The sequence below is a fragment of the Haliotis rufescens genome, unplaced genomic scaffold (assembly GCF_023055435.1).
Source record: "Haliotis rufescens isolate VD_foot unplaced genomic scaffold, xgHalRufe1.0.p SCAF_2, whole genome shotgun sequence".
NCBI classification, from domain to species: Eukaryota; Metazoa; Mollusca; class Gastropoda; order Lepetellida; family Haliotidae; genus Haliotis; species Haliotis rufescens.
Window position 1 is genome coordinate 26,708,464 of NW_025963890.1, and position 144,179 is coordinate 26,852,642.

Consider the following 144,179-nt stretch of genomic DNA (forward strand, 5'->3'; position numbering starts at 1 on the left):
CGGTAGACGCGTGTACAAATATTCTTGTAGAAAGCTTCAATGTTACGATAGCGTTGTTTGCGGTTACTATTGTCTGTATTTTCTATATTATCGGTGTCGACACAACTCCATGAGTCGCATTTTAAACAGTTTCACCGATGATTGTACAATAAACGACGATATCGTACACTCATGGTATTGGAATAAAAAGATCTGATCAGTAACTGGGCAGGATCTGGCCAGTGGCTTTCAAATGATAATTATCCTCAGAATGGATAGAACAAAATGACCTGGTACTACTAAACGATAACCAACCAACTAGATACGATAAAATACACCATAAAATGTCGACTATCGACTTAACCATATACACATCCGACCTAGCCCAAAGCATACAATAGGAAGTCCATGAAGAACCACTAGGCAGCGACCACTTCCCCATAAACATAACAGTAGGAGATATTAACATCCAAAAAACAACCCAAAATCAGGAACCAAAATTCCTATACAACAAAGCCGACTGGAATAAATTCTGGGAAATCTGTAGCCAAACAAACCTAGCTGACCTAGAAAATAGCGACCCCGAAACTTACAACAAAAACCTTACAGATTACATAATTACCCTGCGGGTAGAAATTAGCCAATGAGAGGGCTGCAATATATGACGGGCAGAAATCAGCCAATGAGAGGGCTGCAATTAAAAAACGGGCATAAGTGCACTATATACTACTCACAATGTATACGATGTGTTGTAAACATCGAATTCAATTTGTTTTTCCTTTAATTGAAACTGTGATAATGGCACTATGATTGGTTTGCTGAAAAAGTATTTTCCGTGAGTCTAATGTACATGGTACATGCTGTGATTGTACAAAATAATTGATAGCCAGTCATGTATGTATGTATGTCATCACATACACATGGAAATATTGTCATAACACGACAGGTTCGTATTTCCAACATTCTGTCATTGATATCAGATCTAATTAATTTTAGATTTTAAAATCATTGATGTAGACTGTGCTCTCGATTAGCGTATAATAATCTATTGCAAGTCTTCAACTATTATTTGATATGTTATCTGAAATGTCAGCAATGAGTAAACGCTTTATTGTTTTCGTTCAATGACGTTACGTTTTGCAATTGTAATTGTGTAGACTAATAAACGCTCAGTGATTTCCCGCAGCTGTGAATTTATCGTCTGGTCAGGTGCGCGTGGTTTGACCACACGTGTTGTGACGTGGCTGACGTCACGTCAAACAGCTTATGTAATGTTGTGGTCGTATAATGATCGGCTACACGTGGTTTCAGTTTCCAAATCATAATATTTTTCTTTGACTGAACTAGAAAGTACATCTAGTACATCACGATTGGGAAGATATCTACGGCGACCGACGAGTAAATGAGACCTTTTATCACTTGACTAACACCTTTAGAGTGAGTGAGTTAATATTTAAAGTCACATCGGCAATATTTCAGCCATATCGTGACTTGAACAAGGTATAGCATATAAAAAAACTGTCGTCAAAGGACAGTACAACAACTAGCAATATATCACAGATTATAATTTAAAACTAGTTTTAGATCAATAAAATGATTGGATTACGACAGACGACACGTTATAAAAACAGGCTATTAATCACCAACAACTAAAGTTAGGCCACCATACTAGGGACCATGGGGACTTACAGTACCTTTGCTACCTACATGGTTCCCCAGCAGGATTTACACCATTCCTTTAGTCATTGGCGAATGTTGACGAGAGTAGCCGAAAATTAAAATATACAAATATTCTGCGTTTAAAAACAGGGATAGATAAATTACTTTGAATGAAATGGTCTGACATATCCTCTCAGGGGGACAATAATTTTACACTACTTTAACCCCCATCGAGGATATAGCCACTTACAATCTCAGTGAATTATTCATACTATCAATAGTAAAAGTTATTTATTTATTTACAATACATAGTCATCAAAATTTATCAATCGATTCAATTTCTTTTAAAAAAGCAAGTATAAAATGAGGACTTATCTGATTAAAAAGATCCTTAATGGATGATACTTTGAAGTACTTATCCCTTGTGATGGAAAAATCAATACAGTCAAGCAGGACATGCTTGACCGTGATTCTTTCATCACAAGGGATACAGAACGGAGGATCTTCACCTTTTAAAAGATACTCACGTGTATATCTCGAGTGGCCAATACGACATCGCCGCAAAATGACCTCTTCAAATCTGGACTGACAACCCAAGTAGGTGTAGCCAATAGTTGGTTTAATTTAATGCAATTTATTTACACCTGCTTGGGTGTCCCACTTCTTTTTCATGAGATCACTGATATAACATCTGATAACTGGCTTATAATCGCTGTATGGAATCAGAAGTGGTGTCTCAGATTTGTTGAGTGCTGCTTTAGCTGCAGAATCAGCCATTGAGTTACCAATAATACCAACATGGCTTGGTAACCAGCAAAAAACGATGTCGTATTGGCCAGTAGCAAGATCATTAAACAATTCAACAATTTTGATTAAAAGTGGATGTGTACAAGATAGATTTTTAATAGCTTGAAGGCAAGAAAGTGAATTTGGAAAATATAATAAATTGTTTATGTTTTGATTGGTTATTTATATTTTCCAATGCTGTTAATTGCCTTATCCTCGGCCGTAAAAATGGAACAGTTATCTGGTATTCGGTTTGATATAGTCCTGGATCCAATGACAGTGGCGCTGGCAACGGGGCCACCATCCTTGGATCCATCTGTAAATATAGATTTGTACGTATTGTATGAGGATCGTAACTGGTTGTATTCTTGTAGATAAATTAGTTGATTTGTGTCAGATTTTTTCAACTTAGTGAGAGAAAGGCCTACTTCAGGCCTGACTAATTGCCAAGGAGGAGTAGACAGAAGTGCATATGGAGATATGATGTCTAAAACAATATTAGTAGCTGCAATATGAGGTTTGATCCAAACCCCAAGTGGTGGGATAAGTTTGGGCTTGTTTTGAAACAGGTCCTCATTAAGTGGATCAAAGACGCAATTATAAGCTGGGTTTGATGGGTTCGAACGTAATTTAGTTACATATTGAAGAGATAATTTCAAGCGGCGTTGGGCAAGTGAAGGTTCATCCGCCTCCACATACAAACTATCTAGAGGAGAGGTTCTAAATGCTCCAAGACAGAGCCGCAGTCCCTGATGATGTATGCTATCTAATTTCTCTAAATTACTTTTAGCAGCTCCACCATAAACAATTGAACCATAATCTAGTTTAGATCTAATAAGGGATCTATACAGGTGAAGTAAGGTTGTCTGATCCCCACCCCACTTTGTATTTGCAACAACTTTTAGTAGATCAAGTGCCTTCAAGCATTTAGTTTTAAGATATTTTATATGGGGTAAAAACGTCAAGTGGCGATCAAATATAAGACCCAAGAACTTGGTCTCCTCAACAACCTTGATGGGGGCACCGTTTAACAACAGTTCCGGGTCTTTATGCGGTCTATAATTTCTACAAAAATGGATACAATTTGTCTTTGCTTTAGAAAATCTAAAACCATTTTCAAGTGACCACTTTTGGATTTTATTTAGGCAAAGCTGCAATTGCCTTTCTATTGTGTGCATGTTTTTGCCACGACAAGATATGTTAAAGTCATCTACAAAGAGTGACCCATCAATTGTGTCATTCAATACCTTGGAGAGACTGTTAATTTTAATGCTGAATAATGTGACAGACAAGATACTGCCTTGTGGAACACCCTGATCCTGATTATAATGGTCAGAGAGGGTTGAACCCACACAGACTTGAAATTGTCTGTCTGTTAAAAAACTGGATATAAACTGAGGCAAACGACCTCGCAATCCAAATTCATGAAGATCTTTTAAAATGCCATGCTTCCAAGTTGTATCATAAGCTTTTTCTAAATCGAAAAAGATGGATTCAGCATGTTGTTTATTTACAATGGAATTTTTTATGAACGATTCTAAACGCACAAGATGATCAATGATACTTCTATTTTTCCGGAAACCACATTGTATATCTGTAATGAGTGAGTGAGTGAGTTAAGATTTAACGTCACATCGGCAGTATTTCAGCCATATCGTGATGAGAAGTACATTAATAATACATATATATCTGTAATGAGATGATTGGTTTCCAAATACCAAACTAATCGATTATTCACCATACGTTCCATAGTTTTGCCAACGCAGCTAGTGAGAGATATCGGACGGTAATTTGATGGATCTGTATGATCCCGTCCTGGTTTTGGTATAGGGACTACAATCGCATCGCGCCACGAAGGAGGAAAAATCCCTGATGTCCAAATAGCATCAACTATAGTTAAAAGTGTTTGGAGACATGATTCAGGCAAGTGTTTTAAAAGATGATAATGAATATTATCTGCTCCAGTTGCAGTATCATGAGCTTGCCCAAGGGCGGTATTGAGCTCATGTAGTGAAAATACTTCATTATAGTCTTCACCATTATCAGAATTAAAATTAACCTTTTTCTTTTCCTGTTGTTGCTGAAATTTCTGAAATTTAGGATCATAGTTGGATGATGAAGAATGCTTGGCTAAAGTTTCACCTAATTTATTTGCGATGTCAGATTTATCTGTTAATATATCAGTACCATCTTTGAGATGTTTAATGCTTGATTTTGAACCCTTGCCTTTAATTCTTTGAATCATATTCCACACCTTTGATATAGGTGTGCGTGAGTTGATTCTGGATACATAATGTCTCCAAGACTGAAGCTTATTTTGTTTAAATGTTCGTCTAGCCTTTGCACTGTTTATTTTTAAAATATTCAAATTGTGGACCGTAGGGTGTCGGCGGAAAAACTTTTACGCCTTCTTCCTATGCTTTCTAGCCTGTTTGCAATCATCGCTAAACCATGGTTTGCGAATGTGCGGGTTCACAGAGGATTTAGGAATGGTTTCATCAGCTAAGTGTTGCAGTTGTCCTGAGAACAGCTGAATAGGATCTGGAATGTTTTGGAAAGTTTCTGGTTTTAGTGTTTCAAAACAACGAGTTTGAAATAAGGGCCAATTTGCTCTATTAAAATTCCACCTTGTGGAAGGTGGTTCATCAGTAGGCAGAACAGATTTTAATACTGTGGGGAAATGGTCACTTCCACTTCATCATGGACTGACCAGTCAAATTCGTTTAGTAAATTAGAATCTGTGAGTGACAGATCTAATGCTGAATAAGTTCCTGTTGCAGGATGTAAATATGTGTTTGCTCCATCATTAAATATACATAAATTATTGTTTGTAATAAAATCTTCAAGGACCGTACCCTTAGCGTTCGTATCGATACTTCCCCACAGAGGGTTATGGCCATTTAGGTCACCCATGATGACACAGGGTTGAGGGAGTTGGTCAAATAAAGACTGAAGATCGGCCTGCTGAAGAGGAGAAGATGGTGGAATATACAAAGAGCAAAGTGTGAAGGCGATGTGAAATGTTAGCCGGACTGCAACGGCTTGAAGATTGGTTTTAAGAGGAATAGCTCTATGAATTATGTCCCGTCTGACTAAGATAGAAGAACCTCCTGTGGCTTTTACTCCTGGAGGTGAGAAGAAATTATACATATTATAATTCCTTATATCACATTTATCTGTGTTTTTAAGATAGGTTTCTTGCAAACACATAGCTGATGGTTTAAAATCTTGTATTAAAAGTTGTAAATCATTAAAATTATTTCTAAATCCTCTACAATTCCATTGAATTATGTTGGACGATTGAGTCATGGTGGCTCAATCGGTGAACGCTCACGTACACGTGAGGAGGAAGGACTCCTACTACTGCTCTGTGATGATGGGGTTACATCCATGTCCAGAGCATCGAAGGAGTTATGGATAACTAGCTCTGAAGAAGAGGAGTTCCTGTTTGTCTGTTTTTTATTTAGTTTTTTTCTTTCTTTTCTTGTCAAAGTAACAACATCTGATTCAATAGTTGCAGGCTCTACAGTGGCCTCTGACTCTGTAGTAGCTGGCGCAACAGCATCAGAGTTAGCAATCAAGGGTTCGGAATGACTCACAGTTTGAGTCGAAGATGTATTTGAAGTGATCACAGAAGATAGGCTGATCGGTTTATCTGATGTGACCCATGTCAACTCTGTTTGAATAGAAATAGATACTGTTGGGGGACTTGGAGGAGCAGATATAGTGGCAGCAGCAGAATAGGTTCTGGTAAGTGGAATTGATGAAGACTGACTTTCAATAACCTTCTTTGCCTCATAAAACGAGATATTTTGTTCGTGTTTGAGCTTTATGATTTTGGATTGCTTTTGCCACACTGGACATAATCTAGATAATGCTAGATGTTGCCCTTTGCAGTTTGGACGTTTTATTTCAGATGTGCAGTTGATGCTGTCATGGTCGTCACCACAGCGCTGACAGATAACTGAGTGGTCACAAGATTTAGACCCATGCCCAAACTTTTTGAAACATCGGAGTGGATTGGGGACATACACCTCCACTCCGATGTTGAGATAACCAGTTTTAATGGATGTAGGAATTGCAGAAAGTGCAAAAGTAAGCAGATACGTATTGGACGGAATGATGTCACCGTCTCTAGATTTCATAGTGAAACGCTTCACTGCTGTCACTCCTTGAGTTTTTAGTTCGTCTGTAATGTCCTGCTCTGACATGTCGGACAGGCAACGAGCTCTGTCTCGAACAATGCCTGGGCAAGAATTCAGGGTTTTGTGCACGGACACAGCAACCTCAATATTTGCAAATGTAGTTAGAGATAGCAGATTGAGAGATTGCTGTCTCCGTGAACACTCAACAAGGAGCGAGCCTCTACGAAGACGCGTCACATTCTTGACTTCTCCACAAATACCAGATACAGCTCTGGAAATGGCAAAGGGGTTGAGTTTGAGTGGCTGTTTATCAGCTGCTTCTATGACAACAAATCGGGCCCATGAATCTAAAACAGGAGATTTGTTTTCGGTTTGAGCAGTTTCATCAAGATCCATATGTCGTCGTTTTGAGCGGGTTGAACCAGGGTATTGGTGAGACATGATGAAAGAAAATATTTCAACACCCCTGCTCCCCACCCACCATGGAGTGCCACAAAGAGCGATGTTTTAGTGCACCGGACCTCCAACATGCAAACATCAGGGATACAGAGGTGGTATACTCCAGTAAAAGCAACGTGAATAGCTGAATTTGTCTACCAAATATAATGCCAGGCTGGTTCGGCCCATGACAAAAAATTAGAGACAGACAGAACTCAGAGGTTGATTGTACCAGATTGGCCCATGAGCCACCGCCTTCTGGCATGGGACTCTAGGCAAGTTTACATCATACATTAATAACATACATACATACATACATACCCAACATTCACATAAATTGAAATATCATAATATGAACATCCTCACAGCCAACAGACAAGAACTGATCCAAGCCATCCAAGAAGAATGGCGACGTATCCAACTGACTTTTCCTCTATGTACATGTGACGTGTCATTGAACTTCAGCGATTTTTGATGTGTGTGCGCTTTAGCCATTGTTATTTGCTTCCCCACCTCAATTCGGTCAACTATCAATATCATATGTTGTATAATTGTCATCTTAAATGCTGATTTCGTTGAGATTTTGATCTTTTCAATACATTTTACTTCATGCATCTATCTTTCGTGGCTATTAAACTTAGTGATTTAAATCTATGGTAAAGTTTCTTTTGGCCGTCAGTATAATATCTATTTTGCTAAGAGATACTGCTTAGATAAGGATGGCTGTTGTTTATTTCGTAGTAAACAGTGGGTTATAAAGTTTTACATTGTTTCGTAAAAATGAAATTAAAAGTGTAAAAAGGTCTTAAACAATATCAACAACACCCTGTGTTGGTGATAGTCTTTCACAGTTATTTAGTGGTTTGGTTGTAAAGTCAGTTATATTGACATTCCGGCTTATTCTTCTATCTTATCAGTTGTGTTGTGTGTCACTCGTAGTTGAAATATATCTTAGATCTAGCATTGTGAAACCTGTTCTGATTTAGTAAAGCTAAATCTGGTTTGACACATTCTCGATAAGGTGTTAAAGCTGTTAATCATGTGACTATTTCATATACCTTCTGATTAGCCTCGTGACTTTGCACATTTTTCTAACCATGTCAGACCCGTAGTACATTATCGGAGCTATTTTGAGAATGACTTCACATGAGCTATATGTAGACAGTCAAATCCGCGTTACAACAGATAACCCCTACTACGGTTACCTCAGTCTGAAGATACACCCGTTCAACAAGACAACCGCTGCTCGATCTTAAATCGGTGTGTCAACCTCCGCGCGGGTTGCAATCGTAAGGCTGTATGACATGGCATGCTGAAAACCTTTCCTCGATAGACTGTTAAAAACACGATTGTTGGGGATACCTTTGCTCTTCTTTGCTTATTTCTTATACAATTTGTGAGTGCTGATTTTTAGACCCATTTACATAATCGTCAAATGTAATTTCTAAACATGAACGGTTACGAAACTATCTCTGACTTCCACCTCATTGCAAACTACCTTTCTTTATGCATGCCTACGTGTTGTTTATGATCCACATGTTAAAGATATATGTAGTTAATCCTGGGGTAAAATCATAGAGCACAACAAATTCTGGATAAACAAGTTAGAGCAGTTCCCCTCAACTACCCACAAATGAATCCAATCGCGGAAGGAATCTCAAGACCAAATGCATCGACAGATGTGAATGATCATCATTCATTTCTTGATAGTGTCACTTTTCTTTGTACATATAGAATATCAGGAAATGACACTTCTCAAACACGGGTAGAAATACCGGTTGTTACTACATGTACTACGTACGTTACTGGACCCGTGAAGAGCCGGGGTAGAATATATATAGGCATTCAGCAACCCAAACTTGCTGTGGAAGGCGACTATGCTTGTCGTAAGAGGAGACTAACGGGATCGGGTGGTCAGGCTCGCTGACATAGTTGATGCGTGCCATCGCATCAATTGTGTGGATCGATGATCATGCTGTCAATCACTAGACAGTCTGGTCCAGATTCGATTATTTACAGATAACCGTCATAAAGCTGGAATATTGCTCTGTGCGGCGTTAAACAACAAACAAACAAACAAACAAACAAACGTACGTCACTGAATATACATTCACAATGTACTACACATATCGACTCAATCACATCTTAATTATATTTCGTTACACCCTTATTTTATACTTCAATTGTTAATTCTAGTGAGATATTAGCAGTACATTCACTGGTATTAACACATGTTTAAGCTACAAACTTCGTTTTATGAATTAATGGATACCGTTATCATCAAAAGAAAGTATGTCGCATCACAGGCAGTTTAAAAAAAGAAAGATGTAAAGTTCAATTCTTAGAAAGAACTATTTTCCATTCAATGGGTCATGAATTGACTAATTTTTTATCATACACACGCCTCTGAAATAATGCACAGATGAATTATTAGAGTACTCAGGCCTTTCATAATTGATACTGAACACGTTTCGCGGGTGCGTCCTTTGGTGGCATTGTAGAGTCGTGTGCTCGAAGCAATATATTTCCTGATATAATGTGAAATTACATTATACAAATGAAGTTATGTAATATTATGTTATCTTCAACTTATATTCCATACATATATGTATATGTAGAACATATTGTATCTCGAAAGTCATGTGACACGCACGATGAAATAGGCAGGTTATATCTATATAATTTTTTAATTTGACGTTTACACGATTTACGGCTTTTCCATTGGACGAGAGGTCGGTCACATGATCGCGAAATTGACGTTCATAAGTGTATAAACGACACAATTTGACGTTCATACGTTTTTCCCGAGATCGTGTTCTTGAAATGACGTAAACACTGACGAACTAGTTCCACATTCCTGGGGAAACCCCTGGGAATTCCCTAGCACGAAAACATACATAAGCGTTCTGTGTGAGCTTATAAGAGCTTAACTGTACGATTGTTCACGAATATCCTCGCTACGGCCCATCCTAATGAGCAAACGAAGAAATGCACATCCAAACTATCGTAGTATCGACTCGATCCGTGTCTGGGCTGACAGTGACCATCTCCAGCAATCTACGAATTTACCGTTGTTTCTGTTTGACGCATCTTTAATCACCTTTCAATGATCGACCAGTTGATCATTGATGACTAACACATGTAACCTCAACAGGTTGATTAACAACTTCGGAAATCTCTCCCGTCACGTTTATCGTGTCGGCCATTTTGACATCTTGTACTTAACTGATGCAAGCTCGCCAGCTCCGACGTTCACACAGTTTGGCCCTCACTCTATGAAGGCTCATACTCCAATGAACTCACACAAAGTAAAGGTCAATTCTTAAGTTATCTATGTCTGAGATACGTCCGACATTTGTCACCTATCAACTGGCATACACGTCAAAATCTGACAGCAAGTCATGTTATTCGCGAGTTAGCTGTTACACATACACTGGAACTTAAATAGACAAGTTTTGCTCTGCACGTATTTTATTCCATTTTTGAAAGGCAACCATTTGTTTGATATATTATGACTTTCTGTTAGGTTATAATGCATTACATAAACGTTCTGGATGTCTTTTTAAGTTTGTATTAGTATGGAAATATTTCTTGTCAGTCTTTTTTAATTGGTTTATATAGATATAGATATTTATAGATATCTAAATATTTGTTTGCTCTCCGCGTTTTTCTCAGATTCATTGAACACGTCTTCAACTACGTGGGGTGTTGACATCGAATACTTACACACTCCGTGGCAAACGTGCTTCATTGCACTCAGGCAAGGAAGTCTCTGGTCCCTCCTCTATCAATAACTCCCTCGAACATCACGTGCACCAGTTTGCTGTACTCCTAATCTCTTGTACTTGCTGACACAATTATTTGTTCATCTTACACCTCATTATGATTATGGTCTCTGCTGATGTAAATGTAATTACTCACTTTATGTTTCTTAAAAGGCCCATGGTCGTCTTTTACAATACATAGTCTACCCTTTAATATGCTACTGATAAACAGTATTTGATCGTCTATAGCAATACATAGTCTACCCTTTAATATGCTACTGATAAACAGTATTTGATCGTCTATAGCAATACATAGTCTACCCTTTAATATGCTACTGATAAACAGTATTTGATCGTCTATAGCAATACATAGTCTACCCTTTAATATGCTACTGATAAACAGTATTTGATCGTCTATAGCAATACATAGTCTACCCTTTAATATGCTACTGATCAACAGGATTTGATCGTCTATAGCAATACATAGTCTACCCTTTAATATGCTACTGATAAACAGGATTTGATCGTCTATAGCAATACATAGTCTACCCTTTAATATGCTACTGATCAACAGTATTTGATCGTCTATAGCAATACATAGTCTACCCTATAATATGCTACTGATAAACAGTATTTGATCGTCTTTAGCACTAGATAGTCTACCCTATAATATGCTACTGATAAACAGTATTCGATCGTCTGCAGCAATACATAGTCTACCCTTTAATATGCTACTGATAAACAGTATTTGATCGTCTATAGCAATACATAGTCTATCCTATAATATGTTGCTGACAAACACACTGCTAAGTTTGTGAACATGGCCGGATGGACTACATTTTTCAATAATGTAGAATATAAGATATAAAAATGTAGGCTTTTTCCATGAACACAATAGGCGTTTACAATGTACGTTATTGGCGTATAATAAAAAGTATATCATTTACAGTATAAGCATCTATCGTGTACAGAACAGGCGTATACATGCACAACCTCGACGTATAGTATATGCAGTATAGGCGTATATCGCGTACAATAAAGGAGTATATCGTGTACAGTATAGGCGTATATCGTATACAGTATAGGCGTATACCGTTTGCAGTATAGGTGTATATCGTGTACAGTATAGACGTATATCGTGTACAGTATAGGCGTATATCGTGTACAGTATAGGCGTATATCGTGTACAGTATAGGCGTATATCGTGTACAGTATAGGCGTATATCGTGTACAGTATAGGCGTATATCGTGTACAGTATAGGCGTATATCGTGTACAGTATAGGCGTATATCGTGTACAGTATAGGCGTATATCGTGTACAGTATAGACGTATATCGTGTACAGTATAGACGTATATCGTGGACAGTATAAACGTATATACCGTGTACAGTATAGGAGTATATCGCGTACAGTATAGCGTATATCGTGTACAGTATAGGTGTATAAAATTTACACCGTACAAGGTATAGTAGGATATTCAGTACAAATATAGGCGTATGTCGTGTACAGTGTAGGCGTATATTATGTTTTGTTTCTGAGCTATTGTGTGGAGGTAGTCACATACAAACACTGCGGGAAAAGACAGATGCGTTGTCTGTCACGTGCTGTTCGACATTTGAGAGAAGACATCAGGTAAATAGATATGTCTTTGGGGTAACAGTTCAGACAGAGGTGAATCTGACCTACAGCCACACCCCTAGCTCCGATTGGATAACGGCAGGGGTGCGGTAAATGCTCACAAATCACGTGACATGTTTGACATGACATTTTTGTATAAATAGCGAAATGTGACGTTTCCTTGCTAAATGTTGACAGGAGTTGAGGAGTTGTAAGAGTTTAGTTGGCTTCCAACCTCGAGTGTAATCCGCCCCAACACTAGCACGCTGACCAGGGTAAGTAGTACAACGTCCACTCCTGCATAGTGCCTGTAACACACACAGCATATACGTTATAGTAACAGAACCACAAAAGAAAAGCAAAGATATTTTTTTCTAGATCATGTTTTTTTTATGAACTCGCAATGTTTTGAAAGAAAAATTATTTGCAACGTTCCCATTTCCTAGCTCCTCCAAAAAACATTGTGGTTGGACATTGTCTCAATATGTAAGTTGCAGATGAAACAGTTCGTTGTTACACAAGTGTGTTTGTCAGACGGCTGTCAACATAGAGTGTGTCCGCCGTTTAGCGTTGAGGACTGCGATACACCGTTGATTCATGGCGGTGAAAAAGACGGTTTATGGTGTTCCCGTTGATGTGTCTACATATATGATCTAGCTAATGGAAGTTCATGGTCATTCGCTGTTCTTGGTCCGGGACGCACTTCGTTCAAGCGTATTTGCATCTGATCCCATAGGTGCTCTATGGATGTTGAAGAAAAGCCTTCTCAGTCCTGCTGTCGAGCACTATCACGCTGAAACTGAACAATCGGATGTCCGACAAATTGAGTGCAGCCTCAAAATATGGTCAATGTAGCGTTGCACTGCACGTCATTACCACTACTAGCAAAATTTCAAAGATGACAGGAGCAGTTTTGTGGTTAAGACTGACGCCACGACATTCGGACATCCTTAAGCTTTGGGTTCCGATACCATTTACCACTCTCAGATGGTCATTAGAATGACCTACAAAAACAAGTGGGTTCGCCACTGACGATGTCTTCAATTAACCGAAGATAGGTCTGACGATGATGTGAGGTCCGGACGGATAGGTGACCATCTACAGCGTACACTTCTCGGTCGAAGTCGACGCCTAACCGTGGAGTCACTAATGACATTGGCAAGGGTTCCTGTCGTGTTCCATGGACATTTGGAACAGATGATGCATGTGGTTCCTGTGCATTCGACGGTCTTCATGTGTGGCAGTAACTCGAGACCTGCCACTACGAGGTCGATCTGGCATTGAATCTTGTCTGGAGCGACAGATATTTCAGACATGGACCTTCAATACAATCACATCATAAGCACTTTCCAAATTCAGAAATGTAAAAGTGTCCTTTTGAAAGCATTCTTGGACATGTACTTTGTGATGTCAAAAGTGCATCCTATCTGGCGTTGCACTTATGTGTTTGAAGACATTTTAAAAGAATCGTCATTACATCAGCTGTTTGAGCGACTGGAAACAACATATGACCGAGAGAAATCATGTTCTAAAATATTTGTACCATAATACATATCTCGTTTCTTTTGTCGTTCAGAATACATAAGATCAACTTATCCCCAAGCCGACAAACGTACGTTTATTCTTATGTCTTTCCCACACTTGAAGCATGTTTTTTTTAATAAATATCAATACCGTTGTGATTGATTGATTGATTGATTGATTGACCTTGCTGAACAAAGCATTGATACTATGAACTATGAACTATGGCCAGTCACGCAAGGCGTCTGTACCTTGCTTTTTCCCCTGACAACTCTTCGTTCCCAGCAGTCAGACAGTGAGATGCTTTACATTATGATGAATGGGAAAATCAATATTTTGTCACACAATTGGAATTAATTTGTCGTTACTGATCTTGCCGGAGCAATTTGCAAAAGTTAAGATGCTCAGTTAAGTGGAGGTAGGTAATACATCACAGTGATACCGCGGGAGATCCAACTGTTACTGTGAAGTAGAAGGCCATGACTAAGCAGGTAGGCTAGTTGGTGTGCGGGTCCGAGCGGAGCTGTAGCTGGTGGTATTGTGTACAACGTGCCCTTGGTGATTGTCGAGGATACTACGTGTACAAAAGTGGCAAGTGGGGGCAAACAGAGTTGTGGTATTTGTATTTCCGTGACACCCAAACAACAGTCGGCACACACAGGTCGTTTTATGGGACAGGAAGGAGAGCTGCTGCTGTCATAGTTTACAATATTAGTCACATGACGTTTTACACAGGTCAAAAGCTGGGTTTGTTATTTTCCTGATTATCTGCATCAAACATCCAGGTATGTATCTGTTTTAATGCGAATAAATGAACGGCTGTTCAAAGTTCAAGAGTTTATAACCATCTTTACCCCATTGGTGTTGCATTGCTGCAAAGGAAACAACTATTGGTGTATTTTGAGCTTCCCGATCAAAAACAAAGGAAATGTCCTCTATATCTCCCTAAATATTAAACCTTCTACCATGCACAGTATACACCAAGTAAGTGAATATGATTTTATGCTGCTTGTGGCTTAATTTTATTGCAGGGGGGACACGGGTGGCCCAATCGTGTAAGGCGCCGCAATTCGCTGTGCAGAGTTGCGTCCCTTGGGCAAGCCAGAAACCTATGATTGTGGGTTCGAATCCCGGTTCGCCCCAATTATGTTTCTAGGTTTGTCAGCACCATACCTGTGCTCGTGGGTTTCACCGAAGTGATAAACGTCTTAGACCTGCATCACTTCGGGCTTCCCTCCCACATTAAGCTGACACGCCGTGATATGACTGAAATAATGTTAAAAGCGGCGTTAAACGCAACTCACTCACTCACTAATTTTATTGCAAATTAGAGGCGATTTTCTTAAAGTTCCAAATGTTAGGCAATTCAAAAGATAATTAATTTTTGATACATTTGATTCAATGTATGTATGAACAAAACATTTCCTAGCTTTCATGAAATGCTTGACGCACAAATAGTTTGTGAAATTCATCTCTGACGTCATAAAGATCGCGTAGGTTACCGGCAGATGGTGGTTTGATGTACTGAGATTTAGGAAAGTTAGATTCTTGAAAATTTCCTTTCGAAGAATTGTTTATGTTTGCTATCCATGTTTGTTCATAGATATCTTTCAGTTCATAGATATCTTTCAACGAACAAGCATTTTTAACAGATATAATTCTTGGAAAGGTCTGTGATGTGTATATATATCTTTATCCTAATTGATCAAAAATACCTTTTTCCGTATTCTCCGTATGTGATTACAGTTTCCCCAAATCCTGTCATTATCAATAAACGTATACACTAAAGGGGATATTTTTTAGGCTTTTCCATAAACCAAAAGAAATGCTTTTAACTAAGTTGACAACTGTGTATCCACCAAGCTCTCGTAAATCATAAAAATATGAATAGTTTTCCTTATTAAACATAAATATTTAAGGAATCTTAAATGTATATTTTCAAATCAACCTAAGTTTTCAAAACCCTGTAAAGAAAAATAGGAGTAACTAAATTATCAAAAAATCTTAAAATAAATCAGCAGACAGATTTAGTTTTCTAACTTGGCTTAAATCGAAAAACACAGCTTCGGTTGCCTTTTCATTTAGGTTGGTTGGTTTGTTGTTTAACGCCGCACTCAGCAATATTACAGCTATATGACGGCGGTCTGTAAATAATCGAGTCTGGACCAGACAATCCAGTGATTAATATCATGAGCATCGATCTACACAACTGGGATCGATGACATACATCAACCAAGTCAGCGAGCCTGACCACCCGATCCCGTTAGTCGCCTTTTACGACAAGCATAGTCACCTTTTACGGCAAGCATGGGTTGCTGAAGACCTATTCTACCCCGGAATCTTCACGGGTCTTTTCATTTAGGATTTGCTTAGTCTTTGTAAATTTGTTAGTTTTCTGAAAAGTGACGCCAAGTTATTGATAAGAATCAACATTATCTATCATATAATTATCACTTTTGAAGGATTGCATTTACATTTTTGATTCGCCCTGACTAATATAATTATTTGCGGTTTCGAATGATTGATTTTAAACTTCCAACTAACACAATACCTCTGAAATGAATCTAACATTGTTTTGGAAATCAGTAGGATCGTAGGATGATAGAAAGTCAATCGATGCACATTCCTTTTTTTAATCTTCAATAATTCAGAGAGATTATGTTCAGTAAAAAGGTGATCGGTAGTTCAGTATTATTTTCAGAAACCTGCTTGATCTTCGGTGGTGAAGGTGAGGTGAAATGGGCTTAACGTCGCGTCCAAAAGTATTGCACTTATATAGTGACGTACATGCACGTGTGTGTGGCTGCATGTACTAGTCCGGTCTAATGCCGATTTTATAGTGCTAGCCCAGTGAGATACCATGCCGCAGTTTAACATGAATGCCCCAGTCAGACAGAGTTTTCCGACTCCGAGCGGAACAGTCCATGCTTTAGCCCCTTAATACCGAGCGCCAGGCATTATCAACAAGAAGTATCTTTTAACGCGTTTGACGCGGCCGGGGATCGAACCGCGGGTGGACGCTCTACCACTAGACCACGGGGGTGGTCCTTGATCATCGGATAGAATGTGGTTTGTTTCAGTATAATTGCTCAAACTGTTATTTAGTATAGAGGTGAATAACTTTCCAAATGAACGCAGCAATGTTATAGGTCTGTAATGTTCAGGATGTTTGGTATCTACTTTCTATGTATATAGTGGTTTAATTACACCATTAACCCAATCAACCAAATCACAGAATCTGACTACCCCAGCCATTATATTCGACCAGCTTAAAAAGTTGTTTAAAATGTAAGGTTTTCAGAAGGCATGTTTGACGTAAATCTAACGGTTGTTTATAACAACACATGACATTGTTAAACTTTATATTTATTTTTGCCGATGAAGGAATGGTGTTTAGTTATATGTGTCCATTTATCCTGGCAAGATGCTGAAAATATTTTATAATCGATGATGGCAGCAAGTATTAAGTGTATGTTGATAAGCTTACTTATCCAGGCGAGCCACAGTATCGTGGCACATGTTTTCATCGTAGAAGTATAATATCCACATGAACTGTATTAGGTACAGACTCATCTCAGTGAAGCGGGTGAAACAGCGAAAGATAAATTACATAATTTCAATTTACATAGGCAATGTCTGATTTGTCAAAGCGAATATTTAGGACATAAACCTACTGAGCTTTCCATTTACAGATTTTTAGTGCAGACTTGATATCTGTCAATTTCAGCGTGTGGTTTCGAATACGAAAATATTACAGGTTTCGAATAGGGAATTCTGCCTGGACAGTGGTATATATATATACTTTTATTCCTCCATAGGAGAGTTACAAGGTATAATATTAAAGATAATTACATGACAATAATTACATTGTCAGAGAATACCACCATATACCACTGTGGTAACGGATTTTCTTAGTAAGTTCCGTCCATATATTGAAAACGGTAGAGTCCTCGAATTACACTTCGTGAGTAAGAGCGACAGGTATCTGGATCAGTATCCAAAGGTGGCTTACAGGACAACAAACAAGCTACAAGATCATAGTCTGATTTGCTGTGGAGTTCAACGCTGATGTCAACGGGACCTATACACACAATGTCACACCATAGGTTCTCTCTTATTGTTTCCTTACTCACACAGTGGCACAGTACGTGAGTCAGTAAGTCATGGTAGTTAATACCACAATGTGTACAGGTACCATGTAATTTGCCCGGTCTCCACATCGCACACTTGTGGACAACAAAACAGGCAGCTGCCTTTAGCTCAGGATAGTCTCTAGCTATCCTCCACGCCACGTGTGGGGTCACATCCGGATGAATACTCTTAAAGTGCACAGTGTCAGGGTCTGATGAAAGTCTTTCCCGCCATGCTCGTACTTCAAAAGTATTCACGGCTTCTTTGACTGTTCTTTTCCATATATTCCGTTCCAGGAATGTACCGGAACTAAGAAATGCCTTCAGATGACAGTACAGTGAGTACTTGTGGAGGATGCGACATATGTCTGGGACAAAGCCCATACTTGTGGATGAACACTTATGCATATACATGAAGATACGAGTCATAAAAACCTTCTTAGAAAGCAGATGATTAGAACAGTTACAGAGGTGGCCAAGAAAGAGTAGCTTCCTGATGTTGATAAATGATTCTATGGGGAGCCAGCCGAGAAGAGCATTAACTATGTCAGACCTAGTATGACGTGGAAGTCCCTGTGCCATTTTGAGAATGGACCTCTGTGCTCTTTCTAAAGCCAGAATTTCTGCCTTGGAAATCATCGACCAGAGTTCACACCCAAACATAGCCTTTGGAATACAAACTGCCTTAATAAGTTTTGGCTTGTCATGGGGTTTAGAGCGCGTTCATGCAGTCCCGATTTGACGAGTGCCATGGCTGATGCTTTCATCTTCGAGCAGCTCTCCAGAGTTCTCTCCCATGAGTTAAATTCAGAGTTCAATATAATACCAACGTGCTTAAGCTCATTTGTCACTGGGATATCACGTCCACAGAGTTCAACACTAGAAGCAGCTGCTTTTCTGTCACTATATCTGACAATCTGGCTCTTGGAAGGAGAGAAGGTAAACCGCCAGTCTGAACTATATCTTTCACAGATGGTCACCATCTTCTGCAGATTTGCTGATACTGGACTAACAATTGCTATATCGTCCGCTTGAGTGGGTGCCATTTCATGGATATCCAAGATCACTGAACCAAGATTGCTGGTGGACAGTTTCTGTAACAGTTCATCTATGTATAGCAGGTAGAGTTTTGCCGACAGGACGCTTCCTTGCCGAACACCTCTTGATAACGGAAACCAGTATGATCTTGTGTTATTAACAAGGACGCTGCTCTCGAGGTACTTGTAGCTATTGTCAAATATCCTCCACAGTGCATCTGGGATTCCAAGATGATACAGCTTGTATAAAAGTCCTTGGTGCCATACTGTGTCAAACGCTTTTGAACTGTCTAGGAAGGCTACGTTGATGACGTCCGATCGCTCTTTATAATGAAGTATTGATTCTTGTACAATAAAGGAGGTGTCACTGGAGGAAAGGCCTTTCTGGAAACCACATTGTTGTATACATGGAAAGGATTTACTGTTGGTGAGCTGTGGGATTCTTCTGCTTACAATGACTTCAAATACCTTGTATATAACCGGCAATAGGGTTACCCCTCGATAGGAATCCGGTAACACGCGAGATTTGTTGCCTCCCTTGAATATCGGAATGATAGTGCCTCTTTTCCATTGGGCAGGAATGTATCCAGATGTAATAACGAGGTTAAAGAGTTCTGACAAGCACTTTGTAAGGTATTTTCCACCATATCGAAGATGTTCATAAAATATGTTGTCCATTCCAGCAGCCTTGTTGCGTTTTAGGGTTTTGCAAATTGATGTTATTTCTCCTGGACTTGTTAGAAGATCAACTGATGACTGATCAGTGCTCTGTATGTCTAAACGTATCCTTTTCACGTGAGCCCCAATGTGCTTCCTAAACTCTTGATCAAAGTGAAGCTCATCTTGGTCGCTTGATACCTGTTTCATGTGGTTTGCCATGGTGGTACAGATTTCTTGGGGATTTCTTGTTTGCACACCTTCTGCTTCAAGGCATGCAATCTGTTGTTTTCTGTTCCCACGTCGAATTAAAGTCCAAAACATCTTCTGATCTAGGTCACCACAATCATCTATCTGTTTAAAGTACTCATTTTCATACTGCGCTGCTGCCTCCAATAAAGCATATCTAAATTTATCTTTTGCTTCCTTATAGCATCTGAAAGTGCTGTGTTCCCTTCCTCGGGGTTGCCCAGCATTGATCCATTCAGTTCTACAGTTCCACATGAACTTATGAAGGTTATCAGCTTTACCTTTCCAATATGGCTTAAGATATTTCTTAAACTTTTTCTTATGTAAATACATTTCACTTGCTTCTGTTAGACACTGGACTGTCTGATCACTATAGGTGTCTATATCACCATGTGTACATCCAACCTTGGGGCAAGAAATAGGCCAGAGAAGATGTGAGACTGCATATGTATAGTCCTGGATAGATCCATCTTCTAGAGCTTTATCCCATGAATATTTTGTGTAGACATTTCCTTGGTCGTCATCTGTCGGAATCTTGTCATATGAAATTGTGCAGAGAACCGGATGGTGATCAGAGACGTTGAATGGATTATCATCTTTTACACAAGCAGTAGTTACTAGCCCTTTGAGGTCTTCTGAGATCATTATATAATCGACGGCAGAGACTGGACCTCCATTATAAGCTTGAAAGGTAAATATCGGACCAACACAATTAGATTGCATGTTTACTGGAGACAAATTTGAACTGGTCAGGAATTTCGACAGAATTCCATCACTCACAACTGCTCAGAGCAGGATTGTACCTAGGTCCACGGGCAGTGGCATTAAAATCTCCCATCACTATTACACTGCCTTTCAAGGAATATGCATCACAAATGTCTTTTAGATTATCCACATAAAAAGAATAAAGTTCTTCAGGGCGGTTTGATGGGGGCAGGTATACACAGAAGATGTACATGGAGTGATCCTGTTTAAAGGACAGTTCTATTCCAGAGATTCTATCACAGTCTAAGTTGATTTCGTTGATAAAAGTCTTCATGGATTTCTTACAAAGTAATGCTGTACCACCACTAGGAAGGCCTCGTCGAGTACAATGCTCTGGTTCTGAAGGTGCTTGGGCAATATAGAAGTAGTCATTGTTAATAGTATCCATAAAACACAGATTATATTCATGAAGCTGGTGATCAGCTATTGCACAGATATCCACACAGTTAGCATTTAGGCAATCATTTAAATAAGGAACGCTAGACATGATGCCTCTAGCATTCCAACACATTAATGAAAGACAGTTATGGTCCAAGGGCATTATCAACGTAGTCCGGGTGTTTCTGAGTCTGGGGAAGTGATCTGATTGTTCTTTCTTTCATTAATATGTTGCCAGAATTGCTCGCGGGATAGCCACGGCTTAATAAAAATATTTTCGGGCCAGAAGTCTTTGCTTTCAAGTTTATCTTTATCTTTGGCTAGGACATTTACCTGGGCTGATGCTGTCCTCTTCTCATCACGATTAAAAAATCTCACGTAGGTAACAGTAACAGCTTTCTTTTCCAAGCAACGCCTCACAGATTCTGCTGTGTTGTTCTTGTGTATTCCACCCACATAGAACCTTGCAGTCCTGACTTTGGCAGGAGCTGCACGGAACTCTTCCTGTATATCCATAGTTGCAGCACACTGATCTGTGCCAACATGAACTACAATTCTAGATGGAGTGTTTCCCGTTGGTTGAGATATGGACGATTGGTTACATCTGTTGACAATGGAACTAGTAACATAAGTCTTGCTCTCATTCCTGGAAGGATTATTTTCCTGAGATGTGGACACGTGGTTACACCCGTCACTAATGGGAGTAGTATAAGACGTCTCGCTGTGATTTCCCTGTACACACTGACTGTATGTTCGTTTTGATACATCCGTTCCATTAGTATGTTGAGTACTCATGTCCATCTGTGTTATGTTGGTGGCAATTCGCGAAGTGTCTGTAGAATCGTGTCCGCGTGTAACATCATCTTGTACATCATGTGAATTACTCACATTTGCATCTCTGCTTTCAATATGTTTCCTTTGAATTAAGGTATCATGATCACGATTGTTGCTATTGTCGTTAGAATTATTCTTCCCATTTTCTGTGTGTTCAATCACATTTACACATTGTGATACTGTAATTTCATCCATATGTGGTGACTTTTCTGAAGCTTTAAGCTTCTGTTTCTCCATAGACGCCATCTTCCGTTTAATATCAGTCGCTGTCCTTGTATTAGTGCGACACGTTTTATCAACCTCTGTGACGTCACTTTCCAATGCGTCAAGACTTTTGCTCAGGAGCGAGACTTTTGACCTCAGACTCGTTATTCCCATACTACGATCATCCGAGATCCGTGTTATTTCGAGGCACTTTTCATCCACTTTCAACTTTGAGTCATTTAAAGTTTTTCTCAGGTCCGTAACCTTTTTGTCCAACTTTACAGTTATGGCTGTCAGCTTATCTACATCAACTTTCTTCGTCACCAATTCAGCTTGCATAACAGCTTGGTTTTCACTCGCCTTTGTTACTTCCCCTTTCAGTGTACTGAGACTTGTCTTTATGCCTTCGACAACAGATTTACATTGATTCAGTTCATTCTGTATGTCTTTATTCTCGCTTCGTAACTGTTCTACAGCCTTGATCATATTCACTCTCAATTTCTCTGCTGTAGTTTTCACCTTGGCTGTTTCATTTTTAGCAGCTTCGTAATCAGTCTTAAGCTGTTTATTGTCTCTTTGCAATTGTGTAATCTTTTGGCTGAGGCAATCAACTTCTTGAATAAACTCTCCCTTCACTTCAGCCAGGTCTCTCTCGAACCTGGCCATTGTCTCGCTGATTGCAATGAATGACTGGGCTTGCTGGGCTTCACTCACACTGTCAACAGCCAGTCTGCGTCGTGGCCCACTAACAATTTCATATAGCTCTTCTCCAAAATCTCCCAGATAGGCTCTGAATGATATGAAATTATCCTTAGCTAGTTTCCTCTGTAAGGTTTCGCCCTGTTTTGATCTTCTATCCATACGACGTCTTAAACAACCCTCAGGATGTGGGAAATCCTCCCGTTGTTTGCATTGTTGTAATAATACATGCCGTATCACATCTAAGTTACCGGTATTTCCATTGCATTTGTTGATTATTTTTGACATAATCACTTCTTTTGCGCAGTTTCCCAGGTCTGTAAGAATAACATTTAGCAGGTCGGGACAAGTACCTTGGTTGCTGACGGACCCTGGTGACTCCTCCATATAGCCTCCATTGTCGATCTCACATGTTTGATTCCGAGTTACCTTTTCCATTCTAACTCCACCCATGGAGGTCATGATCATATCTGAACAATCAAACACATTGTATGATTGTGTAGCCTCATTTGCTTCCACTGAAGTCAAGCTTTGATTGGGATATCCATTCAGAACTTGATTTGACACAGCGAGCAGTGAGGGCACGTCCACCTCGGACGCCATCTTGATTACCTTGGGATAAGGGGGAATAACTAGGGTAACTTTACTCATTTTGACATGGAAGTGAAATTTCAGGGCTTAATGGAATCAACCAAAGGTAATTGTTTAGCTGCACTGCTACATTGATCTATGCAACCTTAAGGGTTAGCGAGAACGAGTAACTGTTGTTTGGCACCATTTTGTCAGCAGTGGCCAGACTAGATCGAGGCGGTAATCAAGAAAAAGTCGAAGTGCACAGCTTAAGAGATGGAAAAAAGAATGGAACTAGTTAAATATTCACCGTTGTGGTATTGGACAAGTACACAACATCGAGAAAGCGACAGCCTGGGTACCATGCCGTACAGTCTAACATGTCCAAATGTAGATCAGCAATATCTTGTTCATAAAAAAACGACATTACATTAAGGCCCGTGTCTAGTCTAGAAAGGATAGTGACAACAGGGTGGCTAATGGGATGTTTTACCAACCGTTGAATTTCATGTGATATGTGTGAGATGAAGTTAAACTGATCCAAAAGAGAAGTATGGATTGAGATCGTGATGGTTAAAACGTGTCCAGTGAAATGGAAACATTCCTTCTGACTGAACAGCTTACATGGAATGTATACATGACACATGGAGGCCGACATAGGCAGGTTGTTGTTTCTTTAATATCGGTATCATTGATTCTTTTAGTAGTGAATAAACTATCCATCAGCAAGACATATTACCTTTAATCAATATATACTGGACCGCAAAAGAAACGTCACCATGGATAGATATATTGGAAACCTTATTTGTCCAAACACTGTAAACGTACTTTGAAACACAACACTAGTCTCTGAGAAAATGACATCACAAGTCAGCATCTCGTGCGTCCGCCATTTGCATTGATGACTACCGTGCAACGTCGATACATGGAATGGGTGAGGCGGCACTTGAGCACACACCCTGAGGAACGCCTGACGCAGTTCAGCCTTCAGTTGTCGGCCTCGGTCGGACGTCATTCAGCCGTCTTTGAATCTCGCCCCACAGGTGCTCAATGGGATTTAAATCGGGACTGACGGCAGGTTCTGATGCCATTCTGTCTCTTGTTGCTCTCTCGCAGTGTGGGCACGGGCGTTATCATGCTGCAACTCGTGGTTGCGGCGACGTGGCAAATGAGGTATGGCGTGTGGTCTCAAGACTTGATCAATGTACCGAGCTGCTATGACATCATTCCCTCTCCCTGGACCGATGTTCTAGAAGACCACAGGGCCGACCCTCTGTGCAAAACCAATTCCACCCCACACCATGATGCTCGGACCGCCCCATGAGTCTCTCTCAACAACACCATCATTCGAATAAAGTTCCCCGCGACTCTCTCTCTGCCACCTGCTGTTGAGATACAGTAACGGCTCTCGTCTGAGAAGAGGACTCTTCTCTACTCCTGGTGGCGCCAATGCTGGTGCTGTGTTGCCCACTGAAGACGGTCCCGGTGATGACGTGGTGTCAGAATGGGACCTCGGTGTGGCCTGTAACAGTGGAGGTTTCTGCTCGTCAATCGTCGACGCACGGTGTCCGCACTAATGTGTCGCTGGTGTGTTTTCGCAGCAGTAACAAAGCGATCTGGAAGACAATCTGACGATCCTGACGTCGGGTGGTGACCCTTGGTCTTCCACTACGTGGTCGGTCATCTGTAGTGTTGGTGGTCTGGTACCGTTGCTGGAGCCTGTATAAGGTCCTTACGTGGACTTGAAATGCATTGGTTACTTGCCGGGCGGTTTGTCCAGCTTGCAATCATCCAAGGGCTTGGTGTCGCTGATTTCTTGTCAATCTTGGCATGTGGTAGCAATTCATTAACGAATGAATGTTATCCGATCTGGGTGATTTTTATAATGCAAGAACTGGGGGAACGCATTTGCATTTCAATTTGCACGGAACTCACGTTCATCGGGTTACCATGGCCCTTGCCGAGATGCGTTGGGGCGATCTGTTTTATTGTCATCTGCTTTGTTTTTTATCATCAAATTTCTTTTTTCCGGACAAGATGATGTTAAATTTTAGAAACTTTGACAAAAATTACCCAGATTATTTAAATGACAACTTTCCATGCAATATTACTTTGGGTGATGTTTCTTTGGCGGTTCAGTATAGTTTATTTTGTCTTGGTTTTATAGAGATTGCTACGAGGGTGTATCAAAAGGTTTTGAGTCTAACATATTTAGGACAGTGAGGATACCCAGCACTGCACTAGAACATTAGCACACCAACTGTATTACATGTAGTTTGCTTTTGGAAAAGATAAAAAAGGATACCCCTTGTGATAACAAAATGGGCAAAACTGTCTACAGAGAAGTTTCTGATCCTGGAGGGTCAGTCAGCAAAATGCGACTGGTCGCTGTTAATGGGAAGACCTCTCCATCATCTGCCACTATTAAACGATGGGTCAAGGAATTCCAATGCGGTAAAGAGAGACTAGAAAATCTAGTGATGAAAAACCGGCGAATAGTACTCCATCAGTAGGAGGAAAAAACATATCATATTGGATCCATAGAAACCATCATTCATGAACATCTCCTTGCTGTGTGCAAAATGGTCACCATCAGTAATGTCCTGTTAACCAGGTACAAAGACGAGTCAGATTATCTTCATTTTCGGTTAGTTACCTGTAATGAGACCTGGATCTATTACTATAACCCAGAGGGCAGAATAGAATTAATGGAGTGGAAACATGCCGTGTCTCCCAAAAACAAACACTATGAAGGGATATTCCCACGTGATCACTAGGATATAACATATATTCACCATGAACATAAACTACATTTGTATACTATACATTTTAATGTGCACCCTTCGAATATCGACCTGGAATGTCAGGGAAGTTATGAATGGAACACCACGGCTCATCTCGCTCCTTAATAACAACGATGTGGTTGTTATTACCGAACACTGGCTAAAAGCAGACAATCTCAACTATCTCCATTCATTGGATAATAAATTTAATGTAAGCGCAGTGATCTGTGATGATACCTGTGTCAGTAATCGTGGATCTGGAGGTATTGCTATGTTACTCAGGACATCAACAGAATACACAGCGAACCAAGTACCATCTGAAGATAATCACGTTGTGATAACAAGGATTGTTAAACCTACGTTTGAAGATTTATATGTACTTGGGACAAGGCTACCTTCAACTAATCGGAGCACTAGCCAGTATAGAGACGCATTGGATGCACTATGTAACACCTATGACAAATATTCTTGTGTCGGAACATGTGTAATAGCTGGCGACCTCAACGCTGATATTAACCACTATCCAACTAGCCAAAGGACAAAGCTTCTAACGGAACGCCTATTCAACGAAAGGAATATAATAACAACATCCTCTATCTGCCCTGAAGCGCCAAAAGCTACCTTTCGCTCCAAGGACAATACAAGGAAATCAACTGTGGACTACATATGCGTCCCTGAATATATGCGAGGCTACATAGATAGCTACAATGTCAATACTGACGTGTCATATGATGTATCTGATCACTATCCGGTATGCAGCATACTTCGTATACAACGTTGCTCGTCCTTCAACTATCGATCCTCTAAGATCTCAGTCAAATGGCCAAAAGCTGATGATACAGATATTAAATTGTACGGCAGCGAAGTTGATAAGCTCCTGAACTTCACAATGGACAGTAACCAGCAGACAGACATGGTATCTTTGATAGAGAGATATAACTCACGTGTAACAAACAGTCTCCTCACAGCCTCGGTAACAACAATCCCTAATGGTGTATATCGACATTACCTTCGACCTTACTGGAAGTCGGATAAACTGGATGCCTACCATTATGATATGAGATGTCACCGCAGGAATAAACGTCAAGCCGAATGTAGACTTGCAGAAGAGCTATACAGGGATATTGAACAGAGTTGTGATGTAGATGTTGGCTACTTTTACAGGAGAATCAAAAGTATCCGAAGGAAACAGTCAACAATAAACACTTTGAAGTACAACGACAAAGTAGCAAACGATCCTGTCAGTATTGTTAACACCTGGAGAGACTATTTCAGGGATTTAGCAACTCCTGACTATTCAAACAGAAATAATGAATTCAATATGTCTGATGATGAGATACAAGTATTGAACAGAGAGTCCCTTGGACAAGATAACACTATCCTGAAAGACCCATTCACATCAGAAGAGATTAGCTGTGTGGTAAAGACACTAAAATACCGAAAGTCCTCCGGTCCTGATGGTGTGACTAATGAACATATAAGGCATGCTGGAGATAGGTTACTACATCATCTTGTGATTCTCTTTAACCTAATAATAAAACACGAGTATTCTCCGTTACCTTACAGAACTGGATTCACAATTGCACTTTATAAACAAAATGGAAAAGACAAATGTGACCCCAAAAACTACCGCGGTATCACCATTACATCAGCTATCGGAAAACTGCTAGAGAAAGTAATCATGGAGAGAATACAGAGTTGGATCAACCGTAACATTATATTCCCCGATGACTTACAGTTTGGATTTCGGAAGAGTAGTGGGGCTCAGTTTGCAGCACTAACTCTGCAAGAATGTATTGCATATTTCAAACAATGCAAGTCAGTACTCTACTGCACTTTTCTCGATAACGAAAAAGCGTTTGATAAGATTTGGCACAATGGACTGCTGAAAAAACTATTCACTCTTGGAATTAATGGAAAGTGCTGGCGATTTATCAAACATTCTTATACCACAGCAAGATCTTATATTACATTTCAAGGTCAGCAATCAGAATACTTTGCAATACGTAGAGGTGTTGGACAAGGAAGAGTCCTATCAGCATGGCTTTTTCTGGTTTACGTTGATGAACTTATTAAAGAACTGAAACGTACAGGCACTGGCATCCAAATAGCAAACATGACAATTCCGACGTTACTACTTGCATATGATACCACCTTACTTAGCACTACGCTTAAAGGCATGCAGGACCTCATAGACACTGTAGACGCGTATGCCCTGAAATGGAGACTTACCTACAACCCGTCCAAAAGCTGTGTCATTGCTTTCAACACCAGCGTTAAAAGGCCATTGTCATTTAACCTCACCATAGGTGGAGAAACAAATAATAGAGTTGAGCAGACGAGATATGCAGGAGTTATCTTCTCCCATAACACTTTGACTAAACGACGAATTGAATCAGCATGTCACAAAGCATTGAAAACTCTAAACTCTCTATATACATCCGGATTAACCATGGGTTTAATCCTATCATTAGTGCAAAGATATGGCGAACTGTTATCTTGCCAAATGCTCTCTACTCATGTGAGTTGTTCACCAACATAACTGATGCTTCATACACAAAACTTGAAACTGGAAACCACCCAGAGAACGTCAGAAATTAAAAGTGTAAACAAGCAAAAAATCACACAAAAATGGCATAACCTATATCTAAACTCAAATAGCCAAATCAAAAAAGTGTTCAGCAAACCACTAACCAAACCAAAAATTCTCCATCGATCCAAAAAAATCGACAGAGTAATCACTAAACTCCAAACAGGACACACCAACCTAAATAACCACCTAAAAAAAATTTAAAAACACACTACAGGTAACCGCCCACACTGCAAACAACCAGAAACCCCAGAACACGCACTCATCCACTGCACACACTACCTAACACATCGAAACGCATTACAAACCACCCTCAATCTAAACAAGGCTCTAACTCTAGAAGCAATACTAAACCCACAAAATAAACTAGAAAACTTCAAGGCCTTAGGCGTATTCTTAATAAAAACGGAACTAATAAAACGCATCTAAAAACACAATAACCTACCAAATCAAAATCACATAAACAAACAAACATCCACCATACCCAGCTCCCTTAGTTCTCCTCCCCAATCCCATCAGCATCTATTCCAAATCTCAAAATTACCAAATTCTATATAAGCAACCCCTAAAACACCCCTCTTGGGTTGCACAGACCACTTTCGCCCCTTTCGGAAACACATTAAATGGCCTGGCCGGGCCCGTGTGCGAAATACGCATCAGTCGGAAAGCGCACGTTAAATCTCCAAAGTAAGTAAGTAAGAAAGTAAGTAAGAGAACGTTTGCCCGAGGTGCACAAGGATTCCCTTGTAGATCAGCATGCGAGCCCACCATAACAGCAGTTGGACTATGGTCAATGCACACATATATAGACAAATGTAAACTGTTATTCTTTGGTCGACTATGTAGACAGAATAATTCCTTTATATCGAAGAAACTTTTCTTATGGCTATTAGGCAAATGTATAGCAGGATTCAACATCAACAGCAGTTTTATACAAGAGACAGTTTTACTGTTTAGAAAATATAATATAAAAGAAATACTGCTTGCTTATCTTAAATATGGCACTTTTATGGACAAACAGAGATGGTGCTCTGTGGTCAAGAAGGTTCTTAATCAATATGAACAGTCATTAAACTCCAGCGTGCCTCACAACACACCAGGGCTACAAACCTTTTATGAAATTCACCCGACAGTGCGTATGCATCATTTGTGGAAAATAGCATACGTTCATCCAACACACAAACTCTACATATCATCGATGATATATCTGGCATCAGTAAAACCTGGTTATGTCACATGTACACTATGTCACACCATAGTACCGGACTGTACAAAACATGTCATCATTGACTGTGAAGCCTCATACATCAGAGAAATCAGATGTGCGATAAACTTTCTTCACTGCTGCATATAAACGATTTTATTAACTTTTGTGACCAGGATGACAATGCAATGTTGAACTGTTTGCTTGGAGGAGATCACAACACCTTATGTCGTGTTGATTTTAGCACTTGGATACGATTTGTGTTGGTTGTCTCAAAGTTTGTACATATTTGCAGGTTACACATCAAACAAAACATGTTATAACCGTTACTGTTCACAAGCTCCTACCTAGAAGGGCATTGTATTCATTTTTTTTTTGTTATCTGCGTTCTGTTCACTACAGGTCATATATGATTTGACCTAACTTACTGTCATATGTAATCTTCTATTATTGGAGGAAATAAAGAATGTCTGTCTGTCTGTGGACGTAAAACATTAACTGATTTTACAATAATGTGTTTGTTTGGTAGCAATGTGCGAGCGTCGTGTGCTTCACTGATTCGTAAACAGGCTTATTGTGTTCTATTATTCCTATTTTGGTTACTCCCAGCTTAAACCATCCTATTCACAGAATAAACGCCAACTTAATTGTTTAGGTTTGGTCTTACTCTTAGATACGTAGGTGAATGCACATGTTGTTAGAAATCGTTATATCATCATATGTTACTTATCCATATCTGGTTAGTTTGCAAAAGTCTTCCATTTTCATTTGTCCGAGATAAAAAATTGTTGCCTGACACAACCAGCACAGACAATTCTTTACCTCTCGGTGGACACCAAAGTCAATCTGCGAAATATAAACCCTTTCTGTCTGTTCCATTGTTGACTTCACACACTTCCAGTGAACGCAGGTTTGCCTCTCTACATTCATTGTGTGACGATATCCCTCCTTGAGGACTTGTGTGCTACCTCTCTGTGACGTTAAGAACTCAACATCTTTAATCCAGCCATGTTGATGCTTTACCATTTCAGTCAGTCTTATGGGGAATAACGACCAATTCAGATGAGCTCTGATTGGCAGTCAGGGACAGGTGTGGGATAGTTTTAATATTGAAAAAAGGACAATAAGGTATAAACACCTGACGCAAAATATGTAAGTTGTGGGATTTAAAAATGTTCAAGATAAGGATAAGGGTGGGTATGCTGTGGGAAATGAAATGAAATGAAATAAAAACTAAATCTTCTCAACATCTTTGTGTCATTCAAGATCACCCTGGGCAACATACATGTTCGTTACCGCCATGTACATACGATGCTTGTAAGTCAAACCCGTGTCATTTCTGATACATGCACTCGCACTATCTGTGGCAATAGATGAAGCGATTCGTCCTCAGCACAATGTTATGTAAACTGAACGGGCTGATGTCAGGTAATAATTGTGTTACAGTATATTTTGACTTAAATTACGGTACTCGATAGTGTCAAGTTGTTCATGCTCATTCATGCTTCAGAATTGGATATATTGATTTAATGGTCATTCAGTTGTAAGACATATTTATATGCTTCACTTTCTCCTTACTTGTCCTATTTATCGTCACGCTAGAAGCTCTATGAACTACTACCCAAATGGTTTTGATATGAAAACAGCATTGTAAGGTAACAGGAATTTAACAAGAGATGTCAACCGCAACAAGTCTGTCCATGATTCCATGGAAAATGGTGTTTTTTACACTGATTATAAATGTATAGTCTTATATGCATATGCTTGTAGTCTTGTTAACGTGAGTGGTCTTAAGGAGCGTCTTACTACATAATCTGTTTTGTTTCTTGGCCTCAAACATTTGGTCTCTACACTAATCTAATTATGTAACAGGGAGTGGTGTTAGGCCCGTTACGCCTGTTAAGCAACCCCTTTCAAGTTAAGTTAACCATATAAATATTTAACTGTATTGGTTTAACCTCACCGTGCAGGCAGTCTGTATGGGAGTAACATAAGCTATGCTGTTTTAAGTATGGGACAGTATCACCAGTGGCAAATGAAAAATGCCCCAAGCCCTCACTGGTCGTCCCCATCAACAACGACCTCAGGTGAAAACTGACCAAAATTGAAGAAATTCAACTCTGTAGTTCCATTCAACACTGTGATGCTTTAGTGAATATTGAATTTGTTCCAAATCCAGAAGTCGGCCGTAATCTTGTCTGTCTATTGTAGTGAATAAAGCAGACTGCTGTATGATCTCCGGCAACGACGAGTAGGAAATTCAGAGTATACAAACAGAATGAGTTGGGCTTAACGCCGCTTTGAACAAATACACATTTACATAATATCTCTTGATGACATGATGTGGGGATTTCAGCCACTCATTTTCAAAATTCTTTTACCAATAATTGTACTAATGCTTTACAAACGCCAATGACAAATTCGCTTTGACAAGTCCTCGGAAGAGTCGATCGCCATGACACTATCACATCTATCTGTTACATGTGGAACGATGACAAGCAACACCAACGTTTTCTGAACGTATGATATAAACATATTTTTATTCAATGAATCTGGATCGGTAAACAAGCGAAAAGGCTTATGTTAATACCTCTCCAGTACAAGTTATATTCATGAAGGTATTAAACAAAACAATACATGATGATAAACTAGATACGTTAACAAGAGCAAGTGATCATGGACAACAGTTTGGTGTAATGAGTAGAACAATTATATACGCGGGATTTACAGTCTCACGTTAGTTTAAACCCTTTGGAATGGAATATGTATGAATGTACTGATTTTAAGATGATTAGATTAGGAGTTTTTGTAAAATTAGCATTATCTTTCAATATAGTGTTAAGATCAACTCCTCAGAGTAGAAGAATGAATCATGTCTTACAACATTATAAAAGGGACAGGAAAAGAAATGGTGTGATACATTTTCATACCTGTATCCACAAGAGCAAGCTGCATTGTCAGAAAATTGTCTTTCATGTCAATGGGCATTTAGATTGTTACATCCAAGCCTGAGGCGAGAATGCACAATTTGACAAAATCCACTTCCAAAAGTTAGATCAATGTACAAATTGGTATTTTTAATCTCTTTAATTCACCAACAGTTCCTGCATTAATAATTATTGTATTAGTGTGCAAGTTGCTCCAGGTGTACTACATTAATGTGTGTGTTTTCTAGAAAACATGTAATTCAAATAGACATAGTTAGTTTTTTTGCTATTGTTGCATCATTAAAATGTAACATATCCTTTCCTTCATCAGTCAACCCTCATTATTGTAAAACCAATGTGTCAGGACAGCTTAACACAATGGTCAAGCCAGGCATGCAAGTTGAATGGTGACTAAGTGTTAAACAACAAACAAACAAAGTGTCACGGTCTTAATCCCTTAAGCAAATGGACGCCATAATGAGCATAGTCGACGGCTTAATTCCTCAACTTAGATTTGTTCAACCTAAATCACTTCCCTTTTGTGAGCATTGTTAAATCTAGGAACAACACGACCAAAGAAATTATAAATAAATTCGAACTTGAAGTTGCCCCCTAAAACTACTCCAGGCACTACTCAAAGTATACAATCTCATCTACCTAAACGGACAGGTTCCTACTCCCTGGAAACAGGCCCTAGTCATACAAATCCCTAAACCTAATAAACCAGCTAATCAAGCTAACTCATATAGACCAATATCCCTAACTTCAAACTTATGTAAAGTAATGGAATCAATGGCTAAAAATAGATTACAACATTACCTAACCCAAAATAACATCATAAACCCAGATCAAAGCGGTTTCACTCCTGGCTTAAATTTCTGGGCCGCGTCCCAATCAAACACTCTCATCCAAAACTTAAAGAACCAAAACATCAGCCCCAAAAACCAAGCTCTAGCACGTAAACACCCCTTACTTACCCCAATATCCCAAAGAATAACAAACTACCTAAATGAACACCCAAACAAATGGGGGGGGGGGGGGGGGGGGGGGGGGGGGGGGGGGGGGGGGGGGGGGGGGGGGGGGGGGGGGGGAGGTGTGACCGCTCTTGTTTAACTATGGGAGGGGAACCTTTCAAGGAAAACTATGGGACGATTTAGTACCCATACTCAAACTATTGGGGTGTCAGCAGAATGATTGCATCTATCCAAATGTCATTGAAGTTCACGTAACTTTGTTTTACTTGAAGGTAAGCCCTTGTTCTGTTGTTACCTGAACTGCATTTTAACCGTCATGGTAACTTGCATGTAATGTTGTAGTTTATTACTTGCCCGTGAAGAGATCACCCGTTTAATAAACATACAGCTGTATTACACATTGTGTAATACCAAAACGCGTGCTTATGTACTCTCGAAACACGTTTCACGAACAAATATTGAAAGCTCTCAACATCCCTTGGCTTATTCAACGACATTGCTTGTGGAGTTGATAGATCACTGAGCAACCGTGTTGCTAGGCTGACGTCACATGGCATTGTTTCGCCGATGGATCTTGCAACAAAATTCCACAAATTACGTCATCGGATATTGTGACGTTATTGTAAATCGCCGTTCCACAAGGCGATCGCAACGACAGTCGTTAGTCGGTTAAAGTATGTGAGTTGCGATAGTCTTAGCCCTACGATAATTTTGTGAATTCTAAAGGTGGACCGTTGTATGGTATTAAATTCATACGTTTAAACATTTGACGTGTTTGAAGTATTATTCTGTTAAACTCAATTGGACTATGCCGTGGATCGCGTAAGTGTCAGCCTATTCATACTCAACAGTATAATTCAAAAAACGTTAAAAATGGCATGTAATTAAAAAAAATACTAAACTCGCTCCCGTGTAAAACCAATTTTATGAAACGAGTGAATAGTTGTGGTAAAATTGGTATTACACGGGAGCTCGTTTAGTATTCTATATATATCTTATTCGTGTACGAAAGTGCATCATACTGTATCTCACATCATGTTTTGTTTTCAGTAAATATTGAAAATTGGATTGTCAACACGTACAATGCCTATCAACAATGCCTACAAACATAATTTGTATATAAGATATTGTAATGAACAATTCACAAGATACATTTGATGATAAACATTTAAACATCACATTCACATGTATCTAAATGTACAGAAATGTCTTATTGTGATTTATTTCAGACAATTTATTTATTTCAGTAGCACTCCACGATTTTTGGCCAAACGGAAATGGCAGAATTGTTCATTATGACGAGTGTAATTGTAACTGGGTCTGTGGAAATGTTCCAGTCATTTGAAATGATTGTGTTTCCAAACAATACAGTTAAAGATCGAAACCCTTTATATAAAAGAAACACTTTGTTCTTTAGTCGGTAATGTTTTACTTTAAAATGAGTGTCTTCGTAATAATACGAGTAGGATCATTTAAGATAAAACGCAGGAACATATGTCCATGTTGATCCCCACAACTGATTCGAAATCTACAGTGAATTATCTGGTTTGTTCTATTACCAAAACATTGTAATCAGTCATGTACAGATTGATAAGAATCTTTCCATTCGAACTGGGATAAAGATTAAGTAGGCAGAAAGGGGTCATTCAACATATTCCAGTCATGCACTACAGATAGCAGAAATGATCTTTTGCATATTTTAGTGCTTTGATTATATTGGATCGCCTGGTTTCTTATGTGCTAGTGGCTGATATATTTAGTGGAATTAGATGTGATAGATGTTTTACTACCACACGATGTATTATTAGTAAATTCTAAATTTTCTGTGTATTTTCTGCCATTTTGCATTTACCGGCCATCACTTTGAAAAACAAAGAAGGCTGCTGAATTGTTGGCGTTGAGCCGGCGGAAGGTCGCCTTCAGCCTTAGTAATTTCGGCTGACCTGTCTCTCTTTGGTGTGTGAGAGAAGGGTACACATATCTGTTAGTTTGGTATTCACTTAATTTCTCCTTTTGTATTGATATGATTTCTATTTTCTTATATTGATATAATTTCATTATATCTTTGGTTGCTCTGTTTATATACGTTCGAGTAGCTGTCCATCTCTCAGAAATAGAGTTAGTTTGGCCTTCGCTATTGCATCTCTTGGCTTTAGGAGATCTATGACAGATAGCGGATCTAACTGCAATTCTTGTTTTAACGCTGGGGCGTGGTCTTGACATTCAAGTAACAAGAGAGCAATGGATTCAGCCTGATTGCAAGATGAATAAACCTTGTCAAAGTGCTTTTTGTGACCGCGTCTGAGGCGTGAGATGGCAATTTCAACTTTCAGTTTCATTTGAGTATGAGTTTGGCTTTTGGTGGATCTTGGGTTGAATTTGTATCTGCCGATCTTACTTTCGTCCGACTGGGCTTGCCATCTTTGGGCTATTGAGGCTTTGATTTTGCTTTTTGTCTCCAGTTTACAGAAGGGAATAGGCTGTATCTCCGCTTTGTCTAGCGCCATCTTCGCCAGTGTGTCTGCCTTTTCATTTCCATGAATATCTATGTGAAAGGGGATCCAACACAGCTCGGTCTGTTGCCCTCGGTCCGATAGTTTTGTATATTCATATAGAATATTATTGACTGTTTGGCCTGGAGTTTCTGCCACTGATGGCTTGAAGTGTATTTAACGAGTCGACTAACGATAGGACGACTGTCTTTGCTTCCGGTAGTTCCTGTATGAGTGCATGATGAATTGCCTCCAATTTAGCAGTGAATACTGACTGACAATCAGGCAGGCGAACTGAATGTGCTTGGGGTTTGGAACTTAGGATATGGATCCCGTAACCAGCACTGATGTTGATAGGATTCTTGGATCCATCAGTGTATATATGGGCATAGCTGTCCAAGGTAGTTTGAAGTTTAGTGATAGCTACTGATCGTAGTAGCCTAGTAGGGATGGGTTTTCTTTTTTAGTGACTTCTGATGTTACAGCAGTGTCAACTTTGGTTTTTTTTAGCGTGGGTGTAAACTTTCTGGTGGCTGATTGCCACCACAATTGTGACTTCGGATGATCCCAGATGGCTTTAGTGGGGTATTTTTCTGAGCTAGGGATTCATCTCGGGTGTTTTTGTCTCGCCATGTCTTTTTCACCAAAGGGTTTGATGTTCGGCCCTAGAATACTATTGCCCGCTCTCTTCTTAGTTTCAATGGGAGTTCTCCTGTTTCTACTCGTAGAGCTTCTAGTGAAGTGCCTGTTGCTGCACCTGTGACCAGCATTAGGGTTTTGTATTGTATTCTGTCGAGGCGGCTCAAGACAGTATTTGATGCTGGCCTCACAACCACAGTCTATTTTTGATCTGATAAGTGATTTGTAGAGGACCAGCTGAGTGTCCCTCGATGTGCCCCAAGATTTGACATCTGTTTTCCACATATTCTATAAATTTGCGCCAAGTGAGGTGTTGATCAAGGATCGCCACAAGAAATATTGCGGATTGTTCGAATTTGATTGGTTTGCCTTTTATGGAGACACGGGTTATCATAACATCCCCCCCCCCCCCCCCCCCCCCCCCCTCCCCGCGTTTGAATAGCACCCCGACAGTTTTTTCACTTGAAAGGGTAAACCCCACTTAGAGCACCATTGATCTACTCCGTCCAGGGCTGACTACTCCGTCCAGGGCTGATATTTCGGATTTGTGAAATATCTGTGTGCTTTACCCATATTGCTCCGTCATCAGCTAATTTAGAAGTTTGGGTAGGAGAGTTGATATGATGAAAAAGATCATTGCTCATGATTGGGCTTATAATCCTTTGGTAGGGCTTCGTCTTTCCCTTGCTTTAGAAGCGGGATAACTGCAACATGTTTCCAAGCTTTTGGGACTTCTCCTTTGGACCATATCGTGTTATCCAACTCAGTGAGTAAGCTTTTGGATTGATCAGGTAGGTTTTTCCATATCTCGTAACTAGTTGTGTCAAGACGGGGTGCTGTGCCTTTTCTATGTTCTATGTCATCAAACTCCGTCACAGTGAATGACATTGTATACCAGATGCTTGCCTTGCGGCTGTTTTGATATCTTAAGCATAGCATTTTTTCCTGTTTGAATTGTTTGCTGCAAGTTTTGCAACAGCTGACGGTTGGGAAATGCTCGGCTAGAATGTTGGCCTTTTCTTTGGCTGTATGGATGTTGGCTAATTTGGGAATTTTTGGAGGTTTACGCTTACCCTTGATTGCGTGTATTCTTCTCCAGACTGTTTTATGATTTGTTTTATCCATGAGAGATTTGCAGAAGGTCTGCCATGACTCTTTTTTTAGATTCGTCTGTGAGCTGTCTTACTTTTGTCCTGGCTGCTCGGACTTGGGCAAAGGCTGATGTATCCCTTTTTTACCTATTTAGGACTTTCTTTCTCACTCTCCAAGCTTTTCCTATTTCCCTGTTCTACCATGGTACCGGAGTTTTGTCAGTTTTGTGTTCCTTTTAGGGGGGGGGGAATTGATTTTTCAGCTGCGGCAATAATTGCTGAGGTGAGATTTTGGCAAAAAAGATCAGATCAGCGTTTTGAGATTGTCGTCTTCACCCCATTTCTCTACCATTTTGCCCTATTTGCATATATCATTTCTGTCTTCCCATAAGGGACTGTTGGCATCAAGGTGACCAAGGATTATCCCATTTTTTCCTACTATTTGAGCAAGTCTCGTTAGCTCTTCCGTGTTTGTTTCATGGGTAACCTTGTGGTATATATTGGGTATGCGTAATTCATTGCCATTTGCCTGTTTTAGGAAGATTACTTGTGTTTCAAGGTTTGATTCCATATTTGTATTAGGTACAGCTGTCGTGTCTTCCTCCTTTGTTGCCAAGGCAGTTTTTCTGGTGACCATAGTGAAGGGGTTCCCTTCAATTGGGCTGGGCGGACTCTCAACAATTGTAATTTCTGGACATCTCCATTTCAAAGTTCATATTTGTCAGTCCCAGGGACCTGGGTGATTGACGACCGTGCAGTTTAAGCTGGTGAGCGAACCGAGCTTGGTGGGCGCGGAGGGTTGTGTACAGTACGAGACCTGTGACACAACTGAAGTTGCTACCACCGACTGCCGTATTTATACAACTCAGGGCTTCATTAAGTTACATAACTAAAGATCACAACTTCCAAGGTATCAGCGGTTGATCGGCTGTAACTATGGATGGTTGTGTCATTATTTAAGATTATGAGATTGAAGTCAACACACTTATCACTGGTTCCCTGAGAGAATGACCCTTTGTGTCAGCCTGGCTGGACAGACTTGCACAATGGGCTCACAGCTCGAGTGACCGTGTGTTTAGCCGCATATGTGAAACATAAAATATCTTGTATGCGGCGGTCAGTTAGTGCGTTATCTACATTGAATTTACTTTAGTCAGATTAGTTTACAGATATAAGTTGATTGATATATATTTTCTAATAGGAATTTGGTGTTATAAGATAACTATGACTTTACTAAGCCCGATAATGGTACAGGTGATGTGGATGTATTTCCCCACAACAAAGCAACAATACAAGTGATATCTGTATTATTCTCACACAAAACAGGTAAATTAATACTCTTAAAAAAAGATAATATATATTAATATCAATTCTATCCCTGAAGTCTTTACCTTATTCACAATGGAAAAAACAGTATCAACCCACATCGAAAATTATAAACAGTAGGGTGAGAATTGGTTGTTGTTTTTATCATACTGTACTTGACTTTGTTTGTATTTGTTTTGGTACCTACCACAGTGTTTTGAGATTCAAAGAAACCAAAAAATAATTAGCTTTCCGAGCAAAGGAAGAACTATGGAGGCAGATGTGTCAATGAAGTGACAAAACAACCTTGAGCAGTTAAGGCAATGGGTAGAAAGATAGATTATTCCGTATTATGAATGAATAGATAACTATAAAAAAACACACCAAAAAGGTAAAACAGGCTGTTGCTGTATCCCACCGAAAAGTACCCCATGTTTTATATATAAAACCCCTTTTACATGGAAAGCGATGTGCATGGCAATGACCAATTCAATAAAGGCAATGCCCTAATTATCTACCAGTGGGCGGTAAAACCGGCATGTTACCGATAGTAACAGAGTAAACAGAGGCACGCAGTTACGAAAATTAATACTCTTTCGTGGTCATGACAATTAATACTTTCACGAGGATAGATATTTACACAAATAGTGCGTTATTAACCATCACCGTCGGGGCTGTCAGCAAACTGACTGTTCTCTTGTGACTATCGGATTTACATTTTCAGTTTTAAGGAGTCCATGTCTCGACCAAACTGAGATTGTTTTGTGATAAGTGAGACAGCTTCCTCAAGTTTCTTTACAAAGATCACGCTGTCTCTCATCCATTTTCCGGCAAGTCTTTTAAAAGCTACACGTTTGCGAGCCTCGGCAACGATTCTGGCTGCAAAATATTAACATTGCTAAAATATTGTTGTTCATTACATGTAATTGTTTAAAGCACATGGACGTCGATTTTCTATAGTTGAAGACAAATGATTACAATTAATTCTCCAGTTTTGATGTGTGTTTTATCTCAAGGCTTGAGAAAAAAGTGCGATGTCAACACCTTCGGTTGTGTTACAGGTGAACGTCAGTGCTGAAGGATGATGACAAAAATACTGAACGGTGAACTGACCTTCACCTCACTGAAACCTCTGGATTTGTCGACCTGTTCTAAGGAGTGAGTTTTACATATCGATATGCCCCATATATACTTCTGTCAGCGAGGGGGATCTATATACCCTGGTGTGTGTAGATATATCATATTGGCGGTGTGTGCGTGTGTGTAGGTATGTAGGTGTGTATGGTAGTGTGAATTAGAGGGGCAGGCAATGTGTGTATGTATGCAATGTGTGTATGTAATTTAACATAGTATTTTAGATCTACTACATATGCAATGAGTATTATCATCTTAATGACGGGTACTACAATGTACTAACATCTATAACAGTCTCCGTGCCAGAAGCCAGTGTATGTTAGGGTATCCATATCCATTGTTTGTAATAATACATGTCACGCGCTGTCCCGTTGTACCCACGCCGGTTCATGCACGTGCATCTGTCACGGTCGTAGCACCTGATTTGTTACCAGTTAGATTGTCATAGTGAAGATCTGAATGTGTAAGGCGTCATAGTGAACATCCTAGTGTATGTAGATCTGTCATAGTGAAGATCTTAATGTGTAAGGCGTCATAGTGAACATCCTAGTGTATGTAGATCTGTCATAGTGAAGATCTGAATGTGCAAGGTGTCATAGTGAACATCCTAGTGTATGTAGATCTGTCATTGTGAAGATCTGAATGTGTAAGGTGTCATAGTGAACATCCTAGTGTATGTAGATCTGTCATAGTGAAGATCTGAATGTGTAAGGTGTCATAGTGAACATCCTAGTGTATGTAGATCTGTCATAGTGAAGATCTGAATGTGTAAGGTGTCATAGTGAACATCCTAGTGTGTGTAGATCTGTCATTGTGAAGATCTGAATGTGTAAGGTGTCATAGTGAACATCCTGGTGTATGTAGATCTGAGTGTGTAAGTATGGTTAAGAGAGTATCCTACTCTGTGTGAATCTGTCACAATGACGTTCTTAGTGTGTGTATGCGCGCGCGAGTATGTGTGTGTGAGAAGATATATCATTGTGTCTTAGTGTGTGTAAATCTTAACGAAATGAAGACCCTTTTGTGATCCGTGGTTTCACCCCAAGTATTTTATACTTTTAGAGAGATCAAGCTTTACTTCGAGAACAGCTATGACTTGAACGAAAGCCTCTTCACGGCACTCAAAGGTAACTATGCCAATTATAAAATTGTGACATGCACACATCACCAACTATCCTCAGAACTGTCATATGCATACACACACAACCACAACTCTCCTAACATTGTGACATATATACACAACACCAACTCTCCTAACATTGTGACATGCATACACAACACCAACTCTCCTAACATTGTGACATGCATACACAACACCAACTCTCCTAACATTGTGACATGCATACACAACACCAACTCTCCTCACATTGTGATATATATACACAACACCAACTCTCCTCACATTGTGACATACATTAATACACAACACCAACTCTCCTAACATTGTGACATGCATACACAACACCAACTCTCCTAACATTGTGACATGCATACACAACACCAACTCCTAACATTGTGACATGCATACACAACACCAACTCTCCTAACATTGTGACATGCATACACAACACCAACTCTCCTAACATTGTGACATGCATACACAACACCAACTCTCCTCACATTGTGACATGCATACACAACACCAACTCTCCTAACATTGTGACATACATCAATACACAACACCAACTCTCCTCACATTGTGACATGCTACACAACACCAACTCTCCTCACATTGTGACATGCATACACAACACCAACTCTCCTCACATTGTGACATGCATACACAACACCAACTCTCCTCACATTGTGACATGCATTAATACACAACACCAACTCTCCTAACATTGTGACATGCATACACAACACCAACTCTCCTAACATTGTGACATATATACACAACACCAACTCTCCTAACATTGTGACATGCATACACAACACCAACTCTCCTCACATTGTGACATGCATTAATACACAACACCAACTCTCCTAACATTGTGACATGCATACACAACACCAACTCTCCTAACATTGTGACATGCATTAATACACAACACCAACTCTCCTAACATTGTGACATGCATACACAACACCAACTCTCCTAACATTGTGACATGCATCAACACACAACACCAACTCTCCTAACATTGTGACATGCATACACAACACCAACTCTCCTAACATTGTGACATATATACACAACACCAACTCTCCTAACATTGTGACATATATACACAACACATACTCTCCTCACATTGTGACATGCATTAATACACAACACCAACTCTCCTCACATTGTGACATGCATACATAACACCAACTCTCCTAACATTGTGACATCCATTTATATACTACACCAACTCTCCTAACATTGTGACATGCATACACAACACCAACTCTCCTAACATTGTGACATGCATCAATACACAACACCAACTCTCCTAACATTGTGACATGCATCAATACACAACACCAACCCCCCTAACATTGTGACATACATCAATACACAACACCAACTCTCCTAACATTGTGACATGCATACACAACACCAACTCTCCTAACATTGTGACATGCATACACAACACCAACTCTCCTAACATTGTGACATGCATACACAACACCAACCCCCCTAACATTGTGACATACATACACAACACCAACTCTCCTAACATTGTGACATGCATCAATACACAACACCAACTCTCCAAATATTGTGACATACATCAATACACAACACCAACTCTCCTAACATTGTGACATGCATACACAACACCAACTCTCCTAACATTGTGACATGCATACACAACACCAACTCTCCTAACATTGTGACATGCATACACAACACCAACTCTCCTAACATTGTGACATGCATACACAACACCAACCCCCCTAACATTGTGACATACATACACAACACCAACTCTCCTAACATTGTGACATGCATCAATACACAACACCAACTCTCCTAACATTGTGACATGCATCAATACACAACACCAACTCTCCTAACATTGTGACATGCATACACAACACCAACTCTCCTAACATTGTAACATGCATACACAACACCAACTCTCCTAACATTGTGACATGCATACACAACACCAACTCTCCTAACATTGTGACATGCATACACAACACCAACTCTCCTAACATTGTGACATGCATACACAACACCAACTCTCCTAACATTGTGACATGCATCAATACACAACACCAACTCTCCTCACATTGTGACATGCATCAATACACAACACCAACTCTCCTAACATTGTGACATGCATACACAACACCAACTCTCCTAACATTGTGACATGCATACACAACACCAACCCCCCTAACATTGTGACATACATTAATACACAACACCAACTCTCCTCACATTGTGACATGCATCAATACACAACACCAACTCTCCTCACATTGTGACATGCATACACAACACCAACTCTCCTAACATTGTGACATGCATACACAACACCAACTCTCCTAACATCGTGACATGCATACACAACACCAACTCTCCTAACATTGTGACATACATTAATACACAACACCAACTCTCCTAACATTGTGACATGCATCAATACACAACACCAACTCTCCTCACATTGTGACATGCATACACAACACCAACTCTCCTAACATTGTGACATGCATACACAACACCAACTCTCCTAACATTGTGACATGCATACACAACACCAACTCTCCTAACATTGTGACATGCATCAATACACAACACCAACTCTCCTAACATTGTGACATGCATCAATACACAACACCAACTCTCCTAACATTGTGACATGCATACACAACACCAACTCTCCTAACATTGTGACATGCATACACAACACCAACCCCCCTAACATTGTGACATACATTAATACACAACACCAACTCTCCTAACATTGTGACATGCATCAATACACAACACCAACTCTCCTCACATTGTGACATGCATACACAACACCAACTCTCCTAACATTGTGACATGCATACACAACACCAACTCTCCTAACATCGTGACATGCATACACAACACCAACTCTCCTAACATTGTGACATACATTAATACACAACACCAACTCTCCTAACATTGTGACATGCATCAATACACAACACCAACTCTCCTCACATTGTGACATGCATACACAACACCAACTCTCCTAACATTGTGACATGCATACACAACACCAACTCTCCTAACATTGTGACATGCATACACAACACCAACTCTCCTAACATTGTGACATGCATACACAACACCAACTCTCCTCACATTGTGACATGCATACACAACACCAACTCTCCTAACATTGTGACATGCATACACAACACCAACTCTCCTAACATTGTGACATGCATACACAACACCAACTCTCCTAACATTGTGACATGCATCAATACACAACACCAACTCTCCTCACATTGTGACATGCATCAATACACAACACCAACTCTCCTAACATTGTGACATGCATACACAACACCAACTCTCCTAACATTGTGACATGCATACACAACACCAACCCCCCTAACATTGTGACATACATTAATACACAACACCAACTCTCCTCACATTGTGACATGCATCAATACACAACACCAACTCTCCTCACATTGTGACATGCATACACAACACCAACTCTCCTAACATTGTGACATGCATACACAACACCAACTCTCCTAACATCGTGACATGCATACACAACACCAACTCTCCTAACATTGTGACATACATTAATACACAACACCAACTCTCCTAACATTGTGACATGCATCAATACACAACACCAACTCTCATCACATTGTGACATGCATACACAACACCAACTCTCCTAACATTGTGACATGCATACACAACACCAACTCTCCTAACATTGTGACATGCATACACAACACCAACTCTCCTAACATTGTGACATGCATACACAACACCAACTCTCCTAACATTGTGACATGCATCAATACACAACACCAACTCTCCTAACATTGTGACATGCATCAATACACAACACCAACTCTCCTAACATTGTGACATGCATACACAACACCAACTCTCCTAACATTGTGACATGCATACACAACACCAACCCCCCTAACATTGTGACATACATTAATACACAACACCAACTCTCCTAACATTGTGACATGCATCAATACACAACACCAACTCTCCTCACATTGTGACATGCATACACAACACCAACTCTCCTAACATTGTGACATGCATACACAACACCAACTCTCCTAACATCGTGACATGCATACACAACACCAACTCTCCTAACATTGTGACATACATTAATACACAACACCAACTCTCCTAACATTGTGACATGCATCAATACACAACACCAACTCTCCTCACATTGTGACATGCATACACAACACCAACTCTCCTAACATTGTGACATGCATACACAACACCAACTCTCCTAACATTGTGACATGCATACACAACACCAACTCTCCTAACATTGTGACATGCATACACAACACCAACTCTCCTCACATTGTGACATGCATACACAACATCAACTCTCCTCACATTGTGACATGCATACACAACACCAACTCTCCTAACATTGTGACATGCATACACAACACCAACTCTCCTAACATTGTGACATACATTAATACACAACACCAACTCTCCTAACATTGTGACATGCATCAATACACAACACCAACTCTCCTCAAATTGTGACATGCATACACAACACCAACTCTCCTAACATTGTGACATGCATACACAACACCAACTCTCCTAACATTGTGACATGCATACACAACAACAACTCTCCTCACATTGTGACATACATACACAACACCAACTCTCCTAACATTGTGACATGCATACACAACATCAACTCTCCTAACATTGTGACATGCATACACAACACCAACTCTCCTAACATTGTGACATGCATACACAACACCAACTCTCCTAACATTGTGACATGCATACACAACACCAACTCTCCTCACATTGTGACATGCATACACAACACCAACTCTCCTAACGTTGTGACATGCATACACAACATCAACTCTCCTCACATTGTGACATGCATACACAACACCAACTCTCCTCACATTGTGACATGCATACACAACACCAACTCTCCTAACGTTGTGACATGCATACACAACACCAACTCTCCTAACATTGTGACATGCATACACAACACCAACTCTCCTAACATTGTGACATGCATACACAACACCAACTCTCCTCGCATTGTGACATATATACACAACACCAACTCTCCTAACATTGTGACATATATACACAACACCAACTCTCCTAACATTGTGACATGCATCAATACACAACACCAACTCTCCTAACATTGTGACATGCATACACAACACCAACCCCCCTAACATTGTGACATACATACACAACACCAACTCTCCTCACATTGTGACATGCATCAATACACAACACCAACTCTCCTCACATTGTGACATGCATACACAACACCAACTCTCCTAACGTTGTAACATGCATACAAAACACCAACTCTCCTAACATTGTGACATACATTAATACACAACACCAACTCTCCTAACATTGTGACATGCATCAATACACAACACCTACTCTCCTCACATTGTGACATGCATACACAACACCAACTCTCCTAACATTGTGACATGCATACACAACACCAACTCTCCTAACATCGTGACATGCATACACAACACCAACTCTCCTAACATTGTGACATACATTAATACACAACACCAACTCTCCTAACATTGTGACATACATCAATACACAACACCAACTCTCCTCACATTGTGACATACATATACAACACCAACTCTCCTAACATTGTGACATGCATACACAACACCAACTCTCCTAACATTGTGACATGCATACACAACACCAACTCTCCTCACATTTTGACATGCATACACAACACCAACTCTCCTCACATTGTGACATGCATACACAACATCAACTCTCCTAACATTGTGACATGCATACACAACACCAACTCTCCTAACATTGTGACATGCATACACAACACCAACTCTCCTCACATTGTGACATGCATACACAACACCAACTCTCCTAACGTTGTGACATGCATACACAACACCAACTCTCCTAACATTGTGACATGCATACACAACACCAACTCTCCTAACATTGTGACATGCATACACAACACCAACTCTCCTCGCATTGTGACATATATACACAACACCAACTCTCCTCACATTGTGACATGCATATACAACTTCAACTCTCCTCACATTGTGACATATATACACAACACCAACTCTCCTCACATTGTGACATGCATACACAACACCAACTCTCCTAACATTGTGACATGCATACACAACACCAACTCTCCTAACATTGTGACATGCATCAATACACAACACCAACTCTCCTAACATTGTGACATGCATCAATACACAACACCAACTCTCCTCACATTGTGACATACATCAATACACAACACCAACTCTCCTCACATTGTGACATATATACACAACACCAACTCTCCTCACATTGTGACATGCATATACAACTTCAACTCTCCTCACATTGTGACATATATACACAACACCAACACTCCTCACATTGTGACATGCATACACAACACCAACTCTCCTAACATTGTGACATACATCAATACACAACACCAACTCTCCTCACATTGTGACATGCATCAATACACAACACCAACTCACCTAACATTGTGACATGCATACACAACACCAACTCTCCTAACATTGTGACATACATCAATACACAACACCAACTCTCCTAACATTGTGACATGCATCAATACACAACACCAACTCTCCTAACATTGTGACATATATACACAACACCAATTCTCCTAACATTGTGACATATATACACAACACCAACTCTCCTAACATTGTGACATGCATACACAACACCAATTCTCCTAACATTGTGACATATATACACAACACCAACTCTCCTAACATTGTGACATGCATCAATACACAACACCAACTCTCCTAACATTGTGACATATATACACAACACCAACTCTCCTAACATTGTGATATACATCAATACACAACACCAACTCTCCTAACATTGTGACATGCATACACAACACCAACTCTTCTAACATTGTGACATGCATTAATGCACAAGAAGTGAATGTTTGTTAACATTGCAGTCAGCAATATTACAATTATACCATTTTAGCGTGTAAGTATAGAGTTTGGACCTTGTCACCTTAAGACCAGCAGATCCTGTTATGGGGTTGTTTATTTGCACTGATTGCCAGTGTCAGCATATGACTGAAGCGTTAGCCAAATGTTGAGGGCTGTCGTGGCCAGAACAAAGTGGTACTCAGCGGCAGTGATTTAGTCAGAATATCTGCCTTTGTTGTAAAACACAAACATGACAAGCTTGATTTCACGATTTTCTAGATATTCGTAAGTACACTGAAATATATTGTATGAGGTATACATGAGATTTACTTAGACAATGATTTGTAGATCTAACAACACAGGCACATTTAGGCAATCCAAGATGATCCTAATGTGAAAAAGGAGACTCTGTTTGAAAGGTGCTGCTTATAGAAGGAATTGTTGGTCAGAATATTCGTCATCATATGTTAGATGTAGCTATTGTCGCAAGCCAGGTCATTTGATTTCTGATTTTTCTGACTTTCGTTTGGGGCAGTGCGGCTCATTTCCCTGATGCGTGCGATGGATTTTGTAAGACTTGTCAGGTGGGAAGGAAACCTAATCCCCTCCCCACTTTGAAACTCATACCAGCATTTGAAGAACCCTTTTGACGGATCATTATTGAGTGTGTTTGTCCTTTGCCTAAGTCTGGTAATCAATATTTGTTGACAATTATGTGCGATTCAACCAGATTCCCTGAAGCCATTCCATTAAGGAAACTTAGTGCACCAGGATTGATCAGGTATTTAACCATTGTTGTCTTACCCAAGGTAGTTCAGTCTGATCAAGGGTCGAATTCATGTCAGGGTTGTTTCAGGAGGTCATTTATGAGTTGGGAGTTAGACAGGTCAAAACTAGTGCTAATCAGCCTGAGACACTGTGAACTGGAGGGCTTTCGCCAGACTTTTAAAAATATGATCACGATTTTATTGCTTTGAAACTGAGAAGTGGGATGAAGACATGCATATGTTGTTTAATTAGGTCTTAATGGTCAATCAGGCTTGAATTTTTTCAAGACTCTGTGGTTATTTTCTGAACTAAATTTCTGACGATTACTGGATGTATCACAGGACAAAATAAACGCCAATTATGACAAACATTCCAAAGTTTCAATCATGACTCAAGTTGGAGCATCTCTAGAAAGAAGTCAAGTGCATGTTGCAGAACGACATCATCGAACCAAATGAAAGTGAATGGAGTTCAAAATGCATCCTGCAACCTACCTGCCTGAAGCGAGTGAAGTCGCTATCTAAACCCGGCTCGTTCCCCATATCAATAATTGATGACTGTCTTGATAGTATTGGTCAAACCAAACCTTTGACTTTTTTTAAGGGGCATTATCAGATTCAACTTACTGAACGTGCAAAGGCGATTTCTACTTTTGCAACACTAGATGGACTTTATCAGTACCAAGTTATGCCATCTGGGTTAAAATAATGACGTCACTTTAGGACTACAAAGTAAAAAGACATTATCAGTCATTCAGTAAAGTGGAACGATGAACTCACTGTCGCCGAATTCCGCTAACATTTGGCCACGGGGCACTCGACATCTTACCAAGGCGTCAATTATTTCGCCACAACAAATATACTAACAACAGCTTCCTGACACGTAACAATCCTAATTTAGACTCACCTACCCGAGGTAAGGGAGAGGCTCATTAGAATTAAACCAAGTTACAACCAATACTGACAGAATAGGTCGGTAGGACCTTCTGATTAGAGTCAGCTGGTTACAATACGTTACCTAATTGTGTGACATCGTGACCTAACACCGTTGACCATTGCTCACCCTCATCAGGCACTATATTTTATATGCCTTGCTTGAGATAATGATTTAATATCATATGTATGTGCAACATACTGCCCTCTTTCCACTGCAGAGGAGTCTGTGTTTTACAAATGCCCCGACCGTCTCCGCCTCCCTCTCATCTTCTACTTCGCCCACACAGCGACCGTCTACGTCAATAAACTTCTTCTTGCCAGCTTTATCAAGGTAATATACTCTTGAAATCTTCTCACGTGCGAACAACGATTAAATCTAAAATCGAATATTTCAGATGGTATTGCTACCAGTACTATTTATCTTTGTTGATCATTGTACATTAACAGTGTTTCTTTCTTTCAGAGCAGAGTGAACTTTGAATTTGAAACTATGTTTGAAACTGGTGTTGATGAAATGTCATGGGATGACACGGTAAGTCACTGCACAACGATCACAGACAGCATCTAACAACAAGTAATTACTGTTTCAGGAGTGGACATGGTCAATGTACATTTGGTAGTTACATTTATCACATTCTCTGGTTTATAGTACTTTACACTCATATCATTTCTTTAATATCACATGATTTTGTTTGAGGATATATTTATTAAAAACATATCTAAAACCAAATGTCTCGAGTTGTTAAATCCTGTAACGTTATTTTCCCCTCTGAGAGAAATCATTTAAGATGACAATCTCTTCCATTGGACGGAATGACCTGGGCACAGACGTGACTATTATCTGATCCTTCTGTGCTGTCATGACATTGATTGTTAGTCATGGAGTAAACACTACCGAAATGACTTGACATCACGAACGCAATAAGTCCTGTGGTAGAATAAGTCGTTTTAAATCCTCGTAACTAACATTTATACATAGCCTACTTAATTTTGTTAAGATGTAAAAAGTAATGGGACAGGTCAGCGAGTAGGGTATTTTAACGCCGATTTGAACAGCCTAAGAACTTAACTCATCTCGCGTTCTGTCAGCTTGATGTGGGATGAAAGCCCCGAAGTGATGTTTACCCATGAACACATGTATGGTCCTGTCAGACCTGGAAACATTATCACGGCGAATCTTGGAGTAGAATCCAAGGTTATAGAGTGACGCCTAAGGGGCACACCATCGCACAGCGTCTTGGTCAAAAGTGCCCCTGGACCAGCTGTAGGATTAGCTGCCAAATATGTCGATTGATGGCTATATAGAGTACGGCAGATTGGTATTTTGTACGCCAAATAAATGTAGAGTACGTCAGGTACATCACGTTAGATACATGTAGACGATATAAGATGTATTCAGAATGACAGATGGATGGAGAGTATGGTACATAGTAAGCGAGTATTACAAATATGACAACAGTTTTCGGGGCAATACCGGGAGAATAGTTACCCATCAGTTTGCAGACCACCTTCAAAATTGTTATAAGAAATGGTGAATAGCCTATTTTTAAGATGCATAAATGTCCAGTACTCGAATTAATAAGGACATGGTGAATTTCCTACAAATGATTGTTGCAGGAGAACTACCGTATGGGTGGAGGCTTTGAGTGGCCTTCCCTGGACCAAGTAGTGAAATACAGACAAAGAGTGAGAAATCTGATTCTTGACCAGATAGACGACACCCCACTCACCCTACCTATTACAGCGGAAAGTTCCTGGGTGAGGCAAATAACGTTTTAGTTTCGCGTCTTTCGCGTCGGAATACCGTGACATAAACCAAGATGCGCTCTGTAATTAACAATGCGTATTCTGTTGGCTAACCACAGTGGGTTTAGCCATGTTGTGGAACTGTATTAATGCATAGATCAGATGTGTGTTTGTTAACAACAGTGGGGTCTTGTCATGGGGATGGAACATGAAAGGATTCACCTGGAGACATCGTCTGTTCTCATACGCCAGCTGCCCATACATTTGGTGTCCAAGCCCGAAGGATGGACATATGGACCTGTGAAAAGTGGTAGGCTATTTTTGAGTTTATTTTGAAGAATTTACGTCTTGGTAGCCTTATATATATTGGGATTAGCCAAGATCGCAAGATGTATTTACTTAAAAAATACATATCAGATATTAACGAAATGGCCACTATTAATAAGTAATATACCAGTAGTTGCTCATGAGACATGATTTAAAAACAATACACATGTAATTTCATGCATGTTGTTAATTTATAAGCATAACAAAAATACTCAATAACTTCTTACCGCGTGAATATATTTGAATGCATGTATGCAAAAAAAGGTGATTTCAGATGTTTATTTTATATATCATATAAATATCAATAGATGGTAATCGATTTTTTAAAAATTGGCACACACACATCATAGTCATTGACCAGGCTTCCATATGTAAGAACACAAATACTCCTTTGATAATATGCAACTGCTTTTTTAAAAAGAAAAGCAAAGGAAAGTGTTGACTGTTTGAACCTAAATTGCATTTCGTTTGTACAAAGAGCCCTCCGTCTGCAAGTACTGAATAATGTAAAGACCAATTATTCGTAATAGAATACACGTTTTCTCAGGAACAACATTGTAGAGCCATGGAACTTGTGTAAGTTCCAATAACCTCTCAACAACGACAACTTGGTCGTTATTTACAGGTTTTCTTTATGGGTCATTACTGACGTGTCATTTAGCCGATTTTGTTAAATCCTGGTACAAAGGTGTATCTAGGGACATATTACAATATGACTTTATTTACCTTGCTCCCATGGCAACGGAAAGCGGCATTTGCAGAGATATTCAGAGATTTCGATATTCAGAGATTTCGTTCAAATTTGGTATTTAGGTACAATGTATTTCAGGACTCAACCGAATAGGTATTTTTACCATCATGGTAATGTAATCGAGGCATCAAATTTAGTTGTTTGATTTCGTTAAAATATTTAGATATATTTAGACAATTAACCCTATTTAAGACTATTTTCCCATACTAATACGGGCTCTTTATGAAACTAGGTGTGAATGATAAGCACAACATCCACTGGTATAACCTTTCTTATTTACAAGCCTCAAACATCTACATATCTAGTAAATATCTATTTTTGAATTCCTTTTGAAAACCCTCGTGAATATCATTTTATTAGATTATTAGTTCCTTGTTCCCCCGTGTGTCCGCCTGTCTGTCGGTCTGTCGGCAGAAAATAACTTTCCGGACAAGTGCTAATTGACTGATTTCAATTCAACTTTGTACACGGGGCCACTTCAACATGTTGTTGGGCACATTACAATTAGTTGTTTTTTTCGGCAGAGTTATTGCCTTTTATTACCTCGTCATTTCAATTTGTCTGGACTACATACATCTACTACATCGATTTCTTTCAGATATGTACGTAGGTGTAGCTACGGACACTGTACGACATGCTATCATTTCCATTACCATTTTGGTGTCATGCCAATCGGCCTCTGATTGGTCGAAATTTAGAAATTGTCCGATTTCGTATATTGACATGTTATGGTACTTCGAACTCAACCACATAAGTTTTGTTTTTACATTGATCCTTTAAATGCTCGTTCCTATTTCGTATAATCTTAAAAAAACAGAGGTTGCGATTTTGTCGTCCAGTTTTATTGCAGAGGGGCGTTTGAATACTCATGTTTACATTATCATACGTGTGCGGGAGGTATTTAATTCCCCATAGGATAGTTCTAATCACCTTACTTTTTAGCCATACATGCAAGATGTCCGAAAGGCTTATGTGACGTATTGTCGTTCGTAATTTTTACATTAAGGGTAGTAACAAGGGTGAACCTGCAACCCTTAATGTAATTTGTTTTACATTAAGAGTATTTTTTACATTAAGGGTTGTAACAAGGGTTAACCCGCAACCCTTAATGTAATTTGTTTTACATTAAGAGTAATTTTTACATTAAGGGCTGTAAGAAGGGTTAACCCGCAAACCCTAGATGTAAAATATTTTTACATTAAGAGTAATTTTTACATTAAGGGTTGAAACAAGGGTGAACCCGCAACCCTTAATGTAATTTGTTTCACGTTAAGAGTAATTTTACATTAACCTTTAGCCTGCTGAATTATTTTCACACTTCTTACCCCTGCCTGCTGGATTAATTTTAGCATAAGGCGCTCTAAAGAGGGTGGGTGAATTCAAACAGTCGGTGCCTCATTAAACAATGGCCAATTGAAGAAATATTTTGCACATTTATTCCTGATAGAAAACTACACAATTCTATATAAAAATATCCTGGTGTTTTCAATCATACCAAGGTTAAGACCAAAGCGAACACAAAATTTGTAAATTTTCTTGAACTTACCTGAATTGCGTTATTGAAGGTGGTTTGCATTTCATGCTAGGAACCTTTTAATATCGTAACATTTTTGCAAATTGATTTCAATAATCATATCTCCGATATCTTAATTTTAATTGAGTAAAACTTCGGGTTTTATAATCGGCATATATCAGCGCGATGGTGAACCATTTCAGTGAATTTATTATCTAAACGTTAAACAGAAAAATAACTTAATTTTCGAGGTCATCATGTCGGTTGCAGAAATACGAATATTCGGGTTAATCTGACGTGTCATGTAATAAAATTTGCAGGAAACAATAAATGACTTATAAATATTCACTAATCCTAATTTCAAGGGTTTTGGTTGAATATTTACGATATACAAAAATAAACAACCCGTGTCATGATGCTAGCAGACTTCCTAAAATCAAACATGGCGCGCTTCGCCCGACCTCCGCATAACTTATTGCTATTTTAATATCAACAAAGTTTACATTGCCTTTATAAATATAACTTAGCGAAAGTTGACGATCTTCTCAATCGAAGAATGTTTTATTCGTCATATTCCAATAAATATGACGAGAGAAAAATGAAAATAAAGATCGTGAATTCTGACAGCACTATTTCAATAAGTGCAAAGGTCACCGGATGTGATGTCACAGACAGGGGTAGTCTGCTGATAAGCTTTCGAAACAAAACGGGGCGGTCGGGTAGCCTAGTGGTTAAAGCGTTCGCTCGTCACGCCGAAGACCCGGGTTCGATTCCCGACATGGGTACAATGTGTGAAATTTCTGGTGTCCCCCGCCGTGATATTGCTGGAATATTGCTAAAAGCGGCGTAAAACCATACTCACTCACTCACTCACTCGAAACAAAACAATTACAGTACATTTTGAAATAGTTCGCCTATCACATACAGCAAAAATATAAGTCGACACACAGTATCAGTAATCACCACTAACATGAAATAAAAATGTGACTTTGACGATATAATTCGCGTATTAGTTAATCCGTTTGACCTTGCATGCTCCCGTGACCCGGAAACGGTAGACGATAAATCAACATGCCACATGCAAGTTTCTCGGTATCTTTTATTTGAACTTCTGTTGATATTTAAGAATCACCATTCAATGTTGTGAATATAAATGGGACATGATTCATATTTCTGCGATGTACATACTGATAAGTTTCACTACAACAAGTGTATCCCACGCAATACGTCTATGGATATCGTCGATCAGCAAGATCACCCTCAACAACAGGTGTGCGAAAATGGGCTTGACAAAACGTGTTTCAAAATAACATCCCCGCGTTGCTGAATATGATAGGGTATATATAAGCAATAAAATGCTACGTACATATTTTCGGCGTTAGTTCCACATTACATTTAGGATAGTTTTCCTTTCGGGAATACATTCATAGATTCTAGCATGATTTTAGAACAGTTTCACGAAGGATTTCTAAATTTATTCCAAAAATATGAAGACCACCATGTTTGCGCATTGATGATAGATTTGTAATTGTTTAATTATTTACAGCTGTTTACAGGTTTTAAAATTTTAAGTTATATTTAATAGTTATTTTTCCCACAATGATGGTGTGTGGGGACAGTAAATATTAGTCTTTGCATCAGCACAGTGTAACTGATCAAACTTCAATTATTATCTTTAGTTTAAACATATTTATTCAACAATTATTATCTTGCACTCTGAAAATCAACTATGTGAATAAGTAACTCTCTGATGTCATCATTTTAATTTTAGTATTCCATGAATAATGAATAAATCAGATCCTTAACATATACATACTAAACTCATATGGACATTAATCTTGTGCATTATGTGGTTTGTTTCCAAATAAAACAATTCTGAAATATAATTTAATAGGAATTAATTTAATTTAATTACAGTAACAGTACTCGTAACAGTACATGACATTTTTGTTTGTTTAATCACAAGAACCATGGTGGCACATGAGCTGGTAAGTTTGCCGTAGGTTTCTTAGAAAATGCTATCTCAGTCTTCTGGTTGGAATGAAAAGAAACATGCCTGTGTACATGTTTACCCTTGCCAGATGTATTTTTTCCAGTCAGCCAATCCATTACTTTTGTTCACCTTATGTGGTCTATTTTATACATACAGGTACTGCTTCCAACCTGTTTTTTCTTTGTATGCAATCACAGTATCACAACTTCCTCAGCTGGTGTGTATAAAAGTTCCCCTGTCATCATGAAAAAAGAATTATAAAGGAAAGTCATATTTTCATTCAAAAACATATCTGTCTTTCCTTGAATACTCTTTGTCTAAGTGCCAGAAATGTCAGTGTCATAAAAAAATTAAAAAAAGATTTTCATAAGGACTTTTCTTAGATAGACCTAGATCTAAGTCAAACCATGTGACTAGTTAGGTAGAATTATAACCTTATAAGCCCTCATTTCTGAGGTGTCCATATTTTTCACCTTTTTAGGACTAAATGTGATCCGTGTAGATCTGCCTGTTTTGTTATGTAAAACAAATTCTTGTCTTAAAAAATGAGAAAAGGAATCATTCAGACGAATTTTTTTTATCCCATTGATTCACGAAAATCAGTTGAAATGTACAGTGGTGACTTTTGTACCCAAAATTTCTAGTAATTTGTTACCCAAATGGGTATGTGATTATGTAGATCTACCTAGAATTATTTCAAAGATATACATTAATTTGGTGTCTTAAACTTAACATAATATCACTTTCCTATCAAAACAATACATTCTAACTTAGGTTTAACCAACTTAACTGGCCTCTCCTTCTGTGACAAGACGTCAATTTTCTCTCAAAACTAAACAATCAATTTCAAGGATCACAGTCATAATCATATTTGGAACTTGATGAAATATTTTATTATGTGTTCTGTTCATCTACATGAAAACATAAATATAATTATAGATTATTGTCTTATTTTCTTAGGTACAAATGCACAAAGTATTTTGGGTACAATTTAATTTGTTTTGGGTACAAAATCACACATATATATATATATATATATATATATATATATATATATATATATATATATATATATATATATATATAGGAGCCTAGAATCTATATATATTTACACTACCTAGTTGTGTACCAAAATGTCATCGGTTCAGAGGACGGGAGGTTCTCAGAAAGTTTTCAACAACATCTTTAATATTTAAATTGTTCTTTTTGTAATGTTAGACCAATAACAATATTATGTTATTATTATGGCATATCAATACGTTGTATCGCTCTCCGTTGCGTTCGTTTTTAGAAAATATTTTAAAATTAAAATCATCGAGCGTGAAATCCATTACGGTTTCGGATTTAGACTTAAACATTTGATGGCGACAATCACGAAGAAATCTGAAACAAATAGGAGTGAATACTGCTCTCCATATCAATAAATAGTAAATAGTTGACGAAAAATAGTAAATTATGGGATTTTCTTTTCAATTTGAATCTATTTCGGAATTTCTTTATGATAGCTTACCAACTTTTGCATATTTTGCTTCCATGTGTCACATGCGGTACGTGCTTCCGGTTTCAGAAATGATAGCTAAAATTGCAAGTATTTTGTATATTTCTCGTAAAATGCATTATTTTGCTATTGAATGGTTTACCTAGAATGTATATCAGTTCAGATTTTGCGTTTCATCCAATATTTGTCATATTTCGCAGTGTGTGTTGACTTTGTTCAACTCAACAAATCGCGAGTTAGGCCACGCCCAAACGTATCACTGATGTTTGTCGGCTTGTCAATGTGTCGGAAAGTTTATCAAACGAAATCATTTGCAAACTCTTTAAAAATGAAATTCTTTTTACAAAGATTTATACATACGTGTCAATAATTCTAGAAAATTAAGTTAGATGTAACAAAATGATTGTAATAGTCTAACGGGATAACTATGCATGTGGAGTTGTTTGTTTACCGCCGTTGCCATGATCGTACAAGTTCCATCCAATCGATGATGTTACGATTCAGATTGTTTTTGTTTACAATTAGTTACACCGAAAGTTGCTAATTTTTAGAAATAAAGGAACATGAGTGTTTTCCTTTCGTCAGCAAACAAAAAATTATGATCGAATAGGAAAAATGATGAAATTATAAAGAAAATATCGGACTGCATGCCGCTCAACGTGAAGTGCCAAAAGTCAACAATGGCCGTTTCTGGTAGTTGTGTGCCGAGAAGTTTGGCCGAAACTTTTTTAACTCGCGATATTTTCTTTTTGAGGTAAATAAATGACTGAACGTTTTGATATTGAGCAAGCCGTGCATTTATGCATGCCATACGTAATTTAAATGTTACGCAAAGCCTTCTTGGTAAATATATATGGCGAGTTTTATTTTGGGGTGTTGTTATGCTATTCGCCTGTCGAATGGGTTCGACATCAGATGCACGGGGATGGACACCTCTGTCGAATGGGTTCGACGTTAGCGTGCAGAGCTTTAAGGGTTGTAACAGTGCTACGTGGAAAAACCTAGCTACAGCTGAAGATGATTCTCGTCTTGGCAGTTGGCATATGGTATTGTTGCGCTAGGCTTCCGTCAGTCGTGGCACGTTTTAGCTGTTCACTTGCTGTGAGATTGTGATGGTAGGCAAATGAAAACCCAACTTTTGTATAGCTCAACAAGTGATGTTGCACTTGCATGTCATGTTGGTGTGTTTCGGCACCATGCTCTCACGTGGTTGTGTTTTTGCGAGTTTCCCATATTTTCACCATATGTCTGCAGTACCTCATTCTTTTCACACAAATCAATCCAAATCCATGCAGAAATGACCAATTCATTTCTTATGTTAATTTTGTATGGATGTCGGCAACACAAAGTTAGATATTTACGTTTGTACTACTACGCGTTTCTTCTCTTTTTTTTCTTCTTTTTTTGCGTTTTCTTTCTTTCTTTAAAACCTTAACCCATGGACCTGAACGGTAAGGTGTTATTGTTGACTACTTTGCAGGCTCCAGTGCGACCGAGAACTCACTGATCTCTGTCGAGACACATGATATCACAATTGGCAAGCCTAAAAACTTCCCTTCCTATGGGTGGGACAACGAATATGGTCAAGCGGAGATACAGTAAGTTATGGGGTGGGGGATTGAATCGTTACATATTTGTGAAACTGAAGGTATAGCGTCCGCAAATCATTTTAAGAACGTCATTTTATCGCGAGGTCGTGAATGGATACATGCCAGCTGTAAAGGAACTATAATATTATACGTGTATGTGTAAATGAAAGTATGTTTGAAATCTAACGTATATGGCAGATAATTTCATCATCCTTGACAAGTGATATCCCAAGTCTGTTTTAAAAATGAGGATGGATGTTTTCACACATGTTGGTCACTAATCGACCTACAGGCGTAGGTTACTCCAGGTACAGAAACATATGTGTAATTGCACTGGCATGACACGTATATTACACATGTGGGACGGGATACGAAATTGTGATTTCTAAACACATTCCACGAAGCGACCGTAGCGCTAAGACGATCGTAGCTGCCATACATTAGCATAGACTTACGACGGTCGTAGCGCTAAGACGATCGTAGCTGCCATACATTAACATAGACTTACGGCGGTCGTAGCGCTAAGACGATCGTAGCTGCCATACATTAACATAGACTTACGACGGTCGTAGCGCTAAGACGATCGTAGCTGCCATACATTAACATAGACTTACGGCGGTCGTAGCGCTAAGACGATCGTAGCTGCCATACATTAACATAGACTTACGACGGTCGTAGCGCTAAGACGATCGTAGCTGCCATACATTAACATAGACTTACGGCGGTCGTAGCGCTAAGACGATCGTAGCTGCCATACATTAACATAGACTTACGACGGTCGTAGCGCTAAGACGATCGTAGCTGCCATACATTACACATAGACTTACGACGGTCGTAGCGCAAAGACGATCGTAGCTGCCATACATTAACATAGACTTACGACGGTCGTAGCGCTAAGACGATCGTAGCTGCCATACATTAACATAGACTTACGACGGTCGTAGCGCTAAGACGATCGTAGCTGCCATACATTAACATAGACTTACGACGGTCGTAGCGCTAAGACGATCGTAGCTGCCATACATTAACATAGACTTACGACGGTCGTAGCGCTAAGACGATCGTAGCTGCCATACATTAACATAGACTTACGACGGTCGTAGCGCTAAGACGATCGTAGCTGCCATACATTAACATAGACTTACGACGGTCGTAGCGCTAAGACGATCGTAGCTGCCATACATTACACATAGACTTACGACGGTCGTAGCGCTAAGATCGTATTGTGGAACGGAACCGTAGACAGAATCCTACAGTCGACTAATATGCATATGGAAAGGGTATTGTCGCTTTATTTACAAATTTACTTTACTCGCATACTCCTAAAATACGTTATTTATATATATCAGTCAGTCACAATAAAAAAATAGTATTATTATTATTATTATTATTATTATTGCTGACTGCGGCGGAAACAATATATGCTTAATAATTTGGCTGTGCTTAAGAAACACACGTGCGTGTATTTTGTGCGGCAGCATTTAGGTTTACATTAATAATGTCTGGTTTATTCCAGTGTGCCGCCATTCAAAGCATCCAAATATCTGGTGACCAACGGGGAGTTTCTTGGTTTTGTCCGTTCTGGTGGTTATAGGTGCAAGAAGTATTGGTCCAGTGAGGGATGGAAGTGGCGAGAGTTTAAACAGGCAAATCACCCGGTGTTCTGGGTCTGCAATAAAGGTGCTTGTTTCATCTAAATTATGTTAATTGCTGAAAAAGAAAATTTGATTCGATCAACATTGATATAAATGTCTCTCCAGCTACTAGAATGTGTTGTGCAATGCGCTAGTCACGTGAATTATTGAAGCTAATGAATCCCAATATCATTTCCTCCAAATACTGGCCGGTATGAACTGAAGGATTGAGTTTGGTTATCCACGGTCGCGAGGATTTAACTGATAGACTGATTTCTTACAGGCTGCGTGGGGGGTTGTGGCGGGGACCTGGCTAACTGGTCTCACTGCCATATCAAAGATGTATCCGAGAAGATACTTAAAAAGGATGACAACAACAGCCAGAGCGTCGACACTGAATACAGGTTGACTGATTTTCCTGCACAGTAATAAAGATGCGAACAACACGATACTAATATTGTAACACTTCTGGGCCTAGATTTTCGAAACGATCTTAGCTAAGATAAATCTTAACTACTTACGTTCAAAGATAAGATATCTTAAGACTAAGATAAGATAGATTTTCGAAACAATCGTAAACCTGTCGCAGATCGCTCAGAGCTACGACACCTATCTGTAGCGGGAAAATAGCTCGAAGTCGTCAAGCGTATCGAGGGGACGAGTTCTGTCTCGGAATATCCTCGGTCTTGTCATCAAATCATTGTCATCTTCATCATGAAAAATGTCCAGAGCAAATTATACCGCCATCTTGGATAAGGGTAAAATAAACTTACGACAGGTATAGGGCTATCTTAGATTTACGACAAACTTAAGATATCTTAGGGCTACGATAGTTTCGAAAATAGGCTACGATAGCCTACGATTTCTTTACGATAACTTTACGATAATTTTAGGGCTAAGATCGTTTCGAAAATCTAGGCCAAGGACATTACATTACTCCAAAACACTCACCCAATCCTCTGTATGTCGCATTACTTCTGTACCCACATTAAACTATTGTTGAATCAAGGATCATGAAAGTGACTTAGACCTAGACTCTGGATCCTAGAGGAGGTAATACTAGTCTATCCCTACCTATTGAAAACTGCCTTTTTATTGGTGGATTAACAAGGTGGGTGAGTAAATGTATATTAACAGAATTTCAGTTCCATCACAGCATGATAGCTTTGTGTGGGAGGAGAGCCCTAAGTTATGCAGCTCATAGACGAAAACCCTGGGCTGAAACCAACGAGCACTGGTATGGTTCTTACAAACCATGAACCATAATCCACTATTCTCGGATTCTGGCTTGACTAAGGGACGGAACTCTGCCCTGGGCCAACCGTGCTTCCTAGAATGTATTACGTATTATATTGCACAGTGACAACATTAACAATAGTGTGATTTTGACTCTTGGCGAGTATCTCTTGCAATCCGATCTTAGAAATTGTTCTTGTTTCGGAAAATATTGTGTCTAAATTGACGAGTGTTATGTTGTTATGTGTTATTAGCATCTTCAGATAATTGTCTCAAGTTTGATCCATCCTTACTCATACAGATTTATGGCCACATGGGTGCCAATTGTGTGGCCACGGGTTCGACTCCCTGTTCGTTCGCGATTATAATGCATGATCATACCTGATGTCGTTGATTTGCCAGAAAAACCAAGTGACAATGATATATGCAAAGTTCATTGTGGCGTTTCAGAAATCATTTTAACGTTTTGTAATAGGAATCTTTGCTCAAAATATTCCATTAATGCGAATTCAAATAAAAAGTGTATTAATGTATGTGAACTACTGAAACAAGTTTCCTGGACTAAAGTTTGATGTGAACAATGTGTTCACAGGAAAATTATTTTAGATTACTGTCACTACATAGAATATAATCTTTTTGAGATGCTATTTTTGTTTTATCAAGCAAATAGTGTCACGTTCCAAAGACGGGAATTTGAGTACCAAATGTCCCAATCCATACGATCTGGACCTGTGTACATGTTGAAAACTGCGGGGATCATGGGTATACAACCTTCATACATTTGTTCAGGTTGAGATTGATGTTTGACCTGGTAAACCTTCCCATCGACTGGCCGGCTGAAGTTAATTACCATGAAGCAAAGGCGTTTTGTTGCTGGAAGGGAGCGGGTTTCCGCTTACCAACAGAAGCGGAGCATAATGTCATGAGAGGCAAACAGGTAAGTCATAAGTGTTTATATCAAACATAACGGGACGCCTCCGTGGTCTAATGGTAGAGCGTCCGCCCGAAGAGCGGAAGGTCCGGGGTTCGATCAACAGCCGCGTCATACCAAAAGACGTTAAAAGATGGTACTTGTTGTTACCCTGTCTGGCGCTCGGCATTAAGGGGCTAAAACAAGGACTGGTCGGCTCGGAGTCAGTATACTGTGTCTTAGTGGGGTATTCATTATAAACTGCGGCATGGTATCTCAGTGTGCTAGCACTATAAATCGGCATCAGTCCGGACTAGTACAAGCAGCCACACACACACATACACGTGCATGCACGTCGCTATATAAGTGCAATAATCTTGGACGCGACGTTAAACCCCATATCACCTCACCTCACCTCAAACATAACGAACACTTTTTGAATTATGAAAGCATGTACATGTGTTTTCTCTCTCATCAGAGGCCAATAAGCGACGGTACAGCCTGTGACATCATATACAGTGATAAGATAGAAGCCAACCTAAATCTTCAATATGGCTCCTCAACTGTGAGTATTCGAGTTTCAATGGCACTCCTTGATTCCCGCTACCTCTAGATTGATCAGTGCTTGTCATGAGAAAGTTATGGAAACAATTCCAATTCTTCAGTTATTCAATATTTATTACAGCATAGACACATATGTACTTCAATTTCCCGTCAGTTTCTTGACGCAATAATGAATGCCCCTCTCTAAAGCATTGTCTGCTGACGACTTGGATCCGTCAATGTTTGACAGATAAAGTTCAATTTACAACAAACATGTCACCTACAATGTCCCAAGTGTTGGTAACATTGTTGATTTCCTGTGATAGCCTGTCAACCTGTACCCGAGCAATGAGATGGGTTTCCATGATGCATTTGGAAATGTATGGACATGGCTCGAGGACCACTTCAATGGACTCTGCGGCTTCAGCACACACTGGCTGTATGACGACTTCTCCTCGCCATGCTTCGATGGCCATCACAACATGATCCTGGTGAATATCATAGCAAATGATCTAATGGTTTTGAAGATTTAATTTATAATTACAGGAGAACTTCCTTTTATAAGAAATCAACAGATGAAAGATTGGTATGTCTATGTTAAGACATTTTATATTTAGTATCCAAATAACATGCATAATGAGCATAGATCCATGTGAACATAGTGACTTGTCTGTATCTGGCGCCAATCTTGCTGAAACTTCACCTACATGCTCCTACCCTGCCAAATATACATGACTGTTGCTAAAAGTTAAAAACAGTTCATATTTGTCTTTATTTTTATACATGACAATGACTTGAGGTATAATCAACTTTGTTCATCAGCTGTTGGACATGGTGGTTAAAGTCTTATTGTTTTGCCAAGAATCTATATAATGTGTCAGGGTCAACATAACACTCGTCCATGTAGACACAATATAACTGAAAGATTGCCAAACGCGGCTTTTACACATCGAAGTATCGAATGGGCCAAATGTGCTGAATTGTTATGTTATGGCTATAAAAGGATATAAGTTTGAGAACGACATGAAAAGTGAAAATATTTCTTTTGGAAACGTATGCTTTTTCTGAAATTAGGCTACAGCAGTTTTCGATTTATGGAGGAAATGTGCAAGTCAGAAAAGCATCAACGTCAATAGCGACGAAAACAAATTATGGAATCAAAACACATGTGGAAGACAATTCGATTTACTGATTCGTAGACATGTGCACGTATGTATTACTCACCCGTTGGAAGCATCATTTTTTAGTAAACATACAGCTGTATTACACATAGTGTAAAAACATCACGTGTGGAATAGACTGTGATCATGATACTTTGCTCGGATAATCGACTCACGACAGACACTACGATGTTTTCAAGAACTCCAGAGATGCATAGACATAATATACGTGCATCTCACAACTTGCTGTATTGTAGACATATTTGTTTTGAATTTTTCAGTGTGTTTTTGTAGTTGCCTATGATATATTGTTGGATTCGCGAAGAAATACATTTGAAATAGCGGATACGAACTGGCGCTTTTGTATCGCATTATTGCAAGCATTGTGGTAGCATGAAGGGTCAGATCATCACGAAATAACAAAACATTATATTGAAGCATCAATACAAATTAACATTCATCGCCGAGTCAACTTACGACATTGAAGTTGCTAAACGGGATTTCATGACATTCAGCTACCTCATGAAATCGCGTAGCCAACATGAAAGAGCTTTCGCTCGTTAGATAAGTTTTGAAATACACTCGTTGTAATACAAAAAAACGTTATCTATATGTATGTACATTAACAGTACGTGTTGTTTCTATGTTGCACATTGAATTTTAACCTTCAATGACCTCTGGAACACGATATTCGAAACATTTGCTCATGCACTCGGCATCCATGAAGACAAAACATGAATGAGTAGGTATGATTTTACGCCGATTTTAGTAATATTTCAGCAATATCAGCACTAGGCTACCATACCGCAAACATCCAGCTCCATTTGTTGACACTCCAGACAGTACTATTCCCTGCTATATCACGAGAGCCTCTAAACATTCCAGCCTGGTCATTATTTTAGCACAGATATATTCTATTACAGGAAGTGACACCATCAGATCGGAAGTGTTACAAAACTTAATTAAGTTATCTTTGGGGTTGTGATTTTCTTGATTATAAATGTGCTGAAGCTAATTGTATATAATGATGATTCATTACAAAAGCTAGGGCACATATAAAAGGTTATTACATAAGCTGAGGTGCAAACAAACATGCATATATATGTTTTATGACATGAGCTAGGGCACAAAAAAATATTTCAATACTAAAGCTAACGCGCATACAAAAGGTTCATTACATAAGCTGAAGCGCTGATAACTGTTTCAATACATAAGCTAGGGCGCTTATAAATATTTTATTAAATAAACATCGTAAGATATTTTCCTTTTCAATTTTAGGGGTGCGGGCACCACACACCCCAACCCTCTCAATCCGTGCTGTTAAAAAAACCATCGATTGATCTTTGTAGCCACTAAGTGATAATTACCCAGAACGGTATTTTTCTCCCCTACAGTCATTCATCAACGACAGACGTCCCATTTGTTAGACGACCCATTTGTCAAGGGTGACCAGTGTAACTGCCTGGTCTTACCTACTAATTAGTGAGCTGCTCCATACTGTCGGCAGAGTAAGCTGCTCCAACTCGTTAAGTGATTAAGCAGATTATGATTGTGTTTATAAGTTGCTTTTGATCTGTGTCGGGTTGCGTGTGTTTTATTAGCAAAGATTTAGATTTAGTTATTTCAATGATATAGAATACAGGAAACTCGGTGAAGATTAACAAACAATGCTAGATACAATGTTAGGTAGAATAAGAACACATGAGATAGATTAAACTTCTCCATAATCTGAGTCTAATCTCGCATGTACTATAGGTACCGTGCTATATTACATGAAGTCGAAGTCATACAAGATTATATAAAAAAAACCTGTCTCTCCTCCCTGGCTGAAAGACGACACTTCACAAATTATTTATTTGTATAACATGAAAAGGAGACACTAACGAATACCCTGAGCCTAATTGACGAACTGAATCAGTCCACAGTACCAGCTTCTACTTTGAAAGAAGCCGCTTCTTTATATCATAAAAACTGTATAACTGTAGTAAATCAGATGTGTCTGACATATTTAAAAATATTGGTTCACGCATAAATCAGATAATCCACTGTAAGTTATTGAATTCTTTATTCAGTACAGGCCACAGGCCCTTTGTACAAAATGTATGGCATATTTATGGCAACAGTCACACTGATAAAATACGTGTTCTCTCTTCTTTACTGATATTTAGCGATACTAATAATCAGCTTTTTGTTGGTTGTAGATAAAAGAAATTTAAACTTATGGACATTTGGGTGTAGATAATATTTTGAAGGACAATAGAGATGGCGTAGGTGAGTGTATGCAGGGCACACTAGCAGGAAATGAAACTCGTTTTCTATTAGGCCAACTTGACATAGTTTGCAAAATCTTTTACGCGATGGATATTAAGTTTTCTACCAGTTTCTACTTCCAGCAAGTGTGCACTGCATCTAAACCTTGACATACATGACCGGAATTTACTCACGGTTACACAATACAAATATTCTTCACACTTCAACGTTAATTTAAAATGAGAATAGGACATTTTGGAGCTATTACATAAACTTCTATGCCATATTTGTTGAAAATTATCTTTCAAACGTTGAAATAACATCGAAGTAAATACCTGTACGTTACCGGGTGATTGTGATAACCAAATATGACTGAATCCGAGTGAAAAGAACATTGTTCTAATATTAGTAACCCAATTCTTCTTTCCTTGACTATCGTATAGATACATCATTTCATAACACTTTTTAGGTGAGCGGGGCCCCGGCATACACATTAAACGTAGCCAATATTTAAAAGCTCTCATCATTGCATTGATATGTAAAGGGAATCTGCCACATTCACCCAATACAGCGCTACTTGATGTACATTGTTTAACATTCAATAACCATTTACACGCATGTAAATGAACTTTCTCAACTTCTTCCATTTTATGGAATGCCCATATTTCTGACCGATACAGTAACATAGGTGATATCTTGGAGTCAAACAATCTGAAAATATTTTTTTTTAAGTTAACTTAAGACTAGGATGTAGACTAGGATGTAGTGACCTATTATTAGCGATAATGCTGAATGTTCGAGTGTTTTTTTCAATGAATCCTGTAAATTCCTCAAAATATGTGTTTTCTGGTCTGTTCCACTTTAATGAAAGGTAAACAAGTAACTATTGCTTGACAAGCCAACCTTGACTTATCTTGGTATAAGCTGTCTGACAAATGGGAGGTTACCGTAACTGCAGTAGATTATTGTATAACGTATCCCAGCAGGTAACATTTCACACTCAAGCATGTGTATAGTGTAATGAAGAAGAAGTAGAAAATATTTTATTTACGTGCACGATACAATAAATCATATAAAAAGCAAACACTGCAATGTCCGGCCACAGGGCCTCTGAGACACGAACAATCACTAGTTGCATTTCACTAAAATTGTAAAAATATATTTGAGCAATTTAACCTGAAGAAAACAGCCGATATGAGCTTAACACTATGCTAATAAGTTTATCACACACAGCGCTGACCGCTTATTGGATGATACAACAAGTTCCTTATGCACACTCAGCGTTAGACACTTATCAGATAATATACAACATCTTCCATACACAAGGCGCTAAACGCTTATACAACATCCTCGCACACAGCGCTGAACGCTTATTGGATAATTTACAACAACATCCTCTCACACTGCGCTGAACGCTAATTGAATAATATACATCTTCCATTCACACAGCGCTAAATGCTTATACAATTTCCTCGCACACTGCGCTGAACGCTTATTGCATAATATACAACATCTTCCTCTCGCACAGCATTGACCGCTTATTGCATAATATACAACATCTTCCTCTCACGCAGCGCTGAACGCTTATTGGAAAAATATACATCTTTCATACACACTGCGCTGAACGCTTGTTAAATAACATACAACATCTTCCTCTCGCACAGCATTGAACGCTTATTGCATAATATACAACATCTTCCTCTCACACAGCGCTGAACGCTTATTGGATAATATACAACATCTTTCATACACACGGCGCAGAACGTTTATTGAATAATATACATCTTCCATGCACACAGCGCTAAATGCTTATACAACTTCCTCGCACACAGCGCCGAACGCTTCCTCGATTCTTTACAACAACTTCCTCTCACACAACGCTTATTGGATAATATACAACATCTTCCTCTCACACAACGCTTATTGGATAATATACAACATCTTCCTCTCACACAGCGTTGAACGCTTATTGGATAATTTACAACACAATTCCATACACACAGCGGAAAACTCTTATTGAAAATCTTTATTTCTAATAACACAGCGCTGAACACTTACTGAATAATTTACAACTTCCTCACACAAAATGCTGAACACTTACTGGATAATTATAACAGTAGTGCATGTCTTTTATGTTAGAACCTGTGTAATATAGAAGTGGCTAGGGGTTTACAGAGCTTCTCACATTGCAGCCTAAATATAAACTGATCACTTGGAGATAAATTAGGGAAAGATGGATTTAATATACCAGCTTGATTATAGAACTCATACCTAATATCTGAATACAACGGGCGGATAGTAAGGCAGTGACACTCATCCTCGATATCTGTGAGATTACAATATTTACATCGCCGTCAGTGGGCGAAGGAAAAGACTCATTTTGATCTCTAGTGGGAGTGAAGCACATCTTAGTTTGGCTAATATACTCTGATGCTGTCTGTTGATTATATTCCGAACATACATTCCACGTTAGGGTGATATTTGAACTGTCGACACGTATGTAATTTATTCCCATTAACTTGTCCACTATCATTCCACAGATCGGATAGCACCGCCTTGCTTCTATGATCATTAAACATTTCTTAATAGATTCAATTTCTTGATGGGACATGTCATACGCATTCGGGATACGAATCTTGACAAAACAGATAGAGCCGAGGACTTGTGATACTGTGTGGACCATGAGCAGACAGCCGAAATAATTCTGCCAGGATCAGTAGAACTGAGTTTTTTTTTTCCAAAAATCGCAAAGTTTCAATATGGGTTGTCAGAGATGATAACCAACCCATGTCAGCACTGACGGCGGAGTCAGCAGACTTGCAGCCTACGTCTTGATAGAATCGGCATGCTCGGCGTTGAACGTTGTTAATACATCGGAATTCTCTTATACCCCATATCGCAGATCCTTAAGACGGAATGGGTTTGACAAGATTTCCAAATAAGATGTTAAATACGTCATAAGCCATTCCATCGACAGTCTTAAATTTACTGATTAAAAACGCCCAATGCCCTGTTGGCCGAGTGTGACAGTTCTTTCACTATATAGTTCAAGTCTAAGTTTTCGTGGAACCATAATCTCAACCATAATGTAACATGTTAAGCAATGACACGGATTTACAGTCATGTGGCCTCATCTGTGTAGTGCTATTTCAAGACTACAACGGGATATTGTGATTTTTAGAAAAAATGTACTGAACAACCGAACCAATCTGTATTTTACAATCACGTGTAATCCATGCGTACAAGATGGGTATCATACTGATTATTTTCGTCACTATTGTCGGTGACAGGTTCAAACATGTATGGGTTCACTTGTACTTCTTCCGAAATCACCAATTCATCTTCCGAGAAACATTCACATTCCATGATAATTCGAAATCTATTGTAACTGTCATAGTCGGACATATGGCAAGTTGTGATCAGGATACCGCAAAAGGAACGAAGTAAGTACGATCGGTGCTTCATCATTTTATACACAGATCAGCGAATATTTGAAACACAGAAGTCTCACAACAAAAGAAATAAAAGTACCGAAACGCGAACAATAAAAGCAATTTAAGAAATAGTATGTTTCACACATTGTTTTCTCACTGAATTATGAACTCAATATTTTTTTTATGTCATTGACCTTTGTCACATTTCCGTTGTTGAAAGAAAGAGACCTTATATTTCAATCCTTTTATCCCACTCATACGAAGGAAAATACAGTGTACAAATGATCACTGTTTAATTGTGGATAGGAGATGTCTAACAAAATGTGCAGCCGACCATGACTGAACGTAGCCTTGCCTGCTAGAGTGCGAACGGAGGGGCGGGCTTGTGCGATCAAGCGTGTAATTGGAGGTAATTTCCTCCCACAAGACCATTTTTAAAACCTATATATACTGAACAGCATTGAAAACGCACCAGCAATAAATCTTGAAATATTACAAAAACAACTTGAGCAATGACCGATTTTGATTAAAACAGACATAGACGGATTATTAAGAAAGACGACAAAGGAAACAGGAATACCACACAGTAATTACAATTACGTCATCAGTGTAAGGAAGACACATAGGGTTAAAATGAAAGGTCAATATCTGGTATGTCCGCCATTGACAGCAACATAGGCCATGCAACGTCTTCTCATTGATCGAATATGTCTGCGAATAGTGTTCTGGGGCATTCCACTCTTGACGTAGTGTATCTTCAAGTTCTCTCAGGTTCTGTACTTGCGGACGACGTGAGAGGCGTTGACCAAGGTAATCCCATAGATGTTCAATTGGCGATAGATCGGGTTACAGGGCTGGCCATGGAAGCAGAGGCACATTATTGTCCGCTAGGTACTGTGTTAAAACACGTGCTGTGTGCGCTCTTGCATTATCTTGCTGGAAGGTGTGCATATCCTGATGCTGATGAAAGAATGGGCTGGCGTGAGTTGCCCCCCCCCCCCCCCCCCCCCCCCATCGATCTGTCTGTACAACGCAGTCATTGTGGTAACGTTCTCCACGTCGACGCCACGCTCGCAATCGACCGTAAGCATTCCGTAAATGAAAACGGGAGAACAGCACACCATGCCACTGCCGCAATCTCCAATGACGATGCCTTGTGGCCCAACGCAGTCGTTCATTTCGATGTCGATCAGTGAGTATGGGTCCAACGTCGAGCACGTAGCCCTGCTGAGCGGAGACGTCGACGTACGGTGTCAGCACTGATCAATTCCGTCGGCCTTGTACGGTTGCTGCAGTCCTGGTAGCCGGAAGTGTACGGTCACGAAGATGCCGACGAACAATATGGCGATCCTGACGTGGTGTAGTTACACGACGTTGACCCGGACGTGGTCGATTTCTGGTGGTTCTAGTCTGCTGGTATATGCTCAGTAGCCTGAGGACTGTTGAATGATGGCATTGAAACCGTTGTGCAACGACACTACTTGACGTACCAACTTGAAGCATGCCCAAGGCACGTTCACGTTGCTCTGCTGTTAATCTTGGCAATTTTTGTGTCAGTACCCTTTACGTCTGCAGCAACAAGTGATGTGGCTTTTAAAAGTCTGTCTTTTATAGCCCTATTCTGCATGCTTCCCGTGAAACAAAACACGTTTTCCATGATGTGCACGCAAGTTGTTGCGTTTTGGCGATTTCGCTCACAAAACATTTAGGAATGTGTTTTGACGAGTTGTTCTTCTTCATGCTTCGTCCAGAACGTCCTATATTACTCATCCATTTTCATGGTGGTGCGTTTTCAATGCTGTTCAGTATATATATATACAGTCTCAGCCTACGCGATATTTTCGTTTCCGCCTTTAAAACTGATAGACAGAACTAACGTGCAAATAAACCTTATGTACACGCCGCTTTCTATGTTTTGAATACGATATTCGCTTTAACTATTTTACGATCTATTCAAATCTGCAAAGTTGTTACATACTCGAGAGACTTGCACTTTAAGTTTTCACAAAATGAAGGGTTGTTTCACCTACTCAACAATATATGCAATGTTGTTATTTTTAAAGGATTAACAGAAATAGTCAAACAATTTTATCTTGAATTGGTGATTGCTGTGTTCGTATATCTGCTAAGCTTCACACGATATATGTAGTAGATAGACACTGCACCCCAAGTCTACATATTAGCCAATGACAACATTTGTCACGCACACTAGCACTGTGGCTTTAGGTCACACGACAAAAGTAGGTTTGTTTTGGGAGCCGATTCGGGAGCACATTTTATTTCTGTACTGTCACTTGGATAATTTCATACATTCTATGGGAAACGTCTCTCTCGGAAATTAAATCAATGTATCTCGTAAAATTGATAAACATCGCAATTGACACATAACCCATAATTCTGAATTCCATCAGATTCCTGTAGGTTGTTTTTTTTATGTTGACTTTAGGAGAAGAAAGGCAGGTGCTGGTTCTTCCCAAACAAATGAGGCTAGAATTACACGAATGTTTCCATCATCCATACAAAATGTGCATGCAAGGGTGGTTGAGTTAGTTAGTGAATATTCGAGCTATTCGAGTCCCGATGATATGGGCTGGTGGGGATGTGAAGTCATGGATATTATTAAGGCCGGGCTTTAATGATCAACAGACCTCTCAGACCAATTCGAGGATAAGTTTTTTTTGTGTTTTTTTTCTATAATATATGTTTACTATACAGGGAGGTTCTTGGATATCTACTGGAGATGAGGCATCTCGCTTCGCCAGGTTTGGCTTCAGGCGACATTTCTTCCAACACCTTGGGTTCCGACTTGTGCAGACAATAGACCAACCGAAAGAAGGGAGAGTGTCATTACCAGCCCGAGTCGTGAATACACCAGTATTCGTTTTAGGGAAGGGTGTCACAGGTAGCCTTTACAAAGTGAATTACTCGATTTTGTTCAGAGGTAAAATCAAACATGTTTCGGATTTCTTTCCATATATATATATATATATTGAGATGCTTTCTCTTGTTCGTGTTTTGATGAAAAGATTATGCCTTATACTTGACTTATTTTCTGTGTGAACAAAAATCAGACTTACACAAACCATTTTGTATGTATGTTTAGCCAACAGTGGATGTCTAAGTGACATGTATCGTGTTGAGGCTGTTCCCACCACAAACCTCAACTATTGCTACGAAGGAGAAAATTCGCTGGTAGGAATCTTGGAATTGGAATTCGGCTTCCGAGACTCCGGCATAGCCGTCCTGGCAGCGATGTGTGGCGAATACACACGTGACATGAACATCACCACTGACACAGCGCTACATCTCGGGGCAGGGACAGGACGGGGGGCATTTGAACTTAGCAAGGTGTTTTATCGAGTAAGTGTCAACTATCGATTATATAACTTTGAACAACGTAGGTTATTATTCCCGAAAAAACATATGTTTCAGAACGTATATAAATTCGGTGGCAATCATTCAAAACATATTACAGCAAACAGAACGAAGCAGATTCTCTGTTGGCACCTATGAAAGTTTTCGACAATCCTATTAATGTGCTGGTCAAAGTAAATACATGCCATTCTATGCCCTATGGGCATCAATTATCACCTGGAAACTATTGACACCATGCTTCGACACCCCCTATGTTTTTTAGTTTATTCTTGTATTTTTAGTGTATAAAGTAGGGACCCGGTGTGTGCACAAAGTCCCGAACATCCATGCAACCTTCTCCAATAAAATTTTCAACCAGGTCTCAACAGTTACGTTTGAACTGCCAGTTACATTCAATCAGACACGTGTGCATGTATCAATAAAGATTTGTAAATGAGTAGGATATAAGTGGGAACATGTATGTATTTTTGGTGCTTTGGTTTTTACCCTGATATGCCCATGACCATTACGCACCACCTTTATCAAGTGAGTGAGTGAGTGAGTGAGTTGGGTTTAACGCCGCTTTTAACAGTATTCCAGTTATAGCACAGCGTGTCAGCCTAATGTGGGAGGAAAGCCCGAAGTGATGCAGGTCTCAGACGTGTACCATCTCGGTGAAACCCACGAGCATGGGTATGGTGCTGACAAACCTAGAAACATAATCGGGGCGAACCGGGAATCGAACCCACAATCTAGCGTGTCCAAGGGACGCAATTCTCTTTATAAAGTGAAGTGAAAATGTAATGTATAATATGATTCCAGCAACTGCGTCAACTTGTCTATTAATTTGTCGTATGGTCGCCTTGATAATTCCAACCTATCCACTAAACATATCTATTTTACTAGGCTATTAACCTGTTGATAGTTATTAATTGTTCAATATAATCCATGTGATCCTAGCAATTGCAATTTAATAAAAAGATGATATCAGAAATAGATACTTGATAAGAAATAATTCATAATTTATGGATAATGTTACGGATACCTAAAGACTGGGGCATTCCTTAATGCACCAACATCGAATATTATAATTATGATATCGACAGTCAGTATAATGTTGTACCACTTTCCTGTTCATCTACACAGGTACTTGGACTGGAACCGGTGGGGAGGTATGTCGACGCGTCTCTCAGATTGAAAGAAGAGCGTAATTTGAAATTTTCAGCCCCAAACAACAATTCTGCCTCTGAGATAAATTTAGGTGATTATGATGCCAATCCCGAGAGGATCACATTTAAACAGGTACGAGTATGACAGTTGACTTAAACCTGTCAAATCTTTTCGTTTTGTAAAATTAACATAATTAAGTAACGCTTCATAAATCCAATGGGTAAACCAATTCTTCCGTATCATTAACGTTGCCATAACGCTCGTCGTATCAAAATTGCGTAGATCGATGCTCGTGATGTCAATCACAGGATTGTCTGGTCCAGTCTCGATTTTATAGAGGCCGCCGACATATAGCTGGAATATGAACAACAAACAAACACAATGTCTACATTCATAATGTGTACTGAAACCACCTCATGGTACGTTTTCAGTGCTGCCTAGGATGAGAGTCATGTACTTGTTGTTACTGTACATATTATTACCTTTTAGTGGAACGGTCCTATAGTAGATCAGCTTACTTGACGGTAGCCATTGGCAGTTTAGAACAAAGTGCACGTTTCGAAGTGTAGGGTTATATTTATGATAAAACAAATAGGACACTGACATAATGGATCCGTGGTTATGGAGAAATATAATACAGAGGTAATGTTTACATTATCAGTTGACGTGGATATCAAATGAGGTGGACAGTCATGATCTAGTCCTCGTGACGCATTTGGACCGAGTCCAGAATCCTAAAGGTAAGTAATTCCCGCGTGTAGTACATTCTCTAAACCAACTGAAACTAGATTCAATTTTATGATTTTTTCATGGCTTGGCGTCGTTATTATCAAGTTATATATCACTTCGAGGATGTTAATTTGAGTATAACACACAAACGTGAAATAGGACGTGCACCAGTGTTAGTAAAGCTATGTACAGAGGGGACATGTCTATATTCGTGAAGTCGAGTTTTTACAATGTAACAGGTACAAGATTGCCTAAGTCTTAAGGCTTGCAATACTGGTGTGCTTAAGGTCGCCATTCTATTGAATCCTAGAAGGGACATTGTCGCGTTGTTGCATTGTCGCCCTAACAAAAAAAAAGCAAAATTGATCAAAGCGCGAAAATGCGACAAAGCGACATTTTGGCCATTTGTCGCATTGTCGCGCTTTGAATAATCTTTATTTATTTCACCAAAGGGCGACAAATGTGACAACGCGATATTTTTATGGTAAAAATATGTCGCATTGTCGCCTCATCAAAAATGTGTAAGAAAGGCGTTAAAATGCGCGACAACGGGACATATTGATAATGTCGCATTGTCGCCCTGTTCGATTAATGGTGCCTATGTGTAATAAGTGAATTAATCTACGCATGCGCCGAAATGGTAATACTCAAGTGGTCTTTTATTTACTCCAATGGTTCTGAAAACAAAGTAGCAATGGCATGTGGGTTGCTCTTCTCAAAATTAAAACACATCTATCATCGTTACTTTAGAAATTAGTTCATATACTGTTATTGTCTGTGTCGGTTTCATTAACAAAAGTGTTTTCACAGCAAGACACAAACACTTTGCATTTCTATTTAACTTAATTCCAGTCTCGAGGGGGCACGGGCACACGGTTGGCCCTGTCGTTTTAGACGGCGCAAATTGCTATGCAGAGTTGCGTTTCCTAGACGTACCAGAAAACAATGACAGTGGGTTCGAATCCCAGTACCATACACATACATCACTTAGGAATTTCCTCCCATATCAAGCTGACTCCTTGGGCAAGTGACTTTGCTCGAAATATGCCACTGTTCATTTAGCAGTGAATGGATACCGGGTGGGGTGATTTGGCAATGTGTCTGTTAACGTTTGAGCACCTCAGCGGCAGCTTGGGTTGTATACTCCCCTTAGAGATGAGGGGTAATGACCGGGATAATGCACTTTCAGCATGATATTCAGCATGGGAAATAGTGTCATACAGAAGGATTATTTCATTATTATTATTATTATTATTATTGGGTGATCCTGGGACAGTCAATCTGGTTAGGCTCATCATCAGCTCAGGGCCTTTGCTCCCTCTACACGCAGCCCAGACAACGAATGGGACTTCTCCCAGGAAGCGCTGATTAGTCAAACCCACCCAGAACTTTTCGGAGAATGTGAAGACTCCCAAACACTGCAGCCTTCTGCATAACCCAAATTTGTCAGAAGGGCTATATTCCTGGTAGCAAACCCGGGTTCTCTCCCATTGTCAGTCAACAGATTGGGAAGTACCAAACCTAAGGCACCGAGAACAATAGGGAGTCGGACAACTTGGGACTTGGGATGCAAGCGTGACATTTCGAAAGCGAGGTCTGCATATTTGCCATGTTTTTCCTAAATCTTGTCAAACACATTAGTTTCAAATGGGACAGAAAATTCTATGATGTAAATGATTTCATGGGATTTTTCAAAAAGGACAAGATCAGGTTTGTTGGCCTGGATATGTCTGAGGCTGTAAAGGGGCCTATTCCAAACAATATTGCATTCATCATTTTCCATGAGGCCCTCTACATATTCTGGGTTGTACCATGGATGGACCTTTGCGTAAAAACCACAAGCATGGCGAAGATGGTAATAAAATGATCGACCCACTCCACCATGTCGCTTAAGATACTGTGTTTGTGCCAAAGCTGGGCATCCAATGATAATGTGTTGGACAGTCACATTAATTCATTACATAATCTACATTTTGATGTCAATACCCTGGATTTCTTGTTTCGTCCAATCAACAACACCAAAAGAATAGGAAAGGACGGGTACAAGTTGTACCGTACAACATAAGTATTTGTGGCTTTAATTTTATTGCGAGCGTTCATCTCTGATCTCTGAACTCCAGAAGTCTACATTTGTACTCTGTCGGCAGTTTGTCCTTGATATGGGCATGCTGGAGTTTGTCCCCAATCTGCATCCGTAAGTACGTGTAGGACTGACCTTCCAGGAGTTGGTCAATAACACCCCAAAGGACATGCAGATATCATTTAGAAAAGGACTGGTTTTTGAGTGTGGCTCCTTCATTGGCAATAATTTCAAGGTCATCCATGTAAAGGGGGCGACTAAGGGGTTTTGGGTATTTGTGATGAGGAGGTCCCGGATGATAACCTTCCTCTTTGCTGAGCAAAAAGCTTAAAGGATTCAGTGACAAACAGAAAAGCAAAGGGCTAAAAGAATCGCCCTGAAATACTCCTCTTCTAATAGAAATGGGTCCCGAAGTCACCACCTCTCCCTTCGAATACATCTCAAGTTGAGTTGATCAGCAAACCAAACTCCCTCCCTCACTCGCTCCCAGGCGAGCTATAACCCTACGATCGAATTCCAGGTTCGTCTTGATTATGTTTTTTTTGTTTTGGACCTACCTCACTTCTGGCTTTCCTCCCACATCAAGCTGTCACGCCATAACTTAAATTCTGTTCAGAGCGTCGTTAAACAATACTCACTGACTTGCGAGCTTCACAATAATGTTTTTGCGAGGTCTATATTTGAATCATACATACTTACTTAATCGGAGTTAATACATAAAACTTCAGATAACAGACGACCCTTTAACTCACAGTCGCGCATTTTAACGGATATTTTACACATATGTGATGGGCCGACCATGCGACAATGAGACATATTTTGACCTTGAAAAATGTCGCATTTTCGCCCTTTGGTAAAAAAAATAAATTCGAAACGCGACAATGCAACAAATGGCCAAAATGTCGCGTTGTTGCGCTTTGGTTAATTGTGACACTTTTTGCTTGTTTTTTGTAAGGCGACAATGCGTACTACGCGGCAATGTCCTTTTCAGGATTCCATACCATATACCATTCCGTGTAAGTGGACCCGACGTATTTAGCACGATCATCAATGTGTGTTGTCTGGCGTCCATGATAAGTCGTGCTTTAGCGAACATTTTAGTATGTATACATTGTTCATAATTCACCATTCCAACGATGCATAATCTCATCAATCCAAGCAAGTACGTTACTTGTCCTATGTAATTTGGCATGCACATATTGCAGCTTGGTTGATGCGTGTTTGGGAAATCACAAAACCCAATGGGATTGCTGTGGTTGGAAGTCTGAGCGGCGAATGGACCCAGGAGAAGATGCAGCCAATGTTGGGAGAGAGGTAAGTGGGACACCTAGCTGTACTTCACTCAGATATGAACGTCAAATTCATAGTTCACACGATTCGTTGTCGGTAACTATACATTGCATACTGGGACAAGTTGTCAATGTCACATACCAATATATACACAATGTCACTTATATATACGTGTATGTACAATGTCACTTATTTATAAATATATGTAAAATGTCAGTTACCTTAATTTACAATGTCACGTACGTATATGTACAATGTAGGAAATATATATCAATATTGGCATTCGTCACTTTCATTGTCTTAAAACTTAACATAACACGTCCCATTTTAATTCTGGAAACCCAAAATTCCAGAAACTCTACGGTCTTTGCCCAGTCTCGGTTAAAGGTATTTACAAAATTAAAGATGCTGTTTTCATAGGAACATACCAAGGAAGAAAAATTTTAAAAAAAATTGTTCAAAAACTCAATATTTCGACTATGTCGCCCATGGGCGAAGTCTGGCCCATGGGCGAGAATATGTTCCTTTACTTAAAACTCAGGTTTTTGTTTCGCAAATACATCAAGTGTATTTATTCAAGCATTAAGACACAAAATGTAACTCATTTTAACTTAATTCAACTATTTTATAGCGATATTGAAATATTTCGCCCATGGGCGAGAAAAAGGTTTGGCCCATGGGCGAGAATATGTTCCTTTACTTAAAACTCAGGTTTTTGTTTCGCAAATACATCAAGTGTATTTATTCAAGCATTATGACACAAAATGTAACTCATTTTAACTTAATTCAACTATTTTATAGCGATATTGAAATATTTCGCCCATGGGCGAGAAAAAGGTTTGGCCCATGGCCAGGCCCATGGGCGAGAATATGTTCCTTTACTCAAAACTCATGTTTTTGTTTCGCAAATACATTAAATGTATTCATTCAAGTATCATGACACAAAATTTAACTCATTTTAACTTAATTCAACTATTGATCTTTATTGAACCCGGCCTTACCTCTCAAAATGTTTTGACAGTTTATCATACGAATTCATGTGCGTGTACTCCAATTCATTGGAGTTATTTTCCACAACATAAAATTTTAGTTAGTTTCTATTTCATTTCCCATTTTATGTCCCGTTGATACATCACACTGTGCAATTACGTGACAGGTACGCGTGCGCGTATTTTAATGGAAAGGAACTATTCGTCTTTTATTGCATAACGTTTAGCTGAATATCTTACATTCTAACGAAATCTCGAAATAATTATTTAATTACAAGCGGTGTCGAACTGACCAGTAGGAATTATGTTTCAAATACCTAGCCTGTACATGTATATTTTTGTGGATACATGTATTACATATTTTCGTTGATATGTGGATATATTAAGCACAAAGACACAAAAAGTTTATGAAAGATGAATTTGTGCCTTGATATATATATTCAACGAGAACGAATCTTGTATTTTCTCTGCGATCCTGATGTGTATCATCGTTTAATGGGTCATTCATTAAAAGTAGGTTGTGAGGCGATATCAAAGTAGCCGCTCAATTTACACAGTGTCGTCCGTTTCGCGTGAACTACCACCCTACTCTGTCAGTTAGAGTTATGTAATCGGTACACAAATATATTTCGTGCGATGTCAGTGTGGAAGGAGTTTGAATTACGTCCGCCACTGGCCACAGAAATCCTCAAAGTATTGTAACAATCAACAAGGCCAATGCCGTACTAATAACCTAGTGACTTACGTAACAACGGCTGTCAATATGTCTGCTACAGCTACCATACCATCATCCCTGTCACAACTGGCGTATTAACGGCGTATTCAAAATATTGATTGTAGAAACGTCGTTACCAGACTAACGTACGTCGTATTTAGTCCTCAACTGGATGTTACATTCCTTATATCAGCTAACAGCCCTGTTTGTGAAAATATTTACTAGACATAGATTTAAAGACTAATAAAATCAATTGTAAGACCGCATAGACCATAAAACCGAATAAAATATGTCTTGGTATCATCTCTTGTGTATTAGATGATGGCAATGACCTGAAATGTTATAACGTTAGATTAAGAAGGAGAAACATTAATGTGTTTACAATACTTGGAAACATGAGCAATACGATGTAGCAACATAAACATGCATGGAATAGGGAAAATGGTGAAAACAAATTGAAAAGGATTTTAATACAAAATTATTGAACTAAATAACTTACCTGAACAGAAGGGGTACCCAAACTTGTTTGACAGTTATTCGTGTGTTGCAGACTGTCGAATGGGCCTCATGTGTGTACGTAGGGTACGCATACCTATTGCAAGTTTTAGTACTCATACACTTTCTGTTTTTGTGGTGACATGATTTCTATTTTTTTGTACATGATATGATTTCATTTTTATCTTTGGCTGCTATGTTTATATATGTTCGAGTAGCTGTCTGTCCCTCATAAATTGACATAGTTCTGCCTCGCTGTTGCATCTCTTGACTACAGGAGATCTACAGCATATAGCGGATCTAACTGCAATTCTTGTTTTAACCAAACCCGGGTTTGACATTCCAGTACCTGGATTCAGGTTGATTGCAAGATATGCATACCTCGTCATAGTGATTGTTGTGAATTCCTCAAAGTTTTGTTTGTTTGTTAGTTGTATAACGCCGCACTTAGCAATATTTCAGCTGTATGACGGCGGTCTGTAAATAATCAAGTCTGGACCAGACAATCCAGTGATTGACATCATGTGCATCGATCCACGCAATTGGGATACGATGACATGCATCAAACCAAGTCAGCGAGCCTGACCACCCGATCCCGGTAGTCGCCTCTTACGACAAGCGCTGTCGCTCTTTTACGCCAAGAATGGGTTGTTGAAGATCTTCACGGGTCCATTGAATGCAGGGATTTGTGTAAAGTCATTCAGACAGCATACAATGCCAACTCAAAAATTATACTCAGTGTCTCCGCAAAGTAATATAGTATGGTACTTAGAGTACATGTGAGATTATACTCAGATTAGGGAGATGTTTAATCCATATAACGTGTTATTATTCTACCTAACAATGTATTTAATGAAATGAATGCAAAACAAACTCAATGGCTAAAAGGTTTCATTGAAAAAACTACCCCTTGTCTTGCCTAATAAAACAACTGCAACCCCACACAGATTAAACGCAACTTACAAACACAATCATAATCTGGTTAGTCTGTATCACTCAACAAGGCCGCTTACTCTGCCCACAGTATGACAGTATTGGGCAGCTCAGTAATTAGGAGGTAAAACCAGGCAGGTACGCTGGTCACACTTGACTGGTCTGACTGATGATTAGATCGTCTGATAATTGGGAGTGAACCTTAGCAAGTAGTATCTGCGAAACTATTTGCTCCTTTTATGGGACCGATCAGTTTTATGACCATGGGCCTCGGCACAAGCGTGGTGTTGGAAGACAAGTTATACATGTACATCCGATATGGTGACTGTTTTTCGCTATTCATATTCTAAATACATTCATAATACAACAACATTTTAGTACTCCTTGAAACTTTACAATCACTTCAATATGTACAATAGATTGAACGAGAACAAATGATATATTGCAGATTATTAAATCATTGTCTCTATTATCAGCCGCTACGTTTGTACCGTTTGCATTGTACAAAAAAATATTCTATCTGTCCTTTTGCAGATTTAGCCTCAGAATGTGCTCATTCGAATTAGGAACGAAAATAATTGCTTATCATGAGTATATATGATACAGTTAAAAGTTACTTGTACACTGTAGACGTATTCACTTTAAAGTCGCATACGACCTTCGCGAGCGAGTTGAATGATCCAGGTTAATTGGAACGATGTCTAGAAAGGGTTATAAAGTTATGTATTTGGTAATGTGTAGGTTTGTTAATTATGATTTTTTAAATTCCTTTTATTTCAATATGTAAAAACATAATTATGCGCTTAAAAACAGAGCTGACTTGATGGGAGATATGGCGTTAGCCACCTGAAATTGTCTGTTGGACACGGTTTAACCTTACTGTGTCCTAACCTTGGTTGTTGTTACCGTTGTTGTAAGGGATTTAGAGCTACGGCTCATTGCATTTTTGGTTACAGCCTGTATCACTAAAGTGGACATGTGCAGGTGAATTCTGTTTAATTAGTATATGAAATGCCCCAAAATGTGAACTCCAGCCAATAATAACCTGAGAGTAAATCCACGTGCGTCTGCCTTTCCCCTCGTTCACCTTCGAAATCCTTGATTATAATATCATGCCAAAGTTCTGAAATTCAGTGACAATGTTGCTGAACAGTAGAATCTGATGGACGTATTGTGCAGAACCTGTTTGACACTATGGGTTCCAGAACCACTAACACTCTAAGCTGAAAAAGTTTGGTCCTAACCGCCCCAACATCTACAAGTTTGTAAGCTTGTAGACATCATTAAGAAGTAATTAACAGTCCCATGCTGAGACCATTCTCAAAATTCAGGCCGGTGGCAGGCTGCCAACAAAGAGAAGAAAATATCGCAACCCGACACAAGTGTGCTCAGTCAAACAATGAACTTACGACCGGTGTCAAGAAATATATTCGCCCCCAGAATAAAATCTCCCCCCCGGCGAATTTATACCGGTACAGTTCCGCCCCTCTCGAAATAAAATCTCCCCCCAGAATATTTCCTCCCCCGGTCGTTTTATAAATACTTGCCATGCAGTTCAATAGTTGATGTTATTTTGGGTTAGGTAATGTTGTAATCTATTTTTAGCCATTGATTCCATTACTTTGCATAAGTTTGAAGTTAGGGATATTGGTCTATATGAGTTAGCTTGATTAGCTGGTTTATTAGGTTTAGGGATTGGTATGACTTGGGCCTGTTTCCAGGGAGTAGGAACCTGTCCGTTTAGGTAGATCAGATTGTATAGTTTGAGTAGTGCCTGGAGTAGTTTTAGCGGGAGATTTTTAATTATTTGGTAAGAAGTTAGGTCAAATCCTGGGGCTGTGCCCTTTTTCCTGTTTTGGATTACATAGAGGAGCTACTCCATTGTGAAGGGTTGGTTTATTTCTAGATTGTTATGATTTGGTTCTTTTGTGGGTTTGTTTTTTTGTTTTAAGTTTATCTTGGAATTTTTGGCTGAAGTTGGTGTTACTGCTAACGGCTGAAAAGGGGTTGGCGAGATTATTTGCTTTTTGGGCGGGGTTGGTTGAGTTGTCAATGTTAGGGTTTTTTATGTCGTTTTAAGCCTCTAATGGCGTGGATTTTGCGCCAGACCGTTCTGGCATCTGTACGGTTATTTATACCTTCGCAGAATTTTTTCCAGTCTCTACTTTTGGCTACTTGGACTAGTTTTTGAACCTGGTGGTTTAGTTCGTGGGCTATGTTTAAATATTTGTAGTCGCGTTTTGCTTTATTGAAGGCTGATTTACGTTTTCGTCTAGTCTGTTCTATTTCCTCATTCCACCATGGTACCGTGGGTTTGCCTAGCCTGTCTTAGATGTTTTGAAGGGGGTGGAGGTTTCGGCTGCGTATATTATATAGTCTGTTAGGTTTCTACAATAGGTTTCTGGATCATTATTTTCTATTTCGTTTAAGTTAGCTTCGTTGCAGATATCTTGGAATTGGTCCCAGTTAGCTTTATTGTTATGGAATTTTGGTTCTTGGTTTTCTGTTTGGATTGGTACGTTTGTATTTCCTATGGTTATGTTTATGGGGAAGTGGTCACTACCTAGCGGGACGTCGTGCACTTCCCATTGAGTACTTTGAGCTAGATCTGCGGTGCATATGGTTAGGTCGATAGCCGACATTTTTTGGTTTATCTTATCGTACCTCGTGGGTTGGTTGTTATTTAGGAGTACTAGGTCGTTTGTTTCTATCCATTCGGAAATTAATTTGCCATGATTATAAATTTTATCATCTATGATCCATGTAGGATGGTGAGCGTTAAAGTCTCCTAGGAATATAGTAGATTTATCGCTTATTTTGAGTAGTTTGTTTAGATCCTCAGGTTGGACTTTTTGTTCCGCCCAGTGGTATATATTTATGATGTTTATTTTTCGGTTATATAATGTGATTTTAATGCCGTTGGCTTCTAGGTTTGGCGTGTCTATTTTTATTTCTTCGTAATTTATATCTTCCCTGATAAATATGATTAGTCCTCCTGCGGCTCTTCTTGTTTTGGGTTTAGCTCTGTCAGTTCTAACTGAGTTGTAGTTAGGTAGTGTGAATTTGGATTTTTTTTGAGAATATGGTTTCCTGGATACAAGCAATGTGAGGGCCTTTATTTAGTTTAAATTTAGTTTTTAGTTCATGGCCGTGGGAGGTGAGTCCGTTGGCGTTCCACTGAAAAATATTTAGTCCTTCCATTATTGGGTTCGGGTGATTGGTGATTTACTTTTTAGTTTTTATTTTATTCGGTGACTTCTTTTAGATGGAGGTTAAAGAGGAAGAAGGGAAGATGGGTTAATTTTAGATTGATAGCTACTTTGTGGAAGGATTTCATGCCAGCTTTTGGTGAGTTTTGACTATGCATGTATACTAGGAGTAAGGTGAGGTTATTTAGGTTTGGGGTGTTAGCTGGTTGGGGAGTTTTGCGGTTTAGTTTTTTCTTCCTTTTTGGGGCTGAGAGGGAAGTTTGGTTTGTTTTAGTTGGAGTAGTGTCTATTGTTTCCTCAGTAGTGGAGGAAATCTTCGTCATCGGTTAGATTAGGTTTAGCTGTTTGAGTTTCCATAGGGGAGGCATGTGATGTGGAGGGTTGTGTAGGTGTTTGCAGGATGGGTTTAGCTGTGGATTTCTTAGTGTTTGTGTTTTGTTGTTGTGCTTGCTTGTGGGGGAGTGTTGTTGCCATGTGGGCTGTAGGGTGCTTGGATGAGGGTCGTGTTGTGGCGGTCGTTTTGTGGTTTGTTTTGCATGCGGGGGTTGATGTTTTGGCTATGTTGAGATGTGGGAGGGTTCGTGGTTGGTTGAGTGGCTGCTTGTGTGTGTGAGGTGGGTGCAGTTGCTCGGTAGGGGCCCCAGACAGAGCTGTCGGTTATGGGTGTGGTGTTTGTTTGTGGGATTGTGTTTGGCTGTGGTGTAGGGAGGAGTGGTTCGGATGCGGGTGTAGCAAATTTTCGTGTTGGATATTGGCCGTGTCTATGTTTATGTGTTTGTTGGCCTGCTGGGTGAATGTGTGTCTGTGTGAGCATTGGTTTGAAAGTGAAGTGTGTTGGATGGATTTGCAGTGGATGCACCAGGGTGTGCATGTGCCTGGGCAGTCTGTTTGTGCGCATTTTTTACATTTAGTTTTAGGGTATGTGCATTGGGAGGCAGTGTGATTGTATTTGAGGCACTAAACCCAGATCAAAGCGGTTTCACTCCTGGCCGCTCAACCCTAGATAACCTCGCCCGACTAGAGCAAGATATTAAGAGAAGACAACTAAATATTAAACAATATACCACAGGCATCTTCTTAGACTTCTCTAAAGCTTTCGACATGGTATGGCACGACGGGCTAATACAAAAACTTTAAAAAATAGGACCCAAAGGTCAGATAATAAACTACGTCCAGGACTTCCTAAACAATCGTAAAATAACCCAGGGTATAGACCAAACACTATCGGACCAATGTCCCCTAGAAAATGGCACTCCCCAGGGCAGTATCCTCAGCCCCACCCTCTTCAATATAATGATAAACGATCTATTCGATGGCCTATCCCCTAAACTAAACACATCAAAATTCGCGGATGATCCGCACTAAAAGGAGCTGACAAATGGGGCTTCTCCCTTAACTCAGAAAAAACAACAGGAATAGTATTCAAACTCCCCAGTTAGAGCCAGTTAGGCATCTTAGGGTGTTTAGGTCTTTACTGCATTTAGTTGTTAGGTTTTGGATGTGAGCATCCCAGGTGAGATGTTCATCGAAAATAAGTCCTAAGAATTTGGTTTGTTTTTGAAATTTGATTGTTTGGTTGTTTAGCTGGATTCTGATAGAGACGATGTTTAGTTTATATGCTAGTCGTTAGGTATAAAGATTGTTTAGTAACTTTAGAAGTTCTAGGAAAGTTATTAACACGTGTCGTGTCAGCCCTATCGCGATTGTCCACTTCCGGAAAACATCCTGTGTTGGTTTAACATGAATTAGTAAAGGTTAATTAGGGATGTCCAACACGTTAATTAATGTCAAAACACTGTCATTTCCTGCCCAGGATATCACACTCCTACACGCTAAGGTCGGTGAGAAACATTCTCATCAAAGAAAACACACAGTCAAGACTGTAGATTCCCGTCGTCTAGCTACAAATCCTGTGATGTATTAAAGGTTGAAGAATTTTGAACCGAACTGTCCGAAAGTTTATATCTAAAATTTTGGAATTGGATACAGTGATAAAGTCTTATATCAATATGTAGACTCATAAATATTGGTTTTATGTTTTAACGGAGATATGACATTTTCTTATGAAATATCGCGTATTAGTGTTATTTGCATGCTTTACCATTCATTGTACCGTTCTAAACCATGTGAATGTTGTAATATCAGTCAATCGGGTGGGCGAACAGCCGATTCCTCGCTCTATAAAGGGGTATGTCAATCATTTTGCAAGTTTAAATGACCCCTGATACTTTATGAATACTTTATGACAGTTTATGGAGTCAAAATCAATGCTGATTATTCATAAACTTATTGCTTCGTACTATAGGCCTGTGGCCTCTTCAGTGCTGAATAAAGATTAAAAATACATCAGTCAATCAAAGATGAAGGTAACTTTATACATCAGAGTTCTTGAGAATTAGTTCATGTTACATTTTTAACCATCGATTGTGTTCACATGTAGACTCAAACTGGTATATTAAAAAAATGTATACAGACAACAAAAACTGTATAAGAAACAACAAACTCTGTAAACTTAGTTTTTGTATAGCATTTCAGAAGCCTGGTTTGTTTGCATAAAAATCAAAACAAAGGAATCTGTAATTAAAATGTGTAAGGTGAAAAAGCTTTTACATAAAAGAGCAAAATACATGGGGGAGAGTAAATATATAATTCTATATAACTTTTCTTGAATGGAGCACATTTGAAAAAAAGATAATCCAAGCATATTCGATATTACCGTGTTTAAAGAATTTATATCAGTCATATATTTCTAACTTAGATCACCCGTATGTGACCCAGGTAAAGCATGCATATCGGGGAACATTGTAATGTTGGTACAGTTTATCGTGTCTTCGTGCTTTAGCATTACACATTTTCATATTCCTCTAGGTTTTAATGTTTATTTGTTTATGTATTTTTTTTTTTTTTTTTTCTCTCCTTTATTTTTTCTGGGTTATATATTTATCTAAATATACATTTAGTTACTTGTGTGTGTGTGGTTGTTTGTTTTTATTTGTTGATTTTTATTTTTATTGATTTTGCGGGGTTTTTTTTCTTTTCGGGTGTGGGAGGGGGGGGGGGGGGGGGCACTTTTCCTTTCGTTTTTCATAATCATATTTTTTTAAGTTGTATATAACGTATGAATCCCTTCTCAGATTCACCGCCAGCCCAATTGTAACAATTACATGATCACTTTGCTTTGTCGATGCCGGTTGATGTTGTTCAATACAGGCTGATAGTGGGTGTTTTTGCATCTATTCTACATGCTAATCATTTCGGGAAGATGATACACATTTCTCTATATTTTTGGTTACTTTGCTTATATAATTTCCGATTATCATTCTTAGTTTTACTTTTTCTCTTCTGCTGCGGTGATATCCATCCGAATCCAGGACCTTTGCATAGTCCAGATTTAAAGATTATATATCTAAACGTTCGCAGTCTTAAAGACAAAGTAGATTTAATCAGTGCTGAATTAGATTAGTTATGATGTTGTATGTTTAACAGAAACCTGCTTGCACCATGATATTCTAGCCACTGATATTACACTGATACCATTTTCATATCGTAGCCTGTATTAAGGAATATATTTTAGATCTAAAATCAGAGTATAACGGACAGCCTGAGCTGGAGTCGCGCGTGGATATATTGACAGTTTTTACGTAGTTAGTGTTAAAACCGAATGTTTGCGAGGATTAAAAAGAGTAACCGTACATGTATTTGTTACATTAAGTCATTTCATTCAAATTTGTTTGGTACATTAAAGATAACTATTTAAAGAATATAGTACTTAAAGACATTGCAACAAACCGAATAATCAGGGGGGAGACTTTATACTGAGGGGGGGCGCGAAACATATCCGCCCGGGGGAGATTTTATTTCAGAACAGATTCTCCGGGGGAGAATCTGTACCGGTATAAAATCTCCGGGGGGAGAATTTGTACGGGGGAGAGTTTATCCCGGGACACCGGCAGAAAACAACTCCAGTTGAGTATGCCGATGCTGTATCTAAGCCGTGTTGGCCTGAAAATTTAAACATGCTAATTAAATCCATAATCGTATAATTATTTGTAATGGAAACCGTATCTTAATTTGTTCTGGCACTGTATCATATCGTGTATTTCATCTGTATATGTGTAATGTGTATATGTATAAATGACAACACTTATACCGCATATTCTGCAACAGACTGTAATTAATCACCTTATTATTGTCTCTCCATTTACCATGGCTGACTGCACTAATACCCTTTTAACAGTGGACACCAATATCAGTATACATGTAGGCTTTTTGTTCAAAAAGGAATATGCAGGAAATTATATGTAACAATTAACTGTGTACTAATTACATGTTTGAATGTTATCAGTTTTACGTTCTGAGATACAGTGATGTAAGCATCTTCTACAATTAACAATACATGTATATAATAAAATACAAAACTCTCTGTCGTAAGTTTTTGTGGAAATCATTCGATCAAGTAAAAATGACTGCGTGACAAGACGAATCAACTATTTATACCCGATAAAAGAAACTGTCTTATTTTAGGAACAGTGCTATAACAGGACATTTGAAATTTTTAACAAGCAGATACATTAGAGACAGTGACTAGACTACAGGTATGTAATCCGTATCAATCAAAGGTGTAAAAAAACTGAAAATCATATCTGTCGGAGACCTACCAAATTACCAAGTTTTATCATTACTATATTTATTACAATGCAAATACTTTAGTGATACATTTTTCAGAGGAGAGGGCATATATACAAGTATATTGCTTCCGTGTGTGAATGCAGGTTGTACTTGGCATCTCAGTTACTGAATTTGTATATGGAACCATGCGTACAGCATGACAATTACTTGCTATTCGTCAGTTTACAACACACATAACACGGTCAAACAATTTTGGGCACCGCTTTTGCAAGTTATTTAGTACAATAATGTTTTTATTAAAATCTTTTCACCATTTTCCCTATTGACAGTCGTTGTTACGTGCCTCACTAGGTAATTAGTACGGCATTGACCTTGTTGATTGTTACTATACTTTGAGGATTTCTGTGGCCAGTGGCGGACGTAATTCAAACTCCTTCCGCACTGACACCGCATCAAATATATTTGTGTACCGATTACATAACTCTTATGGAAAGGGTGGGGTGGTAGTTCACCGGACGACACTGTGTATATTGGGCGTCTCCTTTGATATCTTCTCCAAACATACGTTTATTGAATGACCCCATTAAACGATGATACACATCTCGATGAATATATCAAGGCACTAATTCATCTTTCATAAACATTTTTTTGTCTTTGTGCTTAATGTATACACATATCAACGAACATTTGTAAAACATGTATCCACAAAAAAATAAACATTTTCAGGCTAGGTATTTGCCCACAGCAACACCTGCATAACTGTTTATTCACGCGTGGTGTGGTAGATCGTAATTGACCGAGAGCAGGTATGGTAGAATCACCTGTAAATAAGGCCGACACTGTAATTAGATACAACGTACTAATGAAAATTATCATAAGAAGGCTGTTTTTTTTTCTGAACTGTTACCATTTTCATACCAAAAGTGACAATGCAGTTAAAAGTTGCTTTAGTGTCACAATATTCACTCACGTTTTCCTCAATCGCATTGAAACATAATTCCTACTGGTCAGTTCGACACCGCTTGTAATTAAATAATTATTTCGAGATTTCGTTAGAATGTAAGATATTCAGCCAAAGGTTATGCAATAAAAGACGAATAGTTTCTTTTCATAAAAATACGCGCACGCGTACCTGTATATTGCATACCTAGTGTTTAGTAATTGCCCAGTGTGATGTATCAACGGGACATAAAATGGGAAATGAAATAGAAACTAACTAAAATTTAATGTTGTGGAAAATAACTCCAATGAATTGGAGTACACGCACATGAATTCGTATGATAAACTGTCAAAACGTTTTGAGAGGTAAGGCCGGGTTCATTAAAGATCGCTACAATATGTAAAACAGGTGAAATTTGTAGAACTTCTATAAAGGAAACATCCAACCAAATGCCCTTTTTAAATAGTAATGTAATGATATAATATAAAGTATATTTCACATGATACAATATACTTTGCACACATTTAGTTGATGCTTTAAAGGGACTGACGAAAACATGGGCGAAATATTTTAATAACGCCGTAAAATAGTTGAAACATGTATCATGCTTGTAGACACACCTTGATGTATTTGCGAAACTGAAACTGTTGAGCAAAGGAAAACATTCCCGCCCATGGGCCAAACTTTCTTGTCCAGAGCGAAATATTTCAATAACACCGTAAAATAGTTGAATTAAGTTAAAATTTGTTCAATTATGTGACATGAAACTTCTAAGAACACCTTTATGTATACGGACACTAAAACACAAGTTTTGAGCAAAGGGAAATATTCTCGCCCATGGGCCTGCCCCTGAGCAAAACCTTTTCTCGCCCATGGGCGAAATATTTCAATCACTCTATAAAATAGCTGAATTAAGTAAAATTGAGTTACATTATATGCCATGAAAATGGTAAGAACACCTGCTTTGAGTAAAGGAAAATATTCTCGCCCATGGGCAAAACCCTTTTCTCGCCTATGGGCGAAATAATTCAATATCGCTATAAAATCGTTGAATTAAGTTAAAATGAGTTAAATTTTGTGTCATGATACTAGAATAAATACATTTAATGTATTTGCGAAACAAAATCATGAGTTTTAAGTCAAGGAACATATTCTCGACAATGGGCAAAACCTTTTTCTCGCCCATGGGCGAAATATTTCAATATCGCCATAAAATCGTTGAATTAAGTTAAAATGAGTTACATTTTGTGTCATGATACTTGAATGAATACATTAAATGTATTTGCGAAACAAAAACATGAGTTTTAAGTAAAGGAACATATTCTCGCCCATGGGCCAGACTTCGCCCATGGGCAGGCCCATGGGCGACATAGTCTAAATATTGAGTTTTTGAACAATTTTTTTTTTCATTTTTTCTTCCTTGGTATGTTCCCATGAAAACAGCATGTTTAATTTTATAAATACCTTTAACCATTAATACATTTGCGAAACTTATCAATGTATATCTTTCACGCTATTAATTTTAGAAAATATGTTGGATAAAAAGTTTGTTTGTAATGCAAAACACTCACTACTGGACAATTTTGTAATGTACTATAAGCCTGTGCCTTTAAGTATGTGAAATAAAGATTGATTGATATAATAGGAAGAAAAATACATTTATACGAGGAACCGTACACGTTATTGAGCCACAATGTTGTGGAGAGAACACTTGGTGATTGTAGTCATCTCAGTTATCGGTACAAAGGAAAAGTCAAAGGTGCAGGTCAGCTACCATCGATATCGCGTATGTCCCCCGTTGGAATCGATAGCGGCCTGACATCTCCTTCCCCATGGAAGATACGAGTATGCGAATCACATCCTGGGGAATGGTAGCCCACTCTGCCTGCAACACAAAAGCCAACTGCTGCAAGGACTAGGTTTGTGGTTGACGTCGGCGTAGCCGTCTATCCAATTCATCCCACAGGTGCTCTATCAGGTTCAAATCCTGGGATCTGGAGGGCCAGGGGAGAACATCAACGTTGTTGTTGTGTAGACATGCTCTTGTGATCTGTGCTGTATGCGGTCGAGCATTGTCCTGCTGGAATACAACGTTGCCGTTGGCTGCAATTGGGAGGACGTGTGGTAGGAAAATTTCGTTGATGTATCGTTGAGCCATAAGATTGCCCTGGATATAGACCGAACCTGTCCTGCCATGATGAGATCACGACGCTTTCTGGGCCAAACAAGTCCACTTCCTCTCCCCGTTCTCCTGTAGACCCATGCTCTTCCATCCCCTCGACGGGGGAGAAATCTTGATTTGTCGATTAAACTGACATCTCTTCATCGCAGTTGAGGCGATACCCTATGTTTACGACACCAATGCAGTCGTTGTTGACGATGTTGTCGACCCAATATGTCGCGTCGAACAGGACGTCTTGCTCGTAGACCTGCTGCTCTTAAATGGTTTGGTACGGTCTGGTCGGAGATTCTGTGCACTCCGGGTATTTGGGATGCTGGTGAGGTGGCTGTGGTCGTCCTTTCACGTAGGTGGGGCAGTCGGATGTAGCGATCTTGGGCGGGGTGGTTACTCTTTGTTGTCCCGACCTTGGCCGATCACATGTTGACCCATGCTGTTGAAACCGATCCCATAGCCTTGTGATGGTGCTGTGCACTACATTGAAAACCCTGGCTACAGCTGATCGGGATTCCCTGCCTGCAAGTGGCCTATGATGTTGTTTCTTTGCATTTCTGTTAATCTTGGCATGTTGTTGAACTGTCACAGTTCGATTGACGCAGATGCCAGGGAATCAGTACAGTACGTGCAGCTCCATGGCCCTTTTGTTAATGCACGGTGTGCTTTTTTTCTGAATGGTTTGAATGTCCTTTTTGTGATCATTTTGATTCCGGAATATCGTCACTGACACTTTAACAAATCAAACCTCTTCATTTCGCACCTTTTGGTCCTCTTATTTTGCTTTTATGGCCAAAAATATCCGTATATATAATATCACTGACTTATATGTAAAATGTAGGTTACCTATATATACAGTGCCAATAGTATATGTTTAGTATATATCGGTTATTTATGTAACTGACATTAAACATGTAGGTAACTGGCATATTACTATTACATATTACTGGCATATAACCAGCAGTGGATATTTATGTAACTGACATTGTAAACAACATGACAAAGAACAATACCAGGTGTTGCTTTGTACAATGCCAGTTACACACAAGTACAATGTCAACTTACTAAATATACAGTGTCAGTTACTTATCACTGAGTGGACATTTTGGGTAGTATTCCAGCTTGCTGTGTGAGGATAGCCCGAAGTGATGCACGTCTCAGACACTAACCCCTTCGTTGAGCACGGGTATGGTGCTGACAAACAGAACCATAACCGTGGCGACCCGACATTCAAACCCATGATCATAGGTTTCTGGTGTGCCCAAGGGACGCAACTCTGCACAGTGAATTGTGACGCCTTGGAGGACTGAGCCAGATGTGAAATACAAATTGTTCTTTGTTGTAGAATGACATGTGTTCTGGGCGAAGACGCTGAATACAGCTGCCCCTCAGGACGTCGCACTGCAGTTGTGACTGTTTGGCGACGTCAGTAGGCAGCATGGACACAGGGCGTCGCCTCTGCTGTAACACCATGCGGTGTTCATGAGAGTGGTATATCGAGACCCACGCGACAAGAACAGCGGACGATGTGCTGGAGAGGAACAAGATAGCATTGCGCCATGTATAAATGCTATAAACACAGTTGAATTAAATCATATTTGGTCATGAGAGATAAACGGAGGTTTAATGCAGAATTTAACAAATGAGCATATTACTTTTTGCGGTATACTGGTACTCCTATGTATTATGTATCAACACATGTTATGCTTTTGCGTACTATGTATTTTACGTTTACCTTGAACGAGTGACTGTTAACATTATTTTACTGGTATTAGGGTTGCATGGGGTGTATGTGATCTTATGCTGTTTCTTCTTTTCTCATCATCTCCAACTCGAACTGAATATTTAAATTTCATGGTCTTTTATTTTCCTCTTAACAAACATTATTTATGAAAACTGATATACTTTGATGTAGTATTCAAATAAAACATGTATGACTTTATAGCTGTGTGATTCGTGACTTCATCAAAGAATAATCGACAACGAGTGGACAAACAAACACACGCCCACAAGACATGGATGACAAAACGCCCTCAACTTGATTAGACAAACGCCAAAAAGACATGACTCAACAAACGCCCACAAGACATGACTAAACAAAAACACAAAAAACATGACTAAAAAAACGCCCACAAGACATTGTTCAACAAACACGCACAAAACATGACTAAACAAACACGCACAAGACATGACTCAAGAAACACGCAAAAAACTTGACTAAACAAACACACACATGACTCAACAAACACTCACAAAACATGACTCAACAAACGCCCACTAAACATGACTCAACAAACACACACAAGACATGACCCAACAAACACTCACAAGACATGACTCAACAAACGCACACAAGACATGACTCAACAAACAATCACAAGACAACACTCAACAAACGCCCACGAGACATGACCCAACAAACGCACACAAGACATGACTCAACAAACGCACACAAGACATGATTCACCAAACGCCCACACGACATGACTAAACAAACACCACAAGACAAGACTCAACCAACGCCTAAGAGACATGACTCAAGAAACGCCTAAGAGACATGACTCAACAAACGCACACAAGACATGGCTCAACAAACGCACACAAGACATGATTCAACGAACGCCCACAAGACATGAAACAACAAACGCCCACAAGTCATGACTCAACGAAGAGCACAAGACTTGACTCAACAAACGCACTAAAGACACGACTCAACAAACGCCCACTAGACACGACTCAACAAACGCACACAAGACATGACTCAACAAACACGACAAGACAAGACTCAACAAACGCCTAAGAGACATCACTCAACAAACGCCTAAGAGACATGACTCAAGAAAGGCCAAAAAGATATTACTCAACAAAAGCAACCAAGACATAATTCAACAAACGCCCACAAGACATGACTAAACAAACACCACAAGACATGACTCAACAAATGCACACAAGACATGACTCAACAAACGCACAAAAGACATGACTCAACAAATGCACACAAGACATGATTCAACAAACGCCCACAAGACAGGACTAAACAAACATCACAAGACATGACTAAACAAATGCACACAAGACATGACTCAACAAACGCCCACAAGACATGACTCAAGAAACACAACAAGACAAGACTCAACAAACGCCTAAGAGACATGACTCAAGAAACGCCTAAGAGACATGACTCAACAAAGGCACACAAGACATGGCTCAACAAACGCACTCAAGACATGATTCAACGAACGCCCACAAGACATGATTCAACAAAAGCACACAAATCACGACTCAACAATCGCGCAATACACGACTAAACAAACGCCACCAAGACACGACTCAACAAACGCACACAAGACATGACTCAACAAACGCCTAAGAGACATGACTCAAGAAACGCCTAAGAGACATGACTCAACAAAGGCACACAATACACGACAAAACAAACGCCAACAAGACACGACTCAACAAACGCACACAAGACATGACTCAACAAATGCACTAAGAGACATGACTCAAGAAACGCCTAAGAGACATGAATCAACAAAGGCACACAAGACATGGCTCAACAAACGCACAGAAGACTTGATTCAACAAACGCACTAAAGACACGACTCAACAAACGCCCACTAGACACGAATCAACAACGCACCCAAGAAATTGGTCAGCAAACGCACACAAGACATGACTCAACAAACACCTCAAGACAAGACTCAACAAACACCTAAGAGACATCACTCAACAAACGCCTAAGAGACATGACTCAAGAAAGGCCAAAAAGACATTACTCAACAAATGCACACAAGACATAACTCAACAAACGCACCCAGGACATGACTCAACAAACGCCCACAAGACATGACTCAACAAACGCACACAAATCACGACTCAACAAACGCACAATACACGACTCAACAAACGCCACCAAGACACGACTCAACAAACGCACACAAAACATGACTCAAGAAACACAACAAGACAAGACTCAACAAACGCCCACAAGACATGACTCAACAAACGCCTAAGAGACATGACTCAACAAAGGCACACAAGACATGGCTCAACAAACGCACACAAGACATGATTCAACGAACGCCCACAAGACATGATTCAACAAAAGCACACAAATCACGACTCAACAATCGCGCAATACACGACTAAACAAACGCCACCAAGACACGACTCAACAAACGCACACAAGACATGACTCAACAAACGCCTAAGAGACATGACTCAAGAAACGCCTAAGAGACATGACTCAACAAAGGCACACAATACACGACAAAACAAACGCCAACAAGACACGACTCAACAAACGCACACAAGACATGACTCAACAAATGCCTAAGAGACATGACTCAAGAAACGCCTAAGAGACATGAATCAACAAAGGCACACAAGACATGGCTCAACAAACGCACAGAAGACTTGATTCAACAAACGCACTAAAGACACGACTCAACAAACGCCCACTAGACACGAATCAACAACGCACCCAAGAAATTGGTCAACAAACACCCACAAGACATGACTCAACAAACACCTCAAGACAAGACTCAACAAACACCTAAGAGACATCACTCAACAAACGCCTAAGAGACATGTCTCAAGAAAGGCCAAAAAGACATTACTCAACAAATGCACACGAGACATGACTCAACAAACGCACACAAGACATGACTCAACAAACGCCCACAAGACATGACTCAACAAACGCACACAAATCACGACTCAACAAACGCACAATACACGACTCAACAAACGCCACCAAGACACGACTCAACAAACGCACACAAAACATGACTCAACTTACGCCCACAAGACATGACTCAACAAATGCCCACAAGACATGACTCGACAAACGCACACAAGACATGACTCAACAAACACCACAAGACAAGACTCATCAAAAGCCTAAGAGACATCACTCAACAAAGGCACACAAGACATGGCTCAACAAACGCACAGAAGACACGACTAAACAAACGCCCACAAGACATGACTCAACAAACGCACACAAGACATGACTCAACAAACGTACACAAGACATGACTCAACAAACGCACACAAATCACGACTTAACAAACGCACTAAAGACACGACTAAACAAACGCCACCAAGACACGACTCAACAAACGCACACAAGACATGACTCAACAAACACCACAAGACATGACTCGATAAACGCCACCAAGACATGACTCAACAAACACGCACAAAACAAGACTCATGAAAAGCATAAGAGACATGACTCAACAAAGGCACACAAGACATGGCTAAACAAACGCACACAAGACATAACTCAACAAACACCACAGGACATGACTCAACAAACGCACACAAGACATGACTCAACAAACGCACACAAGACATGATTCAACAAACGCACACAAGACATGACTAATCAAACACCACAAGACATGACTCAACAAATGCATAGAAGACATGACTCAACAAACGCACAAAAGATATGACTCAACAAACGCACACAAGACATGACTCAACAAACGCACAAAAGACACGACTCAACAAACGCCCACAAGACATGACTCAACAAACGCACACAAGACATGACTCAACAAACGCACACAAGACATGACTCAACAAACGTACACAAGACATGACTCAACAAACGCACACAAATCACGACTTAACAAACGCACTAAAGACACGACTAAACAAACGCCACCAAGACACGACTCAACAAACGCACACAAGACATGACTCAACAAACACCACAAGACATGACTCGATAAACGCCACCAAGACATGACTCAACAAACACGCACAAAACAAGACTCATGAAAAGCACAAGAGACATGACTCAACAAAGGCACACAAGACATGGCTAAACAAACGCACACAAGACATAGCTCAACAAACACCACAAGACATGACTCAACAAACGCACACAAGACATGACTCAACAAACGCACACAAGACATGATTCAACAAACGCACACAAGACATGACTAATCAAACACCACAAGACATGACTCAACAAATGCATAGAAGACATGACTCAACAAACGCACAAAAGATATGACTCAACAAACGCACACAAGACATGACTTAACAAACGCCCACAAGACATGACTCAACAAACGCACACAAGACAAGATTCAACAAACACCCACAAGATATGACTCAACAAACACCACAAGACATGACTCAACAAATGCACAAAAGACATGACCCAACAAAAGCACACAAGACATGACTCAACAAACGGACACAAGACATGACTCAAACAACGCCCACAAGACATGACTCAACAAACGCACACAAGACATGACTCAACAAACACCACAAGACAAGACTCAACCAACGCCTAAGAGACATGACTCAAGAAACGCCTAAGAGACATGACTCAAGAAACGCCTAAGAGACATGACTCAACAAAGGCACACAAGACATGGCTCAACAAACGCACACAAGACATGACTCAACAAATGCCAACAAGACACAACTCAACAAACGCACACAAGACATGACTCAACAAACGCACACAAGACATGACTCAACAAACACCTCAAGACAATACTCAACAAACGCCCACAAGACATGACTCAACAAACGCCTAAGAGACATCACTCAACAAAGGCACACAAGACATGGCTCAACAAACGCACAGAAGACATGACTCAACAAACACCACAAGACATGACTCAACAAACGCACACAAGACATGACTCACCAAACGCACACAAGACATGATTCAACAAACGCACACAAGACATGACTAAAGAAACACCACAAGACATGACTCAACAAACAGCACAAGACTTGACTCAACAAACGCACTAAAGACACGACTCAACAAACGCCCACTAGACACGACTCAACAAACGCACACAAGACATGACTAAACAAACACGACAAGACAAGACTCAACAAACGCCTAAGAGACATGACTCAAGAAAGGCCAAAAAGACATTACTCAACAAAAGCAACCAAGACATGATTCAACAAACGCCCACAAGACATGACTAAACAAACACCACAAGACATGACTCAACAAATGCACACAAGACATGACTCAACAAACGCACAAAAGACATGACTTAACAAACGCACACAAGACATGACTCAACAAATGCACACAAGACATGATTCAACAAACGCCCACAAGACACGACTAAACAAACATCACAAGACATGACTCAACAAATGCCCACAAGACATGACTCAACAAACGCCCACAAGACATGACTCAACAAACGCACACAAGACATGACTCAAGAAGCACAACAAGACAAGACTCAACAAACGCCTAAGAGACATGACTCAACAAACGCCCACAAGACATGACTCAACAAACGCACACAAATCACGACTCAACAAACGCACAATACACGACTCAACAAACGCCACCAAGACACGACTCAACAAACGCACACAAAACATGACTCAACTTACGCCCACAAGACATGACTCAACAAATGCCCACAAGACATGACTCGACAAACGCACACAAGACATGACTCAACAAACACCACAAGACAAGACTCATCAAAAGCCTAAGAGACATCACTCAACAAAGGCACACAAGACATGGCTCAACAAACGCACAGAAGACACGACTAAACAAACGCCCACAAGACATGACTCAACAAACGCACACAAGACATGACTCAACAAACGTACACAAGACATGACTCAACAAACGCACACAAATCACGACTTAACAAACGCACTAAAGACACGACTAAACAAACGCCACCAAGACACGACTCAACAAACGCACACAAGACATGACTCAACAAACACCACAAGACATGACTCGATAAACGCCACCAAGACATGACTCAACAAACACGCACAAAACAAGACTCATGAAAAGCATAAGAGACATGACTCAACAAAGGCACACAAGACATGGCTAAACAAACGCACACAAGACATAACTCAACAAACACCACAGGACATGACTCAACAAACGCACACAAGACATGACTCAACAAACGCACACAAGACATGATTCAACAAACGCACACAAGACATGACTAATCAAACACCACAAGACATGACTCAACAAATGCATAGAAGACATGACTCAACAAACGCACAAAAGATATGACTCAACAAACGCACACAAGACATGACTCAACAAACGCACAAAAGACACGACTCAACAAACGCCCACAAGACATGACTCAACAAACGCACACAAGACATGACTCAACAAACGCACACAAGACATGACTCAACAAACGTACACAAGACATGACTCAACAAACGCACACAAATCACGACTTAACAAACGCACTAAAGACACGACTAAACAAACGCCACCAAGACACGACTCAACAAACGCACACAAGACATGACTCAACAAACACCACAAGACATGACTCGATAAACGCCACCAAGACATGACTCAACAAACACGCACAAAACAAGACTCATGAAAAGCACAAGAGACATGACTCAACAAAGGCACACAAGACATGGCTAAACAAACGCACACAAGACATAGCTCAACAAACACCACAAGACATGACTCAACAAACGCACACAAGACATGACTCAACAAACGCACACAAGACATGATTCAACAAACGCACACAAGACATGACTAATCAAACACCACAAGACATGACTCAACAAATGCATAGAAGACATGACTCAACAAACGCACAAAAGATATGACTCAACAAACGCACACAAGACATGACTTAACAAACGCCCACAAGACATGACTCAACAAACGCACACAAGACAAGATTCAACAAACACCCACAAGATATGACTCAACAAACACCACAAGACATGACTCAACAAATGCACAAAAGACATGACCCAACAAAAGCACACAAGACATGACTCAACAAACGGACACAAGACATGACTCAAACAACGCCCACAAGACATGACTCAACAAACGCACACAAGACATGACTCAACAAACACCACAAGACAAGACTCAACCAACGCCTAAGAGACATGACTCAAGAAACGCCTAAGAGACATGACTCAAGAAACGCCTAAGAGACATGACTCAACAAAGGCACACAAGACATGGCTCAACAAACGCACACAAGACATGACTCAACAAATGCCAACAAGACACAACTCAACAAACGCACACAAGACATGACTCAACAAACGCACACAAGACATGACTCAACAAACACCTCAAGACAATACTCAACAAACGCCCACAAGACATGACTCAACAAACGCCTAAGAGACATCACTCAACAAAGGCACACAAGACATGGCTCAACAAACGCACAGAAGACATGACTCAACAAACACCACAAGACATGACTCAACAAACGCACACAAGACATGACTCACCAAACGCACACAAGACATGATTCAACAAACGCACACAAGACATGACTAAAGAAACACCACAAGACATGACTCAACAAACAGCACAAGACTTGACTCAACAAACGCACTAAAGACACGACTCAACAAACGCCCACTAGACACGACTCAACAAACGCACACAAGACATGACTAAACAAACACGACAAGACAAGACTCAACAAACGCCTAAGAGACATGACTCAAGAAAGGCCAAAAAGACATTACTCAACAAAAGCAACCAAGACATGATTCAACAAACGCCCACAAGACATGACTAAACAAACACCACAAGACATGACTCAACAAATGCACACAAGACATGACTCAACAAACGCACAAAAGACATGACTTAACAAACGCACACAAGACATGACTCAACAAATGCACACAAGACATGATTCAACAAACGCCCACAAGACACGACTAAACAAACATCACAAGACATGACTCAACAAATGCCCACAAGACATGACTCAACAAACGCCCACAAGACATGACTCAACAAACGCACACAAGACATGACTCAAGAAGCACAACAAGACAAGACTCAACAAACGCCTAAGAGACATGACTCAAGAAACGCCTAAGAGACATGACTCAACAAAGGCACACAAGACATGGCTCAACAAACGCACACAAGACATGATTCAACGAACGCCCACAAGACATGATTCAACAAACGCACACAAATCACTACTCAACAAACGCACAATACACGACTAAACAAACGCCACCAAGACACGACTCAACAAACGCACACAAGACATGACTCAACAAACGCCTAAGAGACATGACTCAAGAAACGCCTAAGAGACATGACTCAACAAAGGCACACAATACACGACAAAACAAACGCCACCAAGACACGACTCAACAAACGCACATAAGACATGACTCAACAAATGCCTAAGAGACATGACTCAAGAAACGCCTAAGAGACATGAATCAACAAAGGCACACAAGACATGGCTCAACAAACGCACAGAAGACTTGATTCAACAAACGCACTAAAGACACGACTCAACAAACGCCCACTAGACACGAATCAACAACGCACCCAAGAAATTGGTCAACAAACACCCACAAGACATGACTCAACAAACACCTCAAGACAAGACTCAACAAACACCTAAGAGACATGACTCAACAAACGCCTAAGAGACATGACTCAAGAAAGGCCAAAAAGACATTACTCAACAAATGCACACAAGACATGACTCAACAAACGCACACAAGACATGACTCAACAAACGCCCACAAGACATGACTCAACAAACGCACACAAATTTCGACTCAACAAACGCACAATACACGACTCAACAAACGCCACCAAGACACGACTCAACAAACGCACACAAAACATGACTCAACTAACGCCCACAAGACATGACTCAACAAATGCCCACAAGACATGACTCGACAAACGCACACAAGACATGACTCAACAAACACCACAAGACATGACTCAACAAACGCACACAAGACATGACTCAACAAACGTACACAAGACATGACTCAACAAACGCACACAAATCACGACTCAACAAACGCACTAAAGACACGACTAAACAAACGCCACCAAGACACGACTCAACAAACACACACAAGACATGACTCAACAAACACCACAAGACATGACTCGATAAACGCTACCAAGAAATGACTCAACAAACACGCACAAAACAAGACTCATGAAACGCATAAGAGACATGACTCAACAAAGGCACACAAGACATGGCTAAACAAACGCACAGAAGACATAACTCAACAAACACCACAAGACATGACTCAACAAACGCACACAAGACATGACTCAACAAACGCACACAAGACATGATTCAACAAACACACACAAGACATGACTAATCAAACACCACAAGACATGCCTCAACAAATGCATAGAAGACATGACTCAACAAACGCACACAAGATATGACTCAACAAACGCACACAAGACATGACTCAACAAACGCACAAAAGACACGACTCAACAAACGCCCACAAGACATGACTCAACAAACGCACACAAGATATGACTCAACAAACGCACACAAGACATGACTTAACAAACGCACACAAGACATGACTCAACAAACGCACACAAGACAAGATTCAACAAACATCCACAAGACATGACTAAACAAACACCACAAGACATGACTCAACAAATGCACACAAGACATGACTCAACAAAAGCACACAAGACATGACTCAACAAACGGACACAAGACATGACTCAAACAACGCCCACAAGACATGACTCAACAAACGCACAGAAGACATGACTCAACAAACACCACAAGACAAGACTCAACCAACGCCTAAGAGACATGACTCAAGAAACGCCTAAGAGACATGACTCAACAAAGGCACACAAGACATGGCTCAACAAACGCACAGAGGACATGACTCAACAAACACCACAAGACATGACTCAACAAACGCCCACAAGACATGACTCAACAAACGCACACAAGACATGATTCAACAAACGCCCACAAGACATAACTCAACAAACGCACACAAGACATGACTCAACAAATGCACCTAAGACATGACTCAACAAACGCACACAAGACATGACTCAACAAACGCCAACAAGACACGACTCAACAAACGTACAATACACGGCTAAACAAACGCCCACAAGACATGACTCAACAAACGCACACAAGACATGACTAAACAAACATCACAAGACATGACTCAACAAACGCACACAAGACATGACTCAACAAACACACACAAGACATGACTCAACAAACGCCCACAAGACACGACTCAACAAACGCCCACGAGACATGACTCAACAAACGCGCACGAGACATGACTCAACAAATGCACACAAGACATGACTCAACAAACGCACACAAGACATGACTCAACAAACGCACACAAGACATGATTCAACAAACGCCCACACGACATGACTAAACAAACACCACAAGACAAGACTCAACAAACGCCTAAGAGACATGACTCAAGAAACGCCTAAGAGACATGACTCAACAAACGCACACAAGACATGGCTCAACAAACGCACACCAGACATGATTCAACAAACGCCCACAAGACATGAAACAACAAACGCCCACAAGTCATGACTCAACAAAGAGCACAAGACTTGACTCAAGAAACGCACTAAAGACACGACTCAACAAACGCCCACTAGACACGACTCAACAAACGCACACAAGACATGACTCAACAAACACGACAAGACAAGACTCAACAAACGCCTAAGAGACATCACTCAACAAACGCCTAAGAGACATGACTCAAGAAAGGCCAAAAAGACATTACTCAACAAAAGCAACCAAGACATGATTCAACAAACGCCCACAAGACATGACTAAACAAACACCACAAGACATGACTCAACAAATGCACACAAGACATGACTCAACAAACGCACAAAAGACATGACTTAACAAACGCACACAAGACATGACTCAACAAATGCACACAAGACATGATTCAACAAACGCCCACAAGACACGACTAAACAAACATCACAAGACATGACTCAACAAATGCCCACAAGACATGACTCAACAAACGCCCACAAGACATGACTCAACAAACGCACACAAGACATGACTCAAGAAACACAACAAGACAAGACTCAACAAACGCCTAAGAGACATGACTCAAGAAACGCCTAAGAGACATGACTCAACAAAGGCACACAAGACATGGCTCAACAAACGCACACAAGACATGATTCAACGAACGCCCACAAGACATGATTCAACAAACGCACACAAATCACGACTCAACAAACGCACAATACACGACTAAACAAACGCCACCAAGACACGACTCAACAAACGCACACAAGACATGACTCAACAAACGCCTAAGAGACATGACTCAAGAAACGCCTAAGAGACATGACTCAACAAAGGCACACAATACACGACAAAACAAACGCCACCAAGACACGACTCAACAAACGCACATAAGACATGACTCAACAAATGCCTAAGAGACATGACTCAAGAAACGCCTAAGAGACATGAATCAACAAAGGCACACAAGACATGGATCAACAAACGCACACAAGACTTGATTCAACAAACGCACTAAAGACACGACTCAACAAACGCCCACTAGACACGAATCAACAACGCACCCAAGAAATTGGTCAACAAACACCCACAAGACATGACTCAACAAACACCTCAAGACAAGACTCAACAAACACCTAAGAGACATGACTCAACAAACGCCTAAGAGACATGACTCAAGAAAGGCCAAAAAGACATTACTCAACAAATGCACACAAGACATGACTCAACAAACGCACACAAGACATGACTCAACAAACGCCCACAAGACATGACTCAACAAACGCACACAAATTTCGACTCAACAAACGCACAATACACGACTCAACAAACGCCACCAAGACACGACTCAACAAACGCACACAAAACATGACTCAACTAACGCCCACAAGACATGACTCAACAAAGCCCACAAGACATGACTCGACAAACGCACACAAGACATGACTCAACAAACACCACAAGACATGACTCAACAAACGCACACAAGACATGACTCAACAAACGTACACAAGACATGACTCAACAAACGCACACAAATCACGACTCAACAAACGCACTAAAGACACGACTAAACAAACGCCACCAAGACACGACTCAACAAACGCACGCAAGACATGACTCAACAAACACCACAAGACATGACTCGATAAACGCCACCAAGACATGACTCAACAAACGCACACAAGACATGATTCAACAAACGCACACAAGACTTGACTAATCAAACACCACAAGACATGACTCAAGAAATGCATAGAAGACATGACTCAACAAACGCACACAAGATATGACTCAACAAACGCACACAAGACATGACTCAACAAACGCACAAAAGACACGACTCAACAAACGCCCACAAGACATGACTCAACAAACGCACACAAGATATGACTCAACAAACGCACACAAGACATGACTTAACAAACGCACACAAGACATGACTCAACAAACGCACACAAGACAAGATTCAACAAACATCCACAAGACATGACTAAACAAACACCACAAGACATGACTCAACAAATGCACACAAGACATGACTCAACAAAAGCACACAAGACATGACTCAACAAACGGACACAAGACATGACTCAAACAACGCCCACAAGACATGACTCAACAAACGCACAGAAGACATGACTCAACAAACACCACAAGACAAGACTCAACAAACGCCTAAGAGACATAACTCAAGAAACGCCTAAGAGACATGACTCAACAAAGGCACACAAGACATGACTCGACAAACGCACACAAGACATGACTCAACAAACACCACAAGACATGACTCAACAAACGCACACAAGACATGACTCAACAAACGTACACAAGACATGACTCAACAAACGCACACAAATCACGACTCAACAAACGCACTAAAGACACGACTAAACAAACGCCACCAAGACACGACTCAACAAACGCACGCAAGACATGACTCAACAAACACCACAAGACATGACTCGATAAACGCCACCAAGAAATGACTCAACAAACACGCACAAAACAAGACTCATGAAACGCATAAGAGACATGACTCAACAAAGGCACACAAGACATGGCTAAACAAACGCACAGAAGACATAACTCAACAAACACCACAAGACATGACTCAACAAACGCACACAAGACATGACTCAACAAACGCACACAAGACATGATTCAACAAACGCACACAAGACTTGACTAATCAAACACCACAAGACATGACTCAACAAATGCATAGAAGACATGACTCAACAAACGCACACAAGATATGACTCAACAAACGCACACAAGACATGACTCAACAAACGCACAAAAGACACGACTCAACAAACGCCCACAAGACATGACTCAACAAACGCACACAAGATATGACTCAACAAACGCACACAAGACATGACTTAACAAACGCACACAAGACATGACTCAACAAACGCACACAAGACAAGATTCAACAAACATCCACAAGACATGACTAAACAAACACCACAAGACATGACTCAACAAATGCACACAAGACATGACTCAACAAAAGCACACAAGACATGACTCAACAAACGGACACAAGACATGACTCAAACAACGCCCACAAGACATGACTCAACAAACGCACAGAAGACATGACTCAACAAACACCACAAGACAAGACTCAACAAACGCCTAAGAGACATGACTCAAGAAACGCCTAAGAGACATGACTCAACAAAGGCACACAAGACATGGCTCAACAAACGCACAGAGGACATGACTCAACAAACACCACAAGACATGACTCAACAAACGCACACAAGACATGACTCAACAAACGCACACAAGACATGATTCAACAAACGCACACAAGACATGACTAATCAAACACCACAAGACATGACTCAACAAATGCATAGAAGACATGACTGAAGAAACAACACAAGACATGACTCAACAAACGCACACAAGACATGACTCAACGCAAGGCAAACAAGACATGGCTCAAAAAACGCACAGAGGACATGACTCAACAAACACCACAAGACATGATTCAACAAACGCCCACAAGACATGACTCAACAAACGCACACAAGACATGACTTAACAAACGCACACAAGACATGACTCAACAAATGCACCTAAGACATGACTCAACAAACGCACACAAGACATGACTCAACAAACGCCAACAAGACACGACTCAACAAACGCACAATACACGGCTAAACAAACGCACACAAGACATGACTCAACAAACGCACACAAGACATGACTCAACAAACGCACACAAGACATGACTCAACAAACGCCCACAAGACATGACTAAACAAACATCACAAGACATGACTCAACAAACGCCCACAAGACATGACTCAACAAACGCACATAAGACATGACTCAACAAACACACACAAGACATGACTCAACAAACGCCCACAAGACATGACTCAACAAACCCACACAAGACATGACTCAAGAAACGCACAAAAGACACGACTCAACAAACGCACACAAAATATGACTAAACAAACATCACAAGACATGACTCAACAGATGCCGACAAGACATGACTCAACAAACGCACACAAGACATGACTCAACAAAGGCACACAAGACAAGACTCAACAAACGCCTAAGAGACATGGCTCAACAAACGCACAGAAGAGATGGTTCAACAAACGCACAGAAGACATGACTCAACAAACAACACAAGACATGACTCAACAAACGCACACAAGACATGACTCAACAAACGCACAGAAGACATGACTCAACAAACGCACACAAATCACGACTCAACAAACGCACAATACACGACTCAACAAACGCTACCAAGACACGACTCAAAAACGCACACAAAACATGACTCAACTAACGCCCACAAGACATGACTCAACAAACACCTCAAGACATGACTCGACAAACGCACACAAGACATGACTAATCAAACGCACACAAGATATGACTCAACAAACGCACACAAGACATGACTTAACAAACGCACACAAGACATGACTCAACAAACGCACACAAGACAAGATTCAACAAACACCCACAAGACATGACTAAACAAACACCACAAGACATGACTCAACAAATGCACAAAAGACATGACTCAACAAAAGCACACAAGACATGACTCAACAAACGGACACAAGACATGACTCAAACAATGCCCACAAGACATGACTCAACAAACGCACACAAGACATGACTGAACAAACACCACAAGACAAGACTCAACCAACGCCTAAGAGACATGACTCAAGAAACGCCTAAGAGACATGACTCAACAAAGGCACACAAGACATGGCTCAACAAACGCACACAAGACATGACTCAACAAACGCACACAAGACATGACTCAACAAACGCCAACAAGACACGACTCAACAAACGCACAATACACGGCTAAACAAACGCCCACAAGACATGACTCAACAAACGCACACAAGACATGACTCAACAAATGCCAACAAGACACAACTCAACAAACGCACACAAGACATGACTCAACAAACGCACACAAGACATGACTCAACAAACACCTCAAGACAATACTCAACAAACGCCCACAAGACATGACTCAACAAACGCCTAAGAGACATCACTCAACAAAGGCACACAAGACATGGCTCAACAAACGCACAGAAGAATTAACTCAACAAACACCACAAGACATGACTCAACAAACGCACACAAGACACGACTCAACAAACGCCCACAAGACATGACTCAACAAACGCACACAAGACATGACTCAACAAACACCTCAAGACAAGACTCAACAAACACCTAAGAGACATGACTCATCAAACGCCTAAGAGACGTGACTCAAGAAAGGCCAAAAAGACATTACTCAACAAATGCACACAAGACATGACTCAACAAACGCACACAAATCACGACTCAACAAACGCACAATACACGACTAAACAAACACCACCAAGACACGACTCAACAAACGCACACAAAACATGACTCAACAAACGCCCACAAGCCATGACTCAACAAACGCCCACAAGACATGACTCAACAAACGCCCACAAGACACGACTCAACAAACGCCCACAAGACATGACTCAACAAACGCCCACAAGACACGACTCAACAAACGCCCACAAGACATGACTCAACAAACGCACACAAGACATGACTCAACAAACGCACACAAGACATGACTCAACAAACGCACAAAAGACACGACTCAACAAAAGCACAATAAACGACTCAACAAATGCACACAAGACATAACTCAACAAACGCACACAAGACATGACTGAAGAAACGCCCACAAGACATGACTCAACAAACCCACACAAGACATGACTCAAGAAACGCACAAAAGACACGACTCAACAAACGCACACAAAATATGACTAAACAAACATCACAAGACATGACTCAACAGATGCCGACAAGACATGACTCAACAAACGCACACAAGACATGACTCAACAAAGGCACACAAGACAAGACTCAACAAACGCCTAAGAGACATGGCTCAACAAACGCACAGAAGAGATGGCTCAACAAACGCACAGAAGACATGACTCAACAAACAACACAAGACATGACTCAACAAACGCACACAAGACATGACTCAACAAACGCACAGAAGACATGACTCAACAAACGCACACAAATCACGACTCAACAAACGCACAATACACGACTCAACAAACGCTACCAAGACACGACTCAAAATCGCACACAAAACATGACTCAACTAACGCCCACAAGACATGACTCAACAAACACCTCAAGACATGACTCGACAAACGCACACAAGACATGACTCAACAAACACCACCAAGACAAGACTCATCAAAAGCCTAAGAGACATGACTCAACAAAGGCACACAAGACATGGCTCAACAAACGCACAGAAGACACGACTAAACAAACGCCCACAAGACATGACTCAACAAACGCACACAAGACATGACTCAACAAACGTACACAAGACATGACTCAAAAAACGCACACAAATCACGACTCAACAAACGCACTAAAGACACGACTAAACAAACGCCACCAAGACATGACTCAACAAACGCACACAAGACACGACTCAACAAACACCACAAGACATGACTCGATAAACACCACCAAGACATGATTCAACAAACGCACACAAGACATGACTAATCAAACACCACAAGACATGACTCAACAAATGCATAGAAGACATGACTCAACAAACGCACACAAGATATGACTCAACAAACGCACACAAGACATGACTCAACAAACGCACAAAAGACACGACTCAACAAACGCCCACAAGACATGACTCAACAAACGCACACAAGATATGACTCAACAAACGCACACAAGACATGACTTAACAAACGCACACAAGACATGACTCAACAAACGCACACAAGACAAGATTCAACAAACACCCACAAGACATGACTAAACAAACACCACAAGACATGACTCAACAAATGCACAAAAGACATGACTCAACAAAAGCACACAAGACATGACTCAACAAACGGACACAAGACATGACTCAAACAATGCCCACAAGACATGACTCAACAAACGCACACAAGACATGACTGAACAAACACCACAAGACAAGACTCAACCAACGCCTAAGAGACATGACTCAAGAAACGCCTAAGAGACATGACTCAACAAAGGCACACAAGACATGGCTCAACAAACGCACACAAGACATGACTCAACAAACGCACACAAGACATGACTCAACAAACGCCAACAAGACACGACTCAACAAACGCACAATACACGGCTAAACAAACGCCCACAAGACATGACTCAACAAACGCACACAAGACATGACTCAACAAATGCCAACAAGACACAACTCAACAAACGCACACAAGACATGACTCAACAAACGCACACAAGACATGACTCAACAAACACCTCAAGACAATACTCAACAAACGCCCACAAGACATGACTCAACAAACGCCTAAGAGACATCACTCAACAAAGGCACACAAGACATGGCTCAACAAACGCACAGAAGAATTAACTCAACAAACACCACAAGACATGACTCAACAAACGCACACAAGACACGACTCAACAAACGCCCACAAGACATGACTCAACAAACGCACACAAGACATGACTCAACAAACACCTCAAGACAAGACTCAACAAACACCTAAGAGACATGACTCATCAAACGCCTAAGAGACGTGACTCAAGAAAGGCCAAAAAGACATTACTCAACAAATGCACACAAGACATGACTCAACAAACGCACACAAATCACGACTCAACAAACGCACAATACACGACTAAACAAACACCACCAAGACACGACTCAACAAACGCACACAAAACATGACTCAACAAACGCCCACAAGACATGACTCAACAAATGCCCACAAGACATCACTCGACAAACGCCTAAGAGACATGACTAAACAAACTTAAGGCACAGAAGACATGGCTCAACAAACGCACAGACGACATGACTGAAGAAACAACACAAGACATGACTCAACAAACGCACACAAGACATGACTCAACAAACGCACACAAGACATGACTCAACAAACGCCCACAAGACATGACTAAACAAACATCACAAGACATGACTCAACAAACGCCCACAAGACATGACTCAACAAACGCACACAAGACATGACTCAACAAACACACACAAGACATGACTCAACAAACGCCCACAAGACACCACTCAACAAACGCACAAAAGACACGACTCAACAAAAGCACAATAAACGACTCAACAAATGCACACAAGACATGACTGAAGAAACGCACACAAGACACGACTCAACAAACACACAATACACGACTAAACAAACGCCCACAAGACATGACTCAACAAACGCCCACAAGACATGACTCAACAAACGCACACAAGACATGATTCAACAAAGGCACACAAGACAAGACTCAACAAACGCCTAAGAGACATGAAGACATGGTTCAACAAACGCACAGAAGACATGACTCAACAAACACCACAAGACATGACTAAACAAACACCACAAGACAAGACTCAACCAACGCCTTAGAGACATGACTCAAAAAACGCCTAAGAGACATGACTCAACAAACGCACACAAGACATGATTCAACAAACGCCCACAAGACATGACTAAAGAAACACCACAAGACATGACTCAACAAACAGCACAAGACATGACTCAACAAACGCACACAAGACATGACTCAACAAACACCACAAGACAAGACTCAACAAACGCCTAAGAGACATGACTAAACAAAGGCACAGAAGACATGGCTCAACAAACGCACAGAAGACATGACTGAAGAAACAACACAAGACATGACTCAACAAACGTACAAAAGACACGACTCAACAAACGCCCACAAAACATGACTAAACAAACATCACAAGACATGACTCAACAAACGCACACAAGACATGACTCAACAAACGCACACAAGACATGACTCAACAAACGCCCACAAGACATGACTCAACAAACGCCCACAAGACACGACTCAACAAACGCCCACAAGACATGACTCAACAAACGCACACAAGACATGACTCAACAAACGCACACAAGACATGACTCAACAAACGCACAAAAGACACGACTCAACAAAAGCACAATAAACGACTCAACAAATGCACACAAGACATGACTCAACAAACGCACACAAGACATGACTGAAGAAACGCACACAAGACACGACTCAACAAACACACAATACACGACTAAACAAACGCCCAGAAGACATGACTCAACAAACGCCCACAAGACATGACTCAACAAACGCACACAAGACATGACTCAACAAAGGCACACAAGACAAGACTCAACAAACGCCTAAGAGACATGAAGACATGGTTCAACAAACGCACAGAAGACATGACTCCACAAACAACAGAAGACATGACTCAACAAACGCACACAAGACATGACTCAACAAACGCACACAAGACATGATTCAACAAACGCACACAAGACATGACTAAACAAACACCACAAGACAAGACTCAACCAACGCCTTAGAGACATGACTCAAAAAAACGCCTAAGAGACATGACTCAACAAACGCACACAAGACATGACTCAACAAACGCACACAAGACATGATTCAACAAACGCCCACAAGACATGACCAAAGAAACAGCACAAGACATGACTCAACAAACGCACACAAGACATGACTCAACAAACACCACAAGACAAGACTCAACAAACGCCTAAGAGACACGACTCAACAAAAGCAGACAAGACATGACTCAACAAACGCATACAAGACATGACTCAACAAATGCACAAAAGATATGACTCAACAAACTCCCACAAGACATGACTCAACAAACGGACAATACACGACTAAACAAACGCCCACAAGACATGACTCAACAAACGCACACAAGACATGACTCAACAGATGCCCACAAGACACGACTCAAGAAACGCACACAAGACATGACTGAACAAACGCCCACAAGACATGACTCAACAAACGCCCACAAGACATGACTCAACAGATGCCGACAAGACATGACTCAACAAACGCCCACAAGACATGACTCAAGAAAGGCACACAAGACATGGCTAAACAAACGCACAGAAGACATAACTCAACAAACACCACAAGACATGACTCCACAAACAACAGAAGACATGACTCAACAAACGCACACAAGACATGACTCAACAAACGCACACAAGACATGATTCAACAAACGCACACAAGACATGACTAAACAAACACCACAAGACAAGACACAACCAACGCCTTAGAGACATGACTCAAAAAAACGCCTAAGAGACATGACTCTACAAACGCACACAAGACATGACTCAACAAACGCACACAAGACATGATTCAACAAACGCCCACAAGACATGACCAAAGAAACAGCACAAGACATGACTCAACAAACGCACACAAGACATGACTCAACAAACACCACAAGACAAGACTCAACAAACGCCTAAGAGACACGACTCAACAAAAGCAGACAAGACATGACTCAACAAACGCATACAAGACATGACTCAACAAACGCACAAAAGATATGACTCAACAAACTCCCACAAGACATGACTCAACAAACGGACAATACACGACTAAACAAACGCCCACAAGACATGACTCAACAAACGCACACAAGACATGACTCAACAGATGCCCACAAGACACGACTCAAGAAACGCACACAAGACATGACTGAACAAACGCCCACAAGACATGACTCAACAAACGCCCACAAGACATGACTCAACAGATGCCGACAAGACATGACTCAACAAACGCCCACAAGACATGACTCAAGAAAGGCACACAAGACAAGACTCAACAAACGCCTAAGAGACTTGACTCAACAAACGTACAGAAGACATGGCTCAACAAACGCACAGAAGACATGACTCAACAAACAACACAAGACATGACTCAACAAACGCCAACAAGACACGACTCAACAAACGCACAATACACGGCTAAACAAACGCCCACAAGACATGACTCAACAAACGCACACAAGACATGACTCAACAAATGCCAACAAGACACAACTCAACAAACGCACACAAGACATGACTCAACAAACGCACACAAGACATGACTCAACAAACACCTCAAGACAATACTCAACAAACGCCCACAAGACATGACTCAACAAACGCCTAAGAGACATCACTCAACAAAGGCACACAAGACATGGCTCAACAAACGCACAGAAGAATTAACTCAACAAACACCACAAGACATGACTCAACAAACGCACACAAGACACGACTCAACAAACGCCCACAAGACATGACTCAACAAACGCACACAAGACATGACTCAACAAACACCTCAAGACAAGACTCAACAAACACCTAAGAGACATGACTCATCAAACGCCTAAGAGACATGACTCAAGAAAGGCCAAAAAGACATTACTCAACAAATGCACACAAGACATGACTCAACAAACGCACACAAGACATGGCTCAACAAACGGACAATACACGACTAAACAAACGCCCACAAGACATGACTCAACAAACGCACACAAGACATGACTCAACAGATGCCCACAAGACACGACTCAAGAAACGCACACAAGACATGACTGAACAAACGCCCACAAGACATGACTCAACAAACGCCCACAAGACATGACTCAACAGATGCCGACAAGACATGACTCAACAAACGCCCACAAGACATGACTCAAGAAAGGCACACAAGACAAGACTCAACAAACGCCTAAGAGACTTGACTCAACAAACGTACAGAAGACATGGCTCAACAAACGCACAGAAGACATGACTCAACAAACAACACAAGACATGACTCAACAAACGCCAACAAGACACGACTCAACAAACGCACAATACACGGCTAAACAAACGCCCACAAGACATGACTCAACAAACGCACACAAGACATGACTCAACAAATGCCAACAAGACACAACTCAACAAACGCACACAAGACATGACTCAACAAACGCACACAAGACATGACTCAACAAACACCTCAAGACAATACTCAACAAACGCCCACAAGACATGACTCAACAAACGCCTAAGAGACATCACTCAACAAAGGCACACAAGACATGGCTCAACAAACGCACAGAAGAATTAACTCAACAAACACCACAAGACATGACTCAACAAACGCACACAAGACACGACTCAACAAACGCCCACAAGACATGACTCAACAAACGCACACAAGACATGACTCAACAAACACCTCAAGACAAGACTCAACAAACACCTAAGAGACATGACTCATCAAACGCCTAAGAGACATGACTCAAGAAAGGCCAAAAAGACATTACTCAACAAATGCACACAAGACATGACTCAACAAACGCCCACAAGACATGACTCAACAAACGCCCACAAGACACGACTCAACAAACGCCCACAAGACATGACTCAACAAACGCACACAAGACATGACTCAACAAACGCACACAAGACATGACTCAACAAACGCACAAAAGACACGACTCAACAAAAGCACAATAAACGACTCAACAAATGCACACAAGACATGACTCAACAAACGCACACAAGACATGACTGAAGAAACGCACACAAGACACGACTCAACAAACACACAATACACGACTAAACAAACGCCCAGAAGACATGACTCAACAAACGCCCACAAGACATGACTCAACAAACGCACACAAGACATGACTCAACAAAGGCACACAAGACAAGACTCAACAAACGCCTAAGAGACATGAAGACATGGTTCAACAAACGCACAGAAGACATGACTCCACAAACAACAGAAGACATGACTCAACAAACGCACACAAGACATGACTCAACAAACGCACACAAGACATGATTCAACAAACGCACACAAGACATGACTAAACAAACACCACAAGACAAGACTCAACCAACGCCTTAGAGACATGACTCAAAAAAACGCCTAAGAGACATGACTCAACAAACGCACACAAGACATGACTCAACAAACGCACACAAGACATGATTCAACAAACGCCCACAAGACATGACCAAAGAAACAGCACAAGACATGACTCAACAAACGCACACAAGACATGACTCAACAAACACCACAAGACAAGACTCAACAAACGCCTAAGAGACACGACTCAACAAAAGCAGACAAGACATGACTCAACAAACGCATACAAGACATGACTCAACAAATGCACAAAAGATATGACTCAACAAACTCCCACAAGACATGACTCAACAAACGGACAATACACGACTAAACAAACGCCCACAAGACATGACTCAACAAACGCACACAAGACATGACTCAACAGATGCCCACAAGACACGACTCAAGAAACGCACACAAGACATGACTGAACAAACGCCCACAAGACATGACTCAACAAACGCCCACAAGACATGACTCAACAGATGCCGACAAGACATGACTCAACAAACGCCCACAAGACATGACTCAAGAAAGGCACACAAGACATGGCTAAACAAACGCACAGAAGACATAACTCAACAAACACCACAAGACATGACTCCACAAACAACAGAAGACATGACTCAACAAACGCACACAAGACATGACTCAACAAACGCACACAAGACATGATTCAACAAACGCACACAAGACATGACTAAACAAACACCACAAGACAAGACACAACCAACGCCTTAGAGACATGACTCAAAAAAACGCCTAAGAGACATGACTCTACAAACGCACACAAGACATGACTCAACAAACGCACACAAGACATGATTCAACAAACGCCCACAAGACATGACCAAAGAAACAGCACAAGACATGACTCAACAAACGCACACAAGACATGACTCAACAAACACCACAAGACAAGACTCAACAAACGCCTAAGAGACACGACTCAACAAAAGCAGACAAGACATGACTCAACAAACGCATACAAGACATGACTCAACAAACGCACAAAAGATATGACTCAACAAACTCCCACAAGACATGACTCAACAAACGGACAATACACGACTAAACAAACGCCCACAAGACATGACTCAACAAACGCACACAAGACATGACTCAACAGATGCCCACAAGACACGACTCAAGAAACGCACACAAGACATGACTGAACAAACGCCCACAAGACATGACTCAACAAACGCCCACAAGACATGACTCAACAGATGCCGACAAGACATGACTCAACAAACGCCCACAAGACATGACTCAAGAAAGGCACACAAGACAAGACTCAACAAACGCCTAAGAGACTTGACTCAACAAACGTACAGAAGACATGGCTCAACAAACGCACAGAAGACATGACTCAACAAACAACACAAGACATGACTCAACAAACGCCAACAAGACACGACTCAACAAACGCACAATACACGGCTAAACAAACGCCCACAAGACATGACTCAACAAACGCACACAAGACATGACTCAACAAATGCCAACAAGACACAACTCAACAAACGCACACAAGACATGACTCAACAAACGCACACAAGACATGACTCAACAAACACCTCAAGACAATACTCAACAAACGCCCACAAGACATGACTCAACAAACGCCTAAGAGACATCACTCAACAAAGGCACACAAGACATGGCTCAACAAACGCACAGAAGAATTAACTCAACAAACACCACAAGACATGACTCAACAAACGCACACAAGACACGACTCAACAAACGCCCACAAGACATGACTCAACAAACGCACACAAGACATGACTCAACAAACACCTCAAGACAAGACTCAACAAACACCTAAGAGACATGACTCATCAAACGCCTAAGAGACATGACTCAAGAAAGGCCAAAAAGACATTACTCAACAAATGCACACAAGACATGACTCAACAAACGCACACAAGACATGGCTCAACAAACGGACAATACACGACTAAACAAACGCCCACAAGACATGACTCAACAAACGCACACAAGACATGACTCAACAGATGCCCACAAGACACGACTCAAGAAACGCACACAAGACATGACTGAACAAACGCCCACAAGACATGACTCAACAAACGCCCACAAGACATGACTCAACAGATGCCGACAAGACATGACTCAACAAACGCCCACAAGACATGACTCAAGAAAGGCACACAAGACAAGACTCAACAAACGCCTAAGAGACTTGACTCAACAAACGTACAGAAGACATGGCTCAACAAACGCACAGAAGACATGACTCAACAAACAACACAAGACATGACTCAACAAACGCCAACAAGACACGACTCAACAAACGCACAATACACGGCTAAACAAACGCCCACAAGACATGACTCAACAAACGCACACAAGACATGACTCAACAAATGCCAACAAGACACAACTCAACAAACGCACACAAGACATGACTCAACAAACGCACACAAGACATGACTCAACAAACACCTCAAGACAATACTCAACAAACGCCCACAAGACATGACTCAACAAACGCCTAAGAGACATCACTCAACAAAGGCACACAAGACATGGCTCAACAAACGCACAGAAGAATTAACTCAACAAACACCACAAGACATGACTCAACAAACGCACACAAGACACGACTCAACAAACGCCCACAAGACATGACTCAACAAACGCACACAAGACATGACTCAACAAACACCTCAAGACAAGACTCAACAAACACCTAAGAGACATGACTCATCAAACGCCTAAGAGACATGACTCAAGAAAGGCCAAAAAGACATTACTCAACAAATGCACACAAGACATGACTCAACAAACGCACACAAGACATGGCTCAACAAACGCGCACAAATCACGACTCAACAAACGCACAATACACGACTAAACAAACACCACCAAGACACGACTCAACAAACGCACACAAAACATGACTCAACAAACGCCCACAAGACATGACTCAACAAATGCCCACAAGACATGACTCGACAAACGCCTAAGAGACATGACTAAACAAACTTAAGGCACAGAAGACATGGCTCAACAAACGCACAGACGACATGACTGAAGAAACAACACAAGACATGACTCAACAAACGCACACAAGACATGACTCAACAAACGCACACAAGACATGACTCAACAAACGCCCACAAGACATGACTAAACAAACATCACAAGACATGACTCAACAAACGCCCACAAGACATGACTCAACAAACGCACACAAGACATGACTCAACAAACACACACAAGACATGACTCAACAAACGCCCACAAGACACCACTCAACAAACGCACAAAAGACACGACTCAACAAAAGCACAATAAACGACTCAACAAATGCACACAAGACATGACTGAAGAAACGCACACAAGACACGACTGAAGAAACGCACAATACACGACTAAACAAACGCCCACAAGACATGACTCAACAAACGCCCACAAGACATGACTCAACAAACGCACACAAGACATGATTCAACAAAGGCACACAAGACAAGACTCAACAAACGCCTAAGAGACATGAAGACATGGTTCAACAAACGCACAGAAGACATGACTCAACAAACACCACAAGACATGACTAAACAAACACCACAAGACAAGACTCAACCAACGCCTTAGGGACATGACTCAAAAAACGCCTAAGAGACATGACTCAACAAACGCACACAAGACATGATTCAACAAACGCCCACAAGACATGACTAAAGAAACACCACAAGACATGACTCAACAAACAGCACAAGACATGACTCAACAAACGCACACAAGACATGACTCAACAAACACCACAAGACAAGACTCAACAAACGCCTAAGAGACATGACTAAACAAAGGCACAGAAGACATGCCTCAACAAACGCACAGAAGACATGACTGAAGAAACAACACAAGACATGACTCAACAAACGTACAAAAGACACGACTCAACAAACGCCCACAAAACATGACTAAACAAACATCACAAGACATGACTCAACAAACGCACACAAGACATGACTCAACAAACGCACACAAGACATGACTCAACAAACGCCCACAAGACATGACTCAACAAACGCCCACAAGACACGACTCAACAAACGCCCACAAGACATGACTCAACAAACGCACACAAGACATGACTCAACAAACGCACACAAGACATGACTCAACAAACGCACAAAAGACACGACTCAACAAAAGCACAATAAACGACTCAACAAATGCACACAAGACATGACTCAACAAACGCACACAAGACATGACTGAAGAAACGCACACAAGACACGACTCAACAAACACACAATACACGACTAAACAAACGCCCAGAAGACATGACTCAACAAACGCCCACAAGACATGACTCAACAAACGCACACAAGACATGACTCAACAAAGGCACACAAGACAAGACTCAACAAACGCCTAAGAGACATGAAGACATGGTTCAACAAACGCACAGAAGACATGACTCCACAAACAACAGAAGACATGACTCAACAAACGCACACAAGACATGACTCAACAAACACCACAAGACAAGACTCAACCAACGCCTTAGAGACATGACTCAAAAAAACGCCTAAGAGACATGACTCAACAAACGCACACAAGACATGACTCAACAAACGCACACAAGACATGATTCAACAAACGCCCACAAGACATGACCAAAGAAACAGCACAAGACATGACTCAACAAACGCACACAAGACATGACTCAACAAACACCACAAGACAAGACTCAACAAACGCCTAAGAGACACGACTCAACAAAAGCAGACAAGACATGACTCAACAAACGCATACAAGACATGACTCAACAAATGCACAAAAGATATGACTCAACAAACTCCCACAAGACATGACTCAACAAACGGACAATACACGACTAAACAAACGCCCACAAGACATGACTCAACAAACGCACACAAGACATGACTCAACAGATGCCCACAAGACACGACTCAAGAAACGCACACAAGACATGACTGAACAAACGCCCACAAGACATGACTCAACAAACGCCCACAAGACATGACTCAACAGATGCCGACAAGACATGACTCAACAAACGCCCACAAGACATGACTCAAGAAAGGCACACAAGACATGGCTAAACAAACGCACAGAAGACATAACTCAACAAACACCACAAGACATGACTCCACAAACAACAGAAGACATGACTCAACAAACGCACACAAGACATGACTCAACAAACGCACACAAGACATGATTCAACAAACGCACACAAGACATGACTAAACAAACACCACAAGACAAGACTCAACCAACGCCTTAGAGACATGACTCAAAAAAACGCCTAAGAGACATGACTCTACAAACGCACACAAGACATGACTCAACAAACGCACACAAGACATGATTCAACAAACGCCCACAAGACATGACCAAAGAAACAGCACAAGACATGACTCAACAAACGCACACAAGACATGACTCAACAAACACCACAAGACAAGACTCAACAAACGCCTAAGAGACACGACTCAACAAAAGCAGACAAGACATGACTCAACAAACGCATACAAGACATGACTCAACAAATGCACAAAAGATATGACTCAACAAACTCCCACAAGACATGACTCAACAAACGGACAATACACGACTAAACAAACGCCCACAAGACATGACTCAACAAACGCACACAAGACATGACTCAACAGATGCCCACAAGACACGACTCAAGAAACGCACACAAGACATGACTGAACAAACGCCCACAAGACATGACTCAACAAACGCCCACAAGACATGACTCAACAGATGCCGACAAGACATGACTCAACAAACGCCCACAAGACATGACTCAAGAAAGGCACACAAGACATGGCTAAACAAACGCACAGAAGACATAACTCAACAAACACCACAAGACATGACTCCACAAACAACAGAAGACATGACTCAACAAACGCACACAAGACATGACTCAACAAACGCACACAAGACATGATTCAACAAACGCACACAAGACAAGACTCAACCAACGCCTTAGAGACATGACTCAAAAAAACGCCTAAGAGACATGACTCTACAAACGCACACAAGACATGACTCAACAAACGCACACAAGACATGATTCAACAAACGCCCACAAGACATGACCAAAGAAACAGCACAAGACATGACTCAACAAACGCACACAAGACATGACTCAACAAACACCACAAGACAAGACTCAACAAACGCCTAAGAGACACGACTCAACAAAAGCAGACAAGACATGACTCAACAAACGCATACAAGACATGACTCAACAAACGCACAAAAGATATGACTCAACAAACTCCCACAAGACATGACTCAACAGATGCCGACAAGACATGACTCAACAAACGCCCACAAGACATGACTCAAGAAAGGCACACAAGACAAGACTCAACAAACGCCTAAGAGACTTGACTCAACAAACGCACAGAAGACATGGCTCAACAAACGCACAGAAGACATGACTCAACAAACAACACAAGACATGACTCAACAAACGCCCACAAGACATGACTCAACAAAGGCACACAAGACAAGACTCAACAAACGCCTAAGAGACATGACTCAACAAACGCACAGAAGACATGACTCAACAAACAACACAAGACATGGCTCAACAAACGCACACAAGACATGACTCAACAAACAACACAAGACATGACTCAACAAACGCACACAAGACATGACTCAACAAACGCACACAAGACAAGACTCAAGAAACGCCTAAGAGACATGACTCAACAAAGGCACAGAAGACATGGCTCAACAAACGCACACAAGACATGACTCAACAAACAACACAAGACATGACTCAACAAACGCACACAAGACATGACTCGACAAATGCACACAAGACATGATTCAACAAACGCACACAAGACATGACTAAACAAAAACCACAAGACATGACTCAACAAATCCACAGAAGACATGACTCAACAAACACACACAAGACATGACTTAACAAACGCCAACAAGTCATGACTCAACAAACAGCATAAGACTTGACTCAACAAACGCACTAAAGACACGACTCAACAAACGCACACAAGACATGACTCAAAAACGCACACAAGACATCACTCAACAAACGACCACAAGACATGACTTAACAAACGCACACAAGACACGACTTAACAAACGCACACAAGACACGACTAAATAAACGCCCACAAGACGACTCAACAAACGCACACAAAACATGACTCAACAAATGCACAAAAGACATGACTCAACAAACGCACACAAGACATGACTCAACAAACCCACACAAGACATGACTCAACAAACACCACAAGACAAGACTCAACAAACGCCTAAGAGACATGATTCAACAAAGGCACACAAGACATGACTCAACCAACGCCCACAAGACACGAATCAACAAACGCACACAAGACATGACTCAACAAACGCACACAAGTAATGACTCAACAAACGCACACGAGACATGACTCAACAAACAGAAGATATGACTGAAAAAACGCCCACAAGACACGACTCAACAAACGCACACAAGACACGACTAAAGAAACGCACACAAGACATGACTCAACAAACGCACACAAGACATGACTCAACAAACGCCCACAAGACACGAATCAAGAAACGCACACAAGACATGACTGACAAACGCCAACAAGATATGACTCAACAAACGCCCACAAGACACGACTCAACAAACGCACACAAAACATGACTCAACATACACCCACAAGACACGACTAAACAAACGCACACAAGACATGACTCAACAAACGCACACAAGACATGACTCAACAAACGCCCACAAGACACGACTCAACAAACGCACACAAAAGATGACTCAACAAACGCAAACAGGACATGACTCAACAAACGCACACAAGACATGACTCAACAAACGCCCACAAGACACGACTCAACAAACGCACACAAGACATGACTTAACAAACGCACACAAGACATGACCCAACGAACGCGCACGGACGGACGGACGGACAGAGCCCGTTACTATATCCCCCGCCAACTTTGTTGGGCGGGGGATAATAAGATAGTACCTGTGCTTGGAGATTGGCATTACGTGGATAAAAGAACTGTACACAGTACATATTCTGTTTTACAAAACTCATATAAGAATACATGTATTCACCCTCCCTCGCTAAATACAAGAATTTCTGAATTCTGACACTCCTTGTGTGACACACACACAATTACTATAAAAGTACCAATCATGACCTCTCTCAATATATGCTAAGTTTGTGGTCCTAATCACTTTCAAAAGCTAAAATTAATTATAAATATTAAAAAGTTGATAGATTTTCAAGGTGTTACGATTTAATAACGGTAATACAATGGTAAATATCTAATCAATAATTAATAAAAATCAATACCAATCTTGGACTATGCCCCCTCAATATGTGCATAATATTGTCAACAGCTACAAGTATTCCAGTAATTGTACATGTGAAAGGCCTATCCCATTTCTGGTCAAAGGGACATGAGTGATAATATAGTAAAAGATCTCTTGAAAATAGCAGCATTGACCCATTACATTAAGATTCTGTCCACATGTGTGAAATGTTATTTACTATCTGCAGCCAAGAAGAAATCTTAAGATTCCATTAATTGTAGATTTTAAAGGCATTATCCAACTTCTAGTCAAGGTGATATGAGTCATAATAAAGTAAAAAATCTCTTAAAATTAGAAATATTGACCCATTACATTAAGATTCTGGCCACAAGTGCGAAATGTCATTTACTATCTGCAGCCAAGAAGAAATCTTAAGATTCCATTTATTGTAGATTTTAAAGGCATTATCCCACTTCTGGTCAAGGTGATATGAGTCATAATACAGTCAAAAATCTCTTAAAATTAGAAATATTGACCCATTACATTAAGATTCTGTCCACAAGTGCGAAATGTTATTTACTATCTGCAGCCAAGAAGAAATCTTAAGATTCCATTTATTGTAGATTTTAAAGGCATTATCCAACTTCTGGTCAAGGTGATATGAGTCATAATATAGTCAAAAATCTCTTAAAATTAGAAATATTGACCCATTACATTAAGATTCTGTCCACAGGTGTGAAATGTTATTTACTATCTGCAGCCAAGAAGAAATCTTAAGATTCCATTTATTGTAGATTTTAAAGGCATTATCCAACTTCTAGTCAAAGTGATATGAGTCATAATATAGTCAAAAATCTAAAATTAGAAATATTGACCCATTACATAAAGATTCTGTCCACAAGTGTGAAATATTATTTACAATCATCAACCGACAAGAAATCTTAAGATTCCATTAATTGTAGATTTTAAAGGCATTATCCCACTCCTGTCAAGGTGATATGAGTCATAATATAGTAAAAAATCTCTTAAAATTAGAAATATTGACCCATTGCATTCAGATTCTGCTCACAAGTTTGAAATGTTATTTACTATCAGTAGTCATGAAGAAATCTTAAGATTCCATTAAGTGTAGATTTTAAAGGCATTATTCCATTTATGGTCGAGGTAATATGAGTCATAATATAGTCAAAAATCTTGTAAAATTAACAGTATTAACCCATTGCATTCACATTCTGTTCACAAGTGCGAAATGTTATTTTTTATCATCAACCGAGAACAAATCTTAAGATTCCATTAACTGTAGATTTTAAAGGTGTTATTCCATTTATGGTTGAGCGAGTAAGTGACTATGGTTTTATGCTGCTTTTAGCAATATTCCAGCAATATCACTGGGGGACACCAGAAATGGGCTTCATAAATTGTACCCATCTTGGGAATCGAACCCGGGTCTTCGGCATCACAAGCGAATGCTTTAACCACTAGGCTACCCGGCCGGGCCATTTATGGTTGAGGTGATATGAGTGATAATTAGAGGTTATCACGCGAGTGTGTTTAGGGATGGTAAATATCCTGTATTAGGAATAAACATTGTATTTAGCGAGCCTTGGCTTGTTAAATACGTAGTACTTGATATTTCTCCAGATTCCCGATGGTTAATTCTGACTTGATCGCCTAATGACAAGGCGATGCCATGTTTTTTTATAAACAGTGAAAGTAGTCCCAACTTGACCTTTGATATTTGCATCTCTATCCACATATGACCCCAACGGATATCGTTTTTATCCATTGGCTTTATTCTGCTGAGAAACCTACCCATTATATGATAATACAGTATAAAATCTCATAAAATTAGAAATATTGACCCATTACATTCAGATTCTGTCCACAAGTTTGAAATGTTATTTACTATCATCAGCTGAAAGGAAATCTTAAGATTCCATTAACTGTAGATTTTACAGGTGTTCTCCCTTTTTCTGGTCGAGGCCATATAAGTAATAGTATATACTGAACAACAAAAGTTCCTGTGACATTAAATAAGATTTAATGCAAAGTTATGTTTTTTACCAAATCTGAAACAATTTAGGTTTGCAACAGATGAAATGTCAATTTAACAAATCAATAATGTGTGTGTCCACCTCTGGCTGCAATGCAAGCAACACATCTTCATCTCATGGAATGGACCAGGTGTCGCACAAAGTCCTGTGGGATATCTGTCCATATCTGCTGGAGCATGTTTGAAGTTCCTGCTGTGTCTGTGGAACACGTGGTTAACTTCGAAGGTGCTGATCCATATCATCCCATATGTGCTCGGTTGGTGAGCGATCAGGGGAGCGAGCCGGCAAGGGGATGACATTCACATTGTTTTGTTGAAGAGAATTCTGAACAAGTCCAGCAATATGAGGCCGGGTGTTTTCATGTTGAAAGGTAATGCATGGGCCATGACGACGCAAAAACGGTAGAACAACAGGGCCAATGATCTCGTCGCGGTAGCGCTGTCCATTGAGATTTCCATCTACCACTATCAAACAGGTCCTCTGTCTTGCTGTAATCCCACCCCAAACCATGATGCTGCCACCCCCGAACCAATCTTCTTCCATGACACAACGATTGACGTAACATTCACCTCGACGTCGGTACACTGGAATCCGTCCATCGCTGTGGCTGAGGTGAAAACGAGACTCGTCAGTGAATAGAACTTGTCCCCACTGCATGGCCGTCCAGTGTAGACGCTGTCTACACCAGTGTGGCATGCTTGACAGTGGTTTCCTGTCTGGCGGGTCTTCTGGCGACAATCCCTGCACATCTGAGGTGGTGACGTACGGTTTGTGAAGATATTTGTCAAAGGCCAGGGATGCTTCTTGCAGTCACTGTTGCTGGCTGGAATCGATTTCGTAGGTGTGTTGTTTGAATCCAGTTGTCTTGTCGATTATTGGTTACGCGTGGCCTGCCACTCCGAGGATGGTCTCTGACTGCATTCGTCTGTTGCCAATGTTGCCATAAACACCAAATGGCTCACAGGCGTTCATTTTCGGACAAGCGTGGCTTTTCGTAATGTGGAATAATTGCATAATTTTGTTGTTTTTCTGAGTAGTTGTTGTCAGCACGATGCTAAACAATGCATATGGAATCCCGTTAATGCACATGTTTTTATACCCATTCTTGGGTAGTGAAATGCATGGGGCTTGCATAAAAGTCAACTTGCATGGAATGCATGCTTTTCTGTAGCAGTTGCGTTTTTGTGACTTGATTCCATACATGTACTACAATATTGAAAACCAAACTTTACTTGTTTGAAAAATACACTAAAATATTGGTGTCACAGGAACTTTTGTTGTTGAGTATAGTACCTGGCAAATAAAACGAGAACAGTGGAAGTACTGCTTATTACCATAGTTAATGTATAGAGATCTACTTGAATGTTGAGGTAAAATGTACATATTGATAATCTATGTCAGGCAGAATAGTTTCTTTTTGTCTTGGCTTCAGGAGTTCAGACATGGTGTACAAAGTATTAGTAAGAATTAGTCTTTAGGCGAATCATATGTCCTGTGATGAATATATGAGGGCTATATTGAATTTTACTTATCGCCAACATGACAACACTTTCAAAGACATGTTAGAAGGGGTTTCTTTGATCAGAAACATTATTCTTCCAAGGTCAAATTGTTGGTTCTCGGACTCGCTCCAAGAGAGCATTGCTACCTTTTATTGGTGAATTCTCACACAATTTATTTGGTGCCGCCCTGACAGTGACGTGAACATAATATGTTAACATATCAATATCTTATCAAACAGAATGAGAGCTGAAGAAGCAGCTTTTAATGTGTCACAGGATTACATGTCTAAGGCCAATGACAGAATAGACGGTTTGAAGCAAGGTATAATTGCAAATCAAATTGAATTGACTGATCTGATAAAGGTAGAGGATGGTAAGAAACGATGGTTTCAGGCCATGTATGCACATTGGATACAACTTGTTGCAAAGGAGTTACATTTTGCTACTATCGTTGAAAGGAAGATTAATTGGTTGAGCACAGGATTATATAAGTTGTTACAAAATGTACTATCACCTGAGTTGATACCTTTCCGACATTTAAGGCGTGCTCTATCAAAAATAAGGAGAGCATTAAAGGATAAATATCCAAATTTCCATCTGGTTCATAAGCATTTGCCATACTATTACACAGCTACAAAAGTACATTACGTAAGACATGACAGTACTGTTTATGTCACTATGATGTTACCAGTAACATCCAAAGATAGGGAAACACAACTTTATCAAGTAAGTCACTCAAATTCCTCTAAATCACACTTCTGGTGATGCCATAGTGGTTGGGGAGACAATACCATATATTGCCAATTCTACAGTTGACGAGACGTTTTTGGAATTCATAAGTGATCAATATGAACTTTGCACTCCAAATCATACGCTTATAAAATGCCACAATCTACCAGCTCAAAGAACATTTTAAAATCCTTCATGCAATTTGGCTTTGTTCCTTAATGATATTGACTTGGTTCATGAATTTTGTGAAATTGGACTTGTTCCAAATGGTGCAGGTCTTTTTATGCTCAGGTGACCTGTTGTTAACTGGAATTTCCAAAATACCCCGGTTATACAGACATCATCAAATATTTTACAACCTCCGCAAAAGCCACCATCGTTTTCTGACAGTATTTCACTCTGTTTAAGGCATTGTGCAATTCTTGTACTTAACACAGCAGTAAAGAATATGCCAATATTACCCTGGTAGTATAAATAGTTTCATGATTAGATTAGATAATACCATTCAGCCAATATTCAGGTATTATTCCGCTGTTGAAAATTAATAACTTTTCCATACCAGGGAGTAGCTTTCCCTCAGCAAATTTTAAATACTCATTTGCAATCAACTCCAGTAACTTTATGTGTCTTAAGATTGTGTATGACCTGTGTATGTGTATTTCATCTTTGGTTCTATTACAATCAAGAACATCATTGGTGGATTGTAAACTTGTTACTAACTAACTTGGGCTGGGACGGGGAACTCGGGTACTGAGTAGGACCGGATACCCACAGGACAACCGAGACCCTTTGTTAGTCACGTGATATATTGTTTAATGACAAAAATTATCTAGAACTTCCACGATTACACTATAAGTGACTAATATTTGCATTTCTTTCTGACTATGCACACATAGTCCTTCTGACTTAATATGTTTGAATAGAGGTAAAACTTTAGTGAACTTCAGTGTATGCATGACCAGATCGTTTTATATGAGTATCTACATACATTTTGCCAGGGCTACGGTCAAAACTATTCCCGTTCCACATTTGTACTTATCTCTTGGGACAACAGCGGGTACCCCAGTAGGGTCGGGTAATAGTGGGATGGGTACCCAGGTAGTTAATTTGGACTTGTCCAAGTTGTCCAAGGCCTATAAGTAACACTTCTTGGTCAATGTCTACCGTTTCATTATATTTGATATATATATTTTTTAAATACTCAAAATAAAAGTCTCATACAGCTGCTGTCTGCCTCTCACACTCTCTTTAAAAGTCACTCTCAGTTGCACATTTGCCATCTTGGTTGTATTATTTTGGATGGAAAGACTTTTTAAGCATGCATTTTTACTCAGTGTCATAATAATGATATTATGATTCAGCATATGAAAGGTTTTCAATATTTTATGTGTTCTGAAACAATCGCTTTATCTGTAAAACTATCTGCTTCGTGAGTAGACTCATTGTAACTGTAAACACAGTCAAGAACTTTTCAGCAGTTTTTATCACCTTAAGCGTTTTCTGTACCCATTCACGGCTAATCCATGGATGTGACACTCGCGGTACCAACAGTAAAACTCTGTGTTCTGCATTCGCAGGGCTATCTGCTGTTCAAATGTGGCGTTTCCGGCCCATAACCGGTTTCTCTCTCAGTTCTAATCCTGAAACCAGTAAAAACAATTGTTATGCCAATCACAATCACAACAGATTCAGGAGGAAATTCGAATATGAGTCAAACTACTTATTGTGAAATTTCTTATTTCATATGCACCATTTTGCTATCTTAGAAAGAATACAAAATTGCTACCATCATCTTACATGGACCCTTTGGTGAGCAAATAATATAACTGGAAGTCAATTTCTTCTCAAATAAAAATTCTTGTCCTTTTGCCTTGAAAGCAGATTGTAATGGAACTGACTATCCTCAAACAAAAGCAAATTCAACAGTTGATACATTTTAAAAAGGTTATGCCACTTCTTGACAGAATGATATATTTGATAATATTAAAGCTTTATGGATGTGATGGTATTTTTAAAAAAGGTGGTAAAACATATGTTACACATGTTGTTGTTTTCATATATCTTACTTAGCTGTATCATAACCATATGTCGCATGTATGAATCCCTGGATCGTTTGGTCAAGACTTGATTATTCAATGGCCACAATCATGCAGCTGGAATATTGACAAGTGCAGTGTCAAACAAGAAACAAATAATCTGCTTCGTTTAGTGACACATTACTTGGAACAGTATTTCAGGCATATCATGGCATGTCAGATTAATGGGAGATGAATGCCGAACATGATGCAAGTCGAAGACGTTTACCACTCTGATGAAAATCAAGAAGACAGGTATTCTGCTGCCAAACCAAGAAACATAACCTGGACAATCCAATGACTTCAACCCACAATCATAGTATTCTGGCATGTACATGTATAAGGGAATCGACTCTGCCCAGCTAATTGCATGCCTTGGATGACTGGGTCTAGTCTGCCATACAGACCCTGAAACAATTATATCCAAAAGAGTCTCTCTCTCCTTTTTATTATATTTTTATAACTATAATATAACAACTGTTTTGTTATGTAAAATATGTTCATTTCGGAGACAAGGTGTTTGTCTTGACTGGGCCATATGTGCTTCTGGAACCCCTAAAAACTTTAAAGAAGGCGTCCTCAGGTTATAATGTGTTGTTTTTTGGTTGGATCACATGTAACGGGTCTCCATATCTACAGCTTTCCATATGCCTCTATCTGATGATCTGTTGTTGAACTTCTTTTCTTGTCCAATGACCTTCACATCATAATCATATCTATCAGCATTGAGCAAATGTAAATGGTTAGTTCGTAAATGATGAAGGCGTAATAGTATGGTTCTTTAAGATAATATTATTATTATTATTGTGTTGTCATTTAGTTCTGTCTGCACCAAGTAGTCATGACTGTATGGCAGCAATATGGTAAGCTAATTTGAATCCTGCAATAAAATGTGAGACAAAAAGAAAACATGCCTTATTTTGAAAGGCAGTTATTCTAATTGTTGCTTAGTACATATAAGTTTTGAAGATGTCAGCTTAAAGACTGTATGCATTTAACTTCTTGAAAATAATTATATGAATATTCTTTTTACAGCCAGACTCTAAACAGAATTTTGCGCAGTTGTTGTGATTGAGCACACAGTACAAAACAGTGTTGCTCGTTATAACAATTTGTCAAATACTGCTTCTTGCAACTACCGTACTTGAATATGTTTTTGTTTTGGAAGCTGCATCATTGGCTTGCCACAACAATATCAATGAGAAAGGTCAGTGTTAGTGATACTCATAGGTTATCTGTAACTTTGGACATATGCTCCAGACAAGTGGACATTAAAAAAGTTAAAACATAACCTTGCCATATACAATCATATCTAAATTTCATAGATTTAAAAATTATTTCACAAAACATTATTAAATCTTCTTTTGTGTTCATTCCCATAGGGAATTCAAATAGTTCCAGTAAGGTAAAATTATTTTTTCTGCTACATCATTAACTATATGAGCTAATGACCTTGCTTAAATTTACACTGAGGTTCTCACACCCTTCATAGAGCCAGTTCCTCCTTGGAATTCAAGTATCAACAATCTCCTGAGCAGTAAGAGATCTGAACAGACAACTATTCAGTAGTAATTAGGGAATCTTCTGGTGACATGTTTATGGCTAGTGTGTCAGGTCAGTGCTAGCTGTAGCTCGCCTGTATTCAGTTGTTTGAGCCCTCAACAGACCAATGAACCCTTCAGTATAAACTATCAATTTCCACTTTCCCCAGTTTGGCTTTAACAAGTCTAGAAATAGACAAATACACACTTCCAAGGAAGGTGGTAATACATCAATCAATACAGATGTTCACAGGTCATGATCAACCTTGGACATTTTATACACAATATCATCATACAATCTACACTTAATTCAATGTTAAGATTTCTTCTTGGCTGATGATAGTAAATCACATTTCAAACTTGTGAGCAGAATTTGAGTGCTATGGGTCAATATTTCTAATTTTAAGAGATTTTTTACTATATTCTTACCCATCTTGCCTTGACCAGAAATTGGATAACACCTTTAACCTCTACAATTAAGATAATCTTAATATTTTCTGTTGGCTACTGATGGTAAATCACATTTCTAACTTGTGAGCAGAATCTGAATGCTATTGGCCAATATTTTAATTTTAAGAGATTTTTTGCTATTTTATAACTCATATCCCCTCGACCAGAAATGGGATAACACCTATAAAATCTACAGTTAACGGAATCTGTATATTTTCTTTTGGCTGATAATAGGAAATCACATTTCAAACCTGTGAGCAAAGCTTGAAGGCTATGAGTCAAGATTTCTAATTTTAAGAGATTTTCTACTATATTATTATTTATATAACCTTGACCAGACATGGGATAACACCTATAAACTTGACAAATAATGGAATCTTAAGATTTTCTTTTGGCCGCTGATAGTAAAGCACATTTCTAGTTTGTGAGCAGAATCTGAATGCAATGGGTCGATATTTCTAATTTTAAGAAATTTTCTACTATATTATTACTCATCTCCCCTCAACCAGAAGTGGCATAAATGTAATGCTTTCAAGAATGAAAGGAATCTTGAGAGTTTTGTTTTCTGAACATTGAGTGAGTTGGGTTAATCGCCGCTTTTGACATTATTCCAGTTATATCACGGTGTGTCAGCTTAATATGGGAGGAAAGCCCGAAGTGATGGTGCTGACAAACCTAGAAGCATAATTGGGGCGAACCGGGATTGGAACCCACAATCAAAGGTTTCTGGCAGATCCAAGGGACGCAACTCTGCACAGTAATTGGGGCGCCTTAGACGACTGGGCCACCCGTACCCCCTCTAATTCTAAGAGATTTTTTTACTATATCATCACTCATCTGCCGTTGACCAGAAATGGGATAACACCTATAAATTCTACAATAAATGAAATCTTAAGATTTCTTCTTGGCTGATGATAGCAAATAACATTTCAAACCTGTGAGCAAAGCCTGAACACTATGAGTCAAGATTTCTAATTTTAAAATACTTTTTTACTATATTATTATTCATATGGGGTAGAAATGGGATAACACCTTTAAAATCTACAATGAATGAAATCTTAAGATTTCTTCTTCACTGATGATAGTATATAACATTTCAAACTTGTGAGCAGAATCTGAATGCTATGGGTCAATATGGCTAATGTTAAGAGATTGTTGACTATATTATTACTCACATCCCCTCAACCAGAAGTGGCATAAATGTAATGCTTTCAAGAATGAAAGGAATCTTGAGTGTTTTGTTTTCTGAACATTGTCATTCACATTTACAACCTTTGAGAAACATGTACTTTGACAATAAGCTTTGCATATGAAACTACATAGTTTTAAAAAAAAGCTGTTAAAAAGCTAACTGATCATCATGGAGGGACTGACTGCACAATGTATGACATTGTGCTTAGGTCTGTACCTGCCTTGATAGAAACCACAGAAAAAAAAGTAAAAAGTAAAGGTATAATCACTTACCTTGACATTCTCGTCTTTCAAAGAAATATTATCTTAGAAACTTCAGCCACTTGGCCTTCAACAGCAAGGACCAGACGACCATTTTGATCAAGTTGTGAAGGGAGGATAACTCTTACTGTTGCTTTGTCTTGCAAATATTAATGTCAATGATGACAGAGCGTGAGATAACAAGTTCAGTTCTCTATTAGTAATGGGTTTATTAAATATATGTTATCTGTCTTAAGTTAGTAAGTTTGAAACCTTTCCAAATATTTCAATCATATTAAATAATATCATTTAGATTCCATATGGTCTCCCCAGAAATATGAGGACATTTTGCTGGCAAAACGGTTATGAAAGCTTCAACGTATATATGTCAATAAGCTACCAGGAATGGTTCAATGAGTTTCAAAGTTATTTCAATGCTGACAAGGAAGGAGATTTTGTCATACCGGGTATTACATATGGTATTTTAACCTTTAAAACAATGAGAAAAAGAATAGGGTGGTGGGTGAATCAAAGGAACATTAAAGAAATCTTTTTCAACAATTTCTACTCTAATATTTCTATATGTAATTAGTTTCTTTTATTTTTTAAGTTAGACTTCTAAGATGAAGCACAAACTCTCTCACATCCTTCACCTGCTATGCCTGGAAGCAGTTGCATGTACCTCCAACATTAATATAAAAAATAGTTGCTTTTATCATCATGTAAACAAAAATCAAATGGAGTGATTTTGAATAATTGTTACCACTAAAATCTAACATGATAATGATAGTCATATTTACAAAAAATGACTTTGGGACTTGAGAATACAAACAAAAATACACGCACCAGTTCCCAGAGGGCTCTGAGGTGTTGGGGCTTAGAAATCCCTTGAATAGTACAAATTTAACTGTACCCCTTTCAACTCTGACATGTTGAGTATTCATTGTTTGATGTTTAATGACGACACTTAGTTATATTCAAAATAATTAATATTATTATATTGATGTACATACCCTCCCACATATATTTTGTGAACATCATCGCCTATTGTACAATGTCATGAGTGTTTATTCCTAGACATTACCTGCTGTGTTACTGTGTATGAGAAGAAATATGTTCAACTCTTAGAACTCTTGAAAAATAGCATAACACAAACATCCTAGGAACTTGAATTATTATGCTTGTATCCCCACCAATGAGTGGCATAAGTAGTATAGGTAATGGTGATTCTGCCGCAACTCCACTGGAGCCAGATTTATATACCTATACCACCACTACAGAGGGAATTTTTTATGCCAAAATGAACATGTGATTTAACAGTCGTCATGAGATTAAGTTAAATTGTTATAGTTATAGTTATCCTATATTAAGTTATCCTATAATAATTAGATCCACATCAAGTGCTTTTATGAGTTATCATGGTGTAATATTTATACATCATTTCATATAATAGTTTAGCAAGTAATACTTGTCATCAAGTAAAATGCACATATAAAATATCAGTAGTTTCAGTTGTAGCTTTTTAGACAGATGCTAGCCTAAGGTAACAAGAGCGCATCTCCTAGACATACTATTCAATAAAACAAGAGTTATGTCTACATAGTTTAATTGATTTGAAGCTTTTAGATAAATGCTAGCCTAAGGTATCAAGATCCCATCTCCTAGACAAAAGATATGTCTACATAGTCTTATAGATTACCTTGAACTATTTTATTTAAGTAAATCTGTCATCACCTATATTAGAATAACATTTAGCAATTACTTCAATTTAGACTCATTAAGGATTAGCCTCCATACAAGCTCGTTTATAGGGCATTAAGGATTAGCCCCCATACAAGCTCGTCTATAGTGCATTAAGGATTAGCCCCAACACACTCTCGTCTATTGTGTCACCATAATCTCTTTCAAAGCATCCAGTAAATATGTCAACAAGATTAGTGCCAGTCCAACAGGATTAACAGGATTCCCCTCTGTCTAGCCATTCATTTAACATAGGGCACAACCAATCGTGTATCAACCAATCATATTCCTTTTTATTGTCCAAATTTTTGTTAAATACATACTGTAGCAAAGTTTTAGGAGAGAAGGGGTTTGACTCTCTTACCAAGCAGACCTCTCTCCCACAGCCCAGAGTGTGTACCGACTCTCTGTGGCACCCTCAGCTATATTCTAAGATATTGTAAATTGCTCATTGTTAATTGTTCTTGTAAATAAAATTGTGATTAGTCTCCTGTGACTCCGGCCCTTTGCTGACTAATTCCCCCAAAAAATCCAGCACGCCATTTGGACGGTTTTGTTCACCCATAACAGTCCATGATAACTTGGCGGAGAATCAGCGTTTTCGGAACCACGGAGCCCAGGAACTAACTACAACCAGCTACAAGAACCCATTGGAGGACATGTCCAACCGTGATCATCTGCTGGAATAACAAGCAAGCTGCATCTACCTCTGACCTCAACACTGGATTAAAGACAACCAACTCCTCCAAAGACACCAACAAAGGAAGAAAAAGTCTTCAAATATTGTAAGTAGAGCATTACATTGTTGATTACTTGTCTTTCTTTAATTTAGTACGGTACATACTAATAGGTGTCATGGCAAATATGGAGTCTGGTATGGAAAGTAACTTTGAAAGTGAAATTCCAACAGTGTCTTTAGTTACGCCCCTTGCCAAAAGTGTAATTCAGGCAAAATTTGGTACAAAAACAACAAATTGTTTAGTAGATACAGGGGCATCCATTTCTTGTATTTCGTCTGCTTTTCTGAGCACAGCTATTGAAAACCTTACTCTTGGAAACTCACCCTTTCCACAGGTAAAAGGTGTTGGCGGCGAATTGCATAAAGTGTTAGGTTCAGTTGTGTTAGATTTTGTCATTGAGGATCAGGAATTTTCTCAAAGATTCCATGTTCTGCCTACACTACCAGAGGCAGTGATACTAGGTGAGAACTTCCTTGATGACAATGATGCAGTCTTAGATTATAGCTGTCATTCCTTGATACTTAACAACAGCACCTCAGATAGGCAATATATCAATTTCATAGCCAATTCAGTGCAAGAGATTAGTGGATTAGCAAAAACAATAGATCAGATTTACATCCCCCCCCAGAGTGAAATTCATTTCAAAGTTAGACTATCAGAGGTCAAAGAGGATTCCCTCATCCTCATTGAACCCATTGCTTCCCTCACTGCTCATTCTGAAGTAGCAGGTGGTAGAACTCTTTCCAAAGTGAAAGGCAAAACTGTTACATTTAGGCTTATGAATCCCTCCCAAGAAGAAAAGGTTCTTGACAAGGGTACAGTTGTAGGCAAATTTAGTTACATTGACAAAGACTCTGTTTTTGAAATCGACTCTGACCAACCATCAATAAATACCATTAACACTGACAATGAGAAGAGAGACAATGACACCAGGGATTATGTTAAACTTGCACAAGAATTAGGATTTGATTTGACTAGTACACAACTGACTCCAGACACAGACTACTTAGATTTTTGGGACAAAATAGAGACATGTTTTCAACGAGTCTTGCAGATTTAGGAAAAACGGACATGCACCAACATATCATTGACACTGGCGACCACCCACCCGTTAAGTGTAGACCATATCGCCAATCTCCTCATCTCCAAAAAGTCACTGAAGAACTTATAGATGATTTTCTGAAGTATGATTTGATCGAGGAGTCTACTTCTATGTATTCAGCTCCCATTATCCTAGTCAAGAAACATGATGGCTCATATAGATTTGTTTGTGACTACAGAAAGTTGAATTCTGTCACTTTACCTATGTCATGGCCTCTTCCTGTTTTTGATGATGTTGTTGATCACATCGCCAATGCACAAGCTAAGATCTTCTCAACTTTAGATCTTGCTAATGGCTTCTTTCAAGTGCCATTACATGAAGATTCAAAGCATAAAACTGCTTTCGTCACCCATCAAGGCCTTTATCAATTCAAACATTTGCCCCAAGGTTTGACAAATTCTCCACTTTGTTTTCAACAGCTCATGAGCAAAGTGCTAAGAAAATTGCTTTTTAAGGTTGCGCTGATTTACATTGATAATTTGATAATTTACAGCAAAAACTTTGAAGAGCATCTACAACATTTGGAGCAAGTATTTTACTATCTGAAACAGGCAAAATTAACACTAAAGCCATCCAAATGCAATTTTGCAACGGACAAAGTTTCTTTTCTGGGTCATGTTTTATCATGTGGAGGTGTTCAAGTTGATGACAAAAAGATTGAAGCAATTAGAACCTTTCAAGTGCCCAAATCACAAAAGCAGATTCGCTCCTTCTTAGGCCTCACAAACTTCTACAGGAAGTATGTGAAAAATTATGCCCACATAGCGCTTCCACTGAATGCTTTGCTAAAGAAGCATTCAGAGTCAGAAGTAGGAAAGAAACCAAAATTCCAATGGTCACTTGAGTGTGATCAGGCATTCAACACACTCAAACATGCTATGAGTAATACACCTGTTCAGGCTTATCCAAATTTTGACAAAGAATTTCTTCTTGCAACTGATGCCAGTGATATGAGCATAGGTTTTGTTTTGAGTCAAAAAGCTTTTGGTGGTAGAGCTCTTCATGGCACGAAAAGAACTGGAGCATTACAGAAAAGGAAGGCTTAGCTCTAGTTGAAGCCATTAGATCCTTTCATCCATACCTTGCAAATTCCAAATTTACAGTCTACACTGATCATATAGCATTGAAATGGCTGAAATCCATCAAGGATGCCACAGGTAGGTTAGGGCGATGGTCTTAGGAACTTTCTACCTACACTTTTGACATTGTTCACCGCAGCGGCAAAGCCAATGGGAATGCCGATGCTCTCTCACGTAGGGAATATGAGGAAAATATTAACTGTAATGATCAGACAGAAGAAGATGCTGAGAAAACAGTCTTCTCAGTAACTTCAACTCAGCAAAGCAAATCAACTAGCAGTACCACAATCTTGCCAAACAATCATTCACCCACACAGGTCATACAGACAAGTCAGACTGAGGATATTTGCACACCTATTGTCAATCACTTAGAATCAGACACACACACAACACATTGGTCAGTCACCTTTGAATATGAAGAGGATTATCAGTCAGTACCAGTTAATGTTGTTGCAGCATTACATGCTGCAAATGCTAATGTTACTCAAGACACATTGGTTGAAGTAAGTATAAAAGAACATCCAAATTACGTCACCTACAAAGGATTTGTCCAGATTTCATCCAAATCTTTAACTACAAAGAGGATGATGTCCTTCCACAAAATGAAAAGGATCGTCAAAAGATTCTTATTGAAGCCAATACTTTTGAAATTGATGAAGGCATCCTATACAGATTCGTTCCACAAAGACAGAAAGGCCATGCAGACAAGTTCATTAAACAGCTGGCAGTCCCAAGAACCCTCAGGAATCAAGTCCTGCAATCATACCATGACTCAGAGTTTGGCGGTTGCCACCATGGGAAAGAAAGGATGCACAACACCATGAGACCTAAATACTACTGGCCCAAAGTGTACAGCGATATTGCTACTTATGTCCAGACATGTGAGGTATGTCAACAGACCAAGAGGCACTACCATGGCAAGAAGGCACCACTTCGTCCACTACCTGTAGAAGAGGTCTTCACCCGATGGCACGTTGACATTCTCGGTCCCCTGCCAACAACACCAGACAAGTACAAGTACATTTTGGTCATCACAGATGCATCATCCAGATGGTGTGAAGCCTTTCCACTTCGGACCCAAGAAGCCAAAGAAGTAGCAGATGTTCTCGTTAAAGAAATATTTTGTCGGTATGGCGCTCCAAGGACCTTAATTTCAGACAGAGGTCAGAACTTCATGTCCAAACTTATCAAAGCAATTTGTGAACTTTTGGCAATTAAATTTACCCATACCATCCTCAAAATAACAGCTGTGTAGAAAGGCTCAATTCTTACATCAATCTATCACTAAGAGCCTATTGTAACAAGTCTCAAAATGATTGGCCCCGTTTTATTCCTGGCATCATGATGGCCTATCGGATGGCCCCAAATTCATCAACACAAAAATCCCCATATGTTACGCTTTTTGGCCGAGAGATGAGAGCTCCACAAGATGTAGCATTAATTCCAAAATAAAATTTAGGCCACAATAACAAAAGTTATCTTTCAAATTTGCTTGAGGAGCTGGAAATCACTAGAACAATTGCAGCTGAAAACACTGCTCGGGCTAAGGAGGTGTATTCAGAACAATATAATCGTAAGGCTAAAGAACCAGAATTCGCCCCAGGTCAAAGAGTTTGGCTTTATTGTCAAAAAGTTGAAAAAGGCCTCTCCAACAAATTAACCAAAAAGTGGTATGGTAGCTATTATATCATCCATACAGGTCCAAATTATACCTACAAACTACGCCGAAGTTCCGACGACAAAATACACAAACCACTGGTCCATGCCAACCGTCTGAAGCCATATTTTGATCCTGCTGATCGTCCACAGTATCCTCCAGAACCACACCTCAATGACACAAGTAACATAGATTCAGGAGTCATGGATGACAACGAGGAACCAGTCAATGATACTCAGCTTGACAGCAACAATTCCCCATCAACAAGTTCAACTTACCAGGCTACTGATCAATCACCTCCACAACAGAAAGGTAAGAAGGTCAATTCCAAAACAAAGGCAGGTACTTCCAGCAACAAGAGTCCGAAGCAAAAGACCCCAACAAAGAAGAAAAACCCTGCTCCAAGTACAACAGAAAAACCTGCCAGTCCCAGTACAACAATGACGAAGGAAAATCATGCTCCAACCACGCCAAATGAAAAAGTAAACAAAGGGAAAAGAGGAGTGAATAGGGAGTATGGCAGCAGCATTCCAGACTCCTTTCGGAGAGAATTTCACCTCAAAAGAAGTATGTCAGGAAAACGACGAAAACGTCCACTGAAGAATCATAAGTTTTTCGACCAAAAGGAATCAGCACAAGACAATAAATCAGTCAATGTTCTGTCAGGGAATACAATGTCAGGAAATGTCGAGCAAGACAACACCAAACCATGCATAGAATTAGATGTCAAACCATATCCCTTTGTTCCAAAACACCTACGAAAAGTAGAGGGTCATTTAATA

The 144,179-nt window shown here is 39.8% G+C and overlaps 2 protein-coding genes across 2 annotated transcripts; one reads left to right on the forward strand and one right to left on the reverse strand.

The window, feature by feature from the left end:
• Positions 1–5,729: 5,729 nt before the first annotated feature.
• On the reverse strand, positions 5,730–7,010 carry LOC125381914. Its single transcript, XM_048399272.1, has one exon. The coding sequence runs from the start codon at positions 7,008–7,010 to the stop codon at positions 5,730–5,732; it is 1,281 nt and encodes a 426-aa protein (XP_048255229.1).
• A 5,564-nt stretch (positions 7,011–12,574) lies between these two features.
• On the forward strand, positions 12,575–95,672 carry LOC124120813. Its single transcript, XM_046483672.2, has 19 exons — positions 12,575–12,663; positions 40,499–40,595; positions 41,634–41,698; positions 50,659–50,771; positions 50,904–50,972; positions 52,058–52,198; positions 52,370–52,496; positions 59,749–59,866; positions 61,374–61,537; positions 61,775–61,895; positions 63,517–63,664; positions 64,116–64,202; positions 64,507–64,671; positions 73,740–73,926; positions 74,128–74,384; positions 75,525–75,680; positions 76,210–76,288; positions 79,563–79,671; positions 95,076–95,672. The coding sequence occupies exons 2-19, from the start codon at positions 40,519–40,521 to the stop codon at positions 95,161–95,163; spliced, it is 2,271 nt and encodes a 756-aa protein (XP_046339628.2). The 5' UTR covers positions 12,575–12,663; positions 40,499–40,518; the 3' UTR covers positions 95,164–95,672.
• The last annotated feature ends 48,507 nt before the right edge of the window (positions 95,673–144,179 follow it).

Excerpts from the sequence above, each read along its gene's own strand:
- LOC124120813 (XM_046483672.2), top strand. The coding sequence starts at position 40,519 with ATGATGACAAAAATACTGAACGGTGAACTGACCTTCACCTCACTGAAA. Across the intron at positions 75,681-76,209 it reads AGAGGATCACATTTAAACAG|TTGACGTGGATATCAAATGA; the intron begins GTACGAGTATGA and ends TTACATTATCAG. Across the intron at positions 79,672-95,075 it reads CAGCCAATGTTGGGAGAGAG|AATGACATGTGTTCTGGGCG; the intron begins GTAAGTGGGACA and ends TCTTTGTTGTAG.
- LOC125381914 (XM_048399272.1), bottom strand. The coding sequence starts at position 7,010 with ATGTCTCACCAATACCCTGGTTCAACCCGCTCAAAACGACGACATATG.